The sequence below is a fragment of the Mastacembelus armatus genome, chromosome 20, assembly GCF_900324485.2.
Source record: "Mastacembelus armatus chromosome 20, fMasArm1.2, whole genome shotgun sequence".
Classification (NCBI taxonomy): domain Eukaryota; kingdom Metazoa; phylum Chordata; class Actinopteri; order Synbranchiformes; family Mastacembelidae; genus Mastacembelus; species Mastacembelus armatus.
Window position 1 is genome coordinate 16568969 of NC_046652.1, and position 121896 is coordinate 16690864.

Here is a 121896-nt window from a genome sequence, read left to right on the forward strand (position 1 = left end):
GCCAGAGTTTGATTGACAGTCACAGATCTGTATGCAAAGATTAGTGTTTGTGTGATTTTATGTGCTTCAAAATGATTTCCCAGTCAAAGGAGGTGCTGAAATCTGACTTTGTGGTGACTGTACTTTTGAAAACACACATAGTGTCACCCTCAACTCTACACAAGAGAGAAAAGCAGTGGAATTTCTGTGGAGGAGCTCCGGTCCTGTCAGAGCAGCACTGTGCAAAGTAAGACTGTCCATCTGTCTGCTGATGTCCTGGTCTCTGAAAACAGGACGTCTTGTTTCATCCTGTGGTTGTTCTCTCACACAGCATCGACATTTAAGATGATTAGAAACGTCACAAAAACCTTTTCTGTCCTCAGATTCTTTCTCTGGTCTCACAGTGTTTCTTGTCCTCCAGTGGACTCTGGTCTGCAGGAGGTTTTGGATCAACATAAGACCAGTCTGAGGACGAGATGTGAACATGTGACTGAAGGACCTGATCCAACAGGAAGTGGAACCCTCCACAACAGGATCTACTCTGAGGTCTACATCACAGAGGGACAAATAACTTGGAATACTTTATCAAGAAAATGTACTTGTACAGAGGACTGGATCAGTCCTGACCTGACCCCCTCACTGGATCAGTCCTGACCCGACCCCCTCACTGGATCAGTCCTGTCCTGTCCTCTGCTGTAGCACTGTGGTGATGAAGTGTCACCTTGTATTTCTCACAGCTGACAGGATCCACTAGAGGGAAGCAAAGACCAGAATATGACCAGAGTCTGACTGATGTGAACACTAATATACTGCTGATATTTCCTGTGTGGTACCAAAAGGGCCCGTTCTTATTCATCACACGGCTCCTGCTCCTTCACCTACATTGACTTTATGTACATGATGTTCTAGTTTTTTCCCTTTTCCAAACTGTGGATTTGGGAATTGAACAGCACAAATGGTGAACTAGAAAAATGTCTCAATTGTGTCAATGGAATCGATTTTTCTTCAGTCTCAGTAAATTGAAGTGTGTAATATTTCCTGTCAATCTAATGATTGTCTTTACTTTAGGAATAATCCACTTTCTCAGACGTCATCAGGAAAAAGTCTGATGCCAAACTAAGATGAAATATCATGGAAACTGGAATAACATCATCAACCAAATCAACAGGTTGGTTCAACAAATTGTTTCCTAACTTCCAAGGATGTTTCCAGAAAAGATTAGTGAGAGTTGCTCTAAGTAGATGAACTGAACACTCAGCTCCTTTATTTTCTAAACTAAATATTGGGATCATTTTTGATCTTCATGTATATTTCACATGTAGTTTATCTCCAAATGTCTGAATCAGCCTGATTTGGTGTCTCAGACTTTCCAATGATTGTTTCCAGTTGAATTATTCAATACACACATAAACTAGTGCAGTGAAGTAGCTACAATAAAGAATCATTGGAGATTTTTCAATCTGATCAGACTGGACAAGTTTGCAACAACATAATAATCTTTGACATTTATTCATGTCTCATGTTGTTTCTTTTGATTGGTTGTACTTTGAAATTCCTCATGTTGAGACGTGATGATCAAACCTTTGGAGTTTTTGATCTTCGCTGTACAAATCTTTTTCTATTCTTGTGTCTTTTAAACCTTCATATGATCCATTTATTGTCCAAACAAATCAATACAAATGCAAATATTTCCTACAACGACATTATTTAGTGTTTGTTACAGCTCCAGTGCAGACACCTGGGACTTGAATCTTGTTTCTCTATATTTCAGATCTACTCATTCTAATATGTTAGTCTGAAGATGGAGCATGTCTGCATGTTAAATCTGAACATTTGGAATGAGCTGAAAGTGAACAGAGTCCTAACTCTCCCTGTGATTCAAATGAAACACATGGCTCTCTCCAATGAGCCTCCTCCATTATTATTAGCTGTTAGCTACAGGAAATGATGCTGCAGCTTTAATCTCACTTCACAGAAACTCTGTGCTGTGAAAATGCTGCAGAAACATGTCATTGATGGTCTCATCTACTTTTCCAGTGGGAATTAGTGGTTGACCTTCAGTCAAAGATCTCTGTTAGCTTCATGACATGAGGTGCACATGGACCTGCCCCCTTTCATCACCTGTTTTTAGACCAGTAGAGTTGAAATCTTGGTAGAACTCAGAGCTGCACAGGTTTTGGCATCTGGCTGTGAATATCCATCCATAAGAAACATATTGTGTGTCAATCAGCTGGGGACACAAACTGACATTGATTTGATTCAGCGTCTTAACGGTGAGATGGTGTTTAAGGCCCCACAGGAAGTCCTAACATGAGTCTAATCAGATCTCTGGAATCCTTTAAAGTCCAGAAACCAGATTGAATCAGTGCTGCCTGGAGGTTTATCCATGTCCACACAAACTCATGGTCCTCCATGAAAACAGACACATGCAACATGTCTTTGGTCTCATTATGATGCTGATGCTGAGAGAAAGAAAAAAGGATTTCTACATGAGCCTTTGAATCCAACGATCATCCTTCACTGCTGTTTAATGCACAGTGGTCTCTGCATTTGAAGCATCAGCAGCACGACATGTTTTCTGTGAAATATCTGAGAGCTTTTCTTTTCTGGGCTAAATCCTTCTCCAGGTGTTTTTCTGCCTATTGAGAAGTTGTTGACATGTCCCAGCTGATGTTCAGACAACAAACTGATGTTGTGTTAACACTGAGCTACAGGACTGGAATAGGCTGCTGAGGAGGAACCAGCTGTTGGTCCCAACAGGTGGATCAGTTGTTTGTCTTTGCTTTTCCAGCCAATGCAAATTGTCGACTGACTGAGGGGGAGAAATAAACAGAAATAAAAGGCAAAGGCAAATTTATTTGTATAGCACCTTTCATACACTACGCAATTCAAAGTGCTTTACAAGGCATATAATTACATTAAAAGCATTGAAAAGAGAATTTAAAAATAAAGATATTTAACATAAAATAAATTTAAATCAAGTAAAGTAAATTAAAATAAAACATAAAAGCACATTAAGAAAACAAAGATAACAATTATTTGAAGGCAGCAGTAAACAACAGAGTTTTCAGTCCTGATTTGAATGAGCTGACAGTTGGAGCAGACCTCAGGTGTTTAGGAAGTTTGTTCCACAAGTGAGGAGCATAGTGACTAAATGCTGCTTCACTTTGTTTGGTTCTGGTTCTGGGAACACACAGTAGACCTGTCCCAGATGACCTGAGGGGTCTAGAAACCTCATAGGGAACTAATATATCTTGGATATATTTTGGTCCACAACCATTTAGTGCTTTATAAACTAGCAATAAGATTTTAAAATCTATCCTTTGACTAACGGGAAGCCAGTGTAGTGATCTAAGAACTGGTGTGATATGGTCCAGTTTCTTGGTGTTTGTAAGGACTCTGGCAGCAGCATTCTGGATTAGCTGCAGCTGCCTGATTGACTTTTTGCTAAGACCTGTGAACAAGCCATTACAATAATCTGACCTACTGAAAATAAATGCGTGAACAAGTTTTTCTGCATCTTGTTTAGACAGAAAACCTTTTATTCTAGCAATGTTTTTCAGGTGGTAATAGGAAGATTTTATGTGGTTGTTAAATTTCAGGTCTGAGTCAATGATTACACCAAGGTTTCTGGCTTGATTTGTAGCTTTCAATGACATGGAGTCAAGGTGAGCAATGACCTTTAACCTTTCATTTTTGGGGCCAAAAACAATCACTTCTGTCTTGTCTGTATTGAGCTGGAGAAAATTCTGGCGCATCCATTCTTTGACTTGATTAATACACTCACATAATGAGATTAGAGGACTATAATCATGAGATGATACTGATATATAAAGTTGGGTGTCATCTGCATAGGTATGGTAGTCAATGTTGTAGTATTCCATAATCTGAGCAAGGGGCAGCATGTAGATATTAAATAAGAGAGGACCAAGAATAGACCCCCGAGGAACCCCACATTTCATTTTTGTTCGCTCAGACTCATAGTTACCAAGTGAGACAAAATAGTCTCTATCTTGTAAGTAAGATTTTAGCCAATTTAACACTGAGCCAGTAACTCCCACCCACGCTTCTAGTCTATCAAGCAGCACATCATGATCAACTGTGTCAAATGCAGCACTGAGATCCAGTAGTACTAAAACAGAGGTTTTGGATTCATCATTATTTAAATGTAAATCATTTAAAATTTTAATAAGTGCAGTCTCTGTGCTGTGGTGTGTGCGAAATCCAGACTGAAGTGCATTAAAAAGATTGTTTTGCACCATAAATCTGTGAATTTGTTGAGAAACTACTTTTTCAATTATTTTTCCCAGAAATGGAAGATTTGATATTGGCCTGTAGTTACTTACTGCTGAAGCATCTAGATTAGGCTTTTTAAGAAGAGGTTTTATAACAGCAATTTTTAAGGCCTGGGGAAACTGCCCTGACTGAAGAGAACTATTGACAATCTGCAATACATCTGGAGCTAAGCTGTTAAAAACATTTTTAAAAAAATGTGTTGGTAAAATATCAAGGCAGCATGATGTAGATTTTAATTGTAGAAGCGTTTCTGCCAGAGCTCTGTGATCAAGGAGATCAAAATGTTCTAGATTCACTGGAGAACAAGGAGGCACAGGTGATATTGTCATGTTCCTAGGACTGCAGCTAGAGGTAGTTTGTCTTATCTTTGATATTTTGTCTGTGAAAAAGGCTGCAAACTCATTGCATGACTTTTTGGACAGCAGTTCAGAAGGAAGAGAGGGTGCTGGGTTTGTGAGTCTGTCTATAACAGAAAACAATGTGTGGACATTATTGCTGTTTCTATTGATAACCTCTGAGAAAAATGATTGCCTTGCATTTTTTAGTTTTTGGTTATAGTTGTGAAGACTCGGCCGAAGAAAGAAGTGGTTCCTTATCACATCATGTGGTAAGGAACCAAAACTAATACACCACTTCTTTCTCTCTCTGTGTCCTTTCAAAGTAAAACGTCCATCTGGCTGTGCACTATATCCAATATGAGTTTGTATTAGTGTAGAATGTGAATGCATTGACTTCTGAATATCCTGTAATCTGAATATGTCTTTATGCGTCTTAATCTACAGAATGTATTTACCGTAGGAATCTGTTGAGGACAAAATGCCATTTAGTTCTCTGAGAGTGAACTTCTGCTAAATCACCTCCCTCCTCTTGGTCTTTTCTGATCCACTGTGTGATTCTGTCTCGTCTCCCTGCACGTGGACTCAAACTGGGAGTGAGGCTGAGGTTGTGTGTGTGAAAGTGGGACAAAATGGGATTTTCTGTTTGATTGCTGCCCCACTGCAGCTGGATTCAAAACATGTGATGTCTATGTAATATCAGTGGATCAGACCTGCCTGTCTCAGGCCTACATGTGTCTGTTGTGTGTCAGGTGAAGCATAAAACAATATCAAATACAGCTGTGATCTGTGATTATTTCCTGTGGGAAGCTTCGGGCGTTTACGCTCGTGTCCCTCAGACCGGGCCGCCGTCGCAGACGTGTTAGTCCAAAGGGTCGTCGATCGGCGCTAAGGTCCAGCTGGAGTCACGGAGACATGAAGGTGGACCAGAAGGTGTTTTTCAAAGCCCAAGGAACAGCACATTGTCCTCACTGTTCACTGTGAGTTTAGAAAAGAGCAGCCTGCCACGTCTTTATTGTTGTTGTTACTGGACAATATAGAGTCTTAACAATAAAGATCTTTGTTATGGACAGAAGCTGAAGAGACTGATGATAACAAGGAAATCATAGAAGCTACTTCTTCCTCCTCTAAAGGGTGAGATTAAAGTCCTTGTCACACTTTGAGCTTTGAGTTCTTCTAGTTCTTCTTAGTGAAACAATGAATGAAAAACACATAATGACATCAAACTAAAAACAAACTCAATTTCAAAGATCCAATGAATATTTTGGCAGGATTGACATTTGAATTCAATTTATTTCCAAACAACAAACTATAATGACTCTAATTATTACTTCTAAATGAACTACAGAAGAAATCTCATATATAGAGAAATGCTGTGCAGTCCAAAGTCCAAGCTTTGTGTCTGTAATGTAGTTCTGTAGAAAGGAGCAGTGAATGGGAGAAACCACATAACCAAGTGTTGTTGTTTGTTTCAGCCACTAGATGGAGACACAACATTGTCATTTGATGTCACTTTCTTCTCTCTGGCTTTAGTTTGTGTGTTTTTGGCTTTTTCACAGAAAAAAAAAAAGAGAGCAGCACTTAAATATTAAATAAGAGAGACTTAGAAATAGAAGCCTCAAGTTTCAGGCTCTTTAGAGCAGAAGGATTAACTTCACTTCTGTAAAAAATTATTCACAGGTAAATTGCTGTGACTAATTTAAAATGGGTTTCTTTAACTTTAGGAGCAATAGGAAAGGAGAGATAGAAGGAAAAGGATTTTTTACACAAAGAAATATCTAAACAGTCCCTTGAATAACATGAATTAAAGTCTCCAAAAGTTTTTGTTTGAAAACCGAATTAAAAACTTTATTACATTTCTTATCCACAAATTAATGACACCCACTTTTAGGGCAGACAAGGCAGGAGTTACCAAGGAGTATTGTAAGGAGCCCTGAATCAACTGGAGTAAGGCCATTGGAAGAGCTTTGCATAATATCTCATAATCTTTCTTGGAAACTACAAGATTAAATCTAATTTAAAATTCTGTTCCCTAATCCAAATCTCATTGTGAAGAACAAATCCACAGTGTCTCTATAAAGTTGATCCCATAGAAATGAAAGCACATGTGGAGCACAGAGACACACAGATGAAATCATGTGTCCAGGTGGTTGAGCTGTGTTTAGTGTCTGAGCTGCTGCTGCTGCTGCTGCTGCTGCTGCTTTACCTCTGTGCTGTGCTGAGGCTGCAGCCAGTAAAGCCAGAGAAGAAGATGCAGAGAGGGAAGAGACAGGAGACAGGAGAGCCTGGGGGAGCTTCCTTGGCTCAGATAGAATAAGGAGGAACAATTCAATGCATTGTTTTGCTGCACTTTGGAACTGGGTCAACAAACTTTAAGCAGGAAACTTTAAAGCTGCACAGTGACAGTATGAGCCATCAACTAGATTGATTCTGCTGTTGGCTGGAAAGCAGCTTCTCTTCCCATGTGCTGACAATAATATCATGATGTAGTCAGACTATTATTACTATTTTTTCTGACTGTTCTCATATTATTCTTCTCATTATTATCATTCTACATTTCCCTTCAGGGATTAATCAAGTTGATCTCATCTCATTATTCTAATGAAAAGAAGAAGAATTGTCATCATCATCATCACCATCCTCATTGTCATCAACATCAGTGTCACATTGGATCTCCTTCTTTGCTTCTTTATTCAGGTTGGAGGGCTGCAGGTTGTCAGAGACCAGCTGTGGTTATCTGGTCTCAGCTCTGAAGTCCAACCCCTCCCATCTGACAAAACTGGATCTGAGTCAGAACAACCTGCAGGATCCAGGAGTGCAGCAGCTGTGTGGTGGACTGCAGAGTCCAGACTGCAGACTGGAGACTCTGAGGTCAGACCCCATGTTTAGGTTGTGTGCTGAGATGAATGTGATGTGAAAGTTGTGCTGACACTAAACTGCAGACATGAGGCTGATATTAGACTGATCCACACTGAGGATCTTCATGGGAAAGGCTGTTTTCCCTCTCAGAGAAATGTGGCTGCACAACATGAGTTTGTATAGATGGAGCCACAGGTGGAGCTGGCAGAGTTTCAGAGCTGAAGTCACTCCGTCTTTATTGAAGCAGCAGCATGTTGGCATTCATATTAATGACAGCTCTTTGTCCCTTTTTGGATGGGACTGCTTTGAACCTGCATCCTGTTGGCTTCAGCTGTTTGGAGTTTCCACTTTCTAAACTTCTACTTTCTAAACCTTCTTCAGCTCTGAACACATTCTGAAACATTCAACACTTTCAAGAGGAACTTTGGTTTCTAACGTCACATCTTTGCTTCTTTGTTCAGTTTGAGGAGCTGCAGTTTGTCAGAGACCAGCTGTGGTTATCTGGTCTCAGCTCTGAAGTCCAACCCCTCCCATCTGAGACACCTGGACCTGAGAGAAAACGACCTGAAGGATCCCGATGTGCAGCAGCTGTGTGATCTTATCCAGAGTCCAGACTGTAGCCTGCAGACTCTGAGGTCAGTAGAGGGCTGGAGTCAGTCCATGGTGTTTTCAGCAGGACTGGACTAAACCCAGCATTATTTCTTTATTTCATTTATTTCACAAATACATTAAAACTGATAAATACAATCATGTTGTCCATCGTCCCCAGAAGCCAGAGCTTGTAAATAGGGGCCCAGACAGCATTAACCTAATTTTAACCTAAAATATTGTGTAATATTCCTAAAATTCCTCAAACACCCAAACATCATAAATGACAAATAACATCCAGACATATAGACACTGGTACCTGAAAAATAAACCATGACATTATAATGAAAATAAGAACAACAAGTGATGCCACTTGACTTAGTTTTCAGATCAACAGGTTTAGGAATCAGTGTATGTTTGAAGCAACTTTCCCTTTAAGCTCTTTTTACAGCTGGACAGAGATGAAGATGCTTTAATGTTGTTTTCAAGCTTGTTCCAGATCTGTGGCCTCTACAGGTCACACTCAGACTTGGACATTGGACTTTGTGTTTCTTTCCCCTTAAGATGTGTTTATTTCTAGGACTTTGTCCATGTGAAGGAGAAGTGATAAGATCACACAATCTGGGGCATTTATCTTTGTCCATGATATAACATTTAAGAATGTAATTTTTCAAGATAACTTGGATATGTATTAGACCTTATAACACTACAGTAGTTTAAGTGGGGCTCAAATGACTTATACAGAGTTAAAACAGCTTCAGAAGAAAGTGTCTCAGCTTGAAAATCAAGCCAACATGATGTGATAGTTTCTTAGCTTGTTGCTAATGTGCTGCTTAAAATGTAAATGTTCATCAGTATGGACTCCTTAGTCTGTTTGACCCTCTCAATAGTCCTGCCATTTATCTTAATGCAGACCTGGTCAGCATTATTTTAATGTTTGGACAGAATACGATAAAATTAGTTTTATTTATATTTAAAAATATTCTGTTGTATTTTAACGTGTTCACCTTTTACAGTTCCTCATTTATATTATTTTGAAGATAAATTTGATTGTTTTGTGACAGAAATAAGGTTGTATCATCAACAAAATTAATTTTATGTAACATACTTGAGGAATTAACAAAATCATTGATATATATGATGAAGAGAAGTGGCCCTAATATTGATCCCTGTTGGGCCCCATACCTGATGGTCTTCTTTTAGGAGTTTACACTATTCACATGTACATATCGCTCCCTCCCATGAACATAGCTTCTGAACCAGCCTAACGTGATGCCCCTGACACCAAAATGATGCAGCTTCACTAAAAGAATCTCAAAATCAATAGTATCAAATGCTGTTGACAAGTCAAGGAAAATCCTGATCCCAAGAATTTTCAGACAGGTTGTTCATTTCTTTCTGCAGCCATATTGTAATGGATCAAGGACACTGAATCTATCTAAATAATCACTGAGCCTGTGATAAACATTTTTTTCAAATACCTTAGAAATACTTGGCAGAACAAATCTTCTCCTCCTTTGGGCTGCTCCCTTCAGGGGTCACCACAGCGAATCATCTGCCTCCATTTAACCCTATCCTCTGTATCCTCCTCACCCACACCAACTATCCTCATGTCCTCCTTCACTACATCCAAGAACCTCCTCTTTGGTCTTCCTCTAGGCCTCCTTCCTGGCAGCTCTAACATCAGCATCCTTTTACCAATGTATTCACTGTCCCTCCTCTGAACATGTCCAAACCATCTCAATCTGGCTTCCCTGGCTTTTTCTCCAAAACATCTAACATGAGCTGTCCCTCTGATGTCCTCATTCCTGATCCTATCCATCCTCGTCACTCCCAAAGAGAACCTCAACATCTTCAGCTTTTTCTCTTTTTCTCAGTGCCACTGTCTCTAAACCTGTTTATCAACCAAAGCAGGAATAGAGGGACAGGATATGAAGACCAGTTCATAAGCCATAAGGATATCACTCCTGCCTCTCTCAGGAATGTGATTCTTCTGCCGTTGGTTTGCTACAAGTGGGAGGTCCGAGTTTCAGCTTGACTGAGTGTTGTTGCTGCTTTCAGCCACTAGATGGAGACACAACACGAGCCCCCTCATACAGAGACACAGGCCCAAGGGCCCCTGAGCTCTCAGACCCCTGGTTAATCCAGCCCTCATTATTAGACAGTTTCCAGGAGCAGCTCATGGACTCTGGGCTCCTCATACACACAGATAAACACATTTGAATGACATTCAATAAATACACACTTTCTATGTGATATATTGTGAAGCTGAACTTTGGAGAGGATAAACAAGTTTGTTTAAAATCTTTGCAAATTTATTAAAAATAAAAAAGTCTGAGAGTCCTTCAGGCACCTTTTGGCAAACTCCAGGTGGACTGTCATGCGACTTTTACTGAGGAGTGGCTTCTGTCAGGCCACTCTACCACACAGGCCTGGTTGGTAAACTGCTGCAGAGATGGTTGTTCTTCTGGAAGGTCCTCCACTCTCCACAGAGATGACATTGTCATCTGAAGTGAGCTCTTTCAGAGTGACCATCGGGTTCTTGGTCACCTCCCTGACTAAGGCCCTTCTCTTTTCAGATGCACTGTATATCCAAAACATCTGTCTGGTCTGACACCTGTTAGCCGTCCAACGCTACAAAGACACCATGCCAAATCAGGTGTTGTGTTTACACCTCGGTCTGTGTACACACAAACTGTTCGTAGATTTAGCCAGATGAAGGAGCTTGATCATGAAGGGATTTGTATGTGAAAAGAAGGAATTTAAAATCTATTATGGATTTTACAGGGAGCCAATGAAGAGAAGCTAAAATAGGAGAAATACTCCTATTCAGCTGACAGGAACTCTTGCTAGTTCCTGTCAGGACTCTGGCTGCAGCATTCTGGATTAACTGGAGGCTTTTTATGGAGATAGTGGGACATCCAGATAGTAATGAGTTACAGTAATCTAGCCTTGAGGTAATAAATGCATGGACTAGTTTTTCTGCATCATTTTGAGACAGGATGTTCCTAATTTTGGCAATGTTGCGCAAGTGAAAGAAAGGCAGTTCTAGAGATTTGTTTTGTGTGAGTTAAAGGACATGTCCTGGTCAAAAATAACTCCAAGGTTTTTTACAGTAGTGCTGGAGGCCAGGGCTATGCCATCTAAAGTAGCTATAATTTTAGAAAAGTTATTTCTGAGGTTTTTAGGCCCAAATACAATAACCTCTGTTTTCTCTGAATTTAAAAGTTACTGGTCATCCAGGCCTTTATGTCAATTAGACACGCTTGAAGTCTGGTTCCCTGGTTTGTGTTATCAGGTTTCATAGATAGATACAGCTTCCTAATGACATTGCCTAAAGGAAGATGTTTGGGAGAGGTCCACTGACAAATGACTGGATTTTCAGTTTGTCAAGTTTCTCTAATAATTTAGAAAAGTCCTGTTTTAAAACTCCCTTTCTGGTCTCCACTCCACTCACATGCAGGATCAGCTGTTTGACTCCTTGGTGTTTTGAGATGACCTGTGGGAGGAGAGCTGCTGTATCAGTGACCATGGCACTTGGGTAGCTGCATGTAATAATTCTGCTGTTTATGTCACTGACAGCAGCAGGATATCTCTGTTCTTCACATCTGTCCCAGATTCTTTGTCTCTGTCTCTCTGACTGGCTCCATGGCTCCATTTTTCATTAAATTATGACTTTTTGTGCTTGTTTCTCAGTCACAGCAGACATTTGTTGCTCATTAGAATTTAGATATGACAGTGGTTGAACCCTGTTTCTGAGCTGTATGTTTGATGATCCTACATATGCTCCTGGGGTGCCACCATTCTTCTTTCTAATTCTGTGACACTGTGGCACCAAGTTTATTCCAGGTGACTTTATTCTGATCAGTTCCCACTTTTGGTCAACATAACATTTATTACTGACCACTGGGTCTGAACAGGAGCGTGTCCTGAAGTCCTTTTTCAGATTCCAGACCAAGAGTCTTCATTTGTAACACACTGATTTCCTCAAGATGTATCCTGCAGTTTGGGCACAATGTGTTTTCTTTTCCAGACATGTTGAAAAATGAACAATCCCTGACTGTAGTCGCTCAATAGGCCAGATGAGGTGTTAAAAGTAAAATTCATTAGATCTCCTCTGTCTGCTGTTGCTATGGTTACCAGCCGATTGTCAGCATCCTGCTTATCCCACTGGGTGGTTCTGACTTCAGCTCCATCCTGAGTCCTGTCCCGTCTTCCTCTCAGCATCTCTGACAGCTGTCAGACCCAGAGAAAAGCTCAGTCCTTTAGAAACTTTGAAACTTCCTGGTTGTGGAGCAGGATCAGCACTTTGTGGACTCAGAGCTCCAGAGACAGAGAACTGATCAGTGACTGATGGGATATCAATAAAACCATGTTTGTCTTTGCAGATGTCGGTATCCCAGACAGAGACCAGGTTCTCCAGGAACCATCTGTCAGTCTGTGAAAAGTGACTGCTCCACAGGAGATTCTCCAGTCTTCAGTCCTGAACCTGGACCCCCATACACCAAGTAAGAGCCTGTTTCTCCTGTGAACTGAGCTGAAGATGCGTCAGTTCTTAGGCACATTTGAAGGCACCAGGTAGGTACCAGGGACCAGATTCCCAAAACTCTGGGTTTGCAGATTCCTGTCTTTGTGAACACAGAGTGTTCAACAGGTTTCTAAAGTAGTGAGTGTAGAACCCCAGTCCAGAGTCCTCCTATAGTCTGCCTGTAGTCTTCTGTCAGAGTCAACTGCAGTGTGACCACCTGTTTGGAGCTCTGGGAGGTCATGGCAGCTGACCCGCCCCCCCAAAGTACTTGTTAAGGCTGTCAGGTGGCCTAAGACCTTACCAGGCCACTTCATAGCCCAGGTCAGCTGTTAGGTGAGTTTGGACCAGAGGATGTCTGGGACGATGATGCTAAATGCCGAGCTGAAGTCCACAAACAAGATCCCTGAGCAGATGATGTAATGCAGGGCCACGTTGACTGCAGAATTTAGGTGCACCTCCACCTGCCCCCCCTGACCTGTTTGCCTGGGAAGAAAACTGCAATTATTTTTCAGTCAAAATCCTGATTTAGCCAAACACAGTTTTCAAATGACAAAGCTGTGATTTAAACTCAGATTAAAACATGATTTTAAACTACAGACTGGAAACAGTCCAGTGTCCCCAGGACCCACATACTCTGCCCTGATCCTCAGGCTTCATGTGGATCCTGCAGAGTAAATCAGTGAGTGGAACCAGAACAATCAACCAATAAGTTTGACTTTAGTGCTGCGGCTACAACACTAAGACTAGTGTCAGAGCCAAAGAGTAGGCTGCATCAGTCCTCTGGGCCTGTTTTGGTTTCAGAGCACAGGTTACACGACAGAAAGCTGTTGAATATGCCTGGATAAGGCAGCAGAAATGTTAAAGAACGGCACATATTTCTTCCAGCATTAAAGAAAACTAGAGACAGTTGTCATCTGTACATGACAATACAACAGTCTATGTCAATACAAAACTAAAACTCTCTTTGCTGCTGTCCTGGACTGGATCAACATGGCACATACACGCTACTGAATTAGAGCAGGACTCGAGAGGTTGATTCATGACAACTGGACTTCTAGTTTTTAGGTTGAAACATTTCACGACTCATCCAAGTGGTTCATCAGTCTAAGAAAAACTGGACTGGAACCTGCAATTTATCTCCCAGGTTGGTTTCACTCCACCTCTAGTCCAATGGGCTCACTAAGGTGCTATGTAAATCAGGTGCGTCATTAGACCCACACTCCTGAGTTGGTTTCACTTTACACCTGGTCTGACTAGGTTCGTTGGTGACAAAAGGAGTGAGCTCAGGTGAGGGTCGTTAGGATCTAATGGTGGACTCATGTGACCCCTCTGATTCACCAACTGCAGTGTGTGTCCTCCCTGGAAGACATTTGATGGGGTCCTTATCCCTGCCTTGTTGAAAGTCCACTTAGGTAGCCGCACAACTCATAAGTGTGGGTCTAATAAATTCACCTGATTTACATAGTCTCACCTAATGAGCCTAATGGGACTAGGGGTGGACTGAAACCAACCTGAAAGATATATTGGAGTTTCCATACCAGCTTTCTCTTAGACTGATGAAGCCACTTGGATTAGTGAAACATTTCAACCTAAAAACTAGAAGTCCAGTTGTCATGACTCAACCTGTAGAAAACTTCACCTGACTGAGAATCTCCACAGACATTAAAGCTGTAGATGCAGTTTGTCACTTTAATGCTTCAGTCGATTGACAACACACACACACACATAATAATAAGACTAAGTCAAACTAAAGCAGTTCAGGAAAGAGAAACACATCTTTCCACATGTGGAGCAGCTCAGGCCTCTGGCTGTTCTAAATAGAGCTCAGCCTGTGTCTACAGTGGTAGTGACTGAAAACATCCTAGTCCGTTCCCAGCGTTATGTTTGCAGTCCCCTGGTGCTGCTGTTGCATCAGGAATGCAGTGGTTGAAACCCTTCCAAAAACTCCAACATGCAGTTCTCCTTCAGTTTCCTGCTGTTATTGTGCAGCTTTGAAGGGATTGATCCACTTCCAGACGTGGTGTTCATTGATGCACTTTGGAAAAGGAAGTTGGTTCTTTTTCATTGAGTTAGTAAAATGATTCCATCTCCTTTGTTCAGACTGAGGAGTCTCATTGTTTGATGACTTTATTTCTGCTGTCACATGGAAATGTTTCTGTCTTATCACTTTTTCTGTTTCTCACCACATTTCTCTTCTTCTCTCTTCTTTCTTTCCCTCATGAACATCTCACTGGATCATCTTGATGTTGAGCTGCAAACCTTTGCAAAGTGACAAACTCAGTGTTGAATGTTTGATCAGATTCCAACTTCATGATCAGTCAGTTCAGCTGTGGAGGAAAACTGATTTAAAGCCAGCTGGAGACAGCTGGGAGTTTCCAGCTTCTGTCCAGTCAAACAATAAGAAAGTTTCCACACTCAACATGTCTCCACCTCACTAATCCCAGTTTGCTTCATGTCCACAGGGACAGGACCAGGACTCAGGTCTCTGAGGAGCAGCGGCTGTCCAGCTGTTCTTTGTGTCAGGACGTCCTGAAGGATCCAGTCTCTATCAGCTGTGGACACTGGTTCTGCAGACAGTGCATCACCTCATACAGGGACCGGTCTGGTTCAGCAGGAGACTGTCCCTGTCCCCAGTGTGGAAAAAGACTCAGAACCAGTAAGACCCACCGATTGTTCTACATTTGAGTTGGTCCTTCACAGTCGAGATTCTGTGTCACACAAATATCTATTTGATTGGACCCTTTTTCTTGTCTTCCAGTGGACTCTGGTCTGCAGGAGATTTTAGATCAGCATAAGAACCAGTCTGAGGACGAGATGTGAACGTGTGACTGAAGGACCTGATCCAACAGGAAGTGGAACCCTCCTCAACAGGATCTATGCTGAGCTCTACATCACAGAGGGACTGAGTGAAGAGGTTAATACCCAACATGAGGTCAGGCAGCTGGAGACCACTTCCAAGATGGAGACCCTCCATGACACTCCAATCAAGTGCCACGAGATCTTTAAAGCCTCCCCTGACCAGCAGAGACCCATCAGACTGGTTCTGACAACGGCGTCGCTGGTGTTGGCAAAACCTCTCAGTGCAGAAGTTCAGTCTGGACTGGGCAGAGGGCTTAGAAAACCAAGATGTCAGTCTGCTGGTCCTGCTTTCGTTCAGGGAGCTGAACCTGATCAGAGATGAGCACATCAGTCTCTCAGGCTGCTCCATGTTTTCCATCCAACATTACAGAAGGTCACAGCAGAGCAGCTGGCTGTCAGTAAGTTCTGTTCATCTTTGACGGCCTGGATGAAAGCAGACTGTCACTGGATTTCAACAACAGAAGGTGGTGTCTGATGTCACACAGGAGGCCTCGGTCAACGAGCTGCTGACAAACCTCATCCAGGGGAATCTGCTTCCCTCGGCTCTGGTCTGGATAACTTCCCGACCTGCGGCGGCCAATCGGATCCCTCCTACGTGTGTGGACAGGCTGACAGAAGTCCGAGGCTTCACTGACACCCAGAAGGACGAGTACTTCAGGAGGAGGTCCAGGGATGAAGAGCTGTCCAGCAGAATCATCTCCACATCAGGCATCCAGGAGCCTCCACATCATGTGTCAAATCCCAGTCTTCTGCTGGATCACTGCTACAGTTCTGGAGCACATGTTGCCCACAGAGCAGAGAGGAGAGCTGCCCAAGAACCTGACTGACTGTACTCACACTTCCTGCTGGTTCAGACAAACAGGAAGAAGCACAAGTACCGTGAGGGACATGAGACGAGTCCACTGCAGCTGACGGAAACTGATGGGAAGTTCTTCTGAGCTGGGAGGCTGGCGTTTGACATCTGGAGGAAGGAAACATCATATTCCTACCAAGAGACCTGGAGCGTGTGGTCTGGATTGTCCAGAGGCCTTGGTGTACTCAGGAGGTCTGTACAGAGATCTTCAAAAGAGAGTGTGTGATCTTCCAGAAATCAGTCTACTGCTTTGTTCATCTGAGTGTTCAGGAGTTTCTGGCTGCAGTCTACATGGTCCACTGTTACTTTGACAGGAAGACACAGGTGCTAGAGAAGTTCCTGGGCGGAAAGATGTACTCCCACATGGAATATAAAGATGGATACCTTCATGTTACAGCCATGTCCCTGGAAAAACATAAAACATTGGATGACTTCCTCAAAATATTGATGGCAAAATCCCTTCAAGTAAAAGTGGCCAGCTGCACCTGTTTGTCCGCTTCCTTCATGGTCTCTGTCTGGCGTCCAACCAGAGAGTCTTAGGAGGTCTGCTGGGTCAGACAGAGACCAGTCCAGAAACCATCCAGAGAGCCATCAACAACCTGAAGAGATGAACAGAGATGATATCTCTCCTGACAGAAGCATCAACATCTTCCACTGTCTGATGGAGCTGAACGACCACTCAGTCCATCAGGAGATCCAAGAGTTCCTGAAGTCAGGGAACAGATCAGGGAAGAGTCTCTCTGAGATCCAGTGCTCAGCTCTGGCCTATATGCTGCAGATGTCAGAGGAGGTTCTGGATGAGTTGGACCTGAAGAAGTACAACACATCAGACCAGGGACGACTGAGACTGATTCCAGCTGTGAGGAAACTGCAGAAGGCTGAGTAAGTCGAGATGTGCCCAAGTGAAAAAAATCAGTTTTTGTATATTTTCTAAAAGTATATTGAGTACAAGACACAATGATATTGGATTGATATTCCTAGTAAATATAAGTCCACTATAAGCATCATTGTGTGTTTAATAAATACACCAACAATGCCCTCTGAATGGATTCTCCAAACACTGAGTCTGAAATGTAGATACTTTACTTCGATTCCAATCCAATGATGTTGGACTAAAAGCACTACTTCCTGTTAGCATGTTCTCAAATGCTCTTACTTTGAAAAGCCCAGTGCACTTTGAAGACGTTCTAAAAGGATTGAAATAATCTGAACTCCTACACAAAGTCCAAAACCCGTCAGTCCAACAATATTGATTGAAACTCTAACACTATTAAATCCAGCCATTTAAGGGCTTTGGAACAAAACAAGTCATTCAAGGTAACAACAATAACAATAAACAGGAACAATAGTTTGTGTTTTCTATTAGTGAGGTCAAAGTATTATTTGGCTGCACCACTATGGACTAAATGGATTTTAGTGATCTTCAGGATTCTGCATAGTTCTCCGAAGAATTCTGTCCAAACATCCAAAACACATGAAGTAAACATGTAGTATGAAAGAGTATTTGAAGTGAAACTTTGTCCACAGGAATTAGACCACTTCCAAGAGTCCACTTTCTCACAGCCAGGAACACATACATTGTGTACTTTAAATAAGTCTACTGAAATAGAGCTCAAGTTAAATGGAGGCATAGTAATTATATTTGGAAGAGAATGACACAATTTGAAGTAAAAACACAAACCATGAACAGACTTTTGGAAAATATCAGTAAATATACTTAAATTTTTTTCTCTCTGTCCAGTGAATGAACACAGTTCTTCTTTTTCTTTCCAATGGTTTTTCCATGGGACACATTTTTCTTCTGTTTCTCTTCACACACTGATGTTTTTCTGCCACATGTGAACAAATGTCCAACATTGGAATAAACAGGGACAGGCCTGTTGTGGAAGTTCCAAAGGAACTCAGTTTTCTCTGCTTCCTGTCCAAGATGAAAGCAGAACAAAGATGAAGCGTGTGCAGTGTGACAGAGAGTGAGAAGAATTCTTATTTCATGTCCAACCCACTGAGAGAAGATCAGCTGAACCACTGATGTGAAGACACAACAGGACATGTCCCTGTTTGACATCAAGTGATTCAACTCAATATATTGTCTCTGTCACAATAACAGCTTTTCTAATATATGTGTCCTCACAGACTTTCTGACTGTCGACTCTCAGAGACTCACTGTGAAGTCGTGGCCTCAGCTCTGAAGTCCAACCCCTCCCATCTGACAGAACTGGATCTGAGTCAGAACGACCTGCAGGATCCAGGAGTGCAGCAGCTGTGTGGTGGACTGCAGAGTCCAGACTGCAGACTGGAGACTCTGAGGTCAGACCCCATGTTTAGGTTGTGTGCTGAGATGAATGTGATGTGAAAGTTGTGCTGACACTAAACTGCAGACATGAGGCTGATATTAGACTGATCCACACTGAGGATCTTCATGGGAAAGGCTGTTTTCCCTCTCAGAGAAATGTGGCTGCACAACATGAGTTTGTATAGATGGAGCCACAGGTGGAGCTGGCAGAGTTTCAGAGCTGAAGTCACTCCGTCTTTATTGAAGCAGCAGCATGTTGACATTCATATTAATGACAGCTCTTTGACCCTTTTTGGATGGGACTGCTTTGAACCTGCATCCTGTTGGCTTCAGCTGTTTGGAGTTTCCACTTTCTAAACTTCTACTTTCTAAACCTTCTTCAGCTCTGAACACATTTGAAACATTCAACATTTTCAAGAGGAACTTTGGTTTCTAACGTTACATCTTTGATTCTTTATACAGGTTGATTCGCTGCAGTCTGTCAGAGACCAGCTGTGGTTATCTGGTCTCAGCTCTGAAGTCCAACCCCTCCCATCTGAGAGAACTGGACCTGAGAGACAACAACCTGCAGGATCCAGATGTGCAGCAGCTGTGTGATCTTGTGGAGAATCCAGATTGTAGCCTGCAGACTCTGAGGTCAGTAGAGGGCTGGAGTCAGTCCATGGTGCTTTCAGCAGGACTGGACTAAACCCAGTCAGTATCAAAGCAAAGATCCAGGATTTCCTGTAAAGCTCCAACCTTCTCAGTGAAGCTGTGAGAGGAGAACAGGGACAGGCTTCAGGATTGGACAGAAAGACAGAGAGAGAGACAACATTCAGCCAATCAGATCAGCCAGAAGCTTGTTGTGATCATGTGTTTGAGTTGATGTGAAGACGACTGTTGCTGATGAAGTCAGTGAGTCAGGAACACAAAAACAGTCTTTTATCCAGATCAATGTCAGGCAGCTGAGCTTGAGCTTAATTCCTGCATTTCAATCCAACAAACACTGGTTCACTTTGGCCTGGTCAGTCACCATGGAAACTGGGTTGATCAATATAGTCATCTATAGCTAACTTGCACTGAAGCAGGATCAGTTTAATGTCTCACATGAGAATTTATCAGTAGCCAATCAACAAAGTGGAAAAACACCAGTCAGTCTTCAAACAGGATCCCAGTCTGAACCAAATCCTGGTTCACCTTAAAGTCAGAGTGAAGACCAGAGCAGTGGGCTGAGTCATAGGTTCTGTCAGAGGTCATGTGGGCTCTGAATCAGCAAATCAGGTCAATTTAAGGTTTGTGATCATTTCAGTTCAGTCTGATCTAATTCTAGCAGTGAACAGTTTAATCCATAATGTGAAGGAATGAATCCAAACTACAGCCTGTGATGAACTGAGGAGAAATCTGATGGGATTGTCAGCAGGGACTGGACAGAACACACACGTTGCAGATCCATGATGTGTGGTGGTGCAGTGTATTGTCTGGAGCTAGTTGAGGGTTTGATGACTCCTTGTATGTGGACGCCTGCTGAGAGAAGGAGGAAATAAAAAGGAGGAAAAGAGAATCTGATTATTTATTTACTCACCTTCTAACTGAGGTTTGTTCCAACAGGTTTGGCTTCGATTGGAAAACAGTGACTCAATCTTCCAAAGACAAATCCTGTGAGTAACATTGAAACATTGTCTTCATCTAATTTTTAAAGTCTGATTTTATAAAGTGTTTTTGCTCATTTCATTGTAAATCTTTCTAAATTGTGTTTTTGGCTCAGGAAAACACCTGCGCCCAAAGTACTACAGGCTGTGTTTGATTTGAGGTTTTGAGTTTTAATTATTCATTATACTTTCAAATAAACTGAGTGAAGTAAAAATATTTCATCTAAAATGTAGTGAAATCAAAGTATGAAGTATTTGAAATGGAAATACTCAAGGATGTTTGTTAAACATTAAATTGAATACTACACATTCTTAGGTCTGACGGTATTAAACAACGCAGCAAAAATGTTCTCCCTGTGCTTGTGTGGGTTTTCTCCAGGTCCTCTGGTTTCCTCCCACAGTCCAAAAACATGTATGTCAGGTTGATTGGTGACTCTAAATTGCCCATAGGAGTGAGTGTGTGAGGTTGTTTGTCTCTATGTGGCCCTGTGATGGACTTCCATTGACTTCAGTCTGAAGTCTGGAATCTCAGTGTTGGCCTGACTGGTAAAGTCTTCGTCCACCTGCAGCATCACTCCAGCTGATGGTGACCTCATAGCAAAGTCACTTTGGTCATCACAGCTTTAGATCAATTGTAGATCTATTTATGATAGATTTATCAACTTTAGCTCAATAAAAATACCAACTGAATAGTTGTTTTTTATATTTTCCATAAACTCATCCAGCTGTTTTATAAAGACTTTTTCCAATGTTTTAGAAAATTGGGTTGTCAGTGTCTTGTGTCACATTTTACCAAGCTTTATTTTTTTTCAGCTGCAGGTCAGAGGGAAGCACCAAACATCACAGTCACTGCCCAGGATGGAAGTGTCAGCATGGCACCTCAGATTACTGGTGTTCATGTGAGCGGTGATGTAAACATCACTGTAAACAACACATCTGGTAAATATTGACCAGAATTTATGAAGCTCCTTCTGTTTATTTATGTGATTGCATTATTCACATGATACTGATGCTCCTAAAACCAAAGGTACTGTGATTTTTCACAACCAAGTAACAAAAAACTATTAATTTACTGATTTTACTGCACTTTGCTACCAGCAGAATGTAACTTATTTGAGTTGTTGTGGAGTTGATGCAAACACAGCTGGATATTCCCGTCCAACAGCGTCAGTTCAAACAGGAAGTAGTAAAGAAGCTGCATAGTTGGCTGTTAACATGACGTGTGCTGATTTCTACTGTCTCATCAGGTCAGCAAAATTAAAAAGAACTAAGAACAGTGAACCCAAAGTGATTCCCAAACAACATATTTTGTCTTGTTGAAAGCTGATTTCACTTTTTGATTCCAGTAGGGGACATGACATGTCAGGAATTTTTATCAGCATGAAACTCATCATCTCCAGCTCTTCTTGTTCCCTTTAGCTGTCTTTAAAACCCCATTAGTAGCAGAAAGTAGCAGGTCTGACCTCCTGCCACTATGTTGTTGATTTGACCCCACAGGTCTCCAGAACAGGACACGTATGTTTTCTTCATTCTAACTGACCAGACCTGCCCCCCAGTGTACCATGGTAGAAATGTGTGAGTGAGACATAAGTTGATAAAAGTCCTTATCCTGCTTGTTCCTCAGATGCTGCTCCTAGAAATGAAAATCTACAGAGGCCTCAGAGTCCGTCAGCAAAGACCTTGTTATTATCAGTTCGGACCCAGTTTGTTCAAAATGTGTCAGAACCAGTTCTGAACCAGCTGCTGGACAGTCTTTTGCAGCAGGATGTAATAAATCAGGGAGAAATGGAGTCCGCCAGAGCAGAGACCAGAGCTGACAGGGCTCGAGCTGTGATTGACATGGTGAGAAGAAAAGGAACAGAAGCCAGTTCAGTCCTGATTGATGGTCTCTGTCAATTGGACCCACACCTTTCCAGAACCTTAGACCTGATGTGAAGTAGAGATGTGGCTCAGTGAAATGTCTGACTGTAATATCATGATGGGATCTGGGGTCCTGAATGGAGACAGTTTATGACTTCACCTCAAACTCTTATCAAGGTGCTGTTGATCCAAATATGGAAATGTCTTGATTTTGTCTTTTTTGCCTTTTTAAAACACTTTTTGTTTCCTTACATTTGAGTGTCCACATCCAGATGTGACAGTGGCCTCACTCTTTGCAGTGACAGTGCAGTGGCTGCTTGCTGCCACTTTTTGGGAAACCAGTTTTTCTAGTTCCAGCCCTGGTTATGGTTTGTTTTGTTCAGAAAGGTGTTGGGAAGCCACGGCTCCTGCTCATTGGTCCAGTCTGAGTCTGCTCACCTCATTTCTACTGACTCTGTTTGGATGTGCTGTCCATTCTCCTCGTCCCACTGCTGAACCAGGAAAACTGGCATGTTGTGTTGCAGCCCCAGGCCTGGAACAAAACAGAGACCAGCCCTGCTCAGTCATGGAAACTGTGGGACATGATCCAATATGTAACCATATCCATTCCATAAGCATTCATTGAATCTTATATGATCAGTCTTTTATATTCATTATGTACATAGCCTATATTTCTATTTTTATTATTACGACTCAGGTTTATTAGGACTCTGTTGCTATAATAAACATGTGGTTCAGACTTTGTCGACTGGAGACTTTGATTTCACACATTGGCAGAGAAGAAAAGAGAAGAACAGTGTCTGTGGGGCTTCGACGGCTTCACCCTGGCCGGAGAACGTTCCACCACATTATTGGCGTCGCTGACAGGACGGGCTGATGGGACCTCGGGATCTGGACCACCTGCCTGCCGCTCACAGCGACCGATGATCACCAAACAAAAGGTGAGCAGAACCATTTGAATCTGCATGTTGCTGAGGACTGGAGACAGGTGAAAGGGTCCTAACCTGTCCTATAAAGAACCTCTAACCTATAGGAGGCCACTAACCTGTAGGAGAACATAAGAACAAAGGAAACACCACGGTGCAGGATGAATAAGAATGTGAATGAAAGGTCTGTGGACGGTGCCGATAATCAGTTGGCTTTGGGTTTATATATATATGTAGACCTGAAGAGCTAATATGGTGGAGGGATAGCAGCTGTTATCAGACCATAACACATTGATAGAATGTTATTGGACTTTCTGTGGAAACATGAGAGACATTATGTCAAGAAATCCCTTGTTCTAAAGAAATATGAATGTGCTGGATTCAGTTTTTAAGGTTGGAGCTCTTCCTTTTTTGTTGTTATGTCATTCCAATATTGCTAAGTTGCCCCTTAAATGATCCAGTGTTCACTAACAAGCCCTTTTGGCCTGGCATCTGATTTATAAACAGAACTTTAGTCCTCACAGTTATTGGATTTGGAATAATGGTGATATTCTTTAGAAAAGGAAATCCTTGTCTTTTCCAAATTGGATCAATAATGATATTATTCTTGTTTCTCAGTGACTAAACTCTGATGGTTATTTCTATTCTTATTCTGAGTTTTTGTAGAAATATAATATTCCTGTCACTCCATGTGAGTTCTCCATTGTAATGGATACCATTCCCAGTGGGGCCATCGCTCTTCTCAAAGGCTGTTAGATCCTGTTTTCTTTGTCAATGATTCATCCCTTTGATACTGTGATTGGCAAGATTGGTTTTTATCTCCTTCTTCCGGTCGGAACAAAAGAATGAGACAACTGTTTCAGGCTGAGATAACTTCTCAGTCCTGACCTGACCCTTCCTCACTGGATCAGTCCTGACCTGACCCCCCCCTCACTGGATCAGTCCTGACCTGACCCTCCTCACTGGATCAGTCCTGACCTGACCCCCCCTCACTGGATCAGTCCTGACCTGACCCTCCTCACTGGCTCAGTCCTGTCCTGACCCCTCTCACTGGATCAGTCCTGTCCTGACCCCCCTCACTGGATCAGTCCTGTCCTGTCCTCTGCTGTAGTACTGTGGTGCTGAGGTGTCACCTTGTATTTCTCACAGCTGACAGGAACCACTAGAGGGGAGCAAAGACCAGAATATGACAGAGTGTCACTGATGATTGGTCAGTATTCAGAGGGGTCCCATCTTCATAGGCCACTCAGACTGGATGGACTAGTCTGGTTCTCCCTCAATCTCCCTCAGACACGGACACACAAAACCTCATCAACAGCTAAAAACTCCACATCCAATTTGTTAAAACACCTAAAGGAAAAACACATCTACTTCTGCAGTCGTGTCCAGTCCTTCACCAGCTAAACCACAGAAGCTGGATTTCTCCCGACCAACACCGACCCTAAGTGGAGAAGGTCTGAAAAAACCACCTTCTGTTCTTCTTCTACACAACTGGCCCTGGAAATCAGCAGGTCACACTGTGGGTCTGAGGGAGAAGGACATGGTCTTGGTTAAAACTGGGTCCCACTGTTGTTAAAATCTGAAGTAGTCCCTAGTTGGACCAAGTGAATGTGTCCAAACTCTGTGTGTGAGAGCTTTAGTCTGTCTGTGCTCTAGATTTTCTTTCTAGGTGAAATAAGTGAGAAAAAGTCAATAGTGTGTTGGTGTTTCACAGAGATGGACTTTCTCATTGAAGCACACAGTGTAGTGAGGCTGTCATTGGTAGGACAAAGAATTGGGTTTACCAGCCTGGAATAAAGGGATGAGGTTAAGTTAGAGTTTGTCTTGATGCACTTCCAACAGCTTGTGCATCCTAAATGGACATCCAAAGCAGAAACACTTGGTTTTTATCTGATGGTTGTTTAGTTTCTGCTCCTAACAAACAGCAGGTGTAAAAACAGTCGACTCTGTTGGTCCAGACATGAACATAACTCAGCCTCGTATGTGCATATGATGATTCCAGGGAGAAGATCAGCCCTATGGCTGTTTTATTCACATATCCAATGGGTTAACGCTGCTGCAGGATCATTTCCTTTAGTGTGGGACATGCTTTGTATATGCATTGAATACAGGTTCAGTGTCAGTGCTGAGAAGGTGAACACTGTAGATAATTACTTTCAGGTTCTTGTTAGAAGTCATATAAGTGGCCGCAGAATATTAGTGACTTTTAGCAAAAACTGCCTTGTTGAAGAGAAAAGAACATCTAGAAGTCTCTTGGCTGTGTAAGTCCCATTTCTAATGATCCTAATTCTAGTCTAAATGAGCCTGTGAAGAACGTGGACTAGACAGAACAACAAGCAGAAGTGCTTGATGAAATTCATTTGTGTCAAAGAACGTTCAACAACTGCACCAACATCAGGGAGAAGGTGAAGCAGCGTCACCTCCTCCTCTCTCAGGTTGTCTGAATGTCAACACTCAGTCTAAACTGGGTTTCAGCTGCAGACTTTGTTAGCTGCACTTTGCAGTCTGCAGTATAGCTCTTTGTTTGGAGCAGCATTTTCACTGCTGTTCCATGAGGAGTCAGAGTTTAGTGTCAACTCATTGATTGATCTGGATATTCAGATGATCTTCAGTTGAGTCCTGAGTTTATTCTAAAGGTAGTGACTGTGGAAAGTCCCAGGACAAGTAAACAAAGTGCCTTCTAGTCTGGAAATGAGGGTATATGAGCATATTTCTCTTGGTCCTCTGCATGGAGCATGAGTACAGCTCCTGCTTTATGTATCACGTGTGCAGTCAGTACTGAGGAATATAGACATTTGTCTTGTCATGATGAGAATGAAGTGAAGTCATTTATCTGTTGTTCAGTTGAAACAGGAAACAGACCATCAAACATATGAGCCAATAATGTTTGTTATACAGGTGAAGAAGAAAACAACAGTGGCCTATGAGCCAAAAGGATTGATAAGTTCTTTCTTGTTTTGGCATCTGTGATGTGTGGAGTCAAGTTCTTCAAGCTGTGCTGAAATACTGTCTATGTGCCAACTACTGAAAATGGATCTAGAGAATCTTCTAAAACAATGTGTTTGTATGAAGCAGAAATAAACCAATGCAATATGTGTTTGATTTGTCAAAGCTCAGGAACTGGAACATGTTTCAGTCAGTGCTGAGGTTTTTACTTTGTCTCTCCATTATTATTAGCTGTTAGCTACAGGAAATGATGCTGCAGCTTTTTAATCTCACTTCACAGAAACTCTGTGGAAAACAGACACATGCAACATGTCTTTGGTCTCATTATGATGCTGACGCTGAGAGAAAGAAAAAAGGATTTCTACATGAGCCTTTGAATCCAATGATCATCCTTCACTGCTGTTTAATGCACAGTGGTCTCTGCATTTGAAGCATCAGCAGCACGACATGTTTTCTGTGAAATATCTGAGAGCTTTTCTTTTCTGGGCTAAATCCTTCTCCAGGTGTTTTTCTGCCTGTTGAGAAGTTGTTGACATGCCCCAGCTGATGTTCAGACAACAAACTGATGTTGTGTTAACACTGAGCTACAGGACTGGAATAGGCTGCTGAGGAGGAACCAGCTGTTGGTCCCAACAGGTGGATCAGTTGTTTGTCTTTGCTTTTCCAGCCAATGCAAATTGTCGACTGACTGAGGGGGAGAAATAAACAGAAATAAAAACAGGAGAGTAGGAACCACATCATGTGATAAGGAACCAAAGCTAATACACCACTTCTTTCTCTCTCTGTGTCCTTTCAAAGTAAAAGGTCAATCTGGCTGTGCACTATATCCAATATGAGTTTGTATTAGTGTAGAATGTGAATGCATTGACTTCTGAATATCCTGTAATCTGAATATGTCTTTATGCGTCTTAATCTACAGAATGTATTTACCGTAGGAATCTGTTGAGGACAAAATGCCATTTAGTTCTCTGAGAGTGAACTTCTGCTAAATCACCTCCCTCCTCTTGGTCTTTTCTGATCCACTGTGTGATTCTGTCTCGTCTCCCTGCACGTGGACTCAAACTGGGAGTGAGGCTGAGGTTGTGTGTGTGAAAGTGGGACAAAATGGGATTTTCTGTTTGATTGCTGCCCCACTGCAGCTGGATTCAAAACATGTGATGTCTATGTAATATCAGTGGATCAGACCTGCCTGTCTCAGGCCTACATGTGTCTGTTGTGTGTCAGGTGAAGCATAAAACAATATCAAATACAGCTGTGATCTGTGATTATTTCCTGTGGGAAGCTTCGGGCGTTTACGCTCGTGTCCCTCAGACCGGGCCGCCGTCGCAGACGTGTTAGTCCAAAGGGTCGTCGATCGGCGCTAAGGTCCAGCTGGAGTCACGGAGACATGAAGGTGGACCAGAAGGTGTTTTTCAAAGCCCAAGGAACAGCACATTGTCCTCACTGTTCACTGTGAGTTTAGAAAAGAGCAGCCTGCCACGTCTTTATTGTTGTTGTTACTGGACAATATAGAGTCTTAACAATAAAGATCTTTGTTATGGACAGAAGCTGAAGAGACTGATGATAACAAGGAAATCATAGAAGCTACTTCTTCCTCCTCTAAAGGGTGAGATTAAAGTCCTTGTCACACTTTGAGCTTTGAGTTCTTCTAGTTCTTCTTAGTGAAACAATGAATGAAAAACACATAATGACATCAAACTAAAAACAAACTCAATTTCAAAGATCCAATGAATATTTTGGCAGGATTGACATTTGAATTCAATTTATTTCCAAACAACAAACTATAATGACTCTAATTATTACTTCTAAATGAACTACAGAAGAAATCTCATATATAGAGAAATGCTGTGCAGTCCAAAGTCCAAGCTTTGTGTCTGTAATGTAGTTCTGTAGAAAGGAGCAGTGAATGGGAGAAACCACATAACCAAGTGTTGTTGTTTGTTTCAGCCACTAGATGGAGACACAACATTGTCATTTGATGTCACTTTCTTCTCTCTGGCTTTAGTTTGTGTGTTTTTGGCTTTTTCACAGAAAAAAAAAAAGAGAGCAGCACTTAAAATATTAAAATAAGAGAGACTTAGAAATAGAAGCCTCAAGTTTCAGGCTCTTTAGAGCAGAAGGATTAACTTCACTTCTGTAAAAAATTATTCACAGGGTAAATTGCTGTGACTAATTTAAAATGGGTTTCTTTAACTTTAGGAGCAATAGGAAAGGAGAGATAGAAGGAAAAGGATTTTTTACACAAAGAAATATCTAAACAGTCCCTTGAATAACATGAATTAAAGTCTCCAAAAGTTTTTTGTTTGAAAACCGAATTAAAAACTTTATTACATTTCTTATCCAACAAATTAATGACACCCACTTTTAGGGCAGACAAGGCAGGAGTTACCAAGGAGTATTGTAAGGAGCCCTGAATCAACTGGAGTAAGGCCATTGGAAGAGCTTTGCATAATATCTCATAATCTTTCTTGGAAACTACAAGATTAAATCTAATTTAAAATTCTTCTAAGGAAAGTAGTTGGCTGTTGGAATTTAAGATATCAGTAACAAATTTAATGTCGTTATTGTACCAATCAGATTTAAAAACTGACTTCCTCTTTATAGTAATAGCCCTATTATTCCACAGCAGTGCATTATGGGGTGAAAAACTGTGGGACAATAACATTTTGCCAAAATTAAGGGCTTGTTTTTGGAAATTAGATAATTTGACAGGAATTTTTGGGATCTCAAAATCACATTTAAACAGAAAATCAATCCCTCCAACCTTATTAAACAAACTACTGGGAATGTGGTACCATATTGATTGAGGCTGGGAAATACAACCTTTAAGCCATTTGGCTCTAAGAGCTGCAATAAAAGATTCAAAATCTGTGGCTTTTAAACCCCCATTTTCATAGGAAATACTCGGGGTCCACAGGGACTTTGGGCAGTAACAGGCTTTCCCCTTATTATCGTGACGCTTTGGTGGAAACAGGTTTTCCAGTAAATCACGTGGGACGAAGCAGTCTGACCTCACCCCTTCAAAGTAAAGGTCGCCTCTATTTCTAAAAGTCTAAAATAAAGAATGGCATCAAAAATGCCCAGAATGCACCGCGGTGACGTGTGTCTGGCTGTGACCTCTTGTTTATTTATTTCCGGTCCCTCTCCTCCCCCACCAAAGTATTTTAGACGTATAGAGGCGAGGCGAGGCTTTTATAGTGAAGGAGCTGGACAGGAAGTGTGGTGGAGTAGCGGGGGCAGCGTTGGTTTTCAAACTAATAGTTTGTGAGGCACGGTAAGTTCGCCTCTTATTTTCTTTATGGTTTCACTGTCCGAGGCTCCAGTTCAGGGTCCAGGTGGACTGTGGGAGCTGGACTATGTGCTGGTCTGGTCCGTGGTCTGAGGGGCAGCAGTTTTTATATATTGAGGATTTTTGCTCAGTAGTTTCTGTGAAAGGTGAAAGTCCGAGTCGTGTTGAAGAGCTGTCGTCCTGTTTCCTGTGAGTTTCTGGAGACGACAGCTCTGGGACCTTTCTGGGAAAAGTGCGTCAGAAACAAAAAGTAGATCCAGCCTGGACTTTAGTTTGACTGACGGAAACTTGGCTCATATTGACCTGATCAGGAATCAATAAGCGAATCAATAAAGAATCGGACCAATAGGCAGAATCAATACTGGTCCTGGTCTCAATCCCCATCCCTACTTATACACAACATTTAGGTATTTGTCTTGTAGTATTAGGTGGAGTACTTTAGAGTAAATAGACACATTGTGTGTGTTGCTGTGTTGGATTTAATTCATGTTGTCCACTTGTTGGTACCTGGACCCTCAGAGTACCAGCTGCTGGGACCATGTCCTGGACTTTGTTGTGTAGTGGGCTTGGGGTTCTGGTTGGACTGGTCTTTCTGCAAATACACTAAAAGGATTGGAGTGTAATGTGAGTACTAACTAACATTATATATCACAGTTTATTTGCTGTGTACTTCAAAGTGTACTGCAAATACACTAAAAAGCAGGCTAGAAGTATATAAGTAGTACCTGTAGGTTCAGTACCCAGTAGAGCTGCAGTACAACAGTAAACCCAGATCAGGGTGGGTAGTGTACTCATGTGTGTATAGTGGTACTGCTGTAACCACAGGGTCATGTGACTTCCTGTGGTGCAGCAGAATATGTTCAGTCGGTGACTCCATGTTGAGAGCAGACAGCAGGAGGAGGAAAAGTGAAGCTGAGGCAGGTGAGTGTTAATCCAACATTATTATGATCTGACTGTTGGAGGCTCACACTCACTTTTCTCTCTGTGGACTGTGGAGGGAAGAACCTGGGTCCACACAAAGCCGCTGAAACTAAAGGAGGAAACAACAGGCCATGACTTCCTGTGGACACAAAGTCCTGATCCGCTGAAGAATCCACATGAAAGCTGCAGCTGAGCCCAGAACAGAGGCCCAGCTTTAAAGACAGTTGCCTGCTCTGAGTCCACTGGACTCTGGCTTCATGTCCGTGTGGCTGCACTTCCTGTTTTCTGATTTGTTACTGTGTCAGTTGAATGAAACTTTGAAACTTCCTGTCTGTGAGCATTTGTGGATTCAGGGCTCCATAAACAGTCAATTGATCAGTGATTGATGTGAAATCAGTAAAACCATGTTTGTGTTTGCAGAGGTCAGTACCACAGACAGAGACCAGAGTGTCCAGGATCCAGCTGTCTGTGTGTGAAGAGGGACTGGTCCAGGCCTGATCCTATGATATTCAGTCCTGAACCTGGATCCTGAGACCCTCAGTAAGAGACAGTTCCTACTGTAAACTGAGCTGAAGATGAGTCCGTGTTGGACTGGGGTTCAGAATGAGTAGAAGTAGGAGTCCTGGTGGATCCTTACTGAGCGAGCACAGGAAGAAAATATTTCTTCAGATATTTCACAGTTTGGAACGTCTTTAGTTTGGTTTCTCACAATAAGACAAAGCTCATCTAACATCAAACATCATGACCTTAAGCTGTGAGGTGAAGAAAACCTTTTCCAGAAATACACAGCAGTGTTTTTCTCATGGACCTGTTCTGTGTAGTTTCCCTAAAGAGAACCAACAGGTGGACAGTAGCAGTGAGTGGAACAGACACTGCAGTCCTGCCCACACACTCCAGCCTGTGGATACACTAAATAAAGTGTGAAGTCAAATGTTAACAAGCAAAAATATGGCTTTTGACTTGAAGTCCAACTTATTCCAAACATTTCCTTTTTCAAATTTGTAATAATTACGTATCTTTGATTCATTTTTTGTTGTGAACTCAGTGATGACTTTAGTGTCTCACTCCATCTGTTCACACTCGGTTTAAATTGGACTCAGGGCAGCTGGAGTTTGTGTCCAGAAACATCTCGAATTCATCTGGATTTTTGTTATTTCATCATTGTCAGAACAGGCTCCGGTAAAAACTCCAACAAAAGTAGAAACAATAAGACAACTAACTGTTGACACTGGTCTCTGATCACACCAGGGACTCACAATGGGACCAGAGGACATATTAGATATTCTAGAGGATCTGGGAGAAGATGAATTTAAAAAGTTCAAGTGGTTCCTGGAGCAGGAAGGCATCAGAAGGAGCCAGCTGGAGGGGGCAAGAAGACATGACACTGTGAGTCTGATGGTGCAGAGATATGAACTTGATGGAGCTGTGGAGGTGACCAAGAAGGTGTTAGAGAAGATTCCCAGGAAGGACCTGGTGCAGAGTCTGTCAGACATCAGCTCAGGACCAGAAGGTCAGTAACAGAAAGAGGAAAGGACAGTGCTGTTTTTTTAACAGAATTCAGGTTTTACCAGTTAGACTTTAATCCTGTCCAACAACCAGACAGTGGACTTGTTGAAATTCACTGAACTGGAATTTGCTTGAAAGTTCAGAAGGTTCATGTTGTGATTTAAGATGATATCACGTTAGTGATGAAAACATTACACTGGTGCTGTTCTAAGAGAAAATCCTGGTCTTGGCTGGTGTTTCATTTGGAGCAGGAAGACATGCAGTGTTGTCCACCTGAGTCTGAACATGTGGCCATTAAAAATGACACTAAACCAAATCCACATGAACGTAACTATGAAAATAACAGACACCCCCCTTTGTCTCTCAGCAGGACCCCTCTGGTCTCAGATGTCTGAGGCTCACCCTCCTCAGGACCCTTCAGCAGCTCCTCACACTAAAGGTAAATCTGCTTGTTTTGAATCAGGGGAAGACACAGATCACATCCCTGGACAGATGGATCAGACATGATAAGGCTATAATTACAGTCACATAGTAAAAAGAAGCTGCATCTGTAGACATGTGCACTAATGCTTTTATGTTCTTCCCCATCTAAGTTGTTCTGTTCCTTCTAAATCCATACTGCTGTTCACATAGTAATTTATATTTTCCATAAACTCATCCAGCTGTTTTATAAAGACTTTTTCCAATGTTTTAGAAAATTGGGTTGTCAATGTCTTGTATCACATTTTATCAACCTTTATTTTTTTTCAGCTGCAGCTCAGAGGGAAGCACCAAACATCACAGTCACTGCCCAGGATGGAAGTGTCAGCATGGCACCTCAGATTACTGGTACTCATGTGAGTGGTGATGTAAACATCACTGTAAACATGAATGTAAACAACACACCTGGTAAATATTGACCTGAATTTATGAAGCTCCGTCTGTTTATTTGTGTGATTGCATTAATCAGTCTGAGTTTCTCAAGAGATGTTCCTGTTCCTGTTTCAGGTCAGGTTCCTGCCAGGACACATGAGGCTGATGATGTTGCAAAGATGTCTGAAGCTCACCCTCCTCAGGACCCTTCAGCAGCTCCTCACACTAAAGGTAAATCTGCTTGTTTTGAATCAGTGGAAGACACAGATCACATCCCTGGACAGATGGATCAGACATGATAAGGCTGTAATTACAGTCACATAGTAAAAAGAAGCTGCATCTGTAGACATGTGCACTAATGCTTTTATGTTCTTCCCCATCTATGTTTGGCTCAGTTGTGGTGGTTCCAGTACCAGAGCCACAGTCCATCACATACTATCAGGAGATGCTCCAGTCAAACCTCAAAGACAGGTTCATGTGTGCAACACAAGGATGGACACAGAATAAGGATAAGCAGCGTCTGGATAAGATCTACACTGAACTGTACATCACAGCTGGAGCCTCCATACACATCAGCGAACAGCACGAGGTCAGGCAGATTGAGATGGCAGGGAAGAAAACCGATACAGAGAAACCAGTGAAACCCAGTGACATGTTCAAACCTCCTCCTGAACAATACAGACCCATAAAAACAGTGCTGACCAATGGGATCGCAGGAATTGGAAAAACATTCCTTGTGCACAAGTTTGTGTTGGACTGGGCTGAAGGGCGAACCAATCAGGACGTGGATCTGCTTTTCCCCCTCACCTTCCGTCACCTGAATCCACTGAAGGGAAACCAGTTCAGTCTGGCAGAGCTCCTGCATGAATGTATTAAGGAAACTGTTGGGATCAAGGAGGAGGCTCTGAATTTCATCTTTCAAAAGCTGCAGTCATCAGGAAACACCAACTATGACAAGAGTAAATTCAAGCTCCTGTTTATTTTGGATGGACTGGATGAGAGTCGCCTCCAGCTGGACTGTAGTACCAATGAAACTCAGAGACTTAAATTTGAAGTGACTGAGTCCACCTCAGTGGACGAGCTGCTGACAAACCTCATCAGGGGGAAACTGCTTCCCTCCGCTCGCCTCTGGATAACCACCAGACCTGCAGCAGCCAATCAGGTCCACCCAGATTTTGTGGACATAGTGACAGAGGTCAGAGGGTTCACAGACCAACAGAAGGAGGAGTACTTCAGGAAGAGGTTCACAGATGAGGAGCGGTCCAATAAAGTCATTTCTCACATCAAGAGCTCACGAAGCCTCCACATCATGTGTCACATCCCGGTCTTCTGCTGGATCACTGCTACAGTTCTGGAGGATCTGTTGGAAACCAGAGAGGTGGAAGAGCTGCCCAAGACCCTGACTGAGGTGTACAGAGAGTTCCTGTGGTTCCAGATCAAACAGAGAGAAGAGAAATACGGATCAGAAGGCTCAGAAAAGTGTTTTCAGGACATGAAGTCATTAGCAAAACTGGGTTTTCAGCAGCTGCAAGAAGGAAACCTGGTCTTTTATGAGAAAGACTTAAAAGAGAGCGGCATTGATGTCAGACAAGCCTCAGTGTACTCAGGAGTGTTCACAGAGATCTTTAAAGAGGAGAGGGGCAGGAAGAATGAAGCCATGATGTTCAGCTTTGTTCATCTGAGTGTTCAGGAGTTTCTGGCTGCAGTCTACATAGTCTACTGTTACAACAACAGGAAGACACAGGTACTGGAGGAGTTCCTGGGGCGAAAGTACAATTTAATGAGGGAAAACAAAGCTCATTTAACCCTAGATGACTTCCTGTTGAGAGCCATGGAGAAATCCCTGCAAAGTAAAAGTGGCCACCTGGACCTGTTTGTCCGCTTCCTTCATGGCCTCTGTCTGGAGTCCAACCAGAGAGTGTTAGGAGGCCTGCTGGGTCAGCCAAAGACCAGTCCAGAAACCATCCAGAGAGCCATCAACAACCTGAAGGAGATGAACAGAGTTGATATCTCTCCTGACAGAAGCATCAACATCTTCCACTGTCTGATGGAGCTGAACGACCACTCAGTCCATCAGGAGATCCAAGAGTTCCTGAAGTCAGGGAACAGATCAGGGAAGAGTCTCTCTGAGATCCAGTGCTCAGCTCTGGCCTACATGCTGCAGATGTCTGAGGAGGTTCTGGATGAGTTGGACCTGAACCAGTATAATACAACAAACCAGGGACGACAGAGATTGATTCCAGCTGTGAGGAACTACAGAAAGGCTGAGTAAGTCCAGATGTGTCCAAGTGAAAAAAATCTATTTTTGTATATTTTCTAAAAGTATATTGAGTATACTTTGAAATACTTGAAGTTGTGTTAAAATGAAACCAGTGAAGTTGCTGGAAGCTGCACTATAAATCTGCTTTAGTACATGAAAAACCTATTTTTCACGTATTATTGGGTACTTTTGCTGCCCAAAATACTACACTACTGTTAAAATATACATGAAACATTTGAAGTTGACTTGTTGCAAATGTCCAAAATCTATAGTGACATTAAACTGACAGTGTATTACTAATGGACTTTGAGTCAAAGTAAATGTACTTGAAATATACTCTGAACTCATTTGAACTATGTATGAAATGCAATAGAATGAGGTTTGAAATGTGAAAAAAGTATGCAAAGTATATTTTTCACAGTATTTGAGTATTTGTTGTGAAAACGAGCCACTGACTTTGTGTTAAATTGCAACCAAGTTGAACATATTGCATTAAAAGACACAATGATATTGGATTGATACTCCTAGTAAATATAAGTCCACTATAAGCACCATTGTGTGTTTAATAAATACACCAACAATGCCCTCTGAATGGATTCTCCAAACACTGAGTCTGAAATGTAGATACTTTACTTAGATTCCAATCCAATGATGTTGGACTAAAAGCACTACTTCCTGTTAGCATGTTCTCAAATGCTCTTACTTTGAAAAGCCCAGTGCACTTTGAAGACGTTCTAAAAGGACTGAAAATAATCTGAACTCCTACACAAAGTCCAAAACTCGTCAGTCCAACAAATATTGATTTGAACTCTAACACTATTAAATCCAGCCATTTAAGGGCTTTGGAACAAAACAAGTCATTCAAGGTAACAACAATAACAATAAACAGGAACAACAGTTTGTTTTCTATTAGTGAGGTCAAAGTATTATTTGGCTGCACCACTATGGGACTAACATGGATTTTAGTGATCTTCAGGATTCTGCATAGTTCTCCGAAGAATTCTGTCCAAACATCCAAAATACATGAAGTAAACATGTAGTATGAAAGAGTATTTTGAAGTGAAACTTTGTCCACAGGAATTAGACCACTTCCAAGAGTCCACTTTTCCACAGCCAGTACATGTATGTATGTACACACACATTGTGTACATACATACATACACATACATTCCTTCTTCAGCTTGACAGCATCCCTTCGGGGATTGCCGCCACAACAGAGTTTGTGCGGGAGGTTGAGCGGTACCGACTAGATAGTTGGGCTCACCTCCACGCACAGCCTGGGCTCTGGAACCCAGCTCCTTGTCTTCTACTCTGGAGTTGCTCGCGGTGAGAGGCGGCAAGCTGGTGTGGGCTTGAAGTGATGATATCATTTCAATATACTTTGCAAACATTTACTTTGAATCTGCTTTTTTTGTCTCAGTAACTCTTTGACTAATCTTGTACTTTGGAGACTCACCAAAAATGTACTTTTACTACGTTTCAACACAAGCACAAAAACACTTGGTAAAATGTGTGAACACACTTTATCTGCTAAACGTAGAATTGAAGTCTGAAACAATAGATTGATTTTTCACTTGGGTGATCATCACCATAATGTTCCTCTTGTTTATTGTGAGAATGACAGCAGCTGGATTTTGTCCCAGATGTTCTTGAGCTGTTCCAAATGGTGTCAGTCCAAAAGCTGCAGATGTTCCTGTTGTTTTTTTTCTCTCTGTCCAGTGAATGAACACAGTTCTTCTTTTTCTTTCCAATGGTTTTTCCATGGGACACATTTTTCTTCTGTTTCTCTTCACACACTGATGTTTTTCTGCCACATGTGAACAAATGTCCAACATTGGAATAAACAGGGACAGGCCTGTTGTGGAAGTTCCAAAGGGACTCAGTTCTCTTTCATAGCATTCGTTTCGTGTCTCACTATGGGAACGCCTCCAGCGTGACCTCATCAGAAGCTTCAATACCACTACGCCAGCCTGCGGGCTGGCACTAGTGATGACTATGTCAGGAGGGGCGGGGACCTCCCCCTATATAATAGGCTGACATTGTCAGTCGTCATTCAAAAACCTCTTCTCGCTTCTCACAGAAGCTTGCAGACAACTGTGCTATCGGCGCTAAAGCTAACCTGTCCACAGAGTCGAGTGAAAACTCGGTCACCGGGCGCTTTGTGCTCTACAGTACGGTTGTTCTGTAGCTGACGAGCAGTAGCGATACTATTCGACAGCTAACCGGTGACAGTAGCAATACTTCCACCACTTGAAGTAGCGATACTTCAAGAATAGCTGAAGTAGAAATACTTCGACCACCACCGGTGGCGTTAGCGGTATCTGCTGGTAGCAATAACCACACGCTAACAACACCCCACACAAGGTAGCAATACCTCGGGGAAGTAGCTCTACTTTCCCCACGCTAGCCGAGAGAAAAGCATTTTCTCTGGCTCCGACAGCTGCACAAGCTGCTCGGCTAACTCACGGAGCTGCCAGCGTCCCCTCTGCTAGTCATGGCCACGGCTAACAAACCCGGTGAAACCGTGAAAAGCCCGAAGCTCTGCCCCTGCGTCAATAAGATATCTAACTGGGACACTCACCCGGTATGTGTGCCGTGTCTGGGCTTACCCCACGCTCAGGCCGCTTTATCCTCCACCGACGGATGTATCCATTGCGCTGCCCTCCCACGCAAGCTGCTCCGCCGTCGGCTAGCCCGCCAGACTAACCTGGGCGGCGCCGATCCTATGCTGTCGGAGGTAGCCCCGCAGCGAGGCGAGTGGGTCATGTCCAAGGTGGAGGGCCCCGCGCACGCCTCGGGACCGAGTTGGGCGGACGCGGACCCGGAGTTCACTGACGCCTGTTTCCCATCGGAGGGAAGCGCAGCACCCCGCGTCATGCTGGAGGGAGGAGGCGACAACGAGGAGGGAGAGTCCGATGACGGTGATGATGAGCAGGAATCCACACTCTTCACTGTTACGGGTGAGGCTGCAAAGCCCGCCGCCATGACGGGAGACATCCCGCGGGCATCATCCCCTCTTGATCTTGACATGCAGGACATGTGCAAACGTGCAGCTGCCAGGCTCAACATCCCGTGGCCCGCAATTCAAGCTGAGGCAGTGAAATGTCGCTTTGATGGAAAGAAACGGCCAAAAGCGAAGAAGACGGGTAAACAGATGTTGCCAATATTTCCAGAGCTGCTGGATGAGATAGCGGCAACATGGAAAAACAGACCATACAGCGAGAAGCACCCCATCGTGGGAGGCTCCCTGTTGGACTGCGAGGGAATGGAGAAACACAGGCTCCACCACATGCCGCCCATAGAGCCGCTGGTAGCGACCCACCTCCACCCGAAGACGTCTCTGTCGTCCTCGGCTCCATCTCTCCCTCACAAGGCAGACCGCTTTCAGTCCAGCCTCACTGAAAAGTGCTACAAGGCGGCGGCTCTATCAGCAAGAGCCCTAAATACTTCTTCAATGTTGATGGCTTACCAAGCCGAGTTAGAAGAAGACATGACGGCTAAGCCAGATAATGCCCTGTGGGAGGAAATCTGCGTCATGACAGACCATGTCCTCCGCCTCCATAAGGTGGCCATCCAAGCCACCGGCAGAGCGATGGGTCTCATGGTTCTCCAGGAAAGGGCGTGCTGGCTCGGGCTCACCAACCTCACGACCAAGGAGAAAGAGGAACTCCTCGACACTCCGGTCGTTCCCAGTGGTCTCTTCGGCGCGGCTGTCGCCTCCATGCAGAAGAGATGTGAGGAGAAAAAGAGAGATGACGAGGCGTTGAAGCTTTGTCTGCCGAGGAAGGCTCCCGTCGTTCCAGGCACATCATGCCAGTCATATGCGCAGACAGTCTCTCATACAGCCCCTGCTTTCCGGACCCCCAAAGTGTCCAAAACACAGGGAGCCCCACAAGCCCCCAGAGGTGCAGCTAACCCGTGGGCAAGGAAGCAGCCTCCACAGGCCGGGCCTCACACCGCTCCACCGCCTCTCCCTGCCACTGTGACGGTGAGGAAGAAGAAGCGGCAGGCCTGACAGCTTCCCCACCAAGCGAGCCCAGTCAGCCCCCCCCCTCCGCTCGCCCGGCCGCTCTGCCCGATGGCTCCGTTCCAGAGCGAGTTCGGCGGGACTGGTTCCACACAGAGTGCAGTCCAAGAGCCAGCATTCATGTTCGGATGCCCGCCAGAGGGACACTCAGACAATGTTCTCAGTGTTGCATAAACACTTTTCATGTCATGCACTCTATAAGAAAATGGTCCCCACATGCGCATCCAGGGAGAATGCCGAGGGTGCTGTTAAAAAACATGCAGAAAAAAGATATGTTGAAAGACAAATAAAGATTTTTTTCTGTTGTAACACAGCCCGCGGAGGTCACTATCCCCGCGGCTGTGGCACAGACAGCCCGGGTGTCTCCGTGCCATGTGCCGGAGATGCCAGGGTGCATAGGCGGTGTGTACAGCGCACCTCAACCGGAGGGCGCCATCACACCGATGCTGACAGGGTGGCTGGTCAGTCCGCTATCCCTGCAAATGGGGAGCTGGACTGCCTGCACTCGATCGAAATGGGTGCTAAGAACGATAGAAAAGGGCTACAGACTACAGTTCAAAGTCGTTCCGCCTCGTTTCAAAGGCATAATCTCCCATGCTCAGGGCGAGTCCGCAAACATTCTCTTGGAGGAAATTTCCTCTTTGAGACAGAAAGGGGCTATAAGAGTGGTTCCTCCCGAGCAAACCCACAGTGGTTTCTACTCGAGGTATTTCCTAGTTCCAAAAAAGGGCGGGAAGGGGATGAGAGCCATTCTGGACCTCCGTGCCCTGAACCGCCATCTAAGGAAATACAGTTTCAGGATGCTGACTCATGCCTCTCTGCTACGATTTCTTCGAGCAGGCGACGGCGGTTCGCTTTCCAAGGGACAGCGTAAGAGTTCGTGGTGCTGCCTTTTGGGTTGTCTCTGAGCCCGAGGGTATTTGTGAAATGCACCGAGGCAGCAGTAGCCCCGCTCAGGGAGAGGGGTATTCGAGTAGCCACGTACATCGACGACTGGCTTGTCGCGGCCCCCACCTGCGAAGAAGTGGCCCGTCACACAGATGTTCTTGTAAAACATCTAGTGAGCCTGGGTTTCAAGCTGAATATAGAAAAGAGTGTGATGTCATCTGCTCAGCGCATCACCTTCATAGGGCTAACGTTGGATTCCCTTCAAGCCAGGGACAGCGTACGAGTTCGTGGTGCTGCCTTTTGGGCTGTCTCTGAGCCCGAGGGTATTTGTAAAATGCCCCGAGGCAGCAGTAGCCCCGCTCAGGGAGAGGGGTAGACTGCTCACTAGCTCTGCGTCAATGGAGGGCGTCTGGGTTTCTGACCCAGGGCGTATCCATGGGTCCCATCTTAACCAGGAAGGTGATCTCTATAGATGCCTCCCTTGTAGGCTGGGGTGCCACACACAAAGGGAGGACAGTGAAAGTCACGCGTTGTCTGTGCATCAGGAGTGTATCCAATTCTCTCCAGGGGATATAAGGGTCAGCATGCGACCTAACCCAGACTTTGTCCCTAAGGTTGTGGGGTCATGCTCTCCAATAGATTTGGTGGCCTTCCATCCACCGCCTTTCTCCTCGGAGGAGCACCGGCATCTGCATTCTCTGTGTCCAGTCCGTGCCCTGCGGATCTATATGGACAAGACTCTGGGTTTCAGGCGAAGTGATCAGTTGTTTGTGTCCTGGGCAAAGCCACATGTGGGGAAGCCTGTCTCAAAACAGCGTCTTTCCCACTGGATTGTGGGTGCTATAGCTCTAGCTTACACTAGCAAAGGTCTCCAGCCTCCCCCTGGTCTACGGGCTCACTCCACCAGGGGTCTGGTGACCTCCTGGGCTCTTTTTAAAGGAGTCTCTATTCAGGAACTGTGTGCCGCTGCATGTTGGGCTTCGCCCCTGACTTTGCGTAGTTTTATAAATTGGATGTTACAGCTCCTACCCTAGCACATGCTGTCCTTGGTGTGGGCACTTCACAGAGTGCAGCCCCCTCCATGTGATGCACCACTAGGGACAGTTGTCTTTCTTACAGGCGTCTGGCAATCCGGGAGTTGGTATATCTCCCATAGTGAGACACGAAACGAATGCTATGAAAGAGAACTTATTACCCAGGCTGGCGTAGTGGTATTGAAGCTTCTGATGAGGTCACGCTGGAGGCGTTCCCATAGTGAGACACTCACTCATGCTAATCAGAGAACCGGGGTTATAGCCATAACCTCAAGTTTTCTCTGCTTCCTGTCCAAGATGCAAGCAGAACAAAGATGAAGCGTCTGCAGTGTGACAGAGAGTGAGAAGAATTCTTATTTCATGTCCAACCCACTGAGAGAAGATCAGCTGAACCACTGATGTGAAGACACAACAGGACATGTCCCTGTTTGACATCAAGTGATTCAACTCAATATATTGTCTCTGTCATAATAACAGCTTTTCTAATATATGTGTCCTCACAGACTTTCTGGCTGTGGACTCTCAGAGACTCACTGTGAAGTCGTGGTCTCAGCTCTAAAGTCCAACCCCTCCCATCTGACAGAACTGGATCTGAGCTACAACAGGGGCCTGCAGGATCGAGGAGTGCAGCAGCTGTGTGGTGGACTGCAGAGTCCACACTGTAGACTGGAGACTCTGAGGTCAGTTGACTGACTGTTACTATTGTAGATCTTAGATGTTGAATCCACAACTAAAGCAACTGTGAATGTTGGTTGTTCCATTCAGTGTTTTCATTGTTCTTCTATTCTCAGCAGACTAAGAATGATTCCTTCAGTTTCACTTCATTTCACTGAGCTGTCTTCAATAATGTGTGTTCACTCATATTGAATAGTATATATTAATAATGATGTGTTTCTTTCTATAGAAGCTTTGAAGAACAGAGTGTCCCAAAAATGTCATCTGTCAGGAAGTTGTTCTGAATCCTTTGTGTTTCTAAACAAACTGTGGAAACAGTCCAAAGCTGAAACTGTTTCAACTGAAACTGTCCAGTGTCTGAGGGTAGGTGACAAGTTGGGTCAAAGGTCAAGGTACCTCCCATTTGTGGGCAGGGCATCCGGTAGTCTTTATAGGACAGGTGGTTCCAATTAGAAAGCCCTTTTGTCTAAGCCTGGCATGGTTGGTGTTTGCTGTGAGTCTTTGGCAGATTACTGGAGTTACCCTGGATGTGGTTGGACGAGTGTTGCCTAGTCACTGGGTTAAGATGTGTGGAGCCACGCTTAACCGTCCCCTCTAAGTATGCCATATTGGACCATTCTTGCCTCCGGGCTGGGAGAGGATAAATCCTATACAAGAGTCTAGTGCCAGACTGCTGTTCTGCATTATCTATAAGCCAGCCAACACTCAAAAGCCGATTGGTTATTTGTAGTATCAGGGTTGGATATTGCGGTGGGAAACTTAGGCCTCAGCACTTCCTTGTATGTGGGGCAGTAGTACTGCAAGTGTAACTTTGTGTGGGTTTGTAGTGTCAATTGATTTCTTTAATTTTATTAGCCATTGGGCAAGTGTGGGTTGTGTTTATTTGAGGCCTAAAGTTGCTCACCTGTAGTGAAACCTCTGGAGTTGTGGTATGTTTTAACAGGTGTTATGTTTCTTGTTTATTTTAATAAATTTCTAATATCTTTACTGACTCAATGCATGTCTCCTCTTACTGTTTGTTCTTACTATTAGCAAGGAGGTAGGAGAGTAAATCTACCTATCTCCCGCATTCCCTCGGTTACAAGTGTTTGTCCAAGTTTTGATCCCAACAATATGTCAATATTGGACCAGACTTATATCTGACATCCTCCTGAGAGCCAGAAGGAAAAAGGTTGGAATATTTTCATTTTGGAATAGAAGTGAAGACTTTGGGATGTGAGAAACAAAGTCCTCTTTCTTTTTGGGGAAGAACACGTCCCTGTAGTGGACATTGGGTCTTGCTTTGTCCCAAATACCACACAATAAGCATCAGTTTGCTGACGATAATGTTGGATTTTCTCTGCATTTCTATCTGATTTTTCTCACTTGATGAAACTCAGAGAAAACATATGACACAGTCAGTTGTCAACAATCTATGAATGGGATTCAAAGCTTGTGTTTAGAGGCCAATGACACAGTGGGGATCAGTCCCAACACAATGACATGATGTGGTCTGTGCATTGGGACTGGGCCATTAGAAAGCAGTTCTCAGCCTGTTGTCATTGCCAAGGCCTCAAATCCTGATGCTGTGTGAAGAAGCTTTGAGTAGTTTTTGTTCCTGAACTGAAGCCAGCAGCTTTTGGTCCTGACACTGTCCACCCAGTTTGTTCCCTAATCCAAATCTCATTGTGAAGAACAAATCCACAGTGTCTCTATAAAGTTGGTCCCATAGAAATGAAAGCACATGTGGAGCCCAGAGACACACAGATGATTAATCAAGTTGATCTCATCTCATTATTCTAATGAAAAGAAGAAGAATTATCATCATTATCACCATCCTCATTGTCGTCAACATCAGTGTCACATTGGATCTCCTTCTTTGCTTCTTTATTCAGGTTGGAGAAGTGCAGTTTGTCAGAGACCAGCTGTGGTTATCTGGCCTCAGCTCTGAAGTCCAACCCCTCCCATCTGAGACACCTGGACCTGGGTGACAACAACCTGCAGGATCCAGGAGTGCAACAGCTATGTGGTGGACTGCAGAGTCCAGACTGTAGACTGGAGGCTCTGAGGTCAGACCCCATGTTTAGGTTGTGTGCTGAGATGAATGTGATGTGAAAGTTGTGCTGACACTAAACTGCAGACATGAGGCTGATATTAGACTGATCCACACTGAGGATCTTCATGGGAAAGGCTGTTTTCCCTCTCAGAGAAATGTGGCTGCACAACATGAGTTTGTATAGATGGAGCCACAGGTGGAGCTGGCAGAGTTTCAGAGCTGAAGTCATTCCGTCTTTATTGAAGCAGCAGCATGTTGGCATTCATATTAATGACAGCTCTTTGTCCCTTTTTGGATGGGACTGCTTTGAACCTGCATCCTGTTGGATTCAGCTGTTTGGAGTTTCCACTTTCTAAACTTTTACTTTCTAAACCTTCTTCAGCTCTGAACACATTCTGAAACATTCAACACTTTCAAGAGGAACTTTGGTTTCTAACGTCACATCGTTGCTTCTTTATTCAGGTTGAGGGGCTGCAGTTTGTCAGAGACCAGCTGTGGTTACCTGGTCTCAGCTCTGAAGTCCAACCCCTCCCATCTGAGACACTTGGACTTGAGTCAGAACAACCTGCAGGATCCAGGAGTGCAGCAGCTGTGTGGTGGACTGCAGAGTCCAGACTGTAGACTGGAGACTCTGAGGTCAGTTCACTGACTGTTTGTTCCTATTGTAGGTCTTTAGTGTTGAATTATTGTTTGAACTCAGTGTTTGCACAGACATAACTTCTATTGAAGTTGATTTTCTTTTCCTGTCTTTGGATTTTTCTGAGGCTAAATTCAGTCTTTAGTCCCAAATGACTGAGTCTCACAGAAAGTTGGTCTCATTGTGTCTAAAGAGTCACATGTGTCAGCAGAAAATCCTCTGAACTAATATTTGTTGGAAATGGATCCAGTTTCTTTGATGCAGTAGAAATATTTCTTTGATCATTTGTATTGATGATTGAGGACACACACAGACAGGTGTGTTTCCATCGCTTCAGAGGACATTCCATTGACTTCCATTGATTTCCTGGAGACAAAGCCAAACCAGAAGCACTACTTGGTGAACCCTAAGCACAAGCTGAACCTCAACGTCCAGACAGCTTCTTCCCCACAGAAATCCAAACAGGTCCTGGACTCGAATATTGGCCCCTTTGGGGACATGTCCATTTCCAATCACCTTTCTGTCGTTCTTAGTTTAGGTTTCTTCATCCTGAGAGGGGCGATAGAGGCCAATACAGTAGGACATGTAGAGTGAAAAGATGAAATTAAATCCTGTGGACTCAGTGACGAAGTTCAACCATTCAAAGTAGATAAATGTGTTCATAAATGCATCATTGAATTCCCCAGGAGTGACCATCTAATTAATTAAGAACTGTCATGTTCTTAGTTAAGAGTCTATAATTCCTCAATATAAACAATAACGCACACACACATACACACACACTCACACATGCATCTACGCACACACACATACACACACAACCCCCCGCCCAAATAAATAAAGTACTTTATTAATTACTTTATGAATTACTATTAATCAATATAATTTAAATAATCTCAAATTTAATAACTGCTGTAACAACTGAATTTCCCCTTGGGGATTAATAAAGTACTTCTTCTTCTTCTTCTTCTTGAGATCCAGATCCCCCTGACTCTATGTAAATCCAGTATTTCAGCTCAGTCCTTGTCAGATTCCTCCACAGACTCCTGAGGAATTCAATGATGCATTTATGAACACACATTTATCTACTTTGAATAGTTGAACTTCCTCACTGAGTCCACAGGATTTAATTTCATCTTTTCACTCTACATGTCCTACTGTATTGGCCTCTATCGCCCCCCTCAGGATGAAGAGACCTAAAGTCTCTACAGAACCCTGGTTAAATGATATGAGCCCGAGTTGAAGAAGATGCTGCCCACAGGCAGAACGTCAGTAGAAGAAAGACTGGCTCCATGTGTCCCTGGGACTCCTGAGAAACTCTTTGAAGGACGACCAGAAAACCATTCAAACTGCTCCATCTGACTGTTTGTCTGAAATCCTGGTCAACTACTCTCAGGGCCCAAGAGCTTTATTTAGCAAACCTGTCATTGATCCATCCATCAGTGGACTGTCCAATGTCTCTACAAGAACCTTTTAGTGACAACAGGACTTCTGCTAGACAAGGCCTTGCTTAACCCTGTTTGGAACTGGGCTCAGGGTTTGATTTGCTCTGTGTCTTCAAGCACTTTGAGCCTGTTTCATTGTCTTTTCTTTCTGAAGTGATGAAACACTTGAAACCAGCCCCCTGTCCCCTGGATGGAGTTCCTGCTAAAGTCCTTAAGGAGGTTTTTAGCTCTTTCATGAATAACTGCCTCAGTCTAGGTGTGTTCCCAGCTGATTTCAAGCATGCAGTGGTCACTCCGTTACTGAAAAACCATGTTGACCCCTCAGTTTGATCCAGTTGTAGACCAGTTACTCATCTGACATTTCTCTCTAAAGTTTTAGGAAAAAGTGTTTTAATCAGTTTCTGACATTTTAGAAGAAAATCCCAGTTTTGAAGTCGACCCAGTCCAGAATGGGCACTATTAAAAATCCATCCTGATATGATGTTATCAGGTGAATAAAGCCAGAGAAGAAGATGCAGAGAGGGAAGAGACAGGAGACAGGAGAGCCTGGGGGAGCTTCCTTGGCTCAGATAGAATAAGGAGGAACAATTCAATGCATTGTTTTGCTGCACTTTGGAACTGGGTCAACAAACTTTAAGCAGGAAACTTTAAAGCTGCACAGTGACAGTATGAGCCATCAACTAGATTGATTCTGCTGTTGGCTGGAAAGCAGCTTCTCTTCCCATGTGCTGACAATAATATCATGATATAGTCAGACTATTATTACTATTATTCTGACTGTTCTCATATTATTCTTCTCATTATTATCATTCTACATTTCCCTTCAGGGATTAATCAAGTTGATCTCATCTCATTATTCTAATGAAAAGAAGAAGAATTGTCATCATCATTATCACCATCCTCATCCACAGGTTGTGGAGCTGCAGGTTGTCAAAGACCAGCTGTGGTTATCTGGTCTTGGCTCTGAAGTCCAACCCCTCCCATCTGAGAGAACTGGACCTGGGTGACAACAACCTGCAGGATCCAGGAGTGCAGCAGCTGTGTGGTGGACTGCAGAGTCCAGACTGTAGACTGGAGACTCTGGGGTCAGTTGACTGACTGTTTGTTCCTATTGTAGATCTTTAGTGTTGAATTATTGTTTGAACTCAGTGTTTGCACAGACATAACTTCTATTGAAGTTGATTTTCTTTTCCTGTCTTTGGATTTTTCTGAGGCTAAATTCAGTCTTTGACTGAGTCTCACAGAAAGTTGGTCTCATTGTGTCTAAAGAGTCACATGTGTCAGCAGAAAATCCTCTGAACTAATATTTGTTGGAAATGGATCCAGATGCAGTAGAAATATTTCCTGTGTTGTATTTATAATTTTGTGTTCTATTCATTGCTTATGTTTGTTGAAAAATTAAAAAGGAAGTTGATCTTTGCTTCTTTATTCAGGTTGTGGGGCTGCAGGTTGTCAGAGATCAGCTGTGTTTGTCTGGTCTCAGCTCTGAAGTCCAACCCCTCCCATCTGAGAGAACTGGACCTGGGCTGGAACATCCTGCAGTATCCAGATGTGCAGCAGCTACATGATCTTGTCCAGAGTCCAGACTGTAGCCTGCAGACTCTGAGGTCAGTAGAGGGCTGGAGTCAGTCCATGGTGCTTTCAGCAGGATTGGACTAAACCCAGTCAGTATCAAAGCAAATATCCAGGATTTGCTGTAAAACTCCAACCTTCTCAGTGAAGCTGTGAGAGGAGAACAGGGACAGGCTTCAGGATTGGACAGAAAGACAGAGAGAGAGACAACATTCAGCCAATCAGATCAGCCAGAAGCTTGTTGTGATCATCTGTTTGAGTTGATGTGAAAACGACTGTTGCTGATGAAGTAAGTCTCTGTGACCTCAGGTTTCTGACTTCTGCTTCTCTCTGCAGGTGGGAGTCATGGTCTATATAATATATATATATATTATATATATATATATAAAGGTTCCACTATCAGACATAACACTCTTCAGAAGAAAATTCTTCAAGAGGTACAGTTCAAGGCATTAAATGGGGTCTGCCCATAAAATCATTTCTTCAGATTCCTTATTCCTTGAATAAGTGGCTGAAATCCAAGTCCTTAACTGTGGACCTTCTGTCCTCCAGAGTAATTCAGTGTGGTGACAACACAAACCATGAAGTCCTAGTGAATATGTTGGTTGTGTTAACCCTCCCCCCCACTGGTAGGCCACTCCAGGACCTTGAAATGCTTTTTACAAAGCCACTCAGATCAGCCAAAGGGTATATAACTATTGTATATAAGTATTGAGATGAACTTTTGTTATTGACCAAATACTTATTTTCCACCATAATTTGTAAATAAATTCTTTAAAAATCAGACAGTGATTTTCTGGATTTTTTCTCATTTTGTCTCTGATAGTTGAGGTATACCTATGATGAAAATTACAGGCCTCTCTCATCTTTTTCAGTGGGAGAACTTGTACAATTGGTGGCTGACTAAATACTTTTTGCCCCACTGTATCCGATGTAACCTCTAGCCCCCTTTGTGTTTTTGTTTCTTATTGTTTCTCTTGGCAGTCCATGTTTCCAGTGTTGGATCTTGAACTGGTTTCTGTGTTGTATGTTATGTTAGATGTATGGTCAGCTCAGAACTTGGCTGCCTGGTGGATGGACACACACTTTGTGTTCATCCAAAGTTTCCAGAAAGACTGCTGATCATATTGCTGTCAGAGGTTTGATGAACACGGCCCTGCAGTCGCTCAGATCAGACAAGAAATGTCTGAAAAAGCTGCAAAAGCAGTTTCAGTGAAGTCTGTGATGAGGGCAGTATACATACATACATACATACATACATACATACAGGCTGAAGTCCCGTTCACGTTTCCTCTTCACAATGGCGTGGCCTTTATTAGATGAGGAAGCATCGATAGTCAGACGAGAATTCAGATGTGAGAGACCCTTCCAGGACAAGTCGGACCCATTGGCCTAACCTAACCAATATCTGAGGTAGAGACTCTCAGGCGATGGCATCAGATATTTCTGCAGGCTGCTGGGTCCAAAAATGAAACACGGGACAGGACAGAGCCATGTCCTCATTGTCCCACAGATGGTTTGTGTGATATTTAGCAAATGGCATGTTCCTTTATTCAGTTGGCGACAACATCTAGCTAAGTCAGTTAGCTACCTAGCTAATTTACCGCTTGCTAACATGTCTAGAACCACGACATCGACAGTGGGACCAAACAAGCCGTGTAAACGACCCCTGTTAGCTGATTGGCTTTTTTATTAGAAGCTATTTGATTGGAGGAGCATCCGTGAGCTCCCGCCCTGATCTTCTGCAAAGATTCATCATCTGTCTCCAGTGAAAACAGGGTCAGAAATGTGATCTGACCAAAGAAATGAGTTGAAACACTGAAAGAACAGAGCTGAATGTTTGGAAAGCAGATTTTAAAACTTGGAGAGACTGATTTGTAACACTGAACAAAATAAAGCAACCTTCAAATCTTACTTTCCAACTGTTTAAAGTTTTAAAACCATTTTGTAAGTGCTGAGTTTTTGTAAGTTTCATATCATGTTAGCCTGTTAAGGGTCAGAATGGGCAGACCTGAAACTGAAAAAGGTGTTGAATGTCTGAAAAAAGTGAGTTGAATGTTTGCTGAGCGAATTTTAAAACTTAAAAACTGATCTGAAACACTGAAAATAATGGAACATGTTTTTCAGATATTCATATTTTATCAAAATTTTGAATCATAACTTTCAGTTTTGAAACCAAAAGTTTCACATTAAAAATGTATTCGTAAACAAATAGGCTCCCTCTAGTGGTACACAGAGGAATCACTAAATTAAATATAAATGAATGTTAAAACAACACATTGTCATTAAATCTTTGAGTATTTTTGTCCATTTAAGTACAGGACGGTTTTTATTGAAATTTAGGTCCAAGTCATTGTAATGGAATCATTCTTTCCCTTTTTTATTCAGCTGTGTGTAAGCACAGTGCAGTTCTAACGTTCAAACTGTGGATTTCCAATGTTAAAATGGCTGACAACAAGAAATCTTCTTAGGAAGAAAACTGCCTGGTTTTTTAACTGTGCAGAGCTGTAGTTGAATAGTTAGGCCCACTACGCTACTGTATTTTAATGTTGGTCATTATGGTGGAACTTGGTCTAAAAAGTTGGAGAACCACTGATTTAAAGCAGCTTTACAGTATTGAATCTGAAAAAAAGTGTCAGTGTCACTTTGAGTTGGAATTCCAACTTTAAGCAGCTCTCCAGTGTGGAGCTAGCTAATGAGAAAATCTGTTTGTTAGTGAATGCAAAAAGAAAGAAATCCTTCCATTAAAGTGATAGTTTGGTTTGCACAGATTAAAGCTTCATCCAGCTCAGGACTGTTTGGATTATTATAACATTAGAAGATTTTTTTAAGGGAGCTAATGTTGGGATTAAATCATTTCTCCAAGAATCAAATGTCTGATCACGTCCCTTTATTTTGTTCCATATCCATGTCTGACAAAAGGAGATGTGATGTCTGTCTGTCATCTCATTGTTTCTGCCAAATCAAGATATTTTTGTGTTGTCAAACATCCTAGTAATTGTACAATAGTATTATCTCGGGGTGCAACAACATCACAAACACCAGCCACAATACGTATCGCGGTCCTCTCACGCCCCCTTCTGCCCATTGTTGTAGTGTTGAGATCGCAGAACCCCCGGACACGTTTAAGCCTCCTGAGTGGGAACATTGGTTTTCCAGTGGAGTCCACCAATGGACTGTGTGTCGGAGACAAAGCGCAGACCATCTGTCGAAGCTGTTTCCCAAAACTTCCTTATCCAAAAGGAAACACTTTTAATATGCGAAGTAAAAGCCAAACTGGTGGAGGAGCTGAGCGATGCAAAGTTCATTGCTTTAACTAGGGATGGGTGGACCTCCTGTGCAGCTCAGTCCTTCATTAGGATCACAGTGCACCACATTACGGACAACCGGGTCATTGCACATCCTGTTCTGCAGACACGCGCTGTCTATGAAAGCCACACAAGTGATCTGTGGGAAGTACTACAGGGAGCTGCAGCAGATGGAAAATCCACTATTCCTGTGACAACACATGACGCTCCAAATATTGTTGATGCATTTGAAGCAGCCGGATTCTCAGCAAATATTGGATGTTCTGCTCACACAGTTAATCTGGCACCACACAAGGGAATGGGCCTTAACCAGATGTTGCCAAAGGTGGTCAGCACTACTGACTGAATGCACTTTGTTTTGAATATGTTTTCAGCTGACCGGACTGTTCTGTTGGGAAATATTGGACTGTTTTAGAACCCAAGTCTGTTCAGTCAGTGACTGTATATTGTGTTCAATAAAGCAAACATTTGGGATCATCTGTTGGCCAAATCTTCTCTTTAATGTCATGTTGAATTACTTTGCTTGGTAAGATCATGTAAACCCATGAGGCAAGAAAAACCTGAAAGCATATTTCTATGTCTTCAAACTTCTGGTTCCATGACCCTAAGCTCTTTTCAATAATATCCATGGAAAAGTTCCTATCAGATCCTTTTTAGAACCAATATAGGATCTACTGAATATTCTTCAGTTTAATGCCAAACAGAAATATGACCAATAGAATATCAGCCCTCTGTCATATGGCAAAAAAGAAATGCAACAAATGCTTTTTTGCATAGTTGAGTTTGACACATTAAAACTAACAGTGGATCTTAACGTAACACGATTTAACCTTGTTCTCACTTGAAATGTGTCCCCATATTAAGTCCTTGAATTTCAGGGGATTGGACCCGGAAAGTCCTTGACAGGTCCCTGAATTTGAAGTTAACCAAGATGTGGGAACCCTGTTTATAAAGCTGGATGTGGATCTGAGTCTGGACCTGGACCTGAGTCTAAAGCAGAAATCTGGGACTAACCTTTAGTTGCTCAGCACAACTGTTGTTGCTACAAATCCTGTTCATGTTGTTCTGTAGTGTAATGTAAAGATGATGATTTTAACCTTTGACCTTTTTGCACAAGTACAGCTGTTACTGTCCATAACAACATAAATGTCTCTCTGCTGAAACCTACATACGAAGACTTTAAAGAGTTTAGTTGAGGTGCAAACAGTTTGGCCTTTAGCGTCACAGTCCACAGGCTGTATCATCACTGTAGTCCAGGTTCCTGTTCAGGCTTTAAGGTCTTTAAATAGGAGCAGATGAGCGGACAGACCAGCAGGAGGCAGCGTTGTCTTCTTAACAGCACCTTTATTTTCCACCAGCAAGCACAAACTCTCCTCTCTACATGTCTGCACTGTCACCAAGCCCCTTCTTCTTCTTCCACCCATCACACTTTGAACAAACCCCACCTGAACAAAAACCCAGTCCCCTCAACACAACTCACCCTAATACCATAACCATAAAACACTGCGCTAACCAACAACTCAACACTTCACCAAATACCCAGAATGCACCTGGCTGTCAACACTGACTGCCGGGTCATTACAATATTTTTTTTTTTTTGCTTATTTTATTTGTCCTAGTAATTTTTATTTGTTTGTGACAGGAGCCAATACCCCGGTGTCGTGGTGGTGGATGTCCATGGTGGTGGTCCCCCTTCTTGGTTTGTGGTGCACAATTGATTGATTTATTGATTTTGTTGTGTTTGGGCCATTTTTCTGTCTTTTCGTACAGCCCCCCTCTGGTCCTTATTCCCCCACAGCCGAGCCTTGGCTCGTGGGATTGATTTGGGTGAGAGGGTGTGGGTGTGTTGGGGAAGGGGTCTTATTGTGGTTTATCCTTTTTCTTAGTTTGTTATCAATAAAGTACTTTAATGGTTCTGTTTTAGTGGTTTCTTAATGGATACCGTGAACTGGAACATTGTCTACAGTCCCATTTTATAAAGCTTATCTGGACCTTTATATATTCCTTCTCCTCCTATTCTTCTCAGTCCTGGTCTCCTGCTGCCTCTACTGTCCACAGTCCTGCACACAGTCCCACAAACACTACACAGAGCCACAAACCCACAACAACCAGTAGACGAAGAGTTGGCCACGGTGACCACAGAGACTCCAAACAGGTTCAGAGCCACACAGCCGGTTTGGAAAAGAGTCCAAAAGACTACAAAGACCTGCAGAAGCATTAGGAAAAGTGCCACAGTGACCGCAGCCAGAGGACCAAAGGACCACTGCTGTGTTGTCTGCAGTCATTTGGGGTCTCTGTCAGTCTGGGGCTGTGCTGTTTTGGTTAGTTGGCTGGTAGAGACCTTTTCTCTGCTCTGGATGAAACTGGACTTTTGGTTCAAACGGAGGAAGCTCATCAAATGTGCTGTTATGGTGTCAGCAACAGGTTCTGCTGTTCTCTGGGAGCACCGTGTTCTTAGCCCAGAATTGTCCACATTTAATTGATACTCTGTCCATCAAAGGGGTCGAATTAGCCGTTAGCAGCTCCAGTTTGCAGTGAATCCAGGGATGTCCAGACATCTGGACCTGGATCACTGTGACCCTGAAGAAAACCTAACACATGAGGATTATCAGGCAAGTTCTGCAGCATCTTTTCCCACTGATTTCCAAGTGCATTTATTTGGACTGTGAGGACCAGTATGTTGGCAGGTAGAGAGCAGAGGGTCAGTCAGTGTTTCATGGAGCCTGGACTCTGGATTTAGTTCTATATAGGGTCTGTTTTAGGTCAGTGGAGCCAGTTCAGCAGAAATGCTGATGTGCTGACAGGAAAGTGGTTTGGTGCCTTAGGAAGCTCAGTATGTTTCAAGCCAGTGTGTTGTCTGTAGTGAATCTGGACCACCAGTACTGTGTTCTGGTTATAGTCCAGTCTGTGACCTGGACTGGTCTGTGCTGAGTCTTAGACTGAGCTGGTTTCCACAGTCTGGTGTGGATTTCTTTGCATCAGTGTTTCCCACTGATATTGTGTTGCATGTTTATTGTTGGACTCATTTCTGCTGTTCAGCTTAAGGATCTCCTGCTAATTGGAATGAAAAGCTCCAAAATGACTGAAGCTTCCTGTTTCATGTGATCCATCAGAGTGGGACACAGTTCATTGGCCTCGATATTTAGAGGCTTAGATGGGAAACAAATCCAGATGTGGTTGTGCAGATGTTTGTTCTTTGGCAGTATATATAAGTACTGGGACAATGAGCCATGAGCTGAACTCAGTGAGGTCACGTGGGCCTCAAATCCAGATGTGTCATGTTTGAGTCCTTTTCCATTTGCCAAGAAAAATGTGTGGTTCTCAAATGAAAGAATCATCCTGACTGGAATCAGAAGATCAGTGTGGAAATGCAGCTCTACAGCTCAGCACACTGAGGAAGTGTGAGGATTTTACAACAGAGCAAATGATCACTGACTTAAACCAATGTGGGGGCTGAATGTTTGCTTGACCCTTTCATGGTATGTGGTTCTGTCTGTTTATTGGTTTAGTGTTTTAGGGTAGAAGGTTGTAAATAACTGTCAACAATTTGTTTCTTTGATGGTAAGAAGACTGAAGATAGTACCTGAACAAACGTGGAGTCTGTTCAAGATTAGTCCACCCCTTTCGTGTCAAACTGTATATAAACTGGTCTTGTAACACAGACGGCAGAGGACTTTCTGCAAGGATGTCCTCTCGGGGCCCGTGATTAAACCTGAGATGATTCATCACACTTGTGGTTGTTTTCTGAGAATTAGCAACTCTCAAACTTAAAGAAATTTCTACCACAATTTGGCGACGAGGATGGGATGGACATGCCACTGACTGGCGCCTGTTCTGGACTGAAGGAACCACCGGTGGTAAAATTTAAAAATGAAGGGAAAGTTCTGCTCTGACAAACGGAGGGCTGGAATCCCGCCTGAGGTCAGAACGGGTGGCGACAGTGGATGCTCCATTCATTTGATAAGTGAGTACAGTGTTATGAATCATTTCTTGTGTATGTCTGTTAAGTGTTGATTTATGTTTCTGGTATGTTTTTGGTCTGCGTCAAAGAAAAACCCTAGGTGTGTGTGTTTGGTAATCACGTGATCTTTGTAATCCCTCCTGGTAATGAGACCAGTGTGTCTGAGGGACAGACGCCAGATGATGAAAAAAGAATCCTGAAAAAATTAAAAAACAAAAAAGAAGAAAAAAAAGAAACGAGAAAACCCCACTGGCTGAGGATTACAAACGTAAGTCTTCCTTCGGGAAGCCATATGGTGTCAACAATTTGTTTCTTTGATGGTAAGAAGACTGAAGATTGTACCTGAACAAACGTGGAGTCTGTTCAAGATTAGTCCACCCCTTTCTTGTCAAAATGTATATAAACTGGTCTTGTAACACAGACGGCAGAGGACTTCTGCAAGGATGTCCTCTCCGGGCCCGTGATTAAACCTGAGATGATTCATCACACTTGTGGTTGTTTTCTGAGAATTAGCAACTCTCAAACTTAAAGAAATTTCTACCACAGAAGAGAACCAGCTTTAGTTCTGGTCTAGGCACTACCTGTCAGCTCCAGCTCCCTGAGTTCCCAGTAGACCAGTAAAAGCAGTCCAGTGCTGTCAAAGTCCTTGTACTGCAGGATGTGTGAGGAGCTGTGACTTCAGCCAGGTAGTTTGTTGTTTTGGACAGCAGGTGGTGCTGCTGAGGCTCAAACATCCCACATTGGGTTTTTGGCTCAGCTGCACTTAGACGACACACAGGGAGACGAGCTGGGCTCAAACCTGGGACACGGACCGGACTAAAATACATCCACAGAAAGACCAGACAGCTCCATGGGAGTACTGCAGTACTGACAGTACTCTGTTGTGTACTGTCCCAGTCTGGGAGTCAGTTTCCTCCCTGTGGACTGTAGAGGTGAAGAGGCCCCATCAGCTTCTGTGGGTTTCCTGATGATACTTGGTGCAGTATAGTTGTAGTATGAAATACATCTTAGAGGTACAACAGTACTGTGCTCCAAGCGTACTGCACCAACAGAAGTATAATCAAACTGTACTGCAAATACACGAAAGGGATTGGAGTGTAATGTGAGTACTTACTAACAGTATATATCACAGTTTATTTGCTGTGTACTTCAAAGTGTACTGCAAATACACTAGAAGTATATAAGTAGTACCTGTAGGTTCAGTACCCAGTAGAGCTGCAGTACAACATTAAACCCAGATCAGAGCGGGTAGTGTACTCATGTGTGTATAGTGGTACTGCTGTAACCACAGAGTCATGTGACTTCCTGTGGTGCAACAGGAAGTGTTCAGTCGGTGAGCTCAGACTCCATGTTGAGAGCAGACAGCAGGAGGAGGAAAAGTGAAGCTGAGGCAGGTGAGTGTTAATCCAACATTATTATGATCTGACTGTTGGAGGCTCACACTCACTTTTCTTTCTGTGGACTGTGGGGGGAAGAACCTGGGTCCACACAAAGCCGCTGAAACTAAAGGAGGAAACAACAGGCCGTGACTTCCTGTTTGCTCAGGCTGATCTGCGTCTCTTGGACTGACTGGTTCAGAAACTTTAAATTGATCAGTGATTGATGTGAAATCAATAAAACCATGTTTGTGTTTGCAGAGGTCAGTACCACAGACAGAGACCATAGTGTCCAGGATCCAGCTGTCTGTGTGTGAAGAGGGACGGGTCCAGACCTGATCCTATGATATTCAGTCCTGAACCTGGATCCTGAGACCCACAGTAGGAGACAGTTCCTACTGTAAACTGAGCTGAAGATGAGTCCGTGTTGGACTGGGGTTCAGAATGAGTAGAAGTAGGAGTCCTGGTGGATCCTTACTGAGCGAGCACAGGAAGAAAATATTTCTTCAAATATTTCACAGTTTGGAACATCTTTAGTTTGGTTTCTCACAATAAGACAAAGCTCATCTAACATCAAACATCATGACCTTAAGCTGTGAGGGGAAGAAAACCTGTTCCAGAAACACACAGCAGTGTTTTTCTCATGGACCTGTTCTGTGTAGTTTCCCTAAAGAGAACCAACAGGTGGACAGTAGCAGTGAGTGGAACAGACACTGCAGTCCTGCCCACACACTCCAGCCTGTGGACACACTAAATAAAGTGTGAAGTCAAATGTTAACAAGCAAAAATATGGTTTTTGACTTGAAGTCCAACTTATTCCAGACATTTCCTTTTTCAAATTTGTCATAATTACGTATCTTTGATTCATTTTTTGTTTGTGAACTCAGTGATGACTTTAGTGTCTCACTCCATCTGTTCACACTCGGTTTAAATTGGACTCAGGGCAGCTGGAGTTTGTGTCCAGAAACATCTGGAATTCATCTGGATTTTTGTAATTTCAACATTGTCAGAACAGGCTCCAGTAAAAACTCCAACAAAAGTAGAAACAATAACACAACTAACTGTTGACACTGGTCTCTGATCACACCAGGGACTCACAATGGGTCCAGAGGACATATTAGATATTCTGGAGGATCTGGGAGAAGATGAATTTAAAAAGTTCAAGTGGTTCCTGGAGCAGAAAGGCATCAGAAGGAGCCAACTGGAGGGGGCAAGAAGACCTGACACTGTGAGTCTGATGGTGCAGAGATATGGACTTGATGGAGCTGTGGAGGAGACCAAGAAGGTGTTAGAGAAGATTCCCAGGAAGGACCTGGTGCAGAGTCTGTCAGACATCAGCTCAGGACCAGAAGGTCAGTAACAGGAAGAGGAAAGGACAGTGTTGTTTTGTTTAAAAGAATTCAGGTTTTTCCAGTTGGACTTTAATCCTGTCCAAAAACCAGACAGTGGACTTGTTGAAATTCACTGAATTGGAATTTGCTTGAAAGTTCAGAAGGTTCATGTTGTGATTTAAGATGATATCACGTTAGTGATGAAAACATTACACTGGTGCTGTTCTAAGAGAAAATCCTGGTCTTGGCTGGTGTTTCATTTGGAGTAGGAAGACATGCAGTGTTGTCCACCTGAGTCTGAACATGTGGCCATTAAAAATGACACTAAACCAAATCCCCATGAACGTAACTATGAAAATAACAGACACCCCCCTTTGTCTCTCAGCAGGACCCCTCTGGTCTCAGACGTCTGAGGCTCACCCTCCTCAGGACCCTTCAGCAGCTCCTCACACTAAAGGTAAATCTGCTTGTTTTGAATCAGTGGAAGACACAGACCACATCCCTGGACAGATGGATCAGACATGATAAGGCTGTAATTACAGTCACATAGTAAAAAGAAGCTGCATCTGGAGACATGTGCACTAATGCTTTTATGTTCTTCCCCATCTATGTTTGGCTCAGTTGTGGAGGTTCCAGTACCAGAGCCACAGTCCATCACATACTATCAGGAGATGCTCCAGTCAAACCTCAAAGACAGGTTCATGTGTGCAACACAAGGATGGACACAGAATAAGGATAAGCAGCGTCTGGATGAGATCTACACTGACCTGTACATCACAGCTGGAGCCTCCACACACATCAGCAAACAGCACGAGGTCAGGCAGATTGAGATGGCAGGGAAGAAAACCGATACAGAGAAACCAGTGAAACCAAGTGACATGTTCAAACATCCTCCTGAACAATACAGACCCATAAAAACAGTGCTGACCAATGGGATCGCAGGAATTGGAAAAACATTCCTTGTGCACAAGTTTGTGTTGGACTGGGCTGAAGGACGAACCAATCAGGACGTGCCTCTGCTTTTCCCCCTCACCTTCCGTCACCTGAATCCACTGAAGGGAGACCGGTTCAGTCTGGCAGAGCTCCTGCATGAATGTATTAAGGAAACTGTTGGGATCAAGGAGGAGGCTCTGAATTTCATCTTTCAAAAGCTGCAGTCATCAGGAAACACCAACTATGACAAGAGTAAATTCAAGCTCCTGTTTATTTTGGATGGACTGGATGAGAGTCACCTCCAGCTGGACTGTAGTACCAATAAAACTCAGAGACTTAAATTTAAAGTGACAGAGTCCACCTCAGTGGACGAACTGCTGACAAATCTCATCAGGGGGAAACTGCTTCCCTCCGCTCGCCTCTGGATAACCACCAGACCTGCAGCAGCCAATCAGGTCCACCCAGATTTTGTGGACATAGTGACAGAGGTCAGAGGGTTCACAGACCAACAGAAGGAGGAGTACTTCAGGAAGAGGTTCACAGATGAGGAGGGGTCCAAGAAAGTCATTTCGTACATCAAGAGCTCACGAAGCCTCCACACCATGTGTCACATCCCGGTCTTCTGCTGGATCACAGCTACAGTTCTGGAGGATCTGTTGGAAACCAGAGAGGTGGAAGAGCTGCCCAAGACCCTGACTGAGATGTACGCAGAGTTCCTGTGGTTTCAAATCAAACAGAGGGAAGAGAAATATGGTTCAGAAGGCTCAGAAAAGTGTCTTCAGGACATTAAGTCATTAGCAAAACTGGCTTTTCAGCAGTTGGAAGAAGGAAACCTGGTCTTTTATGAGAAAGACCTAAAAGAGAGCGACATTGATGTCAGACAAGCCTCAGTGTACTCAGGAGTGTTCACAGAGATCTTTAAAGAGGAGAGGGGGAGGAAGAATGAAGCCATGATGTTCAGCTTTGTTCATCTGAGTGTTCAGGAGTTTCTGGCTGCAGTCTACATGGTCCACTGTTACAACGACAGGAAGACACAGGTACTGAAGAAGTTCCTGGGGCAAAAGTTCAGATGGTCATCTCTGGATCACTTCCTGTTGGGAGCCATGGCGAAATCCCTGGACAGTAAAAGTGGCCACCTGGACATGTTTGTCCGCTTCCTTCATGGCCTCTGTCTGGAGTCCAACCAGAGAGTCTTACTAGGCCTGCTGGGTCAGACAAAGACCAGTCCAGGAACCATCCAGAGAACCACCAACAACCTGAAGAAGATGAACAGTAGTTATATCTCTCCTGACAGAAGCATCAACATCTTCCACTGTCTGATGGAGCTGAACGACCACTCAGTCCATCAGGAGATCCAAGAGTTCCTGAAGTCAGGGAACAGATCAGAGATGGAACTCTCTGAGTTCCAGTGCTCAGCTCTGGCCTACATGCTGCAGATGTCAGAGGAGGTTCTGGATGAGTTGGACCTGATGAAGTACAACACATCAGACCAGGGACGACAGAGACTGATTCCAGCTGTGAGGAACTGCAGAAAGGCTGAGTAAGTCCAGATGTGCCCAAGTGAAAAAAATCTATTTTTGTATATTTTCTAAAAGTATATTGAGTATACTTTTGAAATACTTTGAAATACTTGAAGTTGTGTTAAAATGAAACCAGTGAAGTTGCTGGAAGCTGCACTATAAATCTGCTTTAGTACATGAAAAACCTATTTTTCATGTATTATTGGGTACTTTTGCTGCCCAAAATACTACACTACTGTTAAAATATACATGGAACATTTGAAGTTGACTTGTTGCAAATGTCAAAAAATCTATAGTGACATTAAACTGACAGTGTATTACTAATAGACTTTGAGCCAAAGTAAATGTACTTGAAATATACTCTGAACTCATTTGAACTATGTATGAAATACAATAGAATGAGTTTTGAATTGTGAAAAAAGTATGCAAAGTATATTTTTCCAAGTATTTGAGTATTTGTTGTGAAAATGAGCCACTGACTTTGTGTTAAATTGCAACCAAGTTGAACATATTGCATTAAAAGACACAATGATATTGGATTGATATTCCTAGTAAATATAAGTCCACTATAAGCATCATTGTGTGTTTAATAAATACACCAACAATGCCCTCTGAATGGATTCTCCAAACACTGAGTCTGAAATGTAGATACTTTACTTCGATTCCAATCCAATGATGTTGGACTAAAAGCACTACTTCCTGTTAGCATGTTCTCAAATGCTCTTACTTTGAAAAGCCCAGTGCACTTTGAAGACATTCTAAAAGGATTGAAAATAATCTGAACTCCTACACAAAGTCCAAAACCCGTCAGTCCAACAAATATTGATTTGAACTCTAACACTATTAAATCCAGCCATTTAAGGCCTTTGGAACAAAACAAGTCATTCAAGGTAACAACAATAACAATGAACAGGAACAACAGTTTGTGTTTTCTATTAGTGAGGTCAAAGTATTATTTGGCTGCACCACTATGGGACTAACATGGATTTTAGTGATATTCAGGATTCTGCATAGTTCTCCGAAGAATTCTGTCCAAACATCCAAAATACATGAAGTAAACATGTAGTATGAAAGAGTATTTTGAAGTGAAACTTTGTCCACAGGAATTAGACCACTTCCAAGAGTCCACTTTTCCACAGCCAGGAACACATACATTGTGTACTTTAAATAAGTCTACTGAAATAGAGCTCAAGTTAAATGGAGGCATAGTATTATATTTGGAAGAGAATGACACAATTTGAAGTAAAAACACAAACCATGAACAGACTTTTGGAAAATATCAGTAAATATACTTCAAAATTTTTTTCTCTCTGTCCAGTGAATGAACACAGTTCTTCTTTTTCTTTCCAATGGTTTTTCCATGGGACACATTTTTCTTCTGTTTCTCTTCACACACTGATGTTTTTCTGCCACATGTGAACAAATGTCCAACATTGGAATAAACAGGGACAGGCCTGTTGTGGAAGTTCCAAAGGAACTGAGTTTTCTCAGCTTCCTGTCCAAGATGAAAGCAGAACAAAGATGAAGCGTGTGCAGTGTGACAGAGAGTGAGAAGAATTCTTATTTCATGTCCAGCCCACTGAGAGAAGATCAGCTGAACCACTGACGTGAAGACACAACAGGACATGTCCCTGTTTGACATCAAGTGATTCAACTCAATATATTGTCTCTGTCATAATAACAGCTTTTCTCATATATGTGTCCTCAAAGACTTTCTGAATGTGGACTCTGGGAGATTCACTGTGAAGTCGTGGCCTCAGCTCTGAAGTCCAACCCCTCCCATCTGACAGAACTGGGCCTGAGCTGGAACTGGGACCTGCAGGATCGAGGAGTGCAGCAGCTGTGTGGTGGACTGCAAAGTCCAGACTGTAGACTGGAGACTCTGAGGTCAGTTCACTGACTGTTTGTTCCTATTGTAGATCTTTAGTGTTTAATTATTGTTTGACCGGAAGAGTTGTCAACATTGGTTTTGGGGGAGGCCACAGTTTTTCCGGAGACAACAGGTTTGAAAAGGGGGATAACAAAACCCCCGGGCGCTCCATCTCGCCGGGGTGGTGTGCCCTGGCGGGGGAGGAGACATTGAACCCCCCGCCTCCCTCCGAAGGAGAGAGGAGAGTTGGGTACCCGGAGGCGCGCAGGGGAGCGGCCAGGGCGAAGCCGCCGCCGTCCCGCGCTTAGGTTAAGGTTCCGAGGTTGGGGCCAGGCCCGCGCTGCCGGCCGGGCAATGGGCCCCCGCGACGGCTCCTCCGCGATCGCGCTACGCCTTCAAGTCCGTCGAGCCCTCGGAGCAGGCCGACGCGGCGCTTTCGCTTTGGGGTGGAGGATGTGTGCGGGGGGCCGAGGGCGCCCGGCCGAGAGGCCTGTCCCCAGACAGAGAGTGGTGGGTAGAAAGGCAGGCCCGCGCCGCCCCCCTACTTCCCACCGCCGCCACCACCGCCGCCGCCGCCGCACCCCGCCGTCCATCCGTGCCGACCCGCCGCAGCCGCCCGCCCGGGCCCGCCGCCTGGGGCAGCGTGCGCGGTTCGGGAACGTCTACGTCGAGGGGCCCGGTGGCCGTCGAGGAGGAGGGGAAAGTGGGTCGATGGGTTTCGTGAGGCGTCGCGGGGTCGCTTCGGGAGACCCGCGCCCCGGGATCCCAACCGGGAGGGGTGGGACGGTGGGCTCGTGGGCGGAGAACGGGGCCCAGTTCGACCACTCGGGACGGCGGCCGCCGCGAGCGGCAGGTCCACGAAAACGCGGGGTGAAACGCGGCGGCGGTGCGGACCCTCCCGGGTACAGGCTCCCCGCGCCCTAGGCGTGGTTTCGGAGACAACGTTTCTGCGCGAGTCTGCGCGCGCGCGCTCCACCAGGGCCTGCGACGCCCGCGGTCGCGGAGGGCCCCCGGCAGGAGCGAGCAGAACGCACCGGTAATGATCCTTCCGCAGGTTCACGTACGGAAACCTTGTTACGACTTTTAGTTCCTCTAGATAGTCAAGTTTGATCGTCTTCTCGGCGCTCCGCCGGGGTTGGCCAGGCCGATCCGAGGACCTCACTAAACCATCCAATCGGTAGTAGCGTACAAAGGGCATGGACTTAATCAACGCGAGCTTATGACCCGCGCTTACTGAGAATTCCTCGTTCATGGGACAGTGACAGTATGAGCCATCAACTAGATTGATTCTGCTGTTGGCAGGAAAGCAGCTTCTCTTCCCATGTGCTGACAATAATATCATGATATAGTCAGACTATTATTACTATTATTCTGACTGTTCTCATATTATTCTTCTCATTATTATCATTCTACATTTCCCTTCAGGGATTAATCAAGTTGATCTCATCTCATTATTCTAATGAAAAGAAGAAGAATTGTCATCATCATCATCACCATCCTCATTGTCATCAACATCAGTGTCACATTGGATCTCCTTCTTTGCTTCTTTATTCAGGTTGGAGGGCTGCAGGTTGTCAAAGACCAGCTGTGGTTATCTGGCCTCAGCTCTGAAGTCCAACCCCTCCCATCTGACAGAACTGGACCTGGGTAACAACAACCTGCTGGGTCCACATTTGTGGCAGCTGTGTGGTCTTGTGGAGAGTCCGGACTGTAGCCTGCAGACTCTGGGGTCAGTAGAGGGCTGGAGTCAGTCCATGGTGCTTTCAGCAGGACTGGACTAAATCCAGTCAGTATCAAAGCAAAGATCCAGGATTTCCTGTAAAGCTCCAACCTTCTCAGTGAAGCTGTGAGAGGAGAACAGGGACAGGCTTCAGGATTGGACAGAAAGACAGAGAGAGAGACAACAGTCAGCCAATCAGATCAGCCAGAAGCTTGTTGTGATCATGTGTTTGAGTTGATGTGAAGACAACTGTTGCTGATGAAGTGAGTCTCTGTGACCTCTGGTTTCTGACCTCTGCTCTCTCTGCTTCTCTCTGCAGCTGGAAGTGATGGTCTTTATAAAGCTGGACCTGGACCTGAGTCTGGATCTGTGTCTAAACCTGACTGATCATGTCATGTACAAATATTATGAGTATTATATACTGTATGTGTGGCCTAATAAAGTACTTTTAGTGTAAATATAAGATACTTGGATATTTGTACTTTGTCCAAACTCAGTCACATCAATCATCATCTCCACATATGAATCTGATCAAAGCCTACAAATCAATCAGTAACTGGTCCCAATGAAAACAAGAGGTTGGACTTTTCTCAGCCTGGTGTAACTGTTATCGACTGTCCACACGGTGGCGCCACACACAGCACAAACAGCCACTATAAAGTTTTCAATGTGCTAATGAAGCTCCAGATGATTTGTGGAATAAAGGCAGGTGATCAAATCCAGATACACAGGCTAGTCTACATTACATTGGCAGTATATGGCAGTTTGCCTTCAAATGTGAAGCTCTGGTCTCCAGTTGTGCAGCAGGTTCACACCCACACAAAACCTTTGCTGCTCTGCTGATTTCCAGAAGAATCAATAGTTTCATGAGCTCTTGAGTCTTTCCATGAAACACAACAACTAAGAAAATCAAATTAAAGCTCCTTCTGCTAAAGCAGCTGTAAATCTGGGCCTCATCTGGACTTACAACAAGCAAAGAGACACAAAGACACACAAAAGATCAAGAATCACGTTTCTCAGATCTTAAAATCCCATGTGACCCTTCTGTTCATGTCACATGTAGACTAGTCTTTTTAAGTCCCTCCCCAGTCACATGGATTTTGAATTCTGTTCTGATAAAAGTCAAGTCTAGTCAACCAACATTAGTTTTCTTCTTCCCTCTGTCTAGTCTGTCTACTCTGTCTCCATCCATCATTTCATGTTTTTGGGTCTATCAGACTAGTGCCCTAGATAAACCCTACCCCCTTTTTGCTGCTCCTTCTGCCGGCTTAGTTCGGAGCCGGACCCCCTCATCCATCCATGGCGGACCCGGCCGAGTGTACTATCAAGGTGATGTGTCGTTTCAGACCGCTGAACAGCTCGGAGGTGGCCCGGGGGGACAAGTACATCCCTAAGTTCCAGGGGGAGGACTGTGTACAGATCGCGGTGAGTGTGTGGCTCAGCAGATAAACTTGTTCCTGTTCTCATTCAGTGAAACTCAGTAAATACTATTCTAATGTTCTGACTTTGTCCTGATGTGGCCCGAGTGTAGATGAATGAGAAACCAATGTGGGATCAGGCTGCAACATAACACTGAAAAAGTGAAGGGGGTCTGAATCCTTCCTGAATGCACTGGACCTTCATTATGTTGATGGATTTGATTTGAAATGTAACGTCCTCTGGTATTAAATCCTCTTTGATAGAGTCGCTGAGGTGGCACAGCAAGAGAACCTGCCTGTGAAGAAGATAAAAACAGGGAAATATTACACTCCCATTGATTCAAGTTTCCATCTTTGACTAGTTTATCTTTGAAATCAGAAAATCTAAAATCTAAACATTTATGTATTGGACTGAAATCTGGAGTCAAGATGGGATTAATTAGATGAATCTGATTCCAAAGTGTTCTGTTAGAAAACCTGAGCGTTTGGTTAGTAATTGTACCAGTCAACAAAATTCAACATCCCACCTGTCTATTTGAATTGTTCACATGCAGTGGACTCATAAGGGCTGTGGCCATGTGGACGTTCTTGATGGTGTGTGTTCCTGCTGCGTACTTATCCCAACTTCCTCCTCTTCACAGGGTAAACCATATCACTTTGACCGAGTGTTCCAGTCCAGCACGACTCAGGTGCAGTTCTACAATGCTGTGGCTCAGAGGATTGTCAGAGGTGAGTTATCCAACAGAACAGATGCAGCTTCAGTAGCTCACACATTAAAACTTAGGAAGTATAACCCCAGACCTTCATACTGAAAGTCTTATTTCATTGGTTCTTGTCTTGGTGTCCACAGATGTTCTGGAAGGATACAATGGAACAATATTTGCTTATGGCCAGACGTCCTCTGGCAAAACACACACAATGGAGGCAACTTAAAGCTGTTGTCTTTTCCACTACAAATACCTACATTGCTTCAGATTTTTGCTGCTCTACTCATTTTGTTTTCATCATTTTCTCATGAAGGGGAAACTTCACGACGCAGACATGATGGGAATAATTCCCAGAATTGTACAAGACATCTTCAACTACATTTATTCCATGGATGAAAACTTAGAGTTTCATATCAAAGTATGTGTTCTGTCTTCATCTGGCCCTCATTGGCTTTTAAATGACAACAGGTCCATGTCACAGTATTGGTTGGGTTTCATTAGGGAATTTGACTTCACAGGTTTCATACTTTGAAATATATATGGACAAAATCAGGGACCTGTTGGATGGTATGTGATGTTTTCTTATGGCTTGTTGAAACACTACCACAAACATCATGATTAACTCCCATCTAATCTTTAGTTGGACTTTTTGCAGTATCAAAGACCAACCTGTCTGTTCATGAGGACAAAAACCGAGTGCCCTATGTCAAGGTGAGACATGTGGATCATTTTTGAACTAGTTTTAAAAATATTTGTAGCTGCACTTTTGTTTTTGTTCCACAGTCCTACAGTCTCAACTTCAACCAGCTGCAATTTCCACTGTAAAGCTGTACTGGGGCTGTTGAACACAGGGTGTCCTTGTGATGTCTGTGTGTCCTCAGGGCTGTACTGAGCGTTTTGTGTGCAGTCCTGAGGAGGTCATGGACACTATAGATGAAGGAAAAAACAACAGACATGTGGCTGTCACAAGTGAGTTCATACACTGAGCCTTTAATGCTGCTGGTCCTCAGGGCTTCAGCCTCACTGAGTCTCCTGACTGCAACCAGAGTCCCAGCAGACAAGTGCTTATAATACAGGCTGCACACGTGTTTCTCACACTGAACACTGACCTGGAGCTGCAGCTGGACTGAGCTCAGTTGGTTCTGTATACTTACTGTAGAATAAAAGATTGTAGGTCTTAGTTACACACTGAAATGATTTCATTTAGAGAGTAGCTAACCTGTTGGCTCAGATTTCTCTGGAAAAATAATTCATTCACATCGCAGATTGTCTACAACAATGGCTAACTGTATATCTGTGTGTGTGTGTGTGTGTGTGTGTGTGTGTGTGTCTCAGACATGAACGAACACAGTTCCAGGAGTCACAGCATCTTTCTCATCAACATCAAGCAGGAAAACACTCAGACTGAACAGAAACTAACTGGCAAACTCTACCTCGTTGATCTGGCTGGGAGTGAAAAAGTAAACATCTCACTCATCGTCTCACATTAGCACCTACACATTTATCAATGGCTCCTTTACTCTCATTGCTCCAGCGTCCAAATTCATACAGTGACCTTAGCAAAGTGGAGCCCACCACTGAAGTGTCACAATAAAAATAGGCTGTTAACTTACCAGTCAGACAGCTGATGGATGATCTGCCAGCTCATCAGTCTAGGAGAGAACCAGACCTGTTAGGGTACAAAGAATAAAAAGGAAACGTAGCTTCCTGCTGTTAAATGATCTCTGTTATTGTTTGGAGTTTCCTGGTCAGATTTGGATCATAAATAAAAGACTGTGATAGTCTGGTTCTTGTATTGTTATGAGAACTCTGCTATGTTTTTCTGTTTGAAGGTGGGTAAAACTGGAGCAGAAGGCACGGTGCTGGATGAAGCCAAGATGATCAACAAGTCCCTGTCCTCTCTGGGAAACGTCATCTCAGCTCTGGCAGAGGGTTCGGTGAGACAGTAGAGAGGCCTAGTTATCAAAGATGGTGCTGTTGTTCTTATTCTGCTCTGTGTGGTGATGTTTGGGTGTTTTTCCTAACCCTAAGCCACCGTGCTGCAGGGACGACAGCACTGTCTCTGCATTTCCTCCCACTAATAGTTCAGTGTTAGCTCCCCATGTCTTGCTGACAAAGGAGGTGGTTAGTTTTAAATAGATATTTAACTGTTGATCAGCTTCCTCTGGTCATTTTAAAAGGACTCTTGTGATTTAAGTCAGTCTGTGCTTGGGCCAGCACACCAACATGGGCATAAGCTGGATCTTGTTACTTCATTTAGGCTTTTTGAAATGTGGACTTCTTGTTTTAGGGGATTGCCTAACAAGTATTATAACAGCAACAAAGATAAAAATGTGGGCATTGGAAATAACTGTATCACATCATATAATAAGCATCAAATTGTAACTAAAATGAAGTATTATCTTAGTAGAACCACTAACAGTGTGACAACAGTGTGTATTCTCTGTCAGACCTACGTACCGTACAGAGACAGTAAGATGACCAGGATCCTGCAGGACTCCCTGGGAGGGAACTGTCGGACCACAATGGTCATTTGCTGCTCCCCCTCCTCATTCAATGACGCAGAGACCAGGTCTACACTGCTGTTTGGACAAAGGTACAAAGATACACACATATTTTATGTTGCACAGTTTTTATGTAAGGAAACATCAGACCCCAGGTTATGGTCTATAGAGAAGCCGGGTCAGAGCGTCAGGATGAGCCACCAAATATGTTATCCCTTCATCAGGGACATCACGAAACATGTTATAAATTTAAACTGGATGAGAATAAACTAAAACAAATGTAAAAATATTTGTTCATTTGCCTTCAAACCAGTCCACCCATCATCCACGCTGCTTATCGTCACTTATCAAAGAGGTTACTGTCTTTTTCCCCAGAGCAAAGACCATAAAGAACACAGTGAGTCTGAATGTGGAGCTGACCGCGGAGCAGTGGAAAAAAAAGTGGGAGAAGGAGAAGGAGAAAAACAAGACGCTGAAGAACAGCATCAGCTGGCTGGAGAAGGAGCTCACCCGCTGGAGGAGTGGTGAGGGCTGCACCAGGGTGCCAGGGGTCAGGGTGCTTTGTTTGATCACACATACAGCACAGAGACGTAGCTAAGGAAGCCTGCACAAACACAATCATTCATTCACAGCAATACACCACAGAACATTTCCCCTCCTACAGAAACACTATACGATAAACCAGAAGCACCTGACTCAGTAAAACTATAATGATGCCACTGACATGTCAGACATTTTTAACACAATCAGGTAGCTGGCAGCTCGAGGTGCTACCCCTCGCTGTGGAGGAAGGCCCAGGGTTTTTGTTGTCCTCTTCTCTGTTCAACAAAATACAAAGGCACGTTCAGAGGAGAGTGGTGGATGATGGTCTAAGGTCATATCGCTTTGCAGCCTGCACTGAAGTTAACTCTGTTATTGTGAAAACAAGTCTATGAAACAATATTTCATAATAATGATGTTACCACTGCAGTCTACAGCATTAGATGTGGAGGCACCAAGAGACCACCTGTGTCTGAGACTACACGTTGACCTGCTCAGGTCTCTGGTGGCTGGACTGGCTGCCACACAAACACCACACAGGACTTTGAAAAGAACATGCCACCAAAGAACAAGAACAGATTAATTGTTGGCATATTAGCAACACCATACAAATGATGACTGTCCTCACTGCTGCAGGAGAGAGCGTGCCGGCGGAAGAGCAGTTTGACAAAGAGAAGGCCAAAGCAGAGGTTAAGGCCCTGGACAGTGCACTCAGTGATAAGACAGCATGGACACCTGGCCTCAGCACAACACCTGGACTCAAACTCACAGATGCTGAAAAACAGAAGTATGAGACAGAAATGACTAAACTCTACAAAGAGCTGGATGACAAGGTGAAAGAAGCTGTTACATCTCACACACCCTCAAACAGTCACTTTGAATAAGCTGGTCATAAAACATGAGCAGTAACTAAACGTTTAGTACAGACAACACAACTAATGATGTCACATTCACATGCAGAGACACTGCTCCACAAAGAGACAGATATCACTTAAATAATACTGACTCATATTGCTAATATCATTAGGTTGTTGTTATTTGTATTTGTAGGTGTAATCTGATTATTATTTCCCTTTCCCCACGTAATTTGCTTCCTGTTTGCAGGACGATGAACTGAACCAACAGTCTCACCTGGTGGAGAAGCTGAAGCAGCAGATGTTGGACCAGGAAGAGGTAACACTTTGCCCAGTTAAAGATTCTTCTCCCAGCTCTGGTCCTCACTCTTCTGTTGTTGAAATAATAATAATAAACAACACAAAACAACATTAATCAAACACAGATAATTCTATATAATTATAATTAATGTGCGATATAAAGGATTCCATGAGTCAGTAAATAGTGATGGATGGTTTTTATATGGTTGACTTATGTGATATTACCAAGCCGACAGAGTGATGGGGATTTTACAGCTGTATCTCCAGGTGTTACAGGAAACATTAAGAACAGCTTTCATTTGACTGTAGTGGTTCAGCCAATGAGTTTGAATCAGTTTTTTAGGTTTTTTTAAATCAGAGGTGTAATTGAGGTTAAGGAGCTCTGACAATCTGGGGGAAATACTAAAACCTTAGTATCTTTGGAGAGTGAGGATGGACCTGAGTTGCAGATTTGCAGGTGTCCTCAGATAATGTAGAAGGACTGATTTGTTCCAGTTCATTGTTTCACTGCTAATGATGATAATAGTTGTAGGGTCACAAAGTGATGAGAAAAGGTTTTGGGAAACAGGTGGATCATCATTGTTGGCCCCCCTAAAGGAAAGTCAGGATGTTAGCAGGATTAATTAGACCTGAGACTTTACCTTCTGTTGTATGTTGATGAGAATATTTAGTGAAATTGTTTGAATTTGACATTTTTTCTCCCTTTTTATCTGAACATTTTCTTATTTCCTTAACCTACTGTCCTCACTGTTAGCTCTTAGCGTCCTCCCGCCGTGACCATGACATCCTACAGACAGAGCTAAACCGGCTACTGGCAGAGAATGAGGCCTCTAAGGAGGAGGTGAAGGAGGTCCTGCAGGCCCTGGAGGAACTGGCTGTCAACTATGACCAGAAGAGTCAGGAAGTTGAGGATAAAACCAAAGAATTTGAGGCCCTCAGTGAGGAGCTGAACCAGAAATCGGTACTTTTTAGCAAATCTGGATCTACAGTAATGGTGACAGTGATCGGACTTACTTTACAAGGTGTGTATTCTTGTTATCACCTCCCTCCAGAGCTCCTTGGCCTCCATAGACTCTGAACTGCAGAAACTAAAGGAGATGACCAACCACCAGAAGAAGAGAGTCACTGAGATGATGTCGTCATTACTCAAGGACCTGGCTGAGATCGGGGTCGCAGTGGGAAGCAACGACATTAAGGTTGGCAGCCGTGTCAGTGATGCACTCTTTATAATAATAATGATCACAATAACAACAACAACAATAATGATGATGATTTGCACATGAAACAAGTTAAAACAATCGTTATCATGTAAAACATAGACAGCAAAGCTAGAATATGTAGAGAAGGCAAACTGACATAATGACAATAAAATAAAAAAGGTCAGCAAAAGCTAAAAATACGCTTTAAAAAGTGATTTAAACAAATTAACAGACTCAGCTGGTTTTATCTCTTTAGGGTAATTCAGATCTGCAGGATTTTTCCTCTTTACTTTTTATGGAGGTGGCTGGAGCTAGTAATAAATCAGTAAAGCGTTAAAGGATGACTGATGAAATGAGCCAGTGTGAAATAAAAACAGTGGTAAACAGCTGAATTTTGTACCAGCTGGAAGAGTTTCAGGTTTTTGGAGCTCAGAACTATAAAGAGACAAAAAAAAGCGAGATGTGAAGACATAAAAACATGAACGATTGTCTTCAAATCCCTAAAATTAAGAAGCAGTTTCATTTTCCAAAAGGCCTGCAGAGGAAATCCTCAGCTTTGCTGTTATAGAGCACTGAATGTAGAATGATGACAAATAGGATTTAAGAGTTTATAAGACACTTCCTGTTTGGCTATTGACTGGTCTGTGATTAATTGCTGTTACAGAACATAGTGCAGGAATGTGGAGTACAGCCTCTAGGGCCTAACAAGTCTGTTTCCTGACTCCTCAGCAACAGGAGAGCAGCGGCCTTATTGACGAAGAGTTCACTGTGGCCCGTCTCTACATCAGTAAGATGACGTCTGGGGTTAAGGCAATAGTGAAGCGCAGCAAACAGCTGGAGAGCTCCCAGGCCGACAGCAGCCAAAAGATGGAGGAAACAGAGAGGGAGCTGACTGCGTGCCAGCTCCGCATCTCCCAGGTAACTTCCTGCAGCCACACTCACAATTAGTGACACATGTCGTGGTTCTTTCTACAGATCTGGTCATTGTTTAACAAGAACTCTCATGGAGTTTGTGAGTTTTAATCATGTGTCATCTTCCTGTTTTACCTTTTGGTATCTAGCATGAAGCTAAAATCAAGTCTCTGACAGACAACCTCCAGAATGTGGAGCAGAAGAAAAGGAACCTGGAGGAAACTGTGGACTCTCTCAATGAGGAGATAGTCCGGATCAGAGCCCAAGGTGAAATATCAAGCACATTTATACAAGTACTATTGTACAGTAAAGATGAACTAAACTCACCTTACTGTGTGGCACTTTATAGGCCTGCTGTGGTTTTGCAACAAAGGTCTTTACTCCATCATCAGAGTAAAAAAACATTTGACACATTCATGATTTTATCTCACTTGCAGAGAAAGTTAATGCCATGGAAAAGGAAAATGAGATCCAGTCAGCCAATGAAGTCAAGGTACAGCTAAGCTGCTCCTCAAGACAAAAAGACGACCATTCACGTTGTTAGGTGCGGTTTAAGGCGTGAACCTGAACCTTTGCTTCCTTTTCCTCAGGACGCTGTGGAGAAACAGATCCAGTCCCACAGAGAGACCCACCAGAGGCAGATCAGCAGCCTGAGAGATGAGCTGGACAGTAAAGAGAAACTGATCACAGAGCTGCAGGAGTAAGACACCACATCACCAAAACACTCCTGTCTCTACATGCGACTAATGATTAGTCCTCATGATGTTTCTGGCATCTGTGCAGTCTGAACCAGAAGATCGTGCTGGAGCAGGAGAGGCTGAGAGTGGAGCATGGCAAACTCAAAGCGGCTGACCAGGAGAAGAGCCGCCAGCTGCAGGAGCTTACGTAATGCCTCCACATCGACTTCCTGACAAGCTCAGCTGTTTTGTTGTTGTCTGTGCATTAAGTAACATCCATTTAACATTTCACAGGGTGTCTCACGATAGACGGGAGCAGGCCAGGCAGGACCTGAAGGGCCTGGAAGAGACTGTGGTCAGTTATCGGCCTGTTAATTTCTATGCATTTTCAATTAGAGGGTAAATTCACTCATATTAGAACAAATACAAAACTGATTAAAACAACGTCTCAGTCCTTTTTCCATTTAATTATAACATTCAAATGTCAGGGCTCAATGCAGAGTTAACTAAACTAAACATTTAGTGTACACTGACTTTAAAAAGTACACTAGAAATATTAGTACACACTCAAATGTCTTTTCTCTGAGCTGGGTCTGCTCTTCCCCACACAGGCCCGGGAGCTGCAAACACTCCACAACCTCAGGAGGCTTTTTGTCCAAGACCTGGGCACTAGAGTCAAGAAGGTACATCGGAGCCTGTAGAGAAAGAAGTGTCATATTAGAGATGCATCGTATGTTTTATATGTTGAAACAAAAGTATGTCAGAAAGCTGTTCCCAGTTATTGCAGATTCTGTTGTTGCTGGATTCAGTTTATCTAAAGATGAAACTGCTTGTTGTGCTTCCACAGAACGTTCAGGACTCAGATGACACAGAAAGTAGTGCTGCTGCCCAGAAACAGAAGATCGTCTTCTTGGAGAACAACCTTGAGCAGTTAACGATAGTTCACAAGCAGGTAAAGATATGTTACCTCTCTACACTGAGCTGGGAAGAACTTTCACCACATTTTCCCCTTCTGTCATGTGTTTGCTTCTCTGTAGCTGGTACGGGACAACGCCAACCTTCGCTCTGAGATTCCTAAACTAGAGAAGCGCCTGAGAGCCACGGCCGAGCGGGTCAAAGCTCTAGAGGCTGCCCTGAAGGAGGCCAAAGAGAACGCAGTTCGGGATCGAAAGCACTACCAGCAAGAGGTGGAACGCATTAAAGATGCTGTGAAGCCCAAAAACATGGGCAGGAGACCCTCAGCACAGATTGGTAGGTCCACATTAATCCATGCTCAGTGTCACATCATGACCTTAAAGAGTCAAATATCAGACACTTTACTCAGAACATGGTTGAAGTGGCTTTGGTCTGGCTGAGGGGTTTTGGTGATGGTTTTCCAACTCAAAGGTGTGAATACTTTTTGACGACTGCATTTAAACTGAACGTAAAGCTCCAGCCTGGTTGGGGAAACTTAAAGATTAAATCCCTACACAGCAAAATCACCAGTGTTAGAAATATTCATGTCCCACCTGTAGTAAGACACCAAGCTACAAGTTAGACAAACAAACTGGTCCCATCTCAGTGCGGGACAAGCCAGTCTAGTTCGTCTCTTACAATGGTTATAAATCATCAGATGGGTTTTAACAATGTTTTGCGATGGACTTATTGATCCAAGAACCTGAATCTGTCCCACATCACTGAAGTCTCTGCAGTGAGATCCAGTTGGCATCAGCCCTGCAGCCTGGGTACTAACTTTAGACTATCAGGCTTCAAGAATCTGCACATTCATGATAATGTATAAACTCCAAATAATGTGCATCTTTGACCAAATGTCAATAGCTTTGCTCTGTGTGTGACCACTGTTGGTTCTCTGTGTCAAACTCAGCCAAGCCCATCAGACCAGGTCAACTACCAGGTGCTTCCCTCATTAACCCCAGCACAAACAGGTCCAATATGATCCAGAATAACCAGCCCATTGACAACAGAGGAGGCAACAACAGGCAAGAGAAGACATCATGTTACTATCTCTGCTTCATTAGAGCTGAATATATCAGTGCAGCTGTTTGTCTTCCTACCCGTCATACATCAAACTCTTATTCTTTCTGGTTTCTCTTACAGCTGTGCTTTCTGATCCAAACATGAAGGCAGAGACCCTGAACCTCCACCTGGAATCACTTTCTCTTTCCAAACTGAAGCCTGTACACAGTGGATAGAAATTTAAATGCTGCCTTCTAAAACCACCACAGTTTGACAAGTCGCTCTGTTGACCACGTCACCAGAACACAGTATTTAATCCTCACCGCCATCTACATGTCGATATTCTGGGCAATCTATAATACCCTATATAAACTTCATTACCCAGAGGGCAATGGGGTCACAGCGAGTCTACATTAATGCTAATGTGGTGCCTGCCATTCATTTAAAGTCAATCATAACAATAAACCAATAAAATACCATGAACAGCAGTAAAAACCAACAGTCCTTGTGTCTTTAGGTTTATAAGGTCATTTATCCTTCAACAGCTGTAGATATGACAAAGACTTTGATGAACACAATGAATACACGTAAACAAATTTCAACTCTGAACTACATTTAAACATATTTCACAGCATTTTACCTTAAATCACTGGCTTGTTCCAAAAACCTCAACCCCAGAAGCAGAAAAGTAACATCAGCACCAGCCAATTCCATTATTATTTAATCCTTCAAAAGAAAAATGAGCTCTACTTATATCATCACACAGTTGCATGTTCAGGCTCTGACACTGTCTGATGCTGCAGTAAAAAGGTCTTTATCATAGAACAGATGAATGTGATAATCTGTGGAGTCAAATCTGGGTTTATCTCTCTGGATGGGACATTTAGCCAAATCTTGTGTGCATATTAACTTTTAATATTTATAATGATCGTAGTTTAGATAAGATGTGTACAGTCAAATTCAAGGCACTGCTGATATTTTAACATTTTCCTTCTCAGCAATAAGAAAATCACAGAAGAAGAATGAGCTTCAGTAAAATGACAGGATGAAAGTAGGCAGTGTGGGGAAGGAGAAAGGATGAGGATGAACTTTGACATGTGACGCGTCAAATATCAGACGTGACCGAGGACAATGATAAGGTGGACTTTATGATGTAGGTGAAGAGGTGACACAGCTGGACGCTGTGCAGCAGAGATCTGTCAGAGACCTGAGGACAAAGAAAAATACCTGGAGTACACCTGTAACCCACAAAGGGTTATGGGTAAGTTTGTGCTTTAGCCCTGTGCTCCCTGCCACCAAAGAAAGTTATTAAGGTACAGTGGCACTGTGCTGCTGGCCTCTCATTAGACCCAGGGGTGGATGGATCAGACAGTGGCTGTAAAGGTGTAGCTCTTCACATTTCATAGAGATGGTATCACCATTGTTCAGCTTTAATTGCACTGTAATTATATCCCAAGTGTTGGAAGTTAATGTGTAATTTTTAGGGGTTGGACTGTTTCTTTTGTCTGTAGTGAGAGAAAACCTCATAGATCAGGACCTTTTGAACATCAGGAGTCTTTGTACGATGAAGACTACACTGCTCAATGAGGAAGAAGAGGTGGATCTGGAAATGCATTAACTCAGTGTCTGACTCCACATAATAAAAACAAGGAATAGCAGTGATGTTCTCTCCACATCTGGATCCTTTACTGACTGTGTTGATGCACTAATTTGTACAAAATTCATGATGCATGACATGTTTGTCCCTAATCTGGCCACAAGGTGGCGCTCTGTACACATGTTCATACTGACCTGCTGCTTGTTCTGTTTTGCTGCTGATCCTCTTCAGACACATAAGGTAAGAACAGAAACAGCTCACACAACTGTAATGTACAGTATCTCTATGATTTAGTTTACATAAGTAATTACTGCTCAAACTAACTATTAGATCCTTCTCACATCTTTTTCAACTAAATCCTGAGAATCTAACTTGACTGAGACTAATCTTGCTGATAGTTTCAAGATGCGTAATGAAAGCACAGCACAGTTTGGTAGAGGATGAAATATGTGCATCACATTTTGACAGGACCAGTTTGATTCATGGGCCCATTCCTCATTTTAAAGCAGATATTTACTGGGCTTATTAAATCGAGACTGAGTTCCTTGTTGATGTGGTTCAGCATAGTTTGCTAAATAAAAAAGGGATAAATCATGTTTATATTTTTCACTCAGGCAGAGATATTGGACCTCAGACCTATCACTCCTTTATAAAAATACCCGTCGTGTTATTTCTCACTAAAAATCACCACTTGCACTTTGCATAAATTTTCGTTAGGATGTGTTTACAACCCGTAGACAAAAGAATTGATTGGTCATAGCTCAGGAAGGCACAGATCTATTTACTGAAGGTCCCTCTGTTTACAGTGACAAGCCATAAAGTCCAAGGAACTCTGTAGACCTCTATGATTAAACTGTAGTTTTCTACCCTTGTCCCAGTCTATTTGATGGCACCGTTCACATGGTGGAGGAGTCTGAGCAGACTGGTCGCAGCATCATGAAAGTCAAATCTCCTCACTGGAGAAAGGAGTTTTCTGTGATCCAAAATCAATGCTCAGTTTCCTAAATCTGTTCTAATGACGCGTTAAAGGTTCAGACGGCAAGAAGAAATAAATCAGCTTCCACTGCTTCACTTTAAATCAACTCCAGAGCTTGACCTTTCTTTCTGATATCCTGCGATGAAGCCTCCTCTTCTCATTTAATCAAATAGCAGTTAATTAATAAATGAACTGCAGTATTTTTCAAATGCTGCTCAGCTTCCAACACTGTGATTTCTCTGATTCCTCCGCAGGTCAGACACAGCTGCAGACCTGCAGGCTGTGGATTAATTGATGTCTAATTAGGTTATTGCCACAGTGCCACGTATGATTAAGAGGCAGCGAGCAGAGAAGTGCTGAGCAGAGCTGCTCGCTGCAGGCCACACTAAACAAACGTCTACATTTAGCTGCACTTGATTCTTCTGACACGTCCTCTGCTCCTGAAGCTCTCGGGTTTATCGAAGCTTGGTTCTGCCAGGAGACAGAAAAAACGTTAAATTGAGAATTTAACATTTAAATGTTTTAGTCAAATTTTTTGAAACACACACACAAAAAAAAAGTTAAGAATTAAATCTAAAATTATTATGTTGAACCTTTTCACTTAGCCTAAGTGACTGTCTAGACCATCATTGTCCATGGAAGCTCGATGCCTTTGTAACTGTGGGACCAAGAAAGTGTCATATAGCTGGTATTTCCTCCTGCTGGGACTTTTGGAGAAGGGGGGCAGCTTGAAAAGAGGAGATGAGGCTCTGAGGTCTGTCTGCAGTAGCTGCTATTGGGGTCTGGGGAAATTAACACAATGACAGTAGGCTGCACGTATGCAGAGGAGAAGGGGGAATACGCTCAGGTGAAGACGACTGTTGCTGGTCAAAACAAACACTTTCTCTTATTTGGCTTTGGGATCTGGTGGTTTTAACATCCAATGTCCGTCAAATCTACTGAGTCTGATCCATAGAAGGGGGAGTTAGGTCTCTGCCTTGGCCTCTTATTAGTCCAGTAGGCTGAGCTACCTGACTCCTCCTCCTTCCAATGCATAGACAGTGGTCAGATTTCAGAGACAGATTTCATTAACGTGGACCCCTTCGTTTGATCAGACAACTCCACTTTAGGTTTTTCTTCCTCTCACCGCAGGTAAATGTGTTCAAGAGAGGACCTGGTCTAGTTTGGTCTAGTAGCTCACTCAAAGCCTCATTTGATTTCCTCCCATGCCAACGTCTTACTTAATTAGCCTGCACACTTTTACAGCCATAAATTGTTTTTCTATCTCTGCCAACAGAGCACACAGTAAAGTGGGTCAATCATATATTATGTAGATCCTCTTTGGCTCAGTCAAAGCCATACATTACATCTGAATTTGTGGAAGAGCTGAGGGGACCTGTCATAATTATCTTTGTTGTGCTGTCAACGCTAATCTCTCCCCAGGGGTCTCAGCATCAGCTCTGTTTTTCTCTCTCATTGCTGCCCCCAGACTGGATGATCCAAGCCAGCAGGCACCCACACATGCCTCCATCACCTGACTGCTAAACCTGCCTCCTACCTTCCCCTCACTTCTCCATCAGTGAGCTGCAGGCCTCAGCTGGGACCATGTGTGACGATACAGTTGGGAAACTTGGGAAAGACTTTCCCTTGTTCCCTTTAAGTCTGTTAAGCCGTTAAGACTCACAGCCGTCTGCTTCTCCAGCCTGTGTGCATGCAGGATAGAAAATACTGCACCAACCAGTGTTTTTAGGTGAACTGACTGTGTGGATATGAAAGGTCCAGCATGTCTGTCTCCGTTTTTGTACATTTTAATGAAATTATGCTTCAAATCATGAATTTGTGACTCAAGTCAAGTGCAAGAAAATTCATCACAAACTGTTGCAAAGGAAAAACCTAAATTTATGGTGTTGTTTCAGTCATAGTTTCACCCTTATCCCTCCCTCTGCACTGTCTCTCTTCTTCCACCAGGGTGTAGTGAAGAACATGGGTTCCCCTCGTTCCCTGCGACCCAGATGCATCATACCAGGCTCCAGGCTGCACTATTTATTCTCCTGGATTAACTTCTCCAAATGTCCACCCTCCCTCCTCCTCATCCTCCTCCTCATCTCCCGCCTCCACACTAGAGGAAAAAACAACCAGTGACTTAGCTCTTTAGCAAAAGGCAAATCTGTTTTGAATGAGCTCGTAAACACACACACACACACACACATACATCTATTTTTGTGAGGGCAATGCATTTAGCCTCCACCCTAACCCTTACCCTTAACCTTCACCCTTAAACTGAGTCTTAACAATCTAACAGGAGCTGGAGAAAGTGGGGATCAGCAGAATGTCCTCACAAACATAGTGTTGGAGCCTTGGGGAGCGGGGGTGGGTGCAGGCAGGTTTTGTAGCCCCACTCCCCCCTGGTGATTAGGTGGAGCCTAATTGATTTGTCAATGTGGAGCCATCTGGCACAAAGAAACAAAAACAACAAAAAAAATAAACCTGTTATCCTTCCTGAGGTGGAGAGGAGACATTAGGAGAGAAGGGTTGGATTACACACTCATCACACACACACACACATATACTGATATCGACTGCTGACTACATTACACACACACACACACACACACACACACACACACACACACACACACACACACACACACACACACACACACACACACACACACACACACACTCGACTTATTGCCCCTCACATGGGGGCAGAGACCAAAAGCAAAAAAAATGAGACCTACAGTGTTTCCATGGAGAAAGCTAAATACTAGTCCACCTCTGTGAGACCCCAATAAAACTGGATCTTTACAGTCAGGATCTCTTCTCGTCTTATTTATACACGTCACAGCTACTAAAACCTCAGGATTAACATTCTGGGCTTTTCCCTTCAGCTGAAGCGTCAATGCTGAGATGAACCACATCATAAAGTACTGAAGTTATAGAAACATAAGGGATATAAATAGCCTGGTGAGTGTTAACATTGTGTCTGCTGGGTCAACAGATTTTATTAACACATTAGTAAGTTAACAAAGACATAATGTTAGAACGTGTCTGATTTTTAGCTTGGAGTTTTTCCCAGATTCTATCCTTCAATTTTTTTTTTTTTTAGATTAGAAAAAAATCTATTTCCCAAATTATATATAACAAATATATATATCAGAGTTTTTCCTACAGGTTGATGTTTATTTTAAAAATAGTTTTTCCCAGTGCTGCACGTCTCTTAAACATTTGTATAAATATAACTCCATCTCTTTGCTGCAGGGACGCTGATGTGACATGATGTTTTTGGACTGTGGGAGGAAACCAGAGTACCTGGAGAAAACCCACACAAGCACAGGGAGAACATGCAGACTCCACACAGAAAGGCCCCTGATGGGTTTCAAACCAGGAACCTTCTTGATGTGAGGCAACAGTGCTAACCACTGATCCACCGTGCCATAAATATGTTGTTTTGTGTGTGTGTGTAGATTAGTCAGGTTATATGAGCTCATGCTGACCACCCTTTTTCACTCTCACACACACACACACACACACACCTGATGTCACGTTCTGCTCTTCGGTGGTTGAATAAATGAACATAACGTTTAAAGGTCTGTTTCCTGAGTGCACACTTGTCTTTCCTTCTCACTGAGGCTTTTCTCTAAATTTCCCCAGGGATGTTCAGCCCCCTGGGTTTGGCCTCAGAGGCCCAGGAGCCGTAACTCCTCATCATAATTTGCCACAGGTATTGGCAGCAGCTCTCCATATCCTCTTAGCAGTTAGAGCTTTTCAATTTTTCTTCGAAATGCTGAACCCAACATTACATATAACAATGTCTTGGCTTTACTCTCTGGATTGGACTAAAGTCTGTACAATGGGCCTATATCCTGAACACTGGGCTACACAGTGTGTGACCTCTCTATAGCTCGGGAGTGTGTTTCAGTACCGCTGCTGTGATGTGTCCTATGAAGCATCATTACACCAACACCAGCCCCTGCACAAATAAACAAATACACAAACAGACAAATGCACGTTGCTGAACAATTACCTGCTTCGTCTCTGTCCAGGTTGGGGCAGACTGAATCCCTTCTCACCAACTGGTGCTGTTCCTTAAAAAGATACTTAAGGGTTTTACTGAACATTCAGCAGAAACCCTGGACTGGAAGGAGAGCGAGACTTCTGGGAAAGAGAAAAAGTGTGGTGAGAACTACTGAACATGTTCACCTGCTATTGTATCGTTTTCAGCTCCTCAATAGACTATGGATTTTTAGTCCATTTCATTACTAATTCATGCTGATGGCTGGTGATGGGGGGGCAGGATGAGCGTTGACCCTCCTGGAAACTTAATCTGGATCAATATGGTTGACCTTGGTCTGTGCTGCTATCAGGCTGAGTCGAATGCGGCTTCTGTAAGAGAGTTTAGTCAAACTCAGCCTTACGTCTTTAACTGGTTTGTTTCAGGCTGGAAAGTTCATATTTTATACCTGATGTCACCTGAACTGTGATTTACTCTAAAAGACACAAAGTAAGTCTGAGTATGTACGTCTGAGTATGTATGGCCGACATATGACTGGACATGTTTTCTTCTACTGAGAGTTAAATTAAGATTTATACACGTCTGTACAGTAAATATGAAGCTTTAGCCAGTAGCTGGTTAACTAGTCAGCTAAGTCACTGACTGTGGAACATACTCATCTAAAATATACAATTAAATGCTTAGAATGGGAGTTAATGGGGTGAGTCCAGTACCAAAGTAAATGTTCGTTCCATTGTCATCTTCATGCATATTATTATTTATTATTGTTCTCAGAAGCTAAAACCCAAAATGCAAAACTTTATTAACTTTTGTTTTGCTGCTATCGGTGTTTATTCATTGATCGAGGGCTTAGACCTCATTATGCAGACGACACAATCACAGCTGTGTGTTATAACTGATCATATATGGCAGGACAATGTTGTGTTTACATGCTACACTCAAATAATGTGATATTTTGTGTAGCAGTCAAGCTAAGAGCAATTCAATTAAAACAAGGAAAGTCATTAAGGAGTTACCTGAATACGTAAACATTTTTATTGTGCGATATGAAGAGTCGGATTGAGGGTATCATCACACACAGAGCAGCTTGTAACTCATGTATTTTATTGTGATGATGGGGAGTCATAAAAAATGATCAGAAACAAAACAAAAACAATCACTATAAAAATCTGAAGGTGTTAAAGGAGGTGGCAAAGTATAAAAATGGGTTTGGTATTGACACTGAGAAGTCGTGACAAATTGGCACAAATGAAAACAATATTATTTTGGTTTGGCAAAAAGGACAGTTTGCATGGTTAAGGATTATCCTTCAACACGGACACACTCATGCTATTAGAAATACAATTAGTTTTCAGTAGCTTCGTATCAGAGAGGGAGAAGAAATCTAAACTAACATGAGGATGGAAGCAAACAGGTCTCAGGTTCCAAATGTCACACTCGCAGTTTGCAGTTTTCTGTTGTTCCTGAATTTATACTTCACTATGCCAGAGTCTCATTTTCCAGGCTTGTACTTCTTTTCTTTGAAACATTTTCCCCATACTAAAATATATTATCGTATTATTACAAACTACAGCATTGTACACTACGTAGTGTAATAAATAACCATAAAGAAATATAAAAAATAAGACATAAATAGAAACGCTCTCTAGGACTAAACAGACATACCCATCTTGCTGGCGGTGGGAATAATACTGCCATTGCTGAAAACATAGAGTACAAACACTCAAGAGAACAAAACACAACATAAGAGGCAAAAAAATAATACTTTGTTCAATTCAACTCCTGGGATTCATATTTGCCTACGTTCTGTTACCTGAAAAGACATCTGAGCATTTCCTGGCGTGTTAAATAAGTGCACTGAATAAGCTTTGAAAAAGGCAGACCACAATTAGACAGAAACCAGATCTCAACATGTGCATTAGAAACGTTTTTTTGTATATATCTCAGTCACAGCAGAAGTAAAAGCAAAGCATCTCAGACCTGTGTTAGACGGATATGGTGGCCAGCAATAGTCAACGTTATTCTGGCTTATTGCTTGATCAGGCAAACTGATCACAGCTGCTAAGCTTCAACAGCAATATTCAATGGCACTTTTGATATGCATGTTGTTCTCGTCTCTGTTAGATTGGTTTTGCATAAGGCTGGAAGTGTGGGCATGATCTGACACTTTTCTACATCCGCTTTTCATCTTTTCATTCACGCTGAACAAAGCAGGACGAAACAGCTGAAACACTGAGAAGTACGGTTATTTCCTTTCTAGCCAAGAGTTAAATTAGAAGACGGAATATTTGTGCAGTTAGTAAAAGCTACAGCCAGGACAGAGCTGTTACCTTCCTTTAACACAAATACTATCAGTGATGTGAAGACAAGTAGCCTGGCTTTGTTTAGAGGTCTAAAATAAACCAACACACCCTTTAAAACCCCAGTTAGTCATTTTTGCGGTTTGGTTTTCATGTCGATTAAACAGACAAGTGTTAAATTACTAAGCTTTAGCTAGTTACTTCTTCTTCTTTGGGTTTTATTAACAGCTGGTAAAAAGGCTGCATTACCGGGTGACACACCAAACACACAATATCCACCACCTTAAGCTTCAAGCTGATGTTGGAGTAGTGCGAAGACATGAACAGTATCCTCAGTCTGCTCATTTAACTCTACCAGTGAGTGAATACGCTGTTTTCCCAGAATGTCAATCAAACTATTCATAAAAAGACAAAGTCTAAAAGTGAAAAAGGAACCAAACATCGACCAGACCGACTCGACTACTGATATTTTCTTCTTAAGGCTCACAGTCCAACCCAAAAAACAAAAAGGTGCCACAGTTAGACTAGTAAATACTGGTAATACTGAAGGGTAGACAACACAATTCAACTGCTCAGCTGCTTGTAGTGCACAGTATTTTTCAGAATCTCCGTCAAACGTAACAAAATACTGACTTTTTTGTTCATTTGCAATAAAAACATATAGAAATATCTCCCAGCTGTACAACTGTAAAAGGTTAAAATATGAGTGGTAGAATTAGTAACACTGATAAAAAGAAACGACCCAAGGTGTTTTAATAATAAAACATTATCTAAAACTGGTTGGCCCTAGCTTCCAAAGTCTATATTATGTATTTATTTTGCTTTTTTTAAAATTCATATTCAATGTCGTCTTTTCTTTACAAATAGTTAGTTTAATACGAGAAACTTTTCTCCTGTAGAAAAGTCAATAGTAATCAATAGTCCATAGTATTTTCTCAGGCACACCTGGATTTCTACACAGTAGTGAAGTGAAATAAACTGTCAGGAGTGACCAGACATCATCTGCTGCAGTCGTCCTCTACAGAGGGAGGGTTCTGATTGTGTCTCATGAAGGACCCTGGCTCCTCGTCTAGTCAGTGTCTCCTCTGTCCTGTGGCATCTGGCTGTTTCTTTTTGTTTTGCCTTCGCCCTCCTCCGCCTCCATCATGTCCTTGTCCTCCTTAACGCTACCAAGCTCGTCTTCCAGGCGTGTGTCAGCCTCTTCTACCTCCTCTTTCCTTTCTATATCTGTTGTTTCCTCTCCTCCGCCTTCCACCACTGCTCTCTCTGTTCCCGTCTCGTTCTTTTCCCCTTGGCCTTCATCCTCCTCCTCCTCCCCTCCTTCATCCCCTATCTGCACCACCTGGATGTCATCCATGTTCATCACACCATCCTCCTCCTCCTCTTCCTCGCTCTCCTCGTCCTCCCTGGTGCTACTACCTCGTTCATCAGAGTCCAGTGGGGAAGGGACCAAGTGCTGCCTCTGCAGCCCCCGCAGGGTCTCCATGTCCACCTGGCCCTCTCCATCCTCTTCTGGGGTCTCCCGGCCTTGGTTCTGAGTCTCCTTCTTGCAGTAGGAGTAGCGGTGGTTCATGTGCTGGGAGTAGGAGCCCGAGTGGGAGAAACGTTTACCACACTTGTCACATTGATACGGCTTCTCACCTGAGTGGAGCCGCATGTGTTCGATCAAGTGGTGTTTGTGTTTGAAAGCCTTGCTGCAGATGCTGCACTCATGAGGTCGCTTCCCTGCAAGTGCAGGAAAAAAAAATAAAGTAGAGTAGAGAGTAGTCAACATATTAAAGGAATCACATTGATTTAAAAAGCACAGACATGGGAGGAAAACAATAAACACTGCAGTGCCAAAGCTTGTAGAGCCCATAACAGTATCTATCATCATCTCTGTATCCATGGAGAAGCTTTCAAAACAGCACAACAAAATCCCAATAATGGGGTTTGAAAAGCTTAACCAGGCAGAGTCTGACAAAGATGACATCATCTGGAGCTGAAAACAGAGGTTGGATGTCAGGGATAAGGCTAACAAAGAACACAAAAGCTGACATTGGCCAAATCATCATCTAAGAGCACTCCTAATTACTGTCAGGGTTGGCCTCGGACCTCTTCTGTGCATGTTGAGCAATATCTCATCAACTTTGAGACAGTAAGTTCTGGTTCTGCAGCTTTTTCATTCAGTCCATCAGTAACATTCAGGTCTGGGATACCGCAATATTTTGTATTTACCTGTGTGTTCATACTTGTGTCTCAACAGAGAGCTGCTCTTCTGGAAGATCTTGTCACACAGGTCGCAGGCGTACATGCCGCTGTCCGTTTTCTTCATCTTCTTCCTCGGGGGGCCTGAGTCTGAGTCGTTCTGCTCTTCCATAGTGGACACTCCCTCTGAGACCGTCTCCTGTTTCTCCTCCTGAAGAACATAAGAAACCATATTAATATACCAGTAAGAGTTCAAAGTAGGCTTCACTTCAGTGTCTCACTATGGGATATGCCTGCCCTTGCATTTTCCCAGATGCACCATTATTCCACATTATGTCGTCCCTGAGTGGGAGCTGGCAGGAGTCGTGACAAACACTGCGTTAGTCGTCATTTAATCATTTCTCCAAGCCTTTTCTTACCCTCCCTGCATCGTAGCTGGCTAAACTGCTCTCAGACCGAAGCTCATACCTCCATCACCGTAGCTGTCTAAAAACTAAAAACTACTACAAAAAACTTTAAAGTGTTTTAGTTTCAACAGGCTAAAGCAGTTTTTTTCTACTGCTAGCACTCTGACATCACCAGGAAGTAGATAACACATATTACCACTGTAGATACGTCTTCAGCAAAAGGACACAGATCCCGTGCTGCCTCACACCAAAGAACAGGGTTATTCCAGAGTCCAGTCTTGTACTGTGGAACCCAGATTTTGCAGAAGTGGAGACAGCGGATCAGTTCAAGGTGTCTTGTGCTGCAGCATTCCTTGGCTGCTATCAACAACCCTGAACTGTGTACTCAGTTTATTGCAAACGGTGTCAGATGAGGGTCACTAGTATCACAGTTTCTTCATTCCTCTAGCACAAAACAACAGGTGTCGGAGCCTGGCCACCGTTAAGGCCAATAGTGAGGCTGCACAGTGGATATATGAATATTCTGTGTCCCACAGTCTCTGCAGAGGCAACTTGCCTCCTCTAGGAACAGAAGAAAATACAACAAGCAAAACCTTTGTTCTGGAAAGAAAGTCCATCCTTCAGGAATACCCATATTCAAGGGGGACCTTTATGGGATTTTGAAGGTATGGACAAATACGCCACCACCTGCAGGATGTCCATGGAATTGCTGGGAGCAGCCGACACCCAAGCAGTCCACCCTCTGCCATACTGACCACACTGCTGTGAAACGCTAAATGCTTCACTCCACCAAGGCTGAAAGAAAGCACAAGGTGGCAGCATTAGCTTTGAGAGCTCTATGTTTTGACAGATTACAGATGAATGAAAGGACGTCTCACAGTCACACAGACATCTGTCCCACCCTGCCAGGCCACAGGAAAGTCTATGTAAATGTTGGTGCTTGTGGGAGGAGAAGGACATCTTGGTGATTTCACTTGTCCCTGAGGGTATTTTTGGTTCTGGTCTGGTATCTGTAAAAAGCAGGTACAAGGCTAAGAAGACGGAAACCTAAGCTCTGCAGCTCTGCATCATGGCACGGTGCAGCTCATAAGGAAACTTTTGCCCAATGGCTTCCAGAAGTGTCTGCCATGTCTTGCCCCCTTTCTGCATCCCTGGATGACTGAAGGCTCAGGTGCCTGTTGCAGCACCAAAACTACTTGGCCTTAGCTACTCCCCCCACCTTCCTTATGGTGAGAAGGAAAAGGAGGCATCCTGTCACTGGTAACCTCCGTTCAGTGCTGCACTGTGTCACAGGGAAGAATCCCTAGTGCCATCCCTTCCTCTTGGAGCTGTGTTGTCTCAGAGCCCTGTAGGTGTATTCCAGCTAAAAGCCAAAGACACTCAGCTCTCATATCTGGGCCACCCACTGCTACCCTGAAGTCTCATAAATACTCACACATAAATAAATAATCGATTAGGCGTACAGCTGAGGGCACGGCGTTACATATAAAATGATAAACACAAAACTGCAAATGACTGTGTTTCCCTTATAACCCAACCAGGGGTCAGCACCCTCCCCGAGGTGAAATGTACAAGCACCTGGGCACACAGACAACTCCGCACTGCCAGTGAGCAGCACTGTGCTGTGAATGGATGTTCTTAAAGACTGTGGAAACTCAGAAGAGCTTCCCTCTTCCCTTCACAAGCCTCCAAAGGTTTACAAGCTTCATTTTACTGCAAGGGCAGCACAGGGAGATTAAGCCTATAAGCTGCAAAAGCAAACACGAGAGCAGGAGGAGTACTAGTTGAGCTATGACAAACATCCCATTGAACAAATCTCTCAGGAGATCCAACTTTCACTTGGCCACGCTTGGTGCATGTAGTGTACGTGTGTCGCTTTGTAAGAAATGATGCTGTGTCATGTCCTACTTCACGTCTCTCTCAGGACCCTGAATGGTTTCCTTGGCCTGATACCGTACCCTGATAGGATGGCAAAACCAATCCTCTTAACACAAAAATATAATACAACAAAGTCGGCCAGCAGTAAATTAAGTAGGCAGGCAGAGGTGCAACATTTAAACAAATTCCCACAGATCAATAGAGACTGCAGTAAAGTGCTGCCTCATGTCCTCTGGGTGACAGCACATAGACTCAGTGAGATCTACATCCATCATTATGGGCCTGTTATGTGTCTGCACACTAAAGAACCACTAAGACCTATCATCATTTACAAAAAAGTGAATCTATATCAATTACTGATTAGACTTTGATGTCTTCAGATTATTTATTGTGATCTAATGGATTTAAAGAAGAAGACTGAAGAGTTTGAAGGCTCCAAAGAGACTAACTTGAGTCAAACAAAATAGATTGATTCCACTCTCATTCAATAAATACAATGTTTTTGCTGACCACTAAAAACTAACACAAAGACTGGAAACAGACTGGTTCTGTCCAAACACAATAAAACACCATCTCTAAATGTAATAATGTAAATAATAAACAGTTCACATCTTGTTTACTTGACTGGTAAACTCACAGTCGTGCAAATAACAATCAAAGTGATCCAATAATCAATAAAGGCCTGTCACATTACCAGTCGTAAAACCATGTTGTTTTCACATTATAGGTTTTGTATGGATTAAACGAAATCAGTAACTTTACAGTGGACTCGTAGCTTTGGGTAGAGCATGATCAAAGTGTTTCAATCTTTTCTTTCAGTCCTTGCAAGAAAATAAATAAACCTTATTTCTCTAAATGGCGAACTACACCTTTAATGAAAAGTGGGGGACATAAATGGGTGCACACCTTCACTCTGTTGAGGTGGATGGTTTCATGCATCTCGGTCCCTGCAGGGCTGTTTGCTGTAGTGGTATAGGTGTAAGCCAGCTGGGGGATCAGCACAGTCTGCTTGTTGTTGGTAGCTAGTGCTCTTAGGCACTGCATCGTGGTCACAATGTCAAGAGATTTGGCACTTGGCTGGCTGGCGTACAGTGCAAGAGGGCTGGAGGCAATAGCTGAGATTGGCGAGGCCTCTGTCTTTGTGCAAGTTAAGTTCAGGGGTTCGTCATCGTGGGAAGAGGCAGAGAAAGGGGGGGAGTAGATGCAGGATTTAGTCACCATTCCCTCTGCTTCCTCTCTAGGTAGTTTTGGCAGCGACAGGTCTAGTGGTCCCTCAGTGCTTCGTGGTGGCTGGGCTGGGACAGCACTGGCAGCTGTCAGGTTTAGTGGTGAGTGGGAAGCCAGCAGGCTGTGGGTCCCAGTGACCTCAGCTGGGGTGGCTTCTGTAGGGCTGTCCTGGGTCGGAGAAGGGTTCATAGTAGCTGTGTCCATCCCTGGGACTAGAGACACCACACTGTTAGCTTCACAGAGGTCCTCCTCCTCTGAGGGAGGTGTTGGTCCACCCAGTGAAATCTGACCCTCCTGCATTTTCTCAAACCACTTCTTAACAACGTGGACTGGCAGGCTGACTGAGTCCGAGATCTTCTCTAGCTCTTCCCTGGTGGGATCTGCATTTAAGGCAAAGTAGGCCTTGAGTAATGACAAGAGGTTCTTGGGCTGGTTGCAGAGTCCTCCCTCTGACAACAGGGAAGCAACAGCAGACTGACTCTTATCCAGGGCTGCTCCATTCACCCTGAGACAATCCTTCTGGCAGTGCTTGAGGACATGGAGTGCTTCCAGCCCACCAGGACAGTTATTACACAGGAGACAAGTTTTAGTGGTCTTTTCCTCTTTTTCTTTGCTCTCACTGGGCCTGCCATCCCTGATTGTAAGGTCTTCGGGAAATTTCTGGAACTTGAATGTGTCAGTAGTGGTCTGAGCTGCTGAAATGAGCTCGGGCTCTTTCTTCAGGTTTTGGCCCTGACTGGGCTCCACACTGTAGTTTATAATGATTTTTGCATTTCCATCCTGACTCACAATAGGCAGACTGATGGCTGAGATAATCTGCTGTTGTGAGGGGGTTCCAGTGGTTAACCCAGAGGTAAGCCCCTGGCCTTTGGCGTTATTTTCCAACACCTGGCGAATGACATTACCATCCACAGCCACTTTGAGAGCATTCTGCAAGTCTGCCAGGTTGATACTAATGGGTGACACCAACCCCACAGTGGGCAGGACCACAGCCTGCACTGTTCCCTGTAGAGGAGCTGCAGCACCTCCACTGAAAACGCCACCATTTAAAGCAGTCACAGCTGGGGATGGCATCATCTTCGGCTTGTACTCGTAGTCCACAGGCTCGGTCTTGATCTGGTCAAAGGGCAGCTGCTCCTTGCTGGGTTTGCCGTGATCCAGATTGTCCCTAATCTGTGAGTGAAGGCCTGAGGGTCGTGTAGGCAGCCCCGCTGATGCAGCCTGGGTCTGGGTCTTGGCAGTCCCCAAGCATGGCCTGCTGCTAACTGAAATTACACTGATGCACTTCTTACTGCTGATGTGGGAGCTGTATGAGCCTGAGTGTGAGAACCGCTTCTTGCAGTTGGAGCACTCATAGGGTTTCTCTCCTGAATCAAACCACAATGAACATCACACAGAGAAGGAATGAGACAGGGAGAGAAAGAGAAAGAGATTTCCATTAGTAAATGAAGCTAAATGAGGAACAAGGGCCACGAGCACTACAGCAGGAAAATGGTCTAATGCATTTCAATAATGCTTAAATGTGGATGTAATGGCACCATTAGGAAAAGCCCTTCTTTAATAGCGGTCCCATATTGCCAAAAGAAACACAATTATGGCACATTAAGGAAGAGCAAACAATAGAGCGACACTCTAGAAAGGAGATTTAAATAGAGGCTAAATCATAAATATTGGTGCAGTGGAGAATGAAACATCTGTGACCAAAAAAAGACTCTTCATTCAGCAAAGTACACTAGAAATGTTCAAGTGCCTGCACACACCCATAAAAACACAGAAGGCTGCCATAGTGACAGGGTTTGGCCACTCACCGCTGTGGATGCGTAGGTGCTCCTTGAGATGGTGCTTGTATTTAAATGCTTTGCCACATTCAGTGCACTTGAATTTACGATTGCCTCCCAACTGTGTGATGTGTCTCTGTCAGATCAGAGGAGAGGGGTCGTTCAGTGGGATATGTAGGAAATAAAGATAAACCTCCGAACTGCTACTACCGTCTTTAAATCAATCAAGGTCAAAGCATCACATTTATCACATGTGGAGGCAAGGTGCTAAAGAAACAGCATAGATCTGAATCATTTTGAATTATTTTGTCAGTACATGATTGCTAATAAAATAAATCCCAATATTTGAAAATAAAAATGTAAAGACTAACTCACAAGTTAAAAAAAAATAAATAAATAAAATAAACCAGGTTAACCGGTGAATGTGTATCAAGTCCTGATCAGTTAGTCGGTCAGTTCTTACCTGATCCCGTCCGCTCTTGTGGACCGACATATGCCTTTCTAGTTGAGCACGGTATGCAAAGCTGTAGCTGCACTCAGGGCAGCTGAAGCTCTCTTCGGTCTGCTCGTGTCGGTACTTGATATGGTCCTTCAGAGAGCTGTAACGCTTGTAGCCTCGTGAGCAGTACGGGCAGGTCAGCAGCTGAGAGAAAGAATCTGGAGCTCCTAGATGAAAAAATACAAAGAGGGAGACATTTACGACCTGTCCAGGGTGTACCCCTGCCTTCCACCCATAGAGAGCTGGGCTCCAGCAGATCCCTGGGACCCTGGTTAAGGAATAAACAGGTATAGATGATGGATGGAAGAAATTTAATAACAAGGGGACATGGGGCGGAGGGGAAAGGGTTCTTTGATGTCACACATGGCCTGCTGCAATAACACTCCTCTGCTATTTCAACACTCACTGAAAGGTCCTCCCCCTCAGGTAAAACAACATCCAGGTAACCAAATGGATAAAGCTGATTACTGGCCTTTACTAATGCCTCTCTGTCTTTCTAAAAATAACATGCAGGACTCAGTTTTATTTTTGCTTTTGTACTCTTTGTTATTGATGCAAACCATTTCACACACCTTTAGTTCCACCATTTGTTCGGCCTATTGTGCATTAGAAGTGTTTCAAAAACACCCACACAAGTGAAGAAAGCTGAGCTTGGTAAACAACAGCTGCCCGCCTGCTGTTTAACAGAGGGTCTCAGTTGGCTGGCTCCCACACAGTTAAGCATTACTTTGTTAACAGGTGATGTATTAAGTTCCTCTGTGGGACAGGTGAGGGCCTCGCAATGGGAATACACACATACATTGCCCAGGTAGATGTGAGGCAGCCAATGTGACAAATTTACTCAGGTGTTGCTGTTTCTCTTCTTCCCTCTTCACTCTTCCTCTTTTGTGGCAGTAAGTGAAATGCAGAGTGCAGAGCTATAAAGGGCCCGGTGTGCTGCTCCTAACATAACTCGCCGTGCGTAATGATGTACAGGGGCGGCATTAACGGGGTGGAGTTAACACATGAGGTGCATCTACAGGGGGCAAGTTATTATTGTGCAGGTGAAGTAACAGTGTGAGAACTGTGAGCTCTTGGTTGGAAATACTGGTGTTGATTTGTGTGTGTGTGTGTGTGTGTGTGATTCAGCATCACTGCATCCTGTTATTGTGCTCTACTAATAAAGATAATTGATACCATTTAAAGCAATTAATCCACAGGGTACATGGCATTATTTGTAGAAAGGGATGTGCACACAAAAATGATTCTGAGAGACATGTATTTCTAGTTTATTTATTACATGAATCAGCTGTGAATTCTGTGACTTGATGTCTTGTACCGTTCTCATCGTGGACCCTGGCGGTAGGGGTCCCCTGTCGTGGCGGCTCGTCCTCTGGTGCCTCTGGATAGATGATGGCTGTGTCTTGCTGCTGGAGCATCTCCTCCACCAGGGCATCTGTGCTCATGTTATCTTCATCATCAGACCCATAATCCTCCCTCACTGTGGTTGGATAAATAAAGACACGGAGGTTTTAATGATTAGCCTGTTATTTCAAAACTCACATGCTTTACATGTATGTGACATAATCCGATAATGTCACAGTGACTGACTTAATCTTAGCACCTGGGACGAAAAAACAAACATCCTGAATTCTGTTCACACAGGGATGAGAAACTGAATCAGCATCAAAGGCCACAGGCATCAGGCTCTATGTGAGAACTGAATTATAAGCTTCTACTCACAGTGTTAAGTAAGGTACTTGTTGATAATTAGGTGATGAATCCTGTCCATGAATTATTCCTCTATGGGTACGTGTGCATGTGCGTAGTGTTACTGAAATATTATAAGGTTGAGCTTTCAGCTGAAAACAAAGTTGAGCTTGTTAGTGTTCACTAGGCAGATGTCTTATTGATTGATTCAAGCACTCTCCCTGCTTTGTGATGTTTGAGAAATGTGGCTATTAAAAGACTGGGCCAGCTGTGTTCTCTTCAGAAATGGAAAGAGGTGACTCGCAGATGCAGAGTGAACACCAGTACAACAAAGCTGTGACACAATCTGAGCACAGTCATTCGTTGCTCTGGGTTTTAAACACCACTCGAAGAAACTTCCCAACCCTGAAACAAACTTGCAACAAATAAATTGCAGGTGGTGTGACAGTCAGAATAAAGAGTTTGGATCATACAATCTATATTTCAGACTATATATATATATATATATTTGAATTTCAAATCAATATTTGCTTATTGAAGAAACATGAGATTTGGAAAAATATGTTTTATTTGATAACACAACAGACTCTAATGTCTATTAAATATAAGCTGAAACCAGCAGATGGTTCATTGATATATTTTTCCTCAGTTGTACGAGATGTAAACAAGACACTGCAAATTGTGCTGCATGTAGAAAAGTGCTGATCTGACTACGTGCAGCTCCCATCCCTTGCTCAAAGGTACTACTCCCTTTGCATGAGCATGTGTGTTTATCTCTCTCGGCTCTTTGTGAAGCATAAAGTGAAGACCAGAAAGATTCCCCAACCTCGCTGAGGCAGCTCTGTGTTATCAGGCTGTTCCCCTGACATGAAACATCACACACACCATTTATGTGCTGACACAGGGATGTGAATGCACCACTGCACACATGGAAAATCAGTTAAAAAGACCCAGAAAAGGTTGTAGCAGGACACTCTCTTTTAGATCTGATCTAAAAAAGCTTTTTCTTTATTTCACAGCATAACCTATAAAACTACAGTATGGACAAAATCATCAGACCACCCACTCTCTCCTCTCCTCTTCTCTTTCCCTCATCCCTTTCTCATCATTCTCTGCCCACATCGCTGCAACATGATACAACACTATCCCATGATGGATTTCCTGGCCTGGATGACCTTTGCCCCCACCACTTCCTGTGGTCGTGCATCCAGACCCGTTTGTAGATTCTATCCTGGACGAGAGAGAGATATGAGCAAAATGGTTCGCACAAACAGTTAAGCTTTTCCACAGTCACATCTAAGAGTGTTGCACTTTATCTACTATCAAACGGGGGTAAGTCAAAGAAAAGCTACAAGGCATTTCCTACAATAATTTGCTTATACTTACATACTATTTGCTTATATAGTCAAGGATTTGTGCTGTGTGTTTTAGGTTTCCAGTTCTCTGGAGACTTTTGCTTTTCCTGTTTAGGAATGTGGCTCAGTTTTAACAACATAATGTGACACAGCACAAAGGAGTAAAAGTGTTTCTGTGTGTCCATGGAGTCCCTGCTGAACCAATTCAAATTTATCCAATTCCAATAAACATACTCATCACTGCAGCATGGCAGGCCAACAGTGAGGAACAGTAGATGTCCTTCAGCCTTACAAATCCATAGATAATTGGACTAACGCCAGTGGCCATAAAACATTCGCACTATACAACTAATTCATCTCCTTTCAACCTTAGACTCTATTTCCATGCAGTTAAACCCAAGCCCTGGCTCTCAGTAAGTGCCTCGCAGCCCCAAGTTATCAAAGCTTTCCAGCTCCACCCAATTCATTCTCTGAGACGTAACCACGCTTTACAAATCATCAGCAGGAAAACCCTCTCACGTAATCAATATCTCTCTACATTTTCATTTCTTTTCATTTAGCTGTAACGCTACAACAACACTCAGCTGCTCCGCACTACAGAATCATTTAGCAGTGAATGAGTAATGACTGCAAGCAGGCGCTTATGATAATCAAGAGCTTTGATCTACTGCAAGAGAAACAGTGAGAACAAATGAGAGTGTAAAAAGAAAAGTAGAAAGTAGGGGAGGAACAGAAAGACGACAAAGTGGAGCACATCGAAATTTAAAGCAGGTGTTGGTCAAGTTTCATGGCTGAATTAGAGATTTTTTTATTCTCAGGGGTGAAACCAACACAGGGAGGGTTGATTAGATGAGGTATAGGAGAAATGTGTTTGTTTAAAGTGTCATTCGGCCAAAAGAAAGTCAGAGGGAAGATGCTGCTTGAACTGTGGAATAAGAGCCAGAGAGTGAAAGTGTAAAAGTGTGTGTGTGTGTGTACTCTAGTGAAACCAAAAGAAACTTTTCCTGATCAGGCATTTCTATAGATCCCAGCCAGCTCACTGAGCTGTTAGAGTGCAACCTGTGCTTTTGAACTGTTGGCCAGGTCAACATTCTTCTTCTACAACTTCCCTTGTGGAGGTGCAGCTGAAGACTGGTGATGGAAACGGCTGGGTAGTTGGGGAACAGGTGTCGACACTGTGAACAGGTCTGTTTGCGCAGTTAAACCTAAAACTGAAACTGACTGAGCTGAAAGGAATTTCCAGAGATGATTCCCCTGACAAAGGCGACACGTCAGTGTGTGTCTCACATCTCTTTCATTCAGCCAAAGTCTAAAGTAAATATCATTGAGGTTAAATATCAAATATCAAACACAACCTTGTTACACACATTTGCATTGGTCAGCAGTGCAAATACACCCAGACAGAAGTGTAGCATGGAGACCTTGGGCCCAGGTTGAAACACCAACATCCTTCGGCACCTGCAATTGTTTTGGAGGGAGGAGGGCTGTGACGTCAGCCCTTCCTGTGGCAGTGAGCCTCTGATGTCACTTCCACTTGGTTCGAGGTAAAAAGCAGGTCACTGCAGCCCCTCCAATGCCCAGCAGTGCCATTAAGCCCACACGGCTCTGTGCCATTAAGGCTATTTTCTGTACTTTGAAGGTCTCTCCCTCTGTTGGCATTGTTTTTGTTTAATATCGTGTTTCCTGCTTTAGTTGAAAATCTGCCATTTGTAGTACCTGTTTCCGTGCACTCTGAGCTTCACAATGAGACAAAGCCTGGCATTTATCTGTGTAATGAGGTCAAAGAGACATTTACTTAGCCTGCATCACGTCATCTGATGTCAAAGTTAGCCAGTTAGCAGTCAAACAGATGATGTAAGAAAATACAGAAGGTCCTCAGCACATTAGCTTTTATATGGTGGATGCATTTTGTCTCGACTAGATATAATATGCAATATATTAAGATGGAATTAATTTTACTACTTGGTAAATGAAAAATCAGTTAGTGTAATTTTAGATTATATTAGCACCGTGAAAGACCGTACTTTGCTGTGTTTGATAAACTAGCAGCAGACAAGCTTCATTACAAACCGAGATCTTAGTGTATTCATGTTATATTTTTATATCATCATGCATTTTAAATTATTTTATTGAATCTGTATTTTTATTCTATGAACCTTCTATCACTGTGTCTGTAAAGCTGTTTGATGATGATGATGATGACAGTTCAACTCTTCTTCTGGTATATTTATTCTCATTCCTGAACAAGCACAAAATCAGATCAAGTGGAATATGTTTCACAACACTGCTGAAATTATGGTGGAAGATGAGCTGTGCATGATCTGGTGCAGAAATGTGATCATTATAACACGCAGTATGACTGTGCTGTCATGGTCTCACCTCGGTCCCAACAACGCTCCTTGGGGTGCTCATCATCTGGCAGGGTATGGTCGCAGTCGGCCACATCCACCAGACTGCCTTCCTCCTCCACAATGTGCAGCTTGTCCTCATCATCTGAGTCTGAGATGGCCTCCACCACGTTGGTCACTGTGCAAGGTGACACCATAGGTTAGAATGGCTTGCCTGATTGTGTCTACTCTTTAAACTGATTTTAAAAGGACAGTGAACAACCAGACCACAACCCAATTATAAAAGATTAAACTTTAAAACGTTTGCCCGGGAGAAAGTGGGAAAGCTCTGGAGGATCAGTTAGACACTAACAAGGGAGTGAAAGGAGGCTGTCAAAATGATGCAGGAGTATGCAAATGAAATTATGAAATAGATAAACAACAGGCTTCATGTTGCAGAGCAACAGAAGATTCACACTTAGACACTTGTAGACACGTACAGCACCAGTGTGTGAGATCATGAGATTGAAGGTGTGTGTGTACTGTGTGGGAGTTGGTGTGACCTGACCAGTTGTGTTATGAGCTGAGGGAGCCAGGAGATACATCGAAGAGGTTTATTAATGGGAGTAAATTTTCGTGCTTCAGATGTGCGTGCACGAGTATGTGTTCTTTTCATTTCCACCCGGTTTCTCCATCTCTCAATTCCACCCACTTGTTACTTCCACCCACTCTCCTTCCATTTCTTTCTCCCCCTCCTCCAGCCTGCTGCTCCACAGAGAGAGCTACAGATCCTCTTAGAGGCCAAATCAATTCTCCAGTGGGAGCAGCCCAGTCAGCAGAAGGCCTGGGCTGCAGCGCTGAAACCTTTCCAGCTACTTCATCTGACATCACACACACATTGCACCCAGTGTTTGCACATATACACACCACCTGCATTCACTTGCTGAATATGCAGTGCCAGTACAAAGCACCTGAACATTTTTTTAGCCAACCTCCCACCTCTTTCTGAAGAGGCTGCTAACAGTTTTTTGGTCAGGAGGAGGCGGGAGAATCACAGTCCTGCGTTCAATAAATGAGAATCGGTTTGGTGTCTCTGCTTTTGTTGCTCCAGTCTACAGGCTGTTACAATCAGGTGGTATTCACACATACTCAAGAAACAAGGTTCAGCCTGAGGGGGAGGCATGAGGAAGGAGGTGTGGGGGTGGAGGGATGAAAGGTGGTAGAGGAGGAAGCAACTGTTATTTGGCAAGTCATTCCAAGGGTCAGCGCTGCTGTGCCGCAGCTGCAGAATCCCATCGGGGTTCATCATGGGAGCCATTTCATTCTCAACCTCTTTCCTCTTCACAGTGTTTCTTACTCTACAATATTTTTTCTTAACCAGCAAAGTTACAACAAAGGTGATACACATCCATTGTGCCTAGATTGCCATCCACACTACATGTTATAGTCTGTTTCCTTGACAGACAGGCCAGTAGAACAACGGAAGACCTGGGAGCCACAGAGCTGACACTGACAATCACATAAATTAATAATTAATTCTATTTATTTAGCATTGTGAGACTGCATCGATTCTTTTCTCTACCTCTCAAATTCGGGTGAAACACTTAATTCTGAAACATGAGGAACACTGGGATGAGTCTAAAAGGTTTCTGAGGTCAGTGATTACAGAGTCAACAGAATCAACGTAAAATGATCAACACTATAGCTGCACAGAGACTGTGATGAGAGATCTGTGTGATCATGGGTGCAGACGTGACATTTTGTGAAGGTGTGAAGAGGGAGAGAAAAGGAGTAAAGCAGAAGCTTTGGTGTTGGAGGTAAACACAGAAAGACTTCCTGTCTAACAGATGTAACACCTTGCACAGGCTGCAGTCCTTCCTGGCTGACCAGCTGAGCATCAGGCCTCATTAATGCTTACATGCCAACACACAACATGAAGACTAAGTGAGAAAGTACTGGCTGGTGGAGGAGGAGAAAGTTTGCTTTCCTACACAGGCTGTGTTGAAGAAAAGATGTAAGGTTATAGATTAGTCCTAGAAACACTTTCAGTGCAAGCTCAGTAGCCTCACAATAACATTTCTCAATTATAGGTTTACATGATAAGCCTTTACCTGGGAAGCCCTAAAGCATCCTGCTCTGAAATCCAACGACAGCATTATGGATCCTAGCTAACAAGTCTCAGCATATCACTCTTCATCTACACATCTTTGCAACATGCTGCAGACACAAGCTGGTCCCCTGAGATCTGTACTAATATTACACTAAATGGTTGAAGCCAAAGTTGGTTGCATGTCTCCACTTTCAACATCACTCGTCAACCTACTGTATCTTCCCCTTGCAAAGCTCCTCAAGTCTCCCCCACCAGACCATCATGTCGGCCACACCTAAATATGTTTGCTGGAGACAAGGTTGTGTTGTTATGACATCTGCCAAACTGTATCAATCACTAGCAAAGGTATGTGTGGCTGTGTTGTCCCTACATTATTCATTATCCTACACATCTTGGCAGACGTGTCGTTCCTTGGCATTAAATTCTGTTCTGTACTTTTGTAATCTTGCTCACACTTATTGGCACTGGCCCATGCTATTAGACTCTGCCTGATGAATAACACACACTTCTGGAACTTAAAATCAATGTAGTGCTGTACTCCTACAACACCACATTGATTTGGTTATGCAACAACTTAATATGCTGAGGAACACCAGGTAGGAATGGTAGTATCTCAGCCTCTGTGGGACTGAAATATCTCTGTGCTTTGAGGCTTTTGAGGTGTGACTGGTTTAATAATTCAGCCTTAGACTGGGGACACAAAGAAACACACAGTATATAGTCTGTGAACAAACACGTTGTACTACTGTCTGGAATAAGTTTTTAAAAAATCTTGATTCATCACCTACATCTGTCAGGATGTAGGTGATCAAGTATTATGCACAGGCAAACAGCCCCTTACCAGAACATGTAGGAGGCATGTCGGGAATGTCCAGCCAAAACACTTTCCCCTAAATTTGACTCTTAAAGAGACAGATCAAATGTTGTGCTCTCTTCCCTGCTACTATTTTCAGTCAACTGAGTAACACAAATTGTGAGATCTGCTGTTCTACTTCTTGTAATAAGACAGATTTACTGTTCAGGATCATTAGTAACTTTTTGTCTGCCCTGCTACCTCTCTTCTTTCTCTATATTTAGCCTTGGTACAAACTCTCTTATTATGGATGCCACTTATCCAATTTGGAGCTCAGGGCCAGGCAGGCAGTGGTGCAACTACCACAGGCATCCTCAGAGAGTACAGACCCTGCCGTCACAGAGTCTGCCCTTGTGGCTGTACAATGCCATTTTCTCAAGGAAGTCAAAGACTACAAAGAAACCCAGCTCAAACCCAAGTAAATCAAGGCCATGTCCTTCAAAAATCTATCTAGTATGCTGTTTCAAGGTGAGACATCTTGTTCAGTACTGAGCTAAATGTTGCTGCTTTTGTTAAAGCAACAGAATCCTCCCAGAGATCAGAAAGGTAAAGACGTGTCTGAAACGTCGAGTTAAAACAAATGAATGACGTTAGGAGGTTAGCTGTAAACACACCAAAGGTCCCAAGACATTGTTTCCTAGTAGACAGACTCCATAGAAGCTAATGCCAAATGTCTGCCAACCATGCCACAGCAGGCCATTTGCATCTTGGACCAGTTTTATCCTGGACTCCAGAAACTCCCCATCATCAAGTGGCTCTGACTCACTGCTCTAAATTCGGTAAAAAGCAGAAGCACTCACATGGGCCTGGGAGAAAAATAGCAACTAGAACTGGTTCCTTTTGATTTAGTTCTCTATTTGCCAGTGACAGAACTACTTCACATGTAAAATCTTCCACTCATACAGCAACAATTGGTTGAGATAATGGGATAAAGAGCTATACCAAACTGTGGAGAACAGTTCTTCATAAGAACCGTTTAAGACATTATGCTCTTGTCTTCCTAATGACGTGGATCAAAGCTCTAGTATGTGAGCTAATAGGAGTCCACAGATCAATCATCTATCATCTGATCAGTCTATCATAACACAAACACTAATGATGTTCTGTTAACCTGCACAATGGCACATTGACGTGTACATCAGGTGTTAATGAGCATTAACTTAATGACAATAAAACATCTGAACTGCACCTCACAGACTGCAGAACACTCCTACACAAAAATGACTGAACCTGGTCTGTCCTATTCTTATAAGGAACTATGTGGGGTTAGTGCTGTTAGTGCTGTTGTACCCCAGCAACACCTGAAGTGTAGCAGTAATGCTAGTGCACACAAGGGATGTCTAGATGATCTTCATTTATTCATAGTCATGTATTCTTACAAACCAGAGGGTAATATGTTTCATCTCATAGCTCCCTCAGTCTAAGTCCAAACACATACTCTACTTCCTGTCTGATCCTGAGGTAACAGAGAAAATGTTTTCGCCTTAGAAATGAACTTAAATCCACAAGATCATTCACATTATTAGAATGAACAGTATTTAAAGTATGTCTTTCTTTTCAGCAGCTGTTTAATGTGTTACCTTGGATTAGGTCAGACCCATAAAACTCCTTTATGCTCAGCTATTCTTAGTTTTAGGTGACAGTTGGTTTGAGCCACATATGTGAGCCAACATTCAAGCACAGAAACAACATGTGACATCACATCAGTTATAAATTCTCAGATTTCATACATCCTCACCATGTGTAGATGGCGTTATATGTACAATGACCACAGGAACAGTAACTGTGAGTTTTCTGGAAGGGAAGGGCTCTGTACATGTTGACCAAACCAACACGTGTCCAATGTTTCTGACCCTTATGGAGCTTTAACAGTGTGAGAAACAGGCTTTAGCTGGTCTATGCTTGAATTACAAGGATATATTCTAGGATAGGATAGATACTATTTCTATCTTCCCATATTCCCAAAAGCGTCTGCATAATTAGGGACAAATGATGACCTCAAACTTGTCCCTTAACACAGCAGTACTTTATTCAATATTCACAGCAGTTTAAAAGGTGTTTTCACATTATGGGCCCCCAGGAAATGTCATGAGGCTCTAATACCATCTCATACACAGACTTTCTACATCAAATGTTAACATTTTGAATTTTGACAAAAAATCCTTTTACTACATGTGTCTGCTACATAGGATGGAAGCATTTTAACAATATCCTCAATGAAAAGGTCTAGATACTCAGTAGTTTTAGAAAATGTCTCTTCCTGGTACTTTAATAAGACTTGCAAATCTTAAGGAGCATGTAAAAGGCTGGTATTGTAGGATTTACCGTTCTTACATAGTCAGACTGGGCTTTATTTAGTTCTGGCTTAAGGCCCTATTCTGCTCACACAGTTAGATTAGATGGTAACAATTAATACAATGGCCCCCTGATCATGTAGAGAGTGAGCCTGAGAAAGCTGCTTACGACAGATTTATAAGGTATGACTGCTAATAATGAAGGGGATCTAGACATCCCTCGTCTGTCCTGGGATTCTTCCCACTTTGTGAATGTTTATGCAAATTTCCTGCTCTGGCTTGACACCTTGTTAGATTTGCAGGGGATTATCACTATCATTATCCCTGTAAACTGTCTCTACTGAGGGGAAGGCCCAGTTACTGTAAGTCTTGTCCCCTGCAGGAATTTACTAACCCATGACAGAACTTGTACACTTCTACTTTCTTTGGAGATGAGTTCCTGGAGCTAAATTTTGAAAGGGGGTCAATGCTCAAAGGGCTGTTACCTGTGTAGTTTATCACATGTCAATTATTAGCCTGAGAAACAGGTCACATAAACCCACACTTAAATTGGTTTAGACCTAAAACCAGGACTTCAGTGATCTGACAATGGGTAAAGCAGTGAACGTTTCACATTTCTGCATGTTTGGGTTCTTTCTGTTCAGTACTGGAATCGCTCATACAGTCTTACTGACAGATTTAGTTGCACTCATGAGAAGCAAGCTCAGCTGTGTGTGTGTGTGTGTGAGAGTGAGTGTGTGTGTGTGAGAGAGAGAGGAGCTCACCCTGACCCTCATGTAAACAGAAAGCAGAACTGATCATATCACCCTGTCAAGTTCTGTCGGGTTATGGTTTTGAGAAGCTGCAGGTTATGGATTAATAAGCTCCTGTGGTGGAAATGAGCTAATTGTGGCAGGTGATGGTATTTCTCCCTGGGGCTAATGAGCGTGGTGACGAACCACACACACTCTTACACTGGGTGTCCTTGGAGAGTTGCTGCTTCTGGCTCCTCTCAGTTCTTCTAAATATGGCCAGGTGGGATGGTAGAGACTGCAGGGTATGACACCACACACACACTAATACACACACTAACACACACACTAACACACACACTAACACACAGTCATGTTTCCATCACTTCATTGGACTTTACATTGACTCGCATTCATTCCCATCCAGTCTTAACTGTAACCACTAGATACCTAAGCCTAGCCTTAACTAGTTACCCAACCCTGGCCTTAACTAGACACCCAACCCTGGCCTTAACTAGACACCCAACCACATCCTAACCCTAACCCAGGTCATCGCTGTAAAATCTAATGATTTGTTTTGGGGACTTGTTTTTTGTCACTGACTGTAAACAGCCTGTACACATGACATGAGCAATACCAGCATGCCCCATCGCTGCCCCCCCCCCTCACACACACACACTATTTTCCCAACTAATGTTGATGTTAGTGGTAAGACAGCCCCAGCCAAATTATTAACACTGGCACCCAGAAGTGAGAGTGTCGTGTGTGTTCTGTACGTTAAGGTGTTAAAGGGAGAACGATGATTAGTCATTAGATGAGCAACAGATTCAGCTATTAAATAAAAAAGTCCTAAAAAGTGATGCTGCCCTAAAAAAAAAAAACTTCCACAGACACAGGAAATGCTATGCACTTACAGTATCTCTGTACCACACCGCCCCTTGTCTGCAGACTGCTGGGAGAATTCCCACCCCGGCTATATTTACTCCAGGCAGGTGAATGAGAAATCAGAGAATAGTGAGGTGTGTAAGAGGAGGGAAAAATAGGTGAGAAGAAGAAACATCTGCTGTTGATTCTGATAAAGCCAGAAAATCTGCTGCACACATCTGACAACCACCTTCCTTCTGCTCTCTACCTGCTTCTCAGTCATAGTCAGCAGACGTTAGTTACCAGGCCTGTTTACTAAGACACTAAGTAATGACAAACTTCATCCATGACTACACTGTAAATCACACAGAACCATCCAAATAAATATTTAGTCAACACAGAAAACCATCAGCATACACCTGGGTAAACAGCTGTTTTTCATGGAAGCAGTTTGCAGTTATGCACGATGCATTAGGATGGACTGAAAGTTGCTTGGTAGTACAATGGTCTTCCTCTCCTTTAATTTAGCCACATCGAGTCTAGGGTTGACATTTGGAGTAGAGGCTCAAGGCCAGATTAAATGTAGTCCAATGAATCAGTAGACTCAAATGTCACTACACAGATCACCTCCTTTTCCTCCAAACACTTCCGCATTAATGACAGTAACATGACTGGATCAGCAAATACTGTTTAGGTGGAAAACATCCATTTAATGGACAAAGGTATCCAGAGGTGTTATAATCAATAACCTACAAGAAAAGAGGCAGTTTGACATGTTCTGAGACAATAATATGGCAAAATGCTTCCAGTCTTAAAGAGGCGTGAGCAAACATTTACACAACAGAAGTGTCACTAATTCAGTTTTCACACGGATATCTGCATAGCAACATTTTAGCTCCCACACTGCAGGATGGGGAATTTAAATGTATGCAACGAGAAATAATTGCGTTATCCAACCTGCCTGTGTCGTGCAGGTCTATATTAGGTTAGTGTAGCACAGGGCTGTTGCATTTTAGGAGCAGGTGACTGGGCATTCCTAACTGTATTAGGCCTGACAGTTTACTGTGGGGGAGTGCAGACCAAGGAAGATTACACTGGTCTATGAAGAGGGACAATCCTCCAGCTGTAAAAGCTTATTCATTCTTACTTACCTGTTAGTATACCTTAATGCACCAACCTGTCGCTAGCATCAGGAAATTCAGCTCCAAGACACTGAACATGAACACCATCAGCACTGACACATATTTACATTTGCCAATTCCTTTGTAGCCTGTTGTTCAGTCTGTTTATTATGTACTTAAATACACAAACTGCCAGTCAGCAGCAAAAGATGTACACACACAAACACGAAAAGAGCATAAAAGGTTAACTGAGGGGAATGATGATAATGTGGGTGGAGAGAAAGTGCTAATGCAGTTTAAAGACAAAGCTGGCCTGTCACATACAATGCTCATCTGAACTGATGGCCGCCCCAGGCTAAAAGTGTCACAACTGTCAAGGAGACTGAGAAAAAGACAGGCAAAGGAAACGTGGAGGGGAAACAGGGGCTGAGAAAGAGGTTGAAATGAGGGTAGTTGTTGAAAGAGCAAAATCAAGTCAATAATAATAAAAACAAAGGTAAGTAATAGTGAACTGGTAAGATGGTGACACTGCGACTCTACCGGACACATGTCTGACTGACGGGCAGCACAAAGACATACAGGAGTTAGAGGACTTAACACTGTAAACTTGTGTCTACAAAAGCTCTTTTGTCACCTCAGTCCTCTAACAACAGCCCTCCTCTGTTCCCCCCAGGCAAAGTGGCTTTCCCCCATGTGATCAGGAAGGATCTGTCCCTACATCAACAGCCTCCGGGGCAACTAAGCCCGAAGAGCAGTCAACCTGTACCACTCACACCACTACTCTGTTGTTAAATGACCATGATGGTGGACTACAGACAGCCTATTGAACAGACACTTATGGAAATCTGTCTTTGGTCCACATATGCGCTTAAATGTATTAGAAGAGCTCACCTAAACTGTTTATAAGGGGGTCAACCACTCCACTCTCTGCATTATGTGCATTATGGTGCATGCATAGTGACACAGGACAGAGGTAAATGCACGTCATCACATGTTGATGCACTGGACCCACTTTTGTCCATTACACCCAGAGGTGCTGGAAAAGTGTGCAGGCATGTGTCTGGCTACCACAGACCCTAGAGAGCTTTAGTTCACTGTGTCAGAATTCAGTGGGGGGGTATTGACAGTCCAGCTGCATTAGTCGATAGGCACAGATCTCTCACTCACCTTTGCTGTGTGTGATCATGCAGCGAGTCAAACACTGCACTTATGTACCTTGTTTTATCACCTTGCACTGTGTATGTCACCACTTTCAACTAACTTGCTTTTAATCATGGAAGTGGAACAGATGTGAGTCAACCAGACCGACGTGGAATTGACTAATGCAAATACTAACCAAACAAAGCTGTGACTTTCTGGCGGTGTGCACATTACATACAGCTGTATTGTCTTTAATTTATCTCTGATGTTTCTTCCTCTGCTCAAAAGTGGGTTGCTGCCCCCAAAGGCTGAAAGATGGAGGCCAAGCCAGGGTTTCTCAAAAACAACAAGCAGTAGGGTGGGACGTTGATTACTAAAGTATATTGCAATCATTGGACTGGACTTTCGGGACTATCCCATGTGAGGTCACCCATAAGGTGAAGTCATTTGGCAGGGAACAGCCAAATGATTTCTAGGATAGAAACTCCTCCAAATATTCCCAAGAAGAACTACATAAGAACCCTAACTGATGATGGTTCAGTGAGATGGGAAACATCTCCATCTAATAAAATCCTGACTGTTTATTATTGTCTTGGTGTTTCTCAGTTTTTTTAATTGCATTACATTACATAACTGTGCACCCCCCTCTGTAGCAAGCAGTGGAAAATCAATAAAATCAGTTCAACCTTACAAGAATACATGGATGATTTCTTCCTGATGTGCCCACATGAAGAGCTAATTTTGTCCAGTACATTTCTGCATTACCATTATTCACTTCCTGGTACACTTAAAGACCTGCCCATAACAACTCATCACAGCAATACATTCAAAAGGAGACAAGTCTGCTCAGGCTAAGAAACAATGAGGGGAAAATCTAGCAGAGAAGCTTGTCTGACACTGTGTCTGACCTGGGCTAAAGAAAGCTGTGCTTTTGGCTCCATGTGGTTCAGGGGGAATTCCACTGGACAGCGTGAGCCGCTATGCAGTGACCAACCTGTGATGATGTGCTCTGCAGCTGACAGGAAGAAGACAAGTAGATGGTTCTGTCCAAGAATCTGCTCCATTTCTCACACTGCTTTGTGTGCATGTCTTTCGTGGTTGTAGTTTACTAAAATGTGCTGGGTGTGTGATTGATTGGAGCTTTAGTATATTATAAACAGTGTTAGACACACACACACTGCAGAGTCATCTGCAGCATTGCTCAGCTAACATCCATTTGTATTCGTCTGAGCTGATGTGTATTGGTCTGTTTACACAGCCATATATTAATGCAAACCCAGCCAAAGGACCGAGTGGAGGAAATTCAGGGAATTTAGAATATTTTCTTTTATTTTTCTTACATTTGTTATTTGGGTGATGGGGCAGTTCAGAGAAAAGAAACCTGGGAGAGGCTGAGAAGGAGAGAATGGAGGGTGAGGGCAGGGAAGGAGGCGGGGAGGTTATTTTGGAGTCTCTGATCTGTAATCACCACCTACAGCTGCTTCCTCCCAGGTGCTCCAACTGGACACAGTGAGAGAGCGAGGGAGAAAGTAGAGAACAGAGAGAACATGGCTCTCCAGAGACACAAGAAACACTCATGTAATAAAATAGTGACATCTGTCCTTTTAGCACACCCCAAGAATTAGCCTGAACGTCCATGCATAACCTTCACTACGTTCTAAGGCGGCCCTTTCTCTTTTTACAGGCAAGAGGAAGTTTTATCTTAAGAGCAGGAGGAAGTTAAAGTGGCTATCACACCGCTGACACCACACTTCCAGTACATGCCAGGGGGGACAGGATGGTGACTGCTGTCACAGGAAGCTAGGGCAGTTGTGATATGCCAGACAATATGTGATTCTGACCAACAGAAGAGACCAAATAACCAGTTGGGCTTCACACACACACACACACACACACACACACACAACTGTCTGTGGATACCTTGGCTTAAGACATTCAATCTAATCAATATATAGTTTCTATACTATAGTTACAGGAAAGATCAAGAAATGCAGGATAATAGGAATGGATTCTCATATATATACTGTATAAATAACTTATTGTTTGATACTGAACAACCACAACAACCTGGGTATCCAGTACTAGTGATAAAACAAACCACAGGAAATTACTGAAACTCTTAGCAAATCATAATTTTAAACCTCAAACTGGGCCAAAATGAGTCATTACATTTTTTGGTAGCATTACAGCATTTAGATCTCCACTGAGACTTCCTCATAAACCACCAAGAACGGAGAAAAGACACCTGGGAAGAGGGATCTGACTTTGATTAAGCATAGATGATTATGGGGAGGGCAGAAATCAAAAGAGATAAATAGTAGTGGGACACTGTGCCGGAATAACAGAGCTTAGTTAGCTACACTGTCAACTGTCGTCCATTGGCAGCAACTGTGGACTGGGAGCTGTGATGTTTGGGTCGATAGTTAGTGCTAGTCTGCTACCTCAGAGCCATAATGGCTGCCCCTTGCCCTGGGCTACTGCAGCTGGAAAGACCGCAAAGCAGCAGCACCTGTGGTCAACAGTAACATCTCTGAATGATTAGATGACAACTGGCGGTGGATTTGAAGCGCGCCTGAACGCGCCAAACATACAAAAATGTTTTTTTAACCTGTTGAGACAGAGTGTTCCCCAATCAGGGGAGAGGAGCAGTTAGCAAACACAGCTTGAAACGATGCACTAATCCAGAAAGAACATAGCCATGTTGTACGTCACATTACACAGCAGAACCTGGGTTACAAAGACTATATAAACCCTTTTTACATGGCCCAAACACAACTCAGATGAATTACTTAAATATCAAACTCCACACAGCACCACTGTGTCAACCCACTCGCCACATTTCCGGCTCTACTCCTACAACACTTTATGCAAAACACACAACATACACCTCAAATGAAGCAGAGACTCCACAGACTCTGAAGATGTGTGTAAAAATGTGGTACAACAAAGCATCAGAGAGATAAACTGTGTTTATACTAGCTGTGTGTATAATATGACACCAAAAGTACTCAAATAGACCTTGTGGTTGCAGAGATGTACTCATTTCATTTAGGGTGAAGGTGCTTTTCTCCCTGTGCTGGGACCAGTGGAAAGAACATGTGTTATTAAGGCCAAACCATTTCATAAATGAGAAATCTGAATTATATTTGACACTGTGCTATCTGTATAGGTAGCTTTTCAAGAGCTAGAAATCCATCTATGCATACAAAACCCAACACTTTATAATATTAATAAGAGACTGGTGTCACAATATTAGAACTACGTACTTCTAATACAACAACAAGAACTTCAACAAAACAAAACAAACAAAAGAAATCTGTGAACGTCGTCTCCTGGCCTCTATAGATTTCAAAGTATGTGAAGAGTATCTGAGGTGGTATTGCCATGTGACATGACATGAGTGCATCTTATTTTAGTGTGAAAGGTTGAGATAAGGTGTAACAAGAGGGGAGGGAGTGGAATGCTGCGCTATCTGTGTGTGTCTCAATGCACGGTTAATGTCACCTCCCCTCTCAGGTTAAATTCCTTGATTACAACCACTACAAGCTAATGGTCAAGTACCATTTACTCTGAGATATATTCCTCTTCAAACTCCAAAGATCAACGTTATAATGATCGGCCCTTTACTTGGAGTCATCCTGACATCTCCAGATGGGATCTCGTTTCCTTCTCTCTCCCTGGTGCCCCACTAATCGGTTTGTTTAGCCACCATATTTACATTCTTCTTCAGTTTGCCTCTCCCAGGGGAGGATGACAGGATCTGAGCAGTTTGGATTATTGCTCTCTGAAGGTTCAAATCAGTTACACGACAGTTACGAAAGCCTGAGACATGCATGTTAGTTAACAAAATATTGTCAGTACTGTATATATGTGGGAAATAAGCAAAATATTATATTTTAAAAAGCTAAAAACGTATTTATTATTCTACTTAAAAAAAAAAAAAAAAAGTACTATGTCCTGCATGGTAACTGTTTGCAAAGCCATCAGAACTAGCTGGATGGAGATATAGGACGTCCTAAGAAGCACTTCACAGTCCTCATCATTAGACTCACTGGCTCCTGTGGTCTCCAGCAGATTGCTGTCTGCATGCCTTAATGCCCACTGACTCACTCAGGACACAGCACTGCCACCATACGAGTGCATCCCAGAATAGCCCCAATAAAAAGAGATGAGGGTGTTAGGCAAACAAATATTTATTATTGTTATTTATTTGTTTGAGGGTCATCTTAATGCAATATTGGGTTTTCATAAGAGGTCATTAAGTCAGGTGTGTTAGTGAACTATGTCTGATCTAGTTTTCAGGTGTTTCATTTATAATTATTCGCAGTTGAAGAGTGATCATTATAGAGATCTACCTAAGAAATGTCTCTGGGTCAGCCGCACTATGTCATTATGAATATGAATGTATGTGATGGGTGTGGACATAAAGCTGCAGTGGATGATGTTGGTCATATAACTCTCAGAAATAAAGCATTCTCTCAAAACTACTCCTACAAGTCCTGAGCAAAAGTGAGCTAGTGGGCTCAGTAAATGAAGCAGTGTTTGGTTAAAGGCATGCTCTTTGTTCAGATGACTATGGGGGCTAAGAGAAAAACAAGAGGGAAGGCTAAAAACAAGGACAGTGTTGTTCTATTGTCTTTACAAAAAGAAGAAAGTAAATATCCTTAAATAAAGCAGCTTCCCAATTTAACAGTTTATAGTTTAGGTGGGAAAATAAAATGGGATAAACTGTTTAAATGCTTTGAACTGTTCACCTGTGGGTGGATGTGTGTACAGTACATGACAGAGAGACACGCTAGTGATCTGGGGCTTCTGTTAGGGGAGAGAAAGAAAGAGAGGACAGTGAGCCTGTCTAAAATTCACAAAAAGACTGCAGTAATAGCCAAAAATACTTTTTCGCTCAAGTCAATACTGTGCATTGATTACTTTAGGCCAGCATTTATGCAACCTCACTACCTCCGTGTACACTAATGATGAAATCTCAGTCTGCCGGCCAAGCTTTGCACAGCAACAGGTTTGCTACAGAGCCCTTAAATCCAACTGCACAATGTGAGCTAAGGCCTGGAAACACTGACAAACACCTATATACAGAGACTGTTCCATGAAAGCATCAGGAGACAGAAGGGCACGGATAAATGTTTGCATGGTTATGAGAAGGCATTTATAAATCCACAATAGATTCTGTGCAACATGAGGAAAAAGTGGATGTGGAGCTAAGGAGGACAAAGAGGGAAGGTAGAAATATGTAATTGCCTGTACTCATCAATGTGCAACCCTTCTTTTCCTCACCTCTACCTCTCCTCCCGCTCTAAGTTTACCTCTCTTCCTATTCCTTCACGTCCCCTCCTGAAACTCACCGCTGCCTTCCGCCCAGACTCTGACGTGAGGTCGGACATGACCACGCTTAATCCATAAAGCCAGGTTGCCAAGACAACCTTGATTTCCTGTCACTGTTTTCGCCGAGCGCCAGTGATTGAGCCGGGTGTCCATTGCACCTGCCACCCCCAACCCCCTCCTCTTCCACTCTTTCATGGTTCCCTTCCTTCTTCCTGCCTCCTCACACTGTAAAGGCACCACAGGATGAAAAAGGAAGGCAAAAGGCACCGAAAACAGTAATGAGTGTAATGAGTGCACATGCAAACACACTTTAAATAAACACACAGCATGTCATAAACTAAAGAAAAGTGAGGTGTGACAGTAATCATACCTAACCTTGGAGAGTGATATCATGGCACCTGGAAAGTGTGCCTGATAACGAGGACATGATTAAAGGCCTCTCTGCTTCAGCTGTGTGACCTTGTGGACTAAAAACAGTCTAAGGTGTGTGTGTGTGTATGTTTGTGGGCTGCATGTTAAAACAGCTAACAGCTTGGGATGGCCTAGGTTAATACATGTTTTCACTTCTTCGTGATTAGAGTTACAGTCGATTTAGTTATAATTTTACCTCCGCCTGCTTGTACATTACTCAAGTCTTAAAGGTCAGTGTGTCTTTATCACAGGTTCCCTTAGGGAGGCTGCTATGGGCATTTTCTTCTCATTTCTCCACTTAACGATGCATCTGAGTGAAATGAGGTCATGGCTGTTGCAGCAGTGAACATGTATTAGAAGGATAAACACATATAATATTATACTATATATATTATTGTATATTTGTACTAGGGACTTTGTAATAGAGCAATTATTTAGTCTTAAACACTCTTTAAATCCAATTTATAAGGATCCCAACTGTAATCCCCTCTCCGTGACCATACAGATGTGCAAACAGTATTTCTCTACTAATCTGCTTGTCGAGTACAGGACTTGGTCCATTTAAACCTGTGTTTTAATCAAAACACAGCCTGTCCTGACAGGGGCATATGGTCACTAAGGACAAGGGAAAATGCATGCCTGGATTCAATAGACTGATAATCAGCAATAAACAACATTACATCCATGCTGTCTGTCACTGGAGGTACAATTATTAGCTGAAATTCAACGTGATCTCTTTTCCTAGCGAGGGGGCCAGACACACTCTAACCAAACTATAAGACTGCTGGCTTGTTACTCTAATCTGAGGGTGTATGTCAGAATCACTGTGTGAATGTATCATATAGGGCTGCAGCATCGTCATCACAATGTGCACCTGTAAAACACATAACAGGCCATATAATGTTGAGTAGGGATATAATGGGCTGAATCAAACTTCACATGCAGACACATGAAAACGTGTCTGGTGAACAGTCAACATGATTTTCTACAGACTAGTATGGACAGAAGTTGAGGTCCAAAGGGAAACTCATGGCTAATCTACCACAAAGGTCTGTCTGATGTAAGATAATTTACTATACATGTAGTCAGATGACAGAGAGTGATATGCAGGATCTGAGTGCACAACGAAATGAGTGAGGAACAGAAGAAAATCACCAAAAACAAAGATTTGGCTGAAAAGAAAAGCAATGTCAGTTGTATCTAATAATTTCAGCTATAGAAAGTGTTAACGTTGACCAAAAAGAGGTATTTGGTCCTGTTTTCTGCATTTTTTCATAGTCATTATATATACCACAGAAAAAAAAACACTCCAATATCAGTTTTTCCCAATATCATGCAGCCCTAGTATAACAATGCATATTTGCCTGAGAAATTCTTCCCATCCTCGTCAGGAATCGACTAATTTCATTAAATGGCCTTTGTGTAATCATTCACAGGCAGCAAAATTAAAGTAGAGCACAGAGGCGTATTTCTCTGAATCTGAATCATGTTGTCTGGTCCCCTCTCAGCCAGTCTAGGTGCTATGTCACTGCCACACCAAAAGATTTATCAGACAGCCATTCAATTAGAAGGACGCTGCTTTAAATTAGCCGGCCAGTTCGGGAGTGATGGATGTAGCCCGTTATAACCCTAACACACTTGATAAAATGAGGACAGGCGAGTCACTGCAGCCGATATGGGACATACTTTGCAAAGGCTCTACAGTCAGCATGTAAGCAACTCTGGACAACTTTAACTGGTCTATTTCTGCTTCTCACTTTAGATTATTTTGAGCCATGTGGCATCCACATACATGTGCAATTTTATGGCAGGAATCAATCTAAGCGATGTTCATTGGGTAAACAAACACCCAACTTTTAAAGACCTGGTTAGGAGAGATACAGAAAGAACCAGAGGGGAGGGAAATGTGAGGCCTTTCTTTGAGATCTGCTGATTAGCAGGAAGGATGAAGGGAACGGCAAATGAAACAGAAAAGGAGGGGAAGAGCTTCAGATATAGTTCATGCTAAGGTCAGCACTCAGGTTGAGGTCAGGAATGCACTCACTCGAACTTAACACACTAAACTCTGTTCACACCACCACCACAGGAAGACATGAACACACACACACAGACAATAAACCACGAAAATATGGCATTTAAATGCACTGACGCCAGACCATGTGATTCTCATGGGATAATCTCCCACCCCTCTTCTTTCCTGAGGCTATAACAACACTGACATCAGCTTGGCCTGCACCGTCACATCACACTACACCTATAGATAACTGCTCCTGTTCTCACACACAGTGTGTATTACCACAGCAGCACTCGCACCACTGCAGAAAGACCCCACTGCAGCCCTCCTCGTCGTCCATACATTACATTAATGACTGCCATTCATCAGTCATCACGGTTAAGTCTAACATTAAGCTGTGTGGCCGAAGAGTTGATGGCACAGCGCCTACTGCTGCTGGTGGTGAATGAGACGCGCTGAAGCCTGGCACTAATACCAGAAGAGTCCAAGGCTGGCAGGGGGTGGGCTTTTCAGTGTCTGAATAGTCGCTGTTTATTTAGGTTCCTGTGTGAAGTCAGAACACTGCCGTGAATAGGAGCCAGTTAGCGGTGATGGAATAATACAGACAGGGGGAGGAAAAGGGGTCATTGAAATTCAACACAGGCCACTGTCAAGACAAACCACTTTTGCCAAGTGTGGCTGCAACCCAAAGAAGCCTGGGACTGTTTTCTCAGGCAGAGGTTTTGGGTTAACACCATTAGGTGACCAACGAGATTTAATGTTACACCTGTGTAGAGACAAAATGATATGTTGAAGAGGAGAGGAGGGATCGGCAGGATGTAAGAGACACACATATGTGGCTATTTTAAGTGACACAATCAAAGGAATGACAATGAAGTGATAGGGCTCTTTCCTCTTTAGGCTGATACAGTACATTATACTGTGCCTGGGCTCTCTCTTTGCTCTTTATGGGCTAGCCAGAAGTGACTGGACACACTGGTAGTCAATGCAGCATTCTTTAGCCCTGTTCCCAAGTCTCCACTTGACTGTGAGGTGGACTGCAGAAAAAAAAAAAAAAAAAAAAAGCCCTTTTGTTCTTGGGTTCACCCTTCAGAGCCAAACAATTTTAATGCGTCTGAAAAGAGACACTAGTTTTCTGTTTGGTGTGAAACAGCCAGGCCTACACTGTTGCAACAGAACTGATTCTTCTTCCAGGTTTCATGTTTTTGTCTTGGTCTGCAGCCCCTGATGAGGAGTCCTAAACGGGCTGCCACAGGTGTTGAGTGCCTGAATGAGGAGGAGGTGTCCTGGATGGAAGCAGGGCCACAGGAAGCCACTTGTTTTCTCAGAGATAAATGACTTTCAGGTTGCATCCTGGGCTGTAATCTCACACACTTCCTGGTTTTGTTCATGGTGAAGCAAGAGAACCTGACAAACCAACCTTCACCCTGAGAACCTGATCAATAGCTAATGATGAGACCGGAAGTGGGTCGGGTTTGGTAGATTTGACAGTGTGGACTTTATTTTGAGCTGGGTTTATTAACAGTCTTTCATCACGGCTGATGTACAGGTGCAATAGATAATTACTGATGATCATTATAACCAGTGTGCATTAAATTTCTTTCCTGCTCTCATCATTTCCTTTTAGAGCACATTAACATTGTTTCAAGCTCTTACATCCTAATTACAGGAAAAGTAACACTCTCTTCCTTCAAAAGCAAGTTCCTCCTTAACAGTCACTTAGTGCCGGCCTTGTATTTAAAAGGATTCATTCACTACAAATTTGCATGAAAGAGGTTTACTGAAGAATAGGCGGAGAGGAAGAGCGCAAACATCAAAAGAACGGGCAACAGATTCACAATCAAACTGTAGAATGCTCACATTCCTCCTCTTTACGCTGTTGCTGTCACATTTTCTGTCTGTACTCTGAAGACCATTTTACCATGAGCCACAACGGCTTCCAGAGGAAACTCTCAATCTTTGCCTTCCTCTCTCACTCTAGCTGTAGCTCTGGCTCTCTGCTACTTTTGTCAGGTGTTATTAATGAGTGTTGTACAGCGAGCTGCTGCACGACTACAGCACCTGCTGCTGTTGGAGCATCAGAGCTAAAGGAGCTGTCGCCGGCAAGGAACGAGAGAATGAGCTGGAGCAAAAGTGAAAGAATTAGACAGTTAAGGAACGAGAGAATGAGAGGGTCACAGTTTTTGGATGTTGTTAGTATTTACATGTCCAACAACTAATTATTGGTATTATGATAGGACCAGTTTGCCAAAACAAACAATGAGTAATGAGAACATTACTTGACACTACAGTACAACTCTAAACATGCTTCATTGACTCGATCTAAAAGCTACAGCACCAATGTAATGTTTGGGGGGGGGCTGTGACGATGATCATGTGATTATGGAGGTCTGAGTGTATCCACTCCCTTCTCTTTACTGCCCACAACACACACATTACACCCACACACATATTAATGAAAGAGGCCTGGGAAGACCCCGGTGTGTTTTGACTAGAAACAACAGAGCTGGTAGCAGTGAACAGAGCCAGGAAAAGGTCAGCTGACAGAGGCCAGTGGTTACTGAGTTAAAAGATGTTTTTCAGCTCTGTTGGCACTAAGTTGACTTTTCTCTTTGGCAGCTGTACATTGAAAAAACATTTGATGTGCTTCTGAAGCTTGTCGAGCACATTTACAGCATCACTCAGAGTCACATGAGGTTGTGCATGGTGTACAACATGGTGTTCACTATGGTCATCGATTCTGCTTCTTTAGAACAATGTGTTTATATAACAGGTGTATAAACCCATGCAGGAATAACACATCACACCCCTCTCTCCTTGCTCACACAGTCACATGTGCAACAGGTAACTTCACTACCTTTCATGGTGAAATGAAGCAGGGTCAGCACTGACCACTGTCAGAATGGAGGGGTCAAAAATAAGCATTTTTCATTCAAAGACATAATGCAGCTAATTTTTATAGCATGTCTAGGCTTAGCTGCCTTCTTAGGTTAGGTCGTATTAGCAGAGTCATGTGGAGTTAAACAAAATGCTTATAGGTTAAATGGGGCATATGCTCCATGCCGCCCTCTGTTTTCAGCCTGGCCATTCTCCTATCATTAATCCAGTGTGGATGTTTATCCATGCTGACATCAAGCATAGCATCCAGCCCTCTCGCTCACTAACTAACAGGGTATCTACAGTTGTTTTTTTTAGCAAGGGCTGTCACAGGGCTAGTGAAGCCTCTCCACCTCAATGAACAGGCTTCAGAATGTTAGTCACTGTGGCCCTTGGGCCAACTGGAATCAGTATGTGAATATGAATGCACCAGCCCAGGGTCATTATCAGCTCTGTGTGCTATGGAGAGAAAATCAATACGGTGATCATAACGGGCTTGCAAAAAGCCAGCCACTCAGCTGTGCTCAAACCACAATACACGGCAGCAGATCACTCCTCATCTAATGTCACCTCATTTCATACCTGTAGGCAGAGACACTGTAGAGTAGCACTATAACAAAGTCCAGCACATTGAAAGGGGACCAACATATATATATGTCAAATAAAAGCTCTTCATACGGCCTGTATCAGTCCAGTCCTTATCATTAGCTGCACCACTGAATAAAAAGGATGGGAGAGAAAGAAATGGTCCTGATGATGAGGGAACGAGGTTAAATCTGTAGACATACCCAAAGGGACTCACTGTGGGTTTGAAGAGAAGCCTCCAAACACAAAAACAAAGCAAAAACACACTGACAGGCAGTGCAGGAGACACTGAACACAATCTCTACCTCCACAGGGATGGCAATTTAGAGGTAATCTCTCACTACAACAGAATATTATCCCTCAATCCCATTCCTGTGGGGAAACAGGGGACAATAAAAACAACAAAAAGTTGTAAGGTTCATAATTCAGATAGTAGTCAGGAGATTATGAGGAGGGTAGAGTAGATTTTTCTGCTCAGTTATCTTACATGATACTCTCCCATTGCTGCACTGCAACAAATATCAGCCTGCACCACTTTCTGAATCACTCTGTGGGTCATCAGACACCAACACAATCACTCAACAATGCTGTTTCATTTGTTGTCCTGTATCAAGGCAGGAAGGTGAGAGGCTCTGAAGCAGCCTAGGCTGCTCCTCTGAGGGGGGGGGCACATCTTGCTTTGGATGATTATTCAGTTCACTGAGTCACTACAACACGTCACTACAAGCTCTCATCACCTCATCCTTGTGTCATTATCAGTTAAGGAGCCTCCAAGGTGCACAGCCAGCATCACCTTTTCCTGTCGTACATGTTTTCCCCAGGGATGTGGGGAAAGTCCTGCCCGCTGTGTCAAGTTAAGTCTCCATCCTGACGTTAAAAACACAACACTGAGTAGCACACGTTGCCACTTTAAATAAAATACACGGGACAAAAATGCCACAGTGACGCATTTCCATTAATATCAGCAAGCGAGCGTGATGGAGACATAAGCTAGATCTCCAAGGTAAAAATGTTTCAGTGGTCTGATGCAGGCCCTTAAGAGTCCAAAGGCCATGTGAGCGAGGGATTTGATGAATTCTGCAAATTTTCCATGGATTCCTCCCTCATGGGGACCTTTGGGAAAGAATGGGTCATATGCAAATGGCATGCATAGTATGAAGGAGATGTTTCCCACAAGCCGAGTGTGAAAAGGTCTCTCCCTCCCCATGCCAGGCCTGCTGAATGGGCCTTTTCTTCTGCCACTGAAAGTGTATGAGGTAGAGCAGGCAAACTGCAAAGGTAACTAGGCTCTTTCTCCTCAGGCTTTCTCACTGAAGCCTGAACACACAATGGCTCATTTAAGCATTCAGCCACACAAACCCCAATAAAGCACATTCAAACACAGTTAAGGAGGTTACAGAAACTGACTTTGGGCTTAAAACTCCTCTTTTACTTTTTTTTTTTTATAGGCTAATGCTCATAGCCCCCATGGGAGCAGCTAATCATTAAACTACCCTAACAGAGCAGGGGGTGTGGTTGTACATCACATAATTTTAAATCTGCAGAATGGTCATAGGAGGAAAGGCTGCATCCTACACTGACTGGACAAGTTAAGGGATGAAGGTGAAAACAAAACTTTTCCACATAAAAAACAAAAAAAGTAAGATGTGATAATCTTTACCTATGCAGGGTCTAAAATAATATTGGGGTTATTTTTCCTGACATATATCTACAGCCCAACATTCACCTAGTGCTGATCCTAAATTCCATACAAGTCTGGTAGACAGGCAGCATGTGTATCATGCTTTTCATTTGCCAGCATCCGTCCCTAAGTTGACACCTGTTGTAAAAATCTTTAATCACCTCAGCCATTTCTCACCAACTCTCTACAGCCCTTTTCAACTCCACAGGGAACGTGGAGCCCACAGTTTAAGGGGTCAAAAAAGAATAGACGGAGAGAGAGAGGGAGCGGAGGAAAAGCTGCAGCTCCCACAGCCCCCTGCTCCTCTCTTCCCCTTTCATTGAGCAGACTTAAACACAAACACAATTGAACATGCTGGAAGCCTCACAATAGCACCCAGGGAGGGGGGGAGGCGAGGATGGGGGGCGTGGGGGGTGAAGTCATGCTCTAGGCACACATGGATGCCTAGGTCAGAGGGCAATCAATAGCACCACTGGTGGTTGTGTCTTAACCTCCTGAATTACAGGTCAGGCTGTGAAAGCTATGGGAAGGGAAGGTGGAGTGAGAGGGTTTTGTTTTTACTTGGCACTTTCAAATGATAAACTGATAAACTGCTAATATCGAGGGAGATCCGTCAAATGGAAACGGATGTTTTTTTAAAAACTTGAAGAGCTAATTTTCACCTGGTTCGCTTTATTCCAAAACATTGTTTTGTTTAGGCAAAATAAACCGTAGCTATAGCAAAATCAACGTTTATTTATTATTCTTTCCCAGATGTAAAACCTGTGGTTGGCTGAGCGAGTCCACGGCACTAAGTATAGTTTTCAGTATAGTCTTACCACGCTGATAAACATGCTCTTCAACAGCACATGAGCTGCCAACAGCCAAGCCCACTACCTCATTTTCCTAATCTGATGCATGATTCATCGCAGTGCAAGAGAGTATTCCTCCTCAGAAAAAAGGGGGTGTGGGAGAGAGGACAGGTTGGGGAAAGGACAAATAAACAGAAATCCTATCTACCTGTATGCACTTTGACTTCAGACCTGATCTGAAAACAACTTTTTTCTGCAAAGAATGTTAATACCAGGCACATTCCTTTAACCACAAACTGCTGTGCTAAATTGTTGAATCGATGTTTTTTCTGTGCTGAGCTGACTGGGTGGAAGGGAAAAAGGAAGCTGTACTATTCTGCTGATCGCAAAGACGTGTCATCCTGTTGTCCTGCAGACGATTAACACGCTTCTGTTTACAGCAGGTGAAGGAGCTCACCTTGATCTCAGCACCCCCACGCCCCACTAGCCCAGCAAAGCCTCTGACCACAACAGGTTTGGTGCATCTTGAGAGTTTGTTCAAATATAGTAGCACAAGCAATGGCCTCTGAAAGCTTTTTTCATCTTATACACACAGCCTGCAGGCTGGAGAGGCAAACCAGAGCTATGACAACATGCAACAAAAAATCTCAGTCTAACTTTACTGTGGGTTTGACAGAAGTGAGGAGAAACACAACTTAAGGGCCATTTGAACCAAACGCAAGTGGGGCAAAATAACAGGGAGCACATCTGTTTGCTTACAGGTGTTACTTTAAACACTATGAGACTTCTTCAATACCAGCCTGTTAAGATAAAGAGAAAAACCAACAAATTACATCCTGAAGTCTTCAGGGTGAAGAAGACTTTTTGTCATTGGACAGCAAGACTGAGTCTATTCAGCTCTAGAGATCAGAAGCATCTGAAAACACCACAGAAAAATGAAACACACACACACACATCAGGTACCCACTTAAAATTCCCATCCATCCCAAGGCTGATGGCAAAACTGCATGTTAAGCTGCTCTGGGTCGCACAACACGTGGCCACGACTGATAGACAACAAATCTTCATCTATAAAATAACAATGAAAATCCAATATCTCTAAAATAATAAGAAATAGTAAAAACTGTGGTAGGTTGTTCCTCTATGTTCTCACAAGAACCTAAATCGAAAGGCTACAGGTGAATCAAGTCCTTCAGGGTTTCCACAATATTATTTTAAATTAGAGTTTAGACGTGTTAGAGCCTGTAAACATACAGTGTCGTGTCAAAGTGTCCCAACTGAGCCAAAACATTTCCCCCCACAATAAGCTGCGTAAAACCCGCTCCAGTCTCTCTACAGGCTGACACTGTGTCCACTGCACTGTCGGGAGAGTCTACATGATCCGCTGAAATAAAAATCAACACAAAAGAAAACTGAGTGTGTTTAAAAAGACTCGCTGGCGCCCGCTGTCCTACATGGACCTGGACTCCCAGTGCGCGTCAGGAGGATCCGCTGACCAAATATGGGCTGCGCTCGCACAAACAGCGCGTGAGACAGTCCCGGTTCTAACGAGCCCGAGTTGCCCCCCATCCCGGTTTCTCCTCATTTTCCCGTGAAACAGGCTGCCACCCTAAAAACCCTGCGAGCAGCACTGACCTAACGCGCGGACAAGTTGGAGGGCGACGTAAAGAGGACGGATAAAACGCGCTTCAACGCACCAAGATGCATTTCCTTTCTTCTGTGTTTTAAATATTACGCTGCTGTCGCCGTTAACAGGAGTCCAGCTGAAAGCGCAGGGCAGGCAGGACTAGATCGGGAAAATGCGTTTAGTCCGCCCGCACAGCGCAGCAACAGGGTCCTGACGGGACCTGCTCGGACTGAGACACACAAAGAACAAACCAAAGAGTAGTTCCCCCTCCGCCGCCAAAAACCCAAACCCTGGCCACAGCGTCTCTGACTAACGCTCACATCTAAAGCTTTTTCCTCCGGACTTGGTAAATAGAGACAGTCCGTCGAGAGCCACAATGAAACTCAGGGAGTCCGTTTCCCCACAAACAGGTCCGACTGTGGTGGCGGCTTAAAAACTCGTCAGAATGAAACAGAACCAGATGGAAAGTGTCCTTAAATGATGGAGATGTTTGATAAAGGGGCCAAAGCCGGTGCCCTTATAAAGTGCGGTGCGTATAACGGGCTCCGGGGCCGCTAGGCGGAGGAAGAGACGCGACCCAGGTATAACGGTACACCACATAGGGCTGCAATACACGCTCCCTTACAGCACTCTCTGGTCCTCAAAACTGGACTCAAGAGCTGCCAAACTTTCCGGTGAAACGACCAGGACACCGAACGGTCTTTGGACGGTGTCCGAGAACTAAAGCTCCGCGTCGGAAGTACTTTTACTCACCGTTGTTCCTCCTAGGGTTCGCCTGCTTTCTGCGCTTACACCTGGGGCCATCCGCCATGATCCTCCGCTGTGTCTAAATGCTGCCGGAGAGTCACCTCCTCTCTCACCCCGTATCCCCCTCCTCCCTCCTCTTCACCTCCCATTCTCCGCACCTGGTTTACGACACTCAGCTTTACGACATTACCTTCCCACACTGTCTCTACCATTCATACTTACTGGAAGTGATGACCACATGTGCAGTGTGTAAGCGCAGCCCATCGGTTTCTATGGCAGATAACAGAAACAGGTTATGACACCTATTGGAGCCTGATTAACT

General features: G+C 43.3%; 4 protein-coding genes across 17 annotated transcripts in view; 3 read left to right on the forward strand and 1 right to left on the reverse strand.

The window, feature by feature from the left end:
• LOC113121548 (protein NLRC3-like) overlaps positions 1-22267 on the forward strand; it is a 100435-nt gene extending 78168 nt beyond the window's left edge. For 3 of the 5 annotated variants that reach the window (XM_026292146.2, XM_026292147.2, XM_026292148.2), the window contains 4 exons: positions 19053-19226; positions 20178-20227; positions 21032-21157; positions 21843-22266. In XM_026292146.2, coding sequence (XP_026147931.1) covers positions 19053-19226; positions 20178-20227; positions 21032-21157; positions 21843-22153 — 661 coding nt within the window. In that variant the 3' untranslated portion in view covers positions 22154-22266. Of the gene's footprint in view, positions 1-19052; positions 19227-20177; positions 20228-21031; positions 21158-21842 lie in introns of all 5 variants that reach the window. The other 2 variants (XM_026292150.1, XM_026292149.2) reach the window with 2 other exon arrangements.
• A 6942-nt stretch (positions 22268-29209) lies between these two features.
• LOC113121990 (NACHT, LRR and PYD domains-containing protein 12-like) lies at positions 29210-48101 on the forward strand. Its single transcript, XM_026292877.1, has 9 exons — positions 29210-29224; positions 30581-31670; positions 32034-32105; positions 32417-32554; positions 32654-32749; positions 32914-34786; positions 41231-41407; positions 46431-46576; positions 48076-48101. The coding sequence occupies exons 2-9, from the start codon at positions 31418-31420 to the stop codon at positions 48099-48101; spliced, it is 2781 nt and encodes a 926-aa protein (XP_026148662.1). The 5' UTR covers positions 29210-29224; positions 30581-31417.
• A 7442-nt stretch (positions 48102-55543) lies between these two features.
• Positions 55544-75797, forward strand: LOC113121549 (kinesin-1 heavy chain). Of its 9 annotated transcripts, none has more exons than XM_026292151.2 (27): positions 61340-61407; positions 64383-64535; positions 65170-65257; positions 65379-65452; positions 65549-65653; positions 65754-65802; positions 65876-65946; positions 66117-66204; positions 66571-66695; positions 67068-67172; positions 67686-67831; positions 68115-68263; positions 68916-69112; positions 69384-69452; positions 70188-70394; positions 70486-70629; positions 71362-71550; positions 71694-71811; positions 71982-72037; positions 72135-72244; positions 72328-72429; positions 72516-72576; positions 72833-72904; positions 73069-73173; positions 73259-73472; positions 74086-74200; positions 74319-75797. In XM_026292151.2, exons 2-27 carry the CDS (start codon positions 64410-64412, stop codon positions 74329-74331), a joined length of 2898 nt encoding a protein of 965 aa, XP_026147936.1. In that variant the 5' UTR covers positions 61340-61407; positions 64383-64409; the 3' UTR covers positions 74332-75797. The 9 variants fall into 9 exon arrangements, 8 of the variants coding, with proteins under 8 accessions (XP_026147938.1, XP_026147944.1, XP_026147941.1 ...); XM_026292152.2 differs by having other exon boundaries at positions 65891-65946; XR_003294748.1 differs by lacking the exons at positions 74086-74200; positions 74319-75797 and having other exon boundaries at positions 61337-61407; positions 72833-72976; positions 73259-73291.
• A 6034-nt stretch (positions 75798-81831) lies between these two features.
• zeb1b (zinc finger E-box binding homeobox 1b) lies at positions 81832-121682 on the reverse strand. Of its 2 annotated transcripts, XM_026292097.1 has the most exons (8): positions 121581-121682; positions 96444-96590; positions 92339-92500; positions 90985-91187; positions 90552-90657; positions 88423-90110; positions 85262-85442; positions 81832-84769 (listed from the first exon to the last, which is right to left on the reverse strand). In XM_026292097.1, the coding sequence occupies exons 1-8, from the start codon at positions 121636-121638 to the stop codon at positions 84114-84116; spliced, it is 3201 nt and encodes a 1066-aa protein (XP_026147882.1). In that variant the 5' UTR covers positions 121639-121682; the 3' UTR covers positions 81832-84113. The 2 variants fall into 2 exon arrangements, with proteins under 2 accessions (XP_026147882.1, XP_026147883.1); XM_026292098.1 differs by lacking the exon at positions 92339-92500.
• Positions 121683-121896: the final 214 nt, after the last annotated feature.

Excerpts from the sequence above, each read along its gene's own strand:
- LOC113121990 (XM_026292877.1), top strand. The coding sequence starts at position 31,418 with ATGGGACCAGAGGACATATTAGATATTCTAGAGGATCTGGGAGAAGAT. Across the intron at positions 32,555-32,653 it reads GAATGTAAACAACACACCTG|GTCAGGTTCCTGCCAGGACA; the intron begins GTAAATATTGAC and ends TTCCTGTTTCAG. Across the intron at positions 41,408-46,430 it reads TGTAGACTGGAGACTCTGAG|GTTGTGGAGCTGCAGGTTGT; the intron begins GTCAGTTGACTG and ends CCTCATCCACAG.
- LOC113121549 (XM_026292151.2), top strand. The coding sequence starts at position 64,410 with ATGGCGGACCCGGCCGAGTGTACTATCAAGGTGATGTGTCGTTTCAGA. Across the intron at positions 72,245-72,327 it reads CTGATCACAGAGCTGCAGGA|TCTGAACCAGAAGATCGTGC; the intron begins GTAAGACACCAC and ends GCATCTGTGCAG. Across the intron at positions 73,473-74,085 it reads GAGACCCTCAGCACAGATTG|CCAAGCCCATCAGACCAGGT; the intron begins GTAGGTCCACAT and ends TGTCAAACTCAG.
- zeb1b (XM_026292097.1), bottom strand. The coding sequence starts at position 121,638 with ATGGCGGATGGCCCCAGGTGTAAGCGCAGAAAGCAGGCGAACCCTAGG. Across the intron at positions 90,658-90,984 it reads ACAAGAGCGGACGGGATCAG|AGACACATCACACAGTTGGG; the intron begins GTAAGAACTGAC and ends CTGATCTGACAG. Across the intron at positions 90,111-90,551 it reads GCACCTACGCATCCACAGCG|GAGAGAAACCCTATGAGTGC; the intron begins GTGAGTGGCCAA and ends GGTTTGATTCAG.